This window comes from Diabrotica virgifera, chromosome 9 (assembly GCF_917563875.1).
Source record: "Diabrotica virgifera virgifera chromosome 9, PGI_DIABVI_V3a".
NCBI classification, from domain to species: Eukaryota; Metazoa; Arthropoda; class Insecta; order Coleoptera; family Chrysomelidae; genus Diabrotica; species Diabrotica virgifera.
The window spans coordinates 74567621-74711799 of NC_065451.1; the positions used below are offsets into that span (position 1 = coordinate 74567621).

Consider the following 144179-nt stretch of genomic DNA (forward strand, 5'->3'; position numbering starts at 1 on the left):
TTTTCAATCTAATAGGATATAAAACAAAATAATGTTCCTCTACATCTCACCAGACTGAAAACAATGGGAACCTTCTCTGGTTACACCTCCGAGGCTTCTACAATTTGCAAGCCATAACGGATGCTGAGACTAAGGAAGATGAGGGAATTTTACAATTTATAATTCACGTCCCATCTGCTCAGCGCAGTAAAGTTCCAACGAGAATGGTTCCCTTCGTACTCCAATCAGAGTAAACATGTAAATCAAAAATGAATAACCATTCTCAATTTCGTTGCAAAACGAAAATACAGCCGCGTCATATTCTAGTCCAATCAGAGAGTGCAGCAAGCACCTCTACCAGTTTCGAAACTTATTAGTCTCTCATCAGGAGGCACATATGCTGCTCTCTCTGATCCAACCAAAACAAACCCCGGCGTACAGTCACGGATTGCAACGAACACAATGGCATAGATGCCCTGGCGGCAACTGCTAGCAAAAGACTAAGTTTTCAATCTAATATATAAAACATAATATATGTTTATATAAATAAAACAACATAATGTTCCTCTACATCCCACCAGATTGAAAACAATGGGAACCCTCTCTGGTTACACCTCCGAGGCTTCTACACTACAATGTGCAAGCCATAACGGATGCTGAGACTAAGGAAGGTGAGAGAATTTTACAATTTATAATTCAGCAGATGGGACGTGAATTATAAATTGTAAAATTCCCTCATCTTCCTTAGTCTCAGCATCCGTTATGGCTTGCAAATTGTAGAAGCCTCGGAGGTGTAACCAGAGAGGGTTTCCATTGTTTTCAGTCTGGCGGGATGTAGAGGAACATTATGTTGTTTTATATGCCATTAAATTGAAAATTTATTCTTTTGAATATTTAAATACTCAAAAATACTAGGACTACAATCCAAGAGGCATATAGGACATAGAAATATGGAAGGAAATATGGTGTGAAAACGCACCCGGTAAATACTAACCCTTCTAGTAAAGTAGAATAAGACTAATTTGTGCTCGAGGATTATTTTTTATAATATTAAGAATAATTTAATACAAATTTATTTACGCACACCCTAGTCCACATTGACGATTAATCTGCTAAAGCTTGACGCAACTGTTTGAACTAAAATGTAAAGTTGTTTTGACCATAATATTGTTCAATATACATTTTGGGACATCCATTATATTATATTATATTTCTGGACATAGAAGGTGAACACCCTGATCTAATACCAATATAAAAATTAAATCATACAAATAAAGTGTATTGGAATGTTTGTATAAACACTTGATAAAGTATTGACTCCATATTATCGGAAGTAGCACTACATAATATACTGCTTCTCGATAGATTGAAAATATTTTTAATTTTTGATTAGACATCAGTATGTGCTTATTTAATTAAATAACTTCAAAATTAAATCTTCCATCAAAATATTTAATTAGACGTATTCTGCACCGCTTGTTTGCCCCAAATAAATAAAACCTAAAAAGATAAAGTTTATATAAATACACCATCAGATGAAAAACATAAATACAATTCAACGGAGAGAGAGCCGCAGCGCAGCTGGAAGAATACTTACCAAAAAAAGACAATGTCTATAACAACAAGTTGAAAAGGTTGAAGGAGAATATGAACGCAATCAAAGTAAGACATTCTACAGAGAGGTAAGACAACATAGTAAAAGAGACTAAGGTTTAAAATAGACGAATCACTCTGCTGCGCTACTCTGTGGATCCACAAAGTTGCTGAAACAGGCGATTTTGTAGCCCCAATGATTTTCTAATGGACGCCTCATTGGCGAGGATCAGCAACCGTAGCCAGCCACTGTCGCTCATGTGGAATAGCACGTTTAATTTACATAAGAATTTAGGGATAGCTTGGCTATTATTGCACCCTAATATGTCTGTGTAGAGTTTGCCATTGGATCCGAACATGATATGTAACACGTTGCCGTATTCTCTATTTTTTCATACTATCACATTACAATTTTTTGTGATATTATATTTGTGTGTGAAATGTATCATTTGTGTATTTTAGGTATGTTCTAATATGTTATGTATAGATAGGTTTTTACCTAAGAGGGACACGTTTTACGACACGAAATGTTATCCTAAACAGATTGTATAAGATTAATGTTTCTTTCAAAGAAACACTTAATTGATTACGATGCTCCCAGAGTGCCACACTCGTCATGTCAATTTCTTGAAATCAATAAAAGTTTCTCATCCTTAAAACGCAGAGGCAGAATTTATGGCTTTTCTGGTCATTATCTAAAACCGCAAAATAGGTCGACATGATAAGTGGGGTTCGAAGGAGGCAGTTCATTCTCAGCATCCGCAGAAGGTAGACACACCCCTGGTCGTCGCTAACAACATATCCTTTCGAGAACTAAACATAACACCTTTTTGTTACCAAAATAAATCAAATATTTACCGTTCGTTTTGTTACCTTTATTTTTATTGTTTTCAATTAATTCCGTCAACATCACCACCGGAATAAATGTGTAAAAAATAAGTAGTTTTGAAACACCAATTAAGTAAAGTGTATTATGTTCTTGTTTTCACCAATTTTGAAAAAATGTGAAAACGCGGAATTATCCACGTCCGTTTGTCCGTCCGTCCGTCTTGTCTGTCTGTTTGTAAACTCAACTCCTCCGTCATTATACCAGGTAGAATGACAAATGGGGTGTCAAATGAAAGCGTATAATCCAAGTATGATACTAAAGGTGAGAAATTTAACATAGGCTGTCTGTCCGTCCGACCGCGAATATAACTCCTCTGTCACTATAGCAGGTAGAATTACAAATGAGGTGTCAAATGAAAGCTTATAATCCAAGGATGGTATTAAAGGTGAGAAATGTGACCTAGGCTGTCAGTCTGTCCGTCTGTCTGCGAATATAATTCCTCCGTCACTACACCAGGTAGAATAAAAAATGAGGTTTCAAATGAGAGCTTAAAAACCAAGGTTGGTACTAAAGGTGAGAAATTTGACCTAGACTGTCTGTCCGTCTGTCCGTCCGACGGCGAATATAACTCCTCCGTCACTATACAAGGTAGAATCCCAAAAGATAAGAAATTTGACATCGGACTTCCGGTTCTAGATTTTCAACCGTAAGTACTGTTTTAAAGTCACCGAAATAGTGTAAGCGATATATCATTCGACGTACCTTACAAAGATGAGAACAAATGTAGAATTTTGGTTTTTATATCATTTCCGGTTAAAAGGTTCTAACCAGAAGTGCCATATTATAGTAGCAGAAATACATGTAACACATAAATCGAAGCGTATTGAAAAGTCTAGTTTGAATCTTTAATTTCGATTTTGAAGTTGTTTCTGTTTAAACAATTATGACCCACAGTTTAGTAAATATGACTCAAAATTAGTAAAATCGTATATCAATCGACGCAAAGTTACAGGAAGGGTTCAAATATCGACATCCAGTTCTACTTTCGATTACTTTGGGTGAAAACCTTGGACTTAATTGTCCAATTACGACTTCGTCTAATAGGACGACGTCCAATTACTTGTTTTTTACAAACAGCTCAAAAGAGGGATGTTAATTATAAAAAAGTAGATAAATAATTATAATAAATTAAAATATAGTTTTGAAACACCAATTAAGTAAAGTTTTTTTAAGCTCAAAAGAGGCATTTTATAAATAAAAATAGAGACTGATAAATAAAAGAGGCCAATGCAGATAAACTGTAACAATGTTTTTAAATCGAAGTTAATTTAAATCGTTATAAAAAGTAGATAAATGGATAAATCAAACAGATGAATGATTATAACAAATTAAAAAGGGTTTTGAAACACCAATAAAGTAAAGTTTTTTTTCATTTGACACCTTATTTGTCATTCTACCTGGTATAAATGACGGAGAAGTAAACGTTCTTATAAAATTATTCTATTGTTCTTGTAGGCACATTTAACATTGATTGAAGTTATGAAACAAATAAAGAAAACAGTATGGCAACACTGTGACGCACAAGCATAATATTCAGCTGTGGGTTACATAGGGCGCACTAATATCCAAGCTGTCCGAATTTAGGTTCAAAACAGACGGACGTGGAACCACAAAGGTAGTTTCCGATGATTGGCCGTTGGTTCTTATGTGGAGTGGACGTTCCACCTAGACTGGCAATTGTGGCAGGCCACAATTTTTAGCATTTTTCTTATTTTGTCATCTGTTATATCCGGTATATCTTCAGATCCGACATTTTTTACCATTTTTCGGTGTTCTTCGCCTTTACCTGGTGGTGGTTTTGCTTTTGACTCATATACTGTTTGGTAGTAGTTTTCTATCACGATAGTTATTTGTTGAATGTCTCTAATTTCCTATACCTATAGATACATAAAGTATAAATGTAAGCCAACCATGTTGATACAGAATTTCAAAAACACAATAAAAACGATTTAAAAAAGCGTTTTATTACTCAATCTCCCATGCATATTAAAAATTTTATAGGTCAATATATCAATCTAAAATTTAAAAACATTTTTAACGAGTTTTTGTTATATATACTCTGCAAATAATTGGCAAATATTCCTAGAGCTAATTGTGGCATAAAAACACATACCAAATTCCAAATTGCAGGTCTACGAAACATTTAAAGTCATCTACTTTAAAATTTAAGTATTCGCTGTGTGCAAGTACTTGGAGGGGATACGAGAAACTATCGAGTGATAATATTTAATAATATTAAAAAATATTGAAATATTGAAAAATATTAAATATCTTTTAGGAATATTTTTAATATTATTCAATATTTTTAATATTTCTATTAGGTTGAAAACTTTGACTTTCAGAAGAAAATTTAATTTACCATTACTTCGCTTAAAATAATAAAAAAATATTAAATGATTCCATATAAGTTTGGTTGAGTGTACTTACTTATCTGCTTTAACTCCCCAAATTTCTCCCATGGAAAACTGTTCACCCTTTTGAAAATATGTGGCTTCCATAAATATATTTACGTTGAGTAAGTTATCAGGCATTAAAAAAAAAAATTTTTCTTAAGTAATAAAAACACTCAAATAGTAGTTATTGTTTAACGTAATGTTGAATGCAATAATAAGACTAGTGAAGAAAAAAGAGGGTACAAAATGGGCGATAGAGAGATAAAAATACTCTGTTACGCTGATAACACCGTGATAGTAGCCGAATGCCAAGATGACTTACAAAGACTACTGCACGAATTCAACATTAACGCAAAAGAAATGAATATGAAAATATCAGCCCAAAAGATAAACAAGCTTAGTAATAGCCAAAAACCCAATAAGATGAAAATTGGAGTTAGACACTCAAACTATACAGCAAGTAATGACTTCCAAATACCTGGGTATTAATCTATCAGCCGACAACAATATCCAAGAAGAGGTAAAAGACCAAATAATTAAAGGCAGTAGAACGGCCGGATGCCTAAACGACACAATTTGGAAAAACAAACACCCAAGATTGGAAACAAAGGCGCCAATATATGTCAGTTATTAGGCTAGTTATGACTTATACGGCCAAAACAAGACCAGACACAAGCAAAATACAAAGACATCTGGAGACCAAGGAAATGAAGATCTTAAGAAGGATTGTTGGAAAAGGACTACAGGACGGGGTAAGAAGCGAGTAGACCAGACGCATATGTGTCATATACGACAATATAAATACCCAAAAAACAGAAAAGAAGAGTAGAATCAACACATAAGCAGGATGTCTGAATTAAGGTTAGTAAGAATAGCCAGGGACGAGTCTCATTTGGGCAAAAAAGGTATAGAACGCCCAAGGAAAAGATGGAATGACAATTTAGGGACAGAATAAAAGGCACCGTTGACGAAAAACTGGAGTACTGCCCATATAAAAGAAAAAAATAAGGATAAATATCAGTTAGAAATTGTATTAAAACACTTAAATTAATATTAGTCAGAAATACACAGGGTGTTTCATTAATAATTGTCCATACAGTAACTGGAGAAACCTTAGCCCAAAATACGAAGATTTAACCTAAAACACTTAAATAAAATGTGGTTCCTTACTGAGTTACAGGGTGTTTTATCTTAAAATTTAAAAACTATTTTTGCTCAGCATTTTAAAACTATTCGACGTATCCTTTTCAAACTTGGCAGGAAGTATAGGTACTGTACGAACTACTGAATTCTGTTAAACAAACATTTGTGTCTATTACCAGAGGCGTACGACGGGAGAAATGAATGGTTGACCCTTTCCAAATTCTACGCCACTGGCGAAATTACTATTTTAGTACAAGTTTTAGATTCTCCAAATTCTATGAAAATAATATACTCTTCATTCGTAACGATAAAGTCATTAGTTTTCGAGATATTTGAGGTTAAAAATGAAACGACACGGTTATTTTGATTAATGTATTGTGTCGTTTCATTTTTATTTTCAAATATCTCGAAAACTAATCATTTTATCGTTACGAATGAAGAGTATATTATTTACATAAAAAGTATTGCAAAATCAAAAAATTACACTAACATAGCAATTTCGTCAGTGGCGTAGAATTTGGGAAGGGTCAACCAGCCACTATCCCCTGTCGTACGCTTCTGGTAGTAGCTAGAGACGTTTATTTATCTTAATTTAGTAGGGTGTACAGTACCTACACTTTCTGCTAAGTTTGATAAGAATACGCCAAATAGTTTTGAAGTAATGGGTACAAATAATTTTTAAATTTTAATCATATGAATCATATAATAAATTAATCAAAATAACTGTGCCGTTTCATATTTAACTTCAAATATCTCGAAAACTAATGACTTTATCGTTACCAATGAAGAGTATATTATTTACGTAGAAAGTATTGGAGAATCTAAAACTGGCACTAAAATAGTAATTCCTCCAGTAGCGTAGAATTTGAGAAGGGTCAATAATTCACCATCCCCTGTCGTACGCCTCTGGTAGTAGCTATAAACGTTTGTTTATCATAATTCAGTAGGGTCTCTAGTAGTCGTACTTCCTGCCAAGTATGAAAAGGATACGTCGAATAGTTTCAAATGCTGAGCAAAAATAGTTTTTAATATCTTAGATAAAACACCCTGTAACTCAGTAAGGAACCACATTTTATTTAACCCTGCTGTCCTGTTCGGGTCTATTTGACCCAAAATATAATTTATTTCTTATTTTACAAATTATTACGCGGCGTAACGATTTGGTGTTTCGTGACTTTATTACCTAATATGAGGTCTTTCAATTGCATATGAGATAAACAATCAACTTCCTGATTTTTTTGATAAAAATGAAATTGTTACCTAGGGTACGTTCGGGTCAATACGACCCGCGTATTCTATATTGGTAGTACCTGTATGTTTGTCAGCCGAATACGTCTGTAAATTAAAACAGGATTCTGCAAGCTAGAACTTGTAAAATAAACTGTAGTATAGCTGGACGATATTGCCAACCAAATTATAAATACGACCAACATGAACGGACAAATGTTAAAATTGTTGGAACCAACTGGAAAAACATGAATAAAGTTGGTTTCCAAACATACATTGGTCTTTTATTTTTAGCTCGAGTTTATAAGTCCCATGGTGACTCAACTGAAAGTTTGTGAAATGAAGAAACGGGTCGTAGTATATTTCAATCGACAATGTCGTTTGATATATTTACAAAAAGTTTACAAGTAATGCGTTTTGATAACAAAACTAGGTACTAGACAGGATAGGAGACGTTTTGATAAACTTGCTGCAATACGTGAAATTTAGGAAACAGGTGGAAAATGTACCAAAATTTTTTAAACCTGATGAAAATGTTAGCGTCGATAAGCAACCAATTGCCTTTAGAAGCCGCTCTCCCTTCAAATGGTACATTCGAACCAAGCCAGTGAAATATGTTACAAAAGTTTGGGTTTTATGTAATTATGAACAGTAAAACTTCTTATGCTCTAAAATTGCAGGACTATACAAGAATGCGGGTGATGTGTGATTTGAGTAGTGATTTTAATCGTAAAATTTAGGACAATTTCTTCTAAAACAAAGTAGATACAATGTCGGGGACTATAAGTAAAATAAACCGGAGCTTTCAGCAAAAATCGAGAATAAAGAAGTTCATAGCTCGTCTTTTTTGCTTCACTCAGGATACCACTGTTGTTGACAATTTTCCTAAAAATAATAAAAATCTTGTTCTTATGAGTACTTTGCATCATGAATCGATGCATCATGCATCACTTTCATCAAATGAAAAAGCCCGAAATTATTTTAGATTACAATTCCAATAAGGGAGCAGTGGATAATCTAGATTAACTTGTTGGCACGAATACATGTGAAAAGAAATACATCGCTGGCCAATGATTGTTTTTTATAATCTGCTGAATAGTTCTGCCTACAACACGTTCGTGTTATGGGCATCAATAAATATCCAATGGAATACCAATAAACTGGCAAAACGGCGAATTTTTCTTGAGGAATTGGGAAAAAATTAATGAAACTAGTTATCATTTCCAGAAAAAATATACCAATAACTAAAGACTCTCACGAACTGGTAAAAGGAACACGAGCAGAAACAAGTAGACAAGATGGAAATGCTAGTGAACCGTCTATGGACAATCTAACTCCGCCTGCTAAACGAGCACGCTTTAAACTTGCCCTAAAAACGATAACAAGACTAATTATTATGTTGTATATAAACATATTTTTTGTAAAATCCATTCTTTTTATTACTGTCTCAGTTGTAAACAGAATTAAATTTTTGTAGATATTTGTTACTAAGCTTTTTTGAAAGAAAAAAATACCTTTTATTTTTGTTAATAAGGTTTAATATACATGAACAATATAATTTTTGTTTAATTAACCATAATTTCTTATCAATAAAGTTTTATTTATCACCATTAGCTTATTTTATTTCTATTAAGGAGCGTAAACCATAGTTGGGTCATATTGACCCGAACAGTACATTTGTGTAGTTGACTCGAACGGGACAGCAGGGTTAAGTGTTTTAGGTTAAAGCTTCGTATTTTGTGCTAAGGTTTCTCCAGTTACTATATGGACAATTATTAATGAAACACCCTGTATAGTTCACAGCAACTATCTAAATATTTAAAAAGTGTAAAACGAATACCAAACGTATAGGCCAGGATCCCTCGTACCAAAAAAAGTTTATTAATAGCAAGCTGAAAATTTGTTAATAGCTTAACGGTGTCTAGTCGGACAAACTTTGATGTACGGGAACACTGCAACAGGGGAAGTTTTAATTGTGGAACAGGTTAAAAATTTGGAATGTCAGACTACGAAAACGTTCCATGTATTTTGTCGAACAGAACTTCCAATGGATTTGTTACCCTTTAATTAAACTCTGATGTAAAAATCAATTAATATCGCCGACTTCGAATATTATAATGATATTACATCACGACCAATAAGGCTGTAATAATTTGAATTTTCTCTCGATTTTAATTGTCTTTAACGGCCCTACGAAATACCAAAACAACTTTTATCCTTTGATATATATTTGAAATTATGCTCTGTTGTGATTTATAGCTTTTTTTTAAATTTAAAATTTTATGCAAATTCCCTATTGTCAATATGAATGAGACAGATAAAATAATTAAATTAATTAGAATAATTTTTTACCGAGCAACAAAAACGAAATTTGTTTAAATTATTAATGTTTTGTATTTTCATATCGATTTCCAAAGTGGAAGTCGACACGTCAAATAATCTTAATTTCAAACTCAAATTGTGGCCTATTCGCAACTAAAATAGTAAATTTTAAATCTAATTTGCCAATAATAAACAATACCAAGTTTTTTGTAAAATGTATATAATAAAGTACCCGAAATGACGGTCACAATACAAAACGTTTTCGGATTAGGGATTCCATCATCAGTGTTTAAAAGCCCTAAAATTAAGTATAACCTAATTAAATTAGAGAAAACTTAAAAATTGACAGAGGTTTTAAAAACAATAGGCCATACTTACAAAAATATCATGCCTGAGCCACCAAAATGTATTGGGTAAAAACCCTTTAAATGTAAATGATATGGTTGTTTTACATATTTATATAAAGATCATCTGATGTTGAAGATGTGCCTGGATGTTACCCAGGGCAACACAGGACTCTTCCCACGTGGTTATAATTTTTTTGGAGAAAACTTCACATATTGGATTTCAATGGCCAACTGACAACTAAATTCAAAAGCAACCCAAAATGACATTAAGAACTGTCAATGTAACCTAGTTGTATTATTACTTCAGCCACAACGTTTAAAGATTATTTTGAATGTTTAAGACAAAAAACAGTATCCAATTTACGTATATTAGAATTAAAGATGTTCGAAAAAAGATGGAAAAATTTTCTTTTTTTCTTAGAAATAATCCATTAATTATTCAAATAGGAAAATAAAAATAAAATGTTTACGTTACCAGAAGTTATGCAGTCAACAATACCAATAGGTGTTGTATTAGTGGTGTGAAATTATCCATACAATTAGACAAATAATGGGAAAGGCCTTATACATGTGGACGTCTAGGAACACAAAAATAGTATGTAATGTGTACATATGTGTACGATTTTAAGAGTATTAATCGTTCACATATGGACACATTACATACTGTTTTTGTGTTCCGAGACGTCCACATGTATAAGGCCTTTCGCATTATTTGTGTAATTGTATTGATAATTTCACACCACTAATACAACCCCTATTGGTATTCTTGACTGCATAACTTCTGGTAACGTAAACATTTTATTTTTATTTTCCTATTTGAATACTTAATTAATGGATTATGTCTAAGAAAAAAAGAAAATTTTCCATCTTTTTTGAACATCTTTAATTCTAATATATGTAAATTTGATACTGTTTTTTATCTTAAACATTCAAAATAATCTTTAAACGTTGTGGCTGAAGTAATAATACAACTAGGTTACATTGACAGTTCTTAATGTCATTTTGGGTTGCTTTTGAATCCAGTTGTCAGTTGGCCATTGAAATCCAATATGTGAGGTTTTCTCCAAAAAAATTGCAACCACGTGGTAAGAGTCCTGTGTTGCCCTGGGTAACATCCAGGCATATCTTTGACATTAGATGATCTTTATATAAATATGTAAAACAACCATATCATTTACATTTAAAGGGTTTTTACCCAATACATTTTGGTGGCTCAGGCATGCTATTGTTTTTAAAACCCCTGTCAATTTTTAACTTTTCTCTAAATTAATTAGGTTATACTTAATTTTAGAGCTTTTAAACACTGATGATGGATTCCTTAATCCGAAAACATTTTGTATTGTGACCCTTATTTAGGGTATTTTAATATATACCTTTTACAAAAAACATGGTATTTTTGTGATTTCTGGTATACAGCCAGCTACAGGAAGTTTATTTTCCTCGTGGATTTTGTAATTTGCCAATAATCGCTTTTTTGGGTTTGTCGCACTATGCTTAACTACGTCCATATTATATTCTGTAAATAATTGGCCAATATTCCTAGAGATAATTGTGACATAAATGCGAACATAACTCTTTTAAACACATACCAAATTGTGGGTCTACGAAGTTATTATTACCGAATTTCATCTCCTAATGAACAGGGGTCTTGGGAAGCCTTTGTCTCAGGTAATTTTCCTAATTATCCAGACCACTTTATGACACTAATTGGACCTGTGACATTCCACAATGTCTGTTTTAACGAAGGTAAGTAATATCATCCGTAAGCCGATACTTCTTAAAATTATTAATATATTTAATAATTTATGATACTTAATAGAAGACGAGGGGGATACTGTGCGACAGTCGAAGAGAAGAATCAAGTCTGACGTATTTTTGTAGCGATGAATAATTATAAATGATAAATTAAATAACGAAATCAATTTATATATAAATTTATATATACAGAGTGGGCCAAACAAAAGTATGCACCTCGATATTTGGCAGTATTTATTAGATTTTAAGAAAATAAAAAAACAGGTCAATTTTTGAGCTAAGGGGGACACATTTTTACGGTACAAACATCTGTCATTTGTCAACTCCCTCCCTTCCACTTCCCCCACCCCGTATTTTTAAATAGGGAATAGGGGTCGTGTGATAGCTTATTTGAAAGGTTATTCAATTATCTATTCAGTAATATCAACATTGACATAAACATTTATACAGGGTGTCCAAGAAAAATTATTTTAAATTTGATTAATTGGCACAAAAAGAAGAATGTATGTAATTTATTTAACTCAAAAAACATTCTACTGCTAACAGAAAACATAAAAAAATGTTTATTTGATAAATAAACATTGTTTGTTGCTTAAATTAAATATTTAACCTACCAAGAGGCAGATGGGTGGAAGCTTGAACATTAAAATTGAGCGAAAAACAGTGTCTATTTATCAAAAAACATTTTTATCTGTTTTGTGACAGCAGTAGAATGTTTTTTAAGTTAAATAAATTACATACATTCTTCTTTTTGTGTCAATTAACTAAATTCAAAATATTTTTTCTTGGGCACCCTGTATACATGTTTATGTCAATGTCGATATTAATGAATAGAGAATTGAATAACCTTTCAAATGAGCTACCACACGACCCCTATTCCCTATTTAAAAATAAGTGGTGGGTGAAATGGAAGGGAGGGATTTGACAAATGACAGATGTTTGTACCGTAAAAATGTGTCTCCCTTAGATAAAAAATTGACCTGTTTTTTTTATTTTCTTAAAATCTAATAAATACTGCCAAATATCGAGGTCGATACTTTTGTTTGGCCCACTCTGTGTATGAGAATATACAACACCATGATTAAGAGTACATTGGTATACGGATCCGAAACATGGAGAATAAAGGAACACTAAAAAAGAAAAATAGAAGCTACTGAGATGGACGCCCTAAGAAGAGCAAGTAGAACATCGAGATTGGACCGGGTTAGAAATGAGGAAGTAAAGCGAAGAATGAATTTACAGGAAACGGTTGTAGAATGCATTGAGAAGAAACAATTAACGTGGTACGGGCATGTTCAGAGAATGGGGGGAGGAACGACTGCCAAAGAAAATTATGAAATGGATACCTACAGAAAACAGGAAAAGAGGAAGGCCAAGAACGACATGGATACAAGGAGTAAGGCGATCAATGAGTGTACGAGGATTAGAAGATGAAAACTGCAATGATAGAAGATATTGGCAACAAGGCATCGGACAACGTCGGAGGACGTTTTGAACCCGAATTTATGTATAATAAATTTATATAGAGTCAAATGGAATAAATTTGATAATAAATAAATGGGACGTGTTCTAAAATGTGATCGTATACGTCAGTGTCGACATACTCAGACTCCGTATGGCTTGCATTTTTAGAAGCCTCAGATGGTGTAACCAGGGAAGGTTTTCCATTGTTTTTATTCAGGTAGGATGTAAAATGGTATTTTAAATATCATTTTATGTGCTATTAGATTAAAAACTTTAACTTTTTTCTAGCAGATTTCGCTAGGGCGTTACTGCCATTTCGTTCGTTGCAATCCGTGACTGCACGCGGAGTATTATCCTGGTTCATTCAGAGAGAAGAACATATGTATCTTCTGATTGAAATTGAAAATGTTTATTTGTTTTCAAGTTCTATTTGTTTGGAAACACTAAGCACAAATATATTTTACCACCTAAACAAACGTAAAATGTATCTTTCGTTACAATGACATCAGAAATAAATGTTAATAATTGTGGAATCTTTCGTCTAAGGCCGCACCTACATTGGATCCGTTTTTATCCAATCCGATCAAATCAGATCCGATCCGATAGGCGGCACCTACATTGGATCCGTATTTCTCCGATCCGATATAGACCGATTTTCTGGCGAGGGTGCCTACATTGGTTCCGTTAGGGTGCGTTTACTACGGAGACGAAATGATGGTATCCTAGCCTAGAGCATGGTATTGTACTCTTCATATTTATATATCGCTCATTTACCAGAACAACGTGATATTTCAAAATATCTGATTTTTGTATTATCTGTTAAATAAATCCGCCGTATTTCATTCTATATACTGCAAAAACGTGGTATCTTTAACATAAAAGTAAAGTATGCTTTGGAGGGACAGAGACAGAAATGATGTGACAACTCATCTTGTAGCGTTGTTTCTTTTGGACACCTCGTTATTTTCAATAGTGTGACGTATTAGTTGTGATCTGTTTGGCGTAGGGTGAAGTGCTCTCTGTTTTCACAAACAACGCGACATCACGACTATACCACCCTGTTATTACAAAGGTAAGCTACAATCTAATATTTAATTTTATTTCTAAAATGTAACAAAGGTATTTGACCTGTTAATCCAGAAAAAATTCAGTAACATGTGAAATAATCTTATCATTGATATCACGTTCTTGTTGTAAAAATATTATTTTTCATAGGTAATATCACAAGAAGAACCACTGTTGATGATAAACTGGATATTTTTTTTTGATTATTTGTTGTTGTTCACTTTTTCCAGAAAAATTATATTATCTCACAGTCTACTATGTCATTATATCACGTTATACATACTAATAAAAATTCACAATGAGAGTTATTTTTGCAGATGAGATCGCGGACTAAGAAAATATTCAAGTTAGCATTAGAAAATACATAATTGTGCTGTTGCTGGATTGTCAGGTAATGAGGTTATTAATACTAAACAATAATTCTGATTTTGATAATGTTTTTGGTAAATGAGAATTTTATAAATTTTATTATTTGCTATTGATATAAATGTAATATTTTGTAAATAATTAATGTTGTTAATCCCAGAAAACATTATCGCTGCGAATCGGCAAGTAGCAGCAATTCAGTAAGTAGATCATTAAGTAGTTCTACAAAGAATATCTCGTTATTTCACGAAGGTAAGTACTTTATTAGCAAAGTTATACAACAATCGCAATCAAGAGTACTACAAATAAACAAACCAAGACACGTTCACTGTTACAAGGAGCACTCCCGAAATCCCATTTGGGATTTACAATGTATGTATATACATTGTAAATCATGATTCAGGAGTGCTTCTTGTAGCAGTTAACGTGACTTGGTGTGTTTATTTCTAGTGCATCTTGATTGTGAATATAGTATAGTTTGTTATTAGTTTTTTTTATATTGTAGAACAATATGAATTAGGTAGATTTTTGTTACTGTTTTCACTGCTCTACATATTTTTTTTATTTTGTAGATAGTGATGATTCTGTTAATGATCCCAATTCTGAACTAGAAGAGCCAGAACGTAAGACTGAAAGTAAGATGATATTGAAAACTGCTGTGACAACATTCTATATTCGACAAAGTACACATAAATTTCTCCTTCTACATCGGTTACTATTGACACTTCATACAAAGATACTTACCAAGATAAAACGTTACAGGACAACTTAAAAAATGTACATTAACTAATGTAGAGAAAAGTGTAACTACTACGCAGCATGAGTCGAGAGTAATCGATGAAACAGGAACGAAAAAGGAAAAGAAGATAATAAAACAGAAAAGTGAATGGAAGAAAAATGTTGTGAAAATATTAAGAAACAGTGGAAAAGCATACCGATCCTCAAAATCCAGTAAAATTTTTCTGGAACACTCTTTAAAGTCACCATGCAAAGATACCTGCACATTCAAATGTCAAGTAAATCACAGTGAGTCAGCTGCAACAACTTTTAACACAATACTGGGCTCGGGGGACATTGAAAAACAATAATTATTGTCCATTCTTAGCGTCGAAACAACGTCGTAACAAAGTCGTAACAACGTCGAAACAGTTGTCCCAAAATATCCTTATATCAAAGTTGACTCTCATGGATGTATTGTTCCAAAGCGTAAAATTAATAATGCCTATTTTTAACTGTGTCTGGTGTGAAAACCAGAGTATGCAAAACCTTTTTTAAAAACACATTCAGTATTAACAACCGTCCAATCGAAATAGCTTTAGAAAAAGAATAAAAATACTAATATTTCTTCCATGAAGGTTTGAGCCATGAAGATCATAGAAGTTAGATGAAAACATAAAGAATGGATTCCATTCTCGTTGGAACTTTACTGCGCTGAGCAGATGGGACGTGAACTATAAATTGTAAAATTGCCTCATCTTCCTTAGACTCAGCATCCGTTATGGCTTGCAAATTGTAGTAGCCTCGGAGGTGTTACCAGAGAAGGTTCCTATTGTTTTCAGTCTGGTGGGATGTAGAGTAGCATTATGCTGTTTTATATGGCATTACATTGAAAACTTAGTCTTTTTATAAAGAATGGAGTTAGAGAGTTCTAAAAGCAATACCGAAAGTTGACTTAATTACTTAATACTCATAATACTATCATCTACTTAATTGTTCATTTACAGCAATTTTTTACTGCTGGTGTTCAAAGAATATTCATGAATGATCATTATCACAATTTATTTTAAAATATTTTATAACTTTCAATAAAATATGAATAAAAACCATGTGTTTTATTTATTTAAGTTATAGGTCTGGATCCCGCGTATGAAAAAAAGTTGATTAATAGCAAGCTGAAAATTTGTTAATAGCTTAAGGGTGTCTAGTCGAATAAACTTTGATATGTGTGAACACTGGAACAGGGGTAGTTTTAATTGTGGAACAGGTTAAAAATTTGGAACGGTAACAGCACGAAAACGGCACATTTATTTTGTCCGACAGAACAGACTTAAACTCTTCGAACAGAGATTAAACTCTCATGCAAAAAGCAGACTGCTATTTATCACCAAATGGGCGTTTTAATGAGTGGAACATATAGAATATGTCAAATGACAGGAATTTTGACAGGTAATAAATAGCAGTCTGATTTTTTCATGAGAGTTTAATCTCTGTTCGGAGAGTTTAAGTCTGTTCTGTCGGACAAAATAAATGTGCCGTTTTCGTGCTGTGACCGTTCCAAATTTTTAACCTGTTCCACAATTAAAACTACCCCTGTTTCAGTGTTCCCATATATCAAAGTTTATTCGACTAGACACCCTTAAGCTATTAACAAATTTTCAGCTTGCTATTAATCAACTTTTTTTTCATACGCGGGATCCAGACCTATTACCTAAAACCAGAAAATGTTATCATCTACAATGTTACAAGTTAATTTATTGCATTACTTTCTTTCTATATTTTCAGAAAGAATGTGATATATATGTTAATTTTTTTTGCATGTCTTAATTCTATAAGTATATTGATAAAATCTAGGTAAAATGATTAATTTTATTCAAAGCTAATAGTTAATCTATACTCCAATTACAATTTCAAGCAAATTAATTTAGTTATTACCAGTTTATGATTTTTTGAAACATAAAAAGTGTTCTCCTGTAAAATTGTACTTTTTGTGTTATCACGTTGTTCTAGTAAATGAGCGATATAGTTTCGATCGCCAGGTAAAATAAATACATTATTTTAAATGCGAGAATTCACGAATATGAAGAATACGATACCATGCTCTAGGCAAGGATACCATCCTTTGGTCTCCGTAGTGAACGCACCTTTAACTTCCGACCACCGACAATGAGTTCCGATGAAGATGTGTTAATGTGTTGGCTGTTGTTGGAAAACAACGTTCTTAAAATACATAGAAAAAAACGTAGATGGATGCATAAATTTAATAAAGACAGATCTTCAGGAGAATTTAATATAAATTATCCTGATAAATTTAAGAGCCTATTTTTTCGTCACAACAATGTAAAATAATTCATACGAAAAAAGAAAAAATACATTGATTTATTACAAACTAGCCTTGTGTTGGCACGTATTAAAAAATATTCTCATATAAAAAGATATAGTAACACATAATAGGTAGTATAATAATGATATATCTACCCCATTCCGCGAATATAAGACCCTCTTGGATTATCGCGACAACGAATATTTTACTGTGCAAAATATGAAGAACGAAAGTACATTGCAAATTATATTGTTGTTTATTGGAGTAATTATTAGAGCAAAATACTTTCGTACTGCTTATGTTGCACACTAAAATATTCGTTGTCGCGATAATCCAAAACAGTCATATATTCGTGGAATACACCATCCTTCCGGTTTTATCACAAATTGAGCAGTAATAAACTTCGGTTCTCTTTGTACGGTTTTATTCAAGATTATTTTGGCAATTTCAAAGACACGTAGTACCCGTTAGAATTTTATAACCAAAGTGAAATTGACCATCTCAATAAAACTATTTACCTAGAGGGACAGAATAGGAAACAATAATTGTTTCCTATTCTGTGCTAGAGGTATTAAATTTTATACCTATAAATAAAGAGATTTTGTAACCCTTATGTTCAAGACAACATTATAAAATATCTATCTTGTAGAGACACATATTACATAATTAAATATTAAGATTTGGAAGCTATTTATTGTTGATCTATTTCATGAAATACTTAAAACAGAAAATTAAATTACTTATAAGCAAATATGCAAAAACCGGAATGAAACCAAACACTTCTCGATCTGAATAGGAGAAGCTACTCCCGACGTCGGCCGATATCGGATCGGATCGGAGATAGACGGATCCAATGTAGTTGCCGTCATTTAATACATATATGAAAATAATAGAGGAGATAAGTACTAAGATAAGAAACAGAAATGAAATTGGGAGAAGAATAAGCGGCATTTAGACCAGGAAGACAAATGACAACATAATACAGGGTGAGTCATGAGGAACTGTACATACTCCTACCTCGTATAGAGGCCCCTATGTTGAATAACAAATCACCATTAAAAAGTGTCTGCCCCCATTGTTTAATAATATACCGGGCGAGTTTCGCATTTTGACAGAAATTTATATTCGTCATAATTTTTGAACGGTCAGATCAATGTGTCTCTTATTTTGGTCAATCGTTACACTATTACCACCTAATTAACTGATTGATTCAAACTAGAAAAAATCAGGTCCGGCTTTAAAAAATTAGTTCGTTTGGGTCTTAGAAAAAATTTCACCCTGTTTACGCTTTTGGAAAACTCTAATATTAATTTTACAAATTAGACAAATAGGTAATTAAAATGACATATTTATTTTTTCCCCCACGATTACTTAATTTTTTATAAAAAAAACAAATTTGACTATGAATTAAAAATTTGGTAAAGTGAACCATAGATTTAAAAAAAATTAACTTTTATTACAAAAATTAATTTTTTTAAACAAATATTTGATTTATGTTACCACCTAATCAACTGATTTATTCAAACTAGAAAAAAATTAGGTCCGGCTTTAAAAAATTAGTTCGTTTGGGTGTTAAAAAAAATTTTACCCTGTATACGCTTTTTGAAAACTCTAATATGAATTTTACAAATTAGACAAATAGGCAATTAAAATGGCATATTTATTTTTCCCCACACGATTACTTATTTTTTTTTATTAAAAAATCAAATTTGTCAAAATCGCAATTTTACCATAAAAATAAAAAAAATTAAACGTTTTTCTTAAAATTAAAAGTTTCGCCATTTTTTTTATATAACACGTCTAGATCTAAACTCCCCATAACACTTCTCTTTGGACTCTATAGTTTAACATAGACGTGATCAAATAGATAAATTTTAAATTTTTTCACTTATTTTTGCGATTTAAATTTGCAATTCACGAATCTGCACCTTTTATTTTTAAAAATTCATAACTTTTACGAGAAGAAGACTGAAAGTCTACAACAATTGTCATAGTCTTCACAATGGTAAGAGATATGTGCTGTAAAAATTTCAGAAAAAAAATTTAAAATGGAACGTTGTAGCGAGTTAAACCGTGATTTCATCTTTTTTTTTCATTTTTAGGTTAAAATTCTGATTTTGGAAAATTTGATTTTTTAATAAAAAATTAAGTAATCGTATGGGGAAAAAATAAATATGCAATTTTAATTGCCTATTTGTCTTATTTGTAAAATTCATATTAGAGTTTTCAAAAAGCGTATACAGGGTGAAATTTTTTCTAAGACCCAAACGAATTAATTTTTTAAAGCCGGACCTGTTTTTTTCTAGTTTGTATAAATCAGTTGATTGGGTGGTAACACAAATCAAATATTTGTTAAAAAAAATTAATTTTTGTAATAAAAGTTAGTTAATTTTTTTAAATCTATGGTTTACTTTACCAAACTTTTAATTCATAGTCAAATTTGATTTTTTTATAAAAAATTAAGTAATCGTGTGGGGAAAAATAAATACGCCATTTTAATTGCCTATTTGTCTAATTTGTAAAATTCAAATTAGATTTTTCAAAAAGCGTATACAGGGTAAAATTTTTTCTAAGACCCAAACGAACTAATTTTTCAGCCGGACCTGATTTTTTTTTAGTTTGAATAAATCAGTTGATTAGGTGGTAATAGTGTAACGATTGACCAAAATAAGAGACACATCGATCTGACCGTTCAAAAATTATGACGAATATAAATTTCTGTCAAAATGCGAAACTCGCCCTGTATATTATTAAACAAGGGGAGCAGACACTTTTTAATGGTCATTTGTTATTCCCCATAGGAGCCTCTATACGAGGTAGGAGTATGTACAGTTCCTTATGACTCACCCTGTATATCATTGGGAGCCTAATGGAAAGAAGCATAAACACGCGGGGAAAACTGGTTTTAGCATATATAGACCTAAGAGCAGCATTTGACACTTACATTTCCGAATGTAAGTCGAAACGTCAAACAAATAATTATTGTATTTCCAACTTAAATTGTGGCTTATTTCCCAAGTAAAATAGTAAATAGAAAGTAAATGTACCAAGTACATTGTTAAAAATTATAGAAAGTAATTACAAAGAGGTAAAAGGAATAGTACAAATAGCTACTAATTACAGATAATAAGATACCTTAGATTACAACCAGTAACAATAGAGTCCTTAATGCATTCGGACGATATAGTACTAATAGCAGATTCCGAGAATAAAATGTAGAAACTAATGGATATATGGGTAGAGCAGATAGAAGAACTAAAAATGGAAATAAACGAGGACAAAAGTAAGATAACCTACTCAACGGCAAATAAGATAAGGAAGATAGCGAAATAAAGATAAAATGCAAAAACTCAGAACTGGAAATAGTTACAACTTACGAATACCTGGAAAGTATAATTAATATTGACGGAAAAATAGACTGGGAAGTAACAATATAAGTTATACCATGCGTTATCCTGTAACAGTCCCACTATCCCATTTTGTAGCACTAGCGAATGGGCACCAGGGCGCTATTTGTATAACAGCCTCACTAATGGAAGCCATTAGTATAACACCATTATTAATAACACGTTAAATGCCAAATTAAACAAAATATAAAAATATACCTACTTGGTGCTATTTAACTTTATGATGTACCTCGGTATCTTAATAGATGTTAAATAAAATTGAAACTCAAATGCTCGGGGGCGCCATAATTAAAAAAAGAAAATATAATATAATTATATGCTTACTTATAAAACAAATATAAAACTAAGAATGCCGGTTACTTTATAAGAAGGTTAGAGATTGGTAAAGAAAATCTAATAATTAAACATAATTCTTACTTTATTGAAAACAAATAAAAATTTGGTAAAGTTGTTATCTAGAAAAAGTCTTTAATCATTTTACCAATTGACGAGAAAACGTAAGAGCTCAACAATTAAAAATAGCGCAAGTACTTTGTTGTGTTCTTTATCCGTGGGTGATCCATAGTCCATCCAGGCGGCAGTTAAGGTGTTAAACATTGTCCTGATGTTACGGCACATTTGTTGTCACGGCACATAACGACACTCATTTTGACAAATAAAGTACAGCTATTAATTATATTACAGATGAAATTCCATTGTTCGTTTATTGTATGCAACACTTGGATACTATTATTATTGCTATTGTTTTTGATTAAACTTAATTGAAAGAAACGAAGAACTTTTCGACAAAAGAAAACCAATGGATCAGTTTAATCCATCACTAGAAACACAAAATACGGTCGAGAATCTACACTATCTACGAACACAGCAGCCACTTAAGCCTACTTCGGCTCTGGAACAAAAACTAAACTGTACTAAATACAAACAACTATCTCCATTGAATTATTATTAACAATTTTCTCCGCCAGCAAGGCAAAGAGCCTGCTGACGGAAAGGCACCAGCTTCTTACTCTAGACTCTTCAGAACTGATCACGCACGAATCCACTTGGAACTCTCTCACAACCCCAAAACTCACTCCATCTCCCCATCCTTTTATCCTACTCAACCATTATTTTACATAAACAACTCAGAGCCACTTATCTCTATAAGATAAACATTTTCCAGTTTCACAGTCGCCAAAAATACATTAGTAAAAGAGTTACGAGTCGGATTCTTTTGGCGGTACGAAACATATCGAGGTCCCTCAGATAAAAGAGATATGAATATCCATAAGAACACAAGATCAATATAACACTGTGAGAAACGAATTACGTAATACACTGAAACACAAACATGATTTTAACGGACTGAGTATACAGGGTGAAACGACAATATTAGGGACTCGAAAACGCCAGTGACTTTCGTACCGTTAGAATCCTTAATAGCGGGAAAAGGGAACTTACAGGAGAGACATGGATATAAATATATAATACAATAGTGATATCGACTGTGCTCTATGCAAAGTGAAAATTAAACAATTCTATAAAAACATAAAAGCAGGATAAATGAGACACCTAAGAAGGATAGTTGGAAAGTCAAAATGGGATAGATTAAGCAACGATTTTATCAGGAGAATGGCCAACCAAGAACCAATAATGAATAAAATAGCAAAGAGACAAATTAATTGGTATGGGCGTTTGATGAGGATGCAACCTAATACAGTTACAGGAAAAGTCCACGAAGCAAAGAACATCGTCAAAAAAAAACAGGCAGATCAAAAAAAATTAATACAGCAAGTAGCAGAAGCGGGAAAAGTTAAAGAAAAATCACTCAAGTAATTTAAAATAATGGCAAGAAATAGAAAAGAATGGAAGATATGGGTGAATGGAAATTAAAATAGGTGGCCCAAAACCGACACACTATTAGGGTAAGCCCAAAACCGACACCCTATTAGGGTAAACGAAAAGGAAGAAAGGAAGTTCTATTTGTTTCATAAGCCCAAAATACGTTATACTAACTAAACGTAAAATGTATCTTTCGTTACAATGACATAAGAAATGTTAATTGTGGAATCGTTCGTGTAAATTATCTGATCCCGCTCTCGGGCTGACAATACTGAAGAGGAGATAAAACAATCCGTATTCCGTATATTCTCCAGTTTTCGCCAGCAACAATGAAAACGTCAAGTTTCAAGGCGAATTCTCAAATCGACAGTCACACGTTAGTGTTTGTACATTTTGTATAGCTGTTTAAATAATATATTGTGTGGAAAGAGACCCACCAAGTACGTATCTGATTTCAAGAAGCAATTCAAACCATTTTCCGGTAAGGAAAGGTTTAAATTATGCAACATTAGACGTCGAACGAAACAGGGTGAATATAAAAGAGCGGAAAATCTCGACCTATTTGAAATTAGAGCTGCGTGAATTTTTTTAAATATTTATAAAGTGGAAGTTTTGATGTCCTTGAAGATAAAGTCGGCAAAAGGAAAAACGAATAGTTCTATATGCTAAACTCCTTGCAACTTTAATGTATCGCTTTCCAGACGTATAGCGCGTTTTTTGAGTATATAATTTATGAAGTCTTGTAAATATTTTGATAAACTATCTTTACGTGCGGTTTAAGTTATTACTAAAGGACGATTGTAGATAGCATACCACTCTGCGTTAAACCGGCCAATCACGATAATGCGTCGTCGTTCAATTTTGTCGAATTTGACTAATTGACCAAACATTTTGATCGTATGTGACCGTACATCCAACAAAATTGTCAAAATTTTAGCACAGAGAAACTTGTTTCTATACTGCAGTACTGCAGAATTGACCAGGGCCACTTTATCCATTAGGCAATATAGGCAGTTGCCTAGGGCGGCACATTACGAGAGGGCGGAAAAATACTGTACAAAAATATTTTTATATAAAAATTATGGATCTGGGTTCTGTCATTAAAGAGTATGAAGCTCTTTTAAATTACTTTACCGCAAGGAAGCCAAAAAAATTGTGCCCAAATAAAAAATATAAAGAAATAAGAAAGAGAAAAAAAAATCAATTTGACGAGGAGGCCGATGATGAACCAAACTTTTCAGCTAGTGATGAGATGAAAATCCACACATTCTATATTACATATAATCGACACTCTGATATAAGAGACCTGAATAGACGTCTGGAATCGTATCGACTTATTCATCAACGTTTTCGTGTTATTAACATATTTGCCAAAATTAAGCAATGAAGAAATTATTAAAGAAGCTGAAAATCTGATACAAAATAAAGACGACCAAGATACATAATTCATACATGAATGCATTCACTTAAAGGGCCATTTGGTTACCACAATAAAATCACCAATTGACATACTTATCTTACTATTTAAAGAAGAGTTATTGAAAGATATTTTCCCTAATTTTGACATTGCTTTGTACATTTATTTGTGCATCCCAGTTGCCGTTGCCAACGTGTCCGCTGAAAGGTCATTTTCGAAAATGTCAAGAATTAAAATTTCCCATCAAGTATGAGGCAAGAACGTGTTAACAATTTATCGATTTTGTCAAGAAAAAAAAATTTTTTTAGAAAGTCTTTTTTTTGAAGAGAAGTCTCTGATGTGATCGAACTGGGGTGACAATTTTTTCTGTTATAGGTACATAAACATCGTAGTTTAAATCCATTTTTAGTGTATTCTTATTTAAATAAAAATTTCTGCATTTTTTTGCCAAAATGGTACATGTTTGAAGGGCGGCTACTAGAGAATTGCCTAGGGCGTCAATTGACCTAAACGCGGCCCTGGAATTGACATCATCGACGATTTTGTCGAACGACAGCTCAGTACCGTGAGTGGCCGGCTGTATTCAGTTTTGTTCCAATATAATTCAACGCGAAATAATTCATTAATCTCCGAAAGTTCATTGAAAATATTACATAGGTCAACTATTGCTTTTTAGTTACTAGATTCACATACATTATGTAACTGTTCTTCCGGAACTGGGGATTGAAACCAAAGGTAATCTGTTGGTTATGGGTGATTCATTTAGAGGTACTTTTTTCAAACAGAAAAAGTAATGAAAAAAATGAATTTTATTTGAAAATCATTATTATTATACAAAAGAACCATTCTTTACAATTACTCTTTAAAGATAATCTCTTTCAAATGGTGACCGTGACTGAGGTTAAAATTGTGCATTTTGAAGTTCCAATTCTCGATGACGCGTTCGAGTATTTCGATTGGTACTTATTTGACCAATGACTCGAGTAATATTAGCCTCCAACGCCTCAATCGTAGCCGTTTTCTTCATGTTGACTTAAGACTTTAGGTAGTCTCAAAGGAAAATGTCTGTAGACGTGATGTCACAGGATATAGGTGGCCAGTTCACAGGTCCGAAGCGTGAAATAAATTGCTCACCGAATCGTTTTCGCAGTGAAGCCATGCTTTCACGGAATGTATGGCAAGTGGCGCCATCTTGTTGGAACCGAATATCGTCGAAATTACGAGCTTCAATTTCAAGCACCAAATAGTCCGTTATCATGGCGCGATAGGCGATAGCGATCTGCTTTCAGAGTAACATTCTGGCCGACATCTGCTTTAAAGTAATATGGACCGACGATTCCACCGGCCCATAAACCACACCAAACATTTGTTTTTCAGGATATAATAGCAACTCTTGAACCTCTTCGGGTTGCTCATCACCCCAAATACGGGCATTTTCTTTATTCACCTCCCGGTTAAGCCAAAAATAGGCCTCATCGGAAAACAAACATTTTTTTCGAAAATAGTGGATCTTCTGCAAACTTATCTAGAGCACATCGACTTAAATGGTGACGACTCTGAACGTCGATCGGCTTCAGATCTTGCACTAATTGAATTTTGTAGGCTTCTGAACTAACATCTTTATGTAAAATTCCCCAAATTGTCGCGTACGACAAGCCAAGCTGTTAGGAACGACGATGAATAAATTTTTCATTATTTTCGCGTACATCATCCGCTACCGCCGCTATATTTTCTTCAGTACTGCTAAATGTGATGTATTTGGTCGCCTGTTATCCAATAATTAAAACTGGGTTTCAAACCTCTGACGGTATAACGAATTATACGTTCAGTAGGCCAATTATGTGGATTATTGGTTATTATCTTAGGGCACGAAATACATTCCTCATAGAACTCCTATTTTCGTAATACAGCTGAATAATTTCAAGACGCTGTGCTGGGTTTAGCCTTTCCAGGATGAAATGTCAAACAATACTGAATAAAAACGCAACATCAGGTAATACTGTTCATGCACGATCTCTTATCAAATCCTCACCAAAAAAAGTACCTATCCTCTTCAGCCCCAAGAAAAAAGTTTTTAGTATTTTAACAATATTTTCTATTTTCTCTCCTCATTTGTGAAAACAATTAACGAAAATCTATAAAAACTATAAAAAAATTATTCGACAGACATAATATGACAGGTCCAGCATAATGGACATTAGGACGTAGCTTTCATATAATTTAAGTATGAAACTGAAAAAACATTCTGGTTCAGGAGAAATACACACATACATTTTGCATTTTGTACAAAAGAATCTCGTCTTCTTAGTGCATTCAAGAGGTTTAGGTAACGCGATAAGAATTTCTATTGCTGACAGAGCATATTGGCAAATGGTCATTGATGGTTTTTCTTACATCTATAGGCGGTAACTGGAAAACTGTAGATATTTTTACAGGAATTATGGCACTTCATCTTCAGATGTCTTCGGTTTACTCGAAATAGACGCACTAGCTTGTCTCCCACGTGCAGGCTTACCACCTAGAGCTAATGACCTTCCGACAAACAACTTAAATTCCTGTAAATCCATTTCCTTTGATCATTATCGCTATCTTCACTGATGAAAAATGGTTATCTGTCAAAATAGCCTCCAACGCACTTTCCATCAATATCCTTTTAATAACTGTAACTAAACTTAAAAAATTTGAGTATGGTAACATATTTGGCTAACTAAGTCCCAATGTCCAAAATGCTGGACAAAAAGTTTAGAGGACCGTTAAGGTGTTCAGTTGTAGTTATTTTCAAATATATATTTACAACAAATACGTCCAATCATCAAGTAACATACATTAAAAACAATCAATACTTTAAAGTACAAAAAAACACTAGAGCTTACTGTATTTTTGTGGAGCCACCATCATAACTTAAAAAATTTCACCACTTGTAACAAAAAACTACCCAGGTAGACGCTGTTGTCGAATTTTTTAAATGAGTAAATTTGACTGATAAATAGGAAGTCCAATATGCTGCAATATAGGACGCAGCGATGCCCAACCCGAATAGTCACCGTGTAATAAATTAATAAACATTGTCCAGCTGGCTGGACCTATGGACTGAGGAGGCTAAATGAATCACCCTATACCTACACATCAGTAGTACGCCCGACAGTTACTTATGGTTCAGTACTTTGGTGGAGAAAGACGGCTTTGCAATCTTGTGTGACCACTCTCACCACCCTACAAAGACAAGCGCTTCTAAATATAACAGGAGCCTTTAATAGTACAGGAACGGCTTCATTAAAGGCTATCACAGGTCTTATTCCGCTTGAATTATATATTTCGGCGGTAGTCTTTATGACCATCCTGAGACTCAAAGCAAACAATACTTGGAGGCCGAATTATGCATTGAATAGCCAATTAAACACTGCTGGGACTATACTTGAGGAATCCATCTTTATTTCCTGCATTGATGAAATCATTGATGAAGTCCCTAAGGCTAAGTCCCTATAAATAATAATAACTCATTAAATAATACAATTCTTGGGAAATCAGAAATAAACAACGAAACTACAATCAGAGTATAAAACAGGATACTTTGTGCAAAAGAAACATGAATCAATGATAAACGCGACCTAGATAAAACACATGAGAAGAATAGCTGGAATTACAAAGTTTGAAAGATTTAGAAATGAAGATATAAGGAGGGAACTGGAGCAGGAACCGATAATGAGGAAGATCGAAAACAAACAATTGAACTGGTTTGGCCACATAGAGCGAATGGAGCAAAGGAGGCTAACATAGAAGGTACATGAAGATAAAATCGGCAACAAAGGGAAAAAAGGAAAGACCGAGGAAGACATGGATGGACCAAATCCGTGATATGGGTGAAAAAGAGACATGAATATAAGATATGTGAAAAACCTGGCCAGCAATAAAAGTGCATTATAAGAAATAAATAAGAGGCGGAACCCTACATCCGCCGCCCTGAAGGGCAGTAAGAATTATAAGAAAGAAGAAGAGAAGATTTCTCACGCATATGTGACATTCGAAATCGCCTGTCGCTTCAGACATTGTTCCTGAGAGAATTTGTTTGAAACATTTTTTCTACGGCGTACAGATTCTTAGTAAATCAATGTTCCATCAGTCCCCATTACGAAGGGGTTTAGGGAGAAGGTCGGGGGTAGAAGTAACTTTTTTGCATCTTTTTTGGGGTCCGAAAATTGACAATTAGGAAAATTCAGCTTGATCGTATGATTTTTAGCGTGACCAGACATCTCGTAACGCGCCAATTCGTAACCGGACAAGTGGTAATGCACAACTCGTAACGGCGACAGTTCGTAACTATACAAATTCGTAACAGACAATTCGTAACTTCAAAATTGAATTATTAACGAAAAAACAGTTTTTATTGTTTAAACAAATTAATAACGAATTAGAAGCTAAATCTGTAAGTAGAACTTTTTACTTTAACATGATTATATTATTATAAACTATCAAAAAAAGGTTTAAGTAGAATATAAGCTTGTTTGATTTTCTTCTGAAACAATTTAAATATTCGATCTCCATTGACTCCCCTATTCAGTGAATTCCAAGATAAAAAATTTAAAAAAAATTAGTTGTTATATTAACAAAAATATATGCAAAATGCGTTTTCAAAATATTTCAAAATAGTTTTAAAAGTTTGCATGTAAGTATTTTATTTAAATATTTGTTTGCGTGTTTAAATAATTTTATTATGTTCTGAAACACGAAATATGAAACGCGTTAAAAATGTTTATCCTGATATTGCTTCGTTAAATTGATAAACATAATTTCATTTATAACTGTCATGTCCGACTGGTATATTATTTGACAAATAATGACATGATTTCGAAGTCAGTTAAGTATGATAGAATGCCCTAGGGCGTTATTTTCAAAAATAACGCCCCAGGGCATTAAATTTAAATAACTAGTTAAATACTGTCAAGATGACAAATGAAAACCTAAGTAAAACTATGGTTACCACAATTACGTTAAAACTATTGCTGGTAAATGTACTTATTTGAAAACTAATTAATTCAAAATTCATTCAAATTTTTTGCATATAAAGATTAATTTAGTCGGACATTAAACGTTGAAGGTACCACGGGCATTATAGATAATAACGCTTTCGGTCAACGTATATCCCTCAGGCCCAAAGCCCTCGGTATATACACCATTGACCTCAAGCGTTATTATCCTTATAATACCCTTATTACCTTAATAACTATAATAACGGTTAGTTTCCACGTTAACAAAAATAAACAGAATAATTAAATTTGGAAGTTACGAATTGTCCGTTACGAATTTGTATAGTTACGAACTGTCGCCGTTACGAAGTGTCGCCGTTACGAACTGTCGCTGTTACGAATTGTCCGTTACCATTTATCCGGTTACGAACTGTTGCGTTACGAGATGTCATGGAACCGATAGGTTCACTGGCATTTTCGTCTGATGACTGGACTATAAAGAGAAAAATTTGCTTATATCGTAGTCGCGACAGTTCACTTAAGGTTTAAAATAACCTAGATTAACGCTATTGTTAGCTTTTTACCTTAAAAACTGACATTTTTCTTTCACTTACAGAAAAACAACACAATCATTTATATTTTTTGTATGCAAATACAAGAAACACGTTTGGCGTGTCTTACTGTGCTATTAATCTTTTTTTTGTTCGATTTCGTTTGACTGCAGACAAATTGTAGCGTTTATTTTAAAAAAGCAATTATATCGGCGTAGGAATTAAGATTAATTGTTGTCTTCTAAAAGAAATAAGTTAACGAACAATAACCATTAAGTATAAAGTTGGAATTAGAGCAAAATGTTTTGGGTATACTTTTTTATAACGCTGCTCGACAAAAAACCTAAACACTTTGATATTTGTTACAAATGAATGAATGGTAGTTATCTGTAAATGACATTCTAATATGACATGTGTTAGATCTCCGATTTTGTCACAAGTACAATTGGGAGTATCTGTCAAGCCAATTCTATGCATGTAAGATGGAGTAAGAGCATGATTTGCTCTCAGCCGATTAATGGTATTTATAAAATGTCTATGATAGGTGAGTTCAGAAGCATGGAAGATGATAAAGAACGTCAGAACATCACATAAAGGTGGGCACACAATTAAGAGTATATCTGATGCCGAGTGGGAACAACATTTTAAGGAATTATTGGTAGAAAAACGACCGCAATACATAACCAGAATACAAGAAAAAGAGAATGATATACAGAGTGAACACGAAATAGAACTAGATAAAACCAAAGTGGAAGAAGCTATTAAAACTATGAAATCCCGGAACGCACCCGGGGCTGGAGGAATTAATCCTGAATTAATAAAATATGGACCACCCAAACTATGGGATATGCTTAAAAATCTTTTCGAAAGCTGGCTGAATGGAGAAAAAGTACCAGATGAATGGCTAACATCACATATTACTCCCATACATAAGAAGGGACCTAAAAATAATCCCAAAAACTATAGGGGAATCGCAGTCATCAGCACCATTGGAAGATTATACTCCAGGCTATTAAGAAATGAAATAGAACAAGAAATTCAAGGAAGGCAAGCTGAAGAACAAGCTGGTTTTCGTGCGGGACGTTCAACGGTAGATAATATCTTCACTTTAAAAATAGCACTACACTAGGTTCGCTTTCAAGATGCAGTAAAAATAAACAAACCAAGACACGTTAAATGCCACTAGGAGCACAACCGAATCATAGTTTAAAATGTATATACATTGTAAATCCCAAATCATGATTTCCAAAGTTTACACATTGTAAATTATGATTCGGGAGTGCTCCTAGTAGCATTTAACGTGTCTTGGTTTGTTTATTTCTACTGCATCTTGAAAGCGAACCTAGTATAGAAAAAAGAATACAAAGAAATCAGGAAACCCACATCGCTCTTATCGACCTAGAAAAAGCCTATGATAGTGTCCCCATAATAGAACTATGGAATTCAATGAAAGACATCGGTATCGATGGAAAACTCATACAAGCAACTAGAATGTTGTATTAGACCACTAATACCAGAATCAAAAACGGCAAAACTTTCACTGAGGCATTTAATACTTCAAAAGGCCTCCGACAAGGATATTGTCTATCGCCCACTCTCTTTAAAATATACCTTGACCTATCCTTACAGAGGTGGACAAAAGCAGTAAAACCGATGGGACTGAAAGTGGGAGACGACTCCCTATTTACATTATACTTTGCGGACGACCAAGTTGTTATAGCCCAAGATCAAGATGACAAGCTATATGGCACGTAAGCTAAATGAGCATTACCAACAGGCAGGATTAGTAATAAATACGGATAAGTCAGAATACTTCATAGTGGGAAACGAAGACATTGAAAACCTACCATTGGAACAAGCACATATTGTTGGTGTGAAACAATGCAAATATTTGGGAGCTATATTTAACAAACGAGGAAATAGTGAAGATGAAATACAACACACGATCAATAAAGGTAGAAGCATCACTAGATCCCTCAATTCAATTTTATGGGACAAAGATATCAGGAAGGAAACAAAGAGAAGAATATGTGAAAGTATAATGAAGAGCGCTACAATCTAAGATGCAGAAGTTTGGGACATAAGTGCAAGAAATAAAAAGAAGCTACTTAGTACAGAAATGGACTTTTTGAGGAGAAGTTGTCAGGTTTCGAGATTAGAACATGTAAGAAATGAAACAATTAGAGAACGTATGACGGTGGAAAAAACTATAATAAACGATATTGAAAAGAAACAGCTGACATGGTTCGGTCACGTTAAAAGAATGAATGAGACTCGCTGGCCGAGAAAAATATTAGAGTGGGTCCCACCGGAGAGAAGAAGAAGAGGACGACCACGGAGAAGCTGGAGGGACAATATTCAGGAGGCAATGGATTCGAGGCAGTTAGATGAAGATATGTGTTACGATAGAAAAAATTGGAAGCTGGGTATGGAGAGGCAGTGACAGCCGTAGAAATCCATTAATTTTACGAAAAAAAGTTATTCTTTATAAAAAGCTCTGCATGGTCCAAAACCTAAGATTTAACCATAAAATATCAAATTTTTTGAATATTATACGAGGTATGTCAAAAAGTTTGAATTTCACTCAAGAGTAAAGTAGCTTTATTTTTCACAATATTGAAAATTGCTATTATGAAAAGTTGTTTGGAATTAAAAACTGTATTCTGGTATGCAATTACATCCTTCTAATTGAATTTTTTTTTTTTTTTTATTATGGATAACTAACATTATTTTCAGTTATTTTAATTCAGATAACTCTTTTATTACTAATTTTACGAAAAAAAGTGATTCTTAATAAAAAGTTCTGCATGGTCTAAAATCTAAAATACAACCATCATACGTCAAATTTTATCAATTTTATACGAGGTATGTCAAAAAATATGAATTTTGGCTCAAGAGTAAAATACGTTTATTTTTCACAATATCGAAAATTGTTATTATGAAAAGTTATTTAGAATTAAAAACTATGTGTCAGTATCTAATTACATCCTGTACTGTACATCCTTCTAATTGAAATATTCTGAACTATAAAGGTACTTTATTTTTGATCTACATTTATCTTTTTTGACATACCTCGTATAAAATTGATAAAATTTGATATAGGATGGTTGTATTTTAAGTTTTAGACCATCCAGAACTTTTTATTCAGAATCACTTTTTTTCGTAAAATTAATAATAAAAGAGTTATCAGAATTGAAATAACTTAAAAAATAATGATAGTTATCCATAATTTTTCAAAAAAAAATTTTTTTCAATTAGAAGGATGTAATTGCATATTAGAATATAGTTTTTAATTCCAAACAACTTTTCATAATAGCAATTTCCAATATTACGAAAAATAAAGCTACTTTACTCTTGAGTGAAATTCAAACTTTTTGACATACCTCGTATAATATTCAAAAAATTTGATATTTGATGGTTAAATCTTAGGTTTTGGACTATGCAGAGCTTTTTATAAAGAATAACTTTTTTTCGTAAAATTAATAATAAAAAAGTTTTCCATATGGATACAACTTACAGGGACATACTGTATAAAATGTCTATTATATTCTGTGTAAAACCATCTTCTTGGGGATATCCTAGGGTTACAATGAGCAAAATTTGAGCCAGTATTACATTTTCTGTAATGCAATTGCCAATTAATTTTAAGTTTTTGTTTGCTAAAAGTATCAATATCTGAAGCTGGAATTAAATTTTTGTTTATTTTTTCTCCAATTATATAAGCTGATTTAGCAAATTTGTCAACTATTTCATTGTCATTTATTCCCGAATGACCCTTAATCCAAGCAATTGTTACATTTACTCCTAATGGTATAGTTTCAAACAGAGTTTTAAGAATATTCAATTCAATGTGGTTTATGTGTTTGACTGTTTGAATGTTACTAAATCTGCCCACCACGCTTTTACTGTCAGTAAATACAACATAATTATTGTTAGTTGGATTCAGTAGTACATACTGAAGAGCAAACATTACTGCTATCATTTCTGCTGTGTATATTGAGCATTCAACGGGTAAGCTATACTGATAATGGTAATTTTTATTTTCGTGGAACACTGCACAGCCCATCCTATTTACGTCTTTTGGCCCATCGGTAAATATGCACTAAAAATTTGACCATTTTTTTCTAATAAGTATATCAAACATATTTGGCGGTAAATGTGAGTTTAAATAACATGTTTTAATCTTGTTAGAAAATAATGTTTTTGTCATTTCACTGTAGTTGGTTAATTCATACAATTATAAAACTCTTAACACAACGTGACTAGACCACTGCATAGCAAAATTACCACACCACTGATCGTAGTCGTAGCTCCATCGGAAGGGTGGAGGCTTTAGCAAATACCTCTATTCTATGTTAAATTCGTTTGAACCATGTCATTTTACCGACAATTCACGGGAAAAAACTCGAGGTTCCAAGGACAAAAATAGGGTACAGAAGCCATAAATTAGGGTTAAAGAACTTAAGGAACATAAATAACAAATTTTGAGAGAAATTTCACTATTTCACCTTGCGTTGAATTCCGTTTTCAATCCTCACGCTCCGTAGGAATTCTTTTTGATGTGAGACCTATTTTATTCCGACACCTGCAACACCTCTTGCACTTAATGCGTTACAAAATATTTACAGAGGCTTTGTAACCCAACGCTTATTGTAAACATTTGGATAAATGGAGTGTCTACGTAAACACTTTTAGGCTGTAAGAAATTCATTCTCTGTGAGTCTGACCTCAATATATTAAGTATAGAAGCTTTTTATTTAACACCTTAAAAATTCTTTAAATGTTAACCCATTAAGGCCCATATATTATATTTTTTTTCGAATTTCAATGTTTTACTTATATACAGTACGAAAAATGAAAGAATACCCATGAACGAACATAATAAAACAAGCTGTATTTTCCTGTAACCGTGTCACACAAAAAATTGCCCAGCGCAAGTACATGTAATAATTATTGTTACATGTACTTGCACTGGACAATTTTCTTTGTGACACGATGACAGGAAAATACCGCGTGTTTTATATGTGCGTTCATGGGTATTCTTTCATTTTTCCGACTGTATTTATATCTAAACTATAATATTGCTTATTTCCTGACGTAAATTTTTAAATAGTTGGTTTTTAATTCCTGGGTTTGCGGTCTGTTATAAATAAAACACTTGATTTTGCTTAAACGTTTCGGCTGCTTGCCATGTTCAATAAGCACTTTTAATTATTGAACATTAATTATTAAACTATAATACGTATATTACATATGGGAATATCAATGAAATTGTTTTATATCGTGGCATTTTTGAATTTTGGGCCGTTATATAAATAGGACATTGGCCGTTAGTGCTATCATAACTGCAAGTATGTACGAATAACTTTTAAACGTCCACTATACTACTCGGCAAGTTGATCGAGGTTCAGCGAGTACGAGAGTGTACACAGGTACCTCACGCGACTTCGCTTCGCCTCGGCCTACTTCCATTCTGTGGCGATTTTTGCGACCGAGTCAAAGGAATCGAAGTAGGTATCGCTCCGCGTGAATGTGTTCTTCGCGAAGTTGAACGAGTGTGTAGTTTCGGACTTCGGTCAACTTTCCGAAGTAACTTCGCGAGAGTGGAGCTTGATTTCTTTTAATGATTGTAAAATTTTACTTGTCCTGATTAGTGTTGCCCAAATACAAGACCAATACGAGACTTAGACAGTCTTGGTCTAGGTCTTGCGCCAATACACGTGGTCTTGATCTGGGTATTGCGCTCTCGGTCTTGGTCTTGGTCTTGCAGCAGGAGTCTTTCAAGTCTCGCAGTTTTCTATTAGCCTATTGACATTTATTAAGCGTTATTAAAGTATTCGAAATAATGAAATATAGTCCATTAAAATGTTACATTTTCTAGGCCGTACCTTGCATTTCTTAGAGGAGTCAATTTTATTTCTCTAATGTGTAGGGGGGATCAGTAGAAGCTTAAGTTCAAGTTTTTGGGGTCGCCATCCTTGTCCCCCGGTCGCCATCTTGGAAATGGGGTGCAAAGGGGTTTCGCGCTATATCTCGTAAACTACCAACCCTACGAAAAATCTAATTAAACATAAAATGTAGCAAATTAAATTTTCCACAATTTTGTTTCTATTACTTTTCATCGTCAAGTGACCAACAAAAAAGATATAACCAAAAATATGTAAATTTTTTTTAACAAGTTTCCTTTTGGATGTTTTAACTTTTTTCAGTTCATTTTAAAATAAAATAACATTATAGTAATTTTGTAGAGGGTTTTTCAGCGAACAATTTCCACTATAAAGTTATTTAATTCTATTTATTTATATAGGTTTTACAGCGCTCCAAACTTGACCAGATTCTCTAATGCTCATAGGGATACAATAAAAACAAAAGTTAGGCTTACTTTTCTATCTATATATACTTTTTATTCATACAATTTATTATGATCTTAACATTCCTATGCTATTATTAATCTGTTTTTGACCTTTCTTCCCACTATAAAACTTATAACTCTAAGCATATATAGAAAAGGCCCAAGAAGTTGTTTGAAGACAAATTCGAGGCTTGAGAAGAAGAATGACGCAACCGCAAAATGCAAAATTCTTAAGCAGAGCAAAAAAACGATTTTTAATATCAAAATCATAAAGTATGATAAAAATTAGCCATTCACCACACCGTGGTCAGGATCTCGAGATATAAGCGTTTTTTGGGGTGTGCCGCTTGTATATGAAGTAACATAAATTTTTTCCTATTATATATTTTGACTCAAGATTTTCCAAAAAACTTCTTCATGAACTATATTTTATTGTTGTGTTGGTTAAAATTATAAACTAAAAAGTTTGTCACTCAACTTTTTTAAGTAAATATGAAACTAACGAAATATGATGACAAAATGTTAATAAATTAACAACTCCTTTTTTAATGTGTTTAAACATTTTGGACAAATTTCATTGGTATCTACATACTTCAAAGATGACACAGTAAAATTTTTAAAAGGAAATATTTACAGCGACCAAAGATACAGCTAGGTAAATTTGAAAAATCATCAAAATTGATTTTTGGCATTTTTGTATAAAATTTATTTTTTTAACATGTTCCATCAACTCTAGATAAAAATAAACTTCGTATTCGGATTCAGCGATCTCGAAAACATAAAAATAGACCAAAATTGATCATTTACCTTAAATTTGATTTTCGTGGTTGCGTAACGGTTAATGCCGCTGGTCTAATATATATGTATAGATAGAAAAGCTTTATTTTTCTACGAGAATTCGAGAATCTGGTCAAGTTTGGAGCGCTGTAAAACCTAGATAATAAATAAAATTAAACAACTTTATAGTGAAAATTGTTTATTGAAAAATCCTCTACAAAATCGCTATGATGTTATTTTATTGTGAAATGAACGTAAAAAAAGTTATAAACTTCAAAAGGATTTTTCTTACAAAATTTTCTCTCATTTTTGTTTATAACTTTTTTGTTGGTCACTATACGATAAAAAATAATAGATATAAAATTGTAGAAAATTTAATTTGCTTCATTTTATGTGAAATTTAATTTTCTGTAGGGTAGCTAGTGTACGAGGTACAGCGCGAAAGCCCTTTGCACCTCTTTTTCTAAGATGGCGGCCGGGGGACAGGGGCCTCAACCCCAAAAACTTGAACTTAAGCTTCTACTTAACCCCCCTACACATTAAAAAATAAAATTGACTCCTCTAAGAAATGCACACTAAATGTAACATTTCAATGGACTAAAATTTGTTATTTAATTTTTTCGAATACTTTATATCTCATACACCGACTATAATACTGCGCATAGGGGCCATCCCCCATCAGCACCTTTGGAATCTGTGCATTGTAACAGAGTAGGTACATTTTAATCTTTAATTAACATAGCCATAGTAATGACCAACAAAATTAATAAATGTCTAAACTGACATTGGGTAAGGTGTGATTCACGAAGTAAGCGATAAGCGATCCCTACATATGCTTATAAACTAACTGAGCTATATACCATGGCCCACGGGAGTCAGTCTGTGTCTTAATAAACGTTTGCATTTAAGAGGAAACAGTAGCGATCAACAGGTAGCAAAAACGCGATCCAAGATTGAGGCTGTAATTTTGAATATTTTTTCGAGATATTTGGCACACGTATTCGTAATATAGAGTTCGAGTTTACGGAAAAATTATCAAAAATAAAATAGAAGAAGAATACAAGGACTTAAAGGCCGAAGAGCAAGCCGGTTTCCGCGCTGGCAGATCCACCACTGACCACCTATATTGTGTAACACAGTTAATGGACAAACAAATAGCCTACAATCAAGAACTGCATTTAGTGTACATAGACTTAAAAAAAGCATACGATACTGTACCACAAAGTAAACTTTGGGAAGCCCTCGAAAAAACTAACATCAGTCTGAACCTCATTAAAGCTGTAAAAAATCTATACCACCATAATATAGCAAAAGTTAAGCTAGGCAAGGAAATCTCGTCAGGATTTGAAGTGAATAAGGGTCTTAAACAGGGCTGCTGTCTATCGCCGACACTATTTAAAATATATTTAGAGCAAGTTTTGAAATCCTGGAAAAGGAAATGTAAGAATATGGGTATACCGCTAAATGATGATAACATGCTATACACTCTATGTTTTGCGGATGATCAGATTCTTATGGGCCAATTATCACGATATTGAATATATGACCCGAAAAATCATAGAAGAGTACCGGAACTGGGGTTTAGAAGTGAATACCAAGAAAACGGAATATATGTGCGTTGGAGGTATACAGCAGGATCTAGCGTTGGAAAATGAAATACCTATTAATCACTGTCAGGAATATAAATACTTGGGTCTTAAAATTACACAAGATGGAACATTGGACAAGAATATCCAAGAAAGGTGCATACAAGGAAGGAAAGCTATCGCATTATTGAAAAAAATCCTATGGGACCAAAGTATCTCCAAAGAAAATAAACATAATTTCTATAAAAACATTGTTAAGAGCATTATAACACACAGCAGCGAAGTTTGGCCACTTAAAGAAAAATCCGAAAATATGCTCAGAACAACTGAAATGGACTTCTGGAGAAGATCTGCTGGTATATCAAGAATACAAAAAATCAGAAATACAAGAATATTGGAGATAATGGATGTAAAGCATACAATAATGGACGATGTAAAAACAAAGCAACTAAGATGGTTTGGCCACGTACAACGTATGGAAGACGACAGATTACCCAAGCAAGTGCTACAATGGGCACCAAAAGGACGGCGGAAAAGAGGAAGACCTAGGAAAAGTTGGATAGAAGGAATCCATAGGGAAATCAGAGAAAGAGGCTTGAACGAAGACATGTGCTACGATCGAGAGCAATGGCGATTGGGAATCGGAAGATGTCGTAGAACGTTATGAACCGACTATTTATATATTCGTAATATAATAAAGAATGGCGGTACAGAGCCCAATTTTAAAAATATATTAATATGTGGAAGTTACTCTGTAATTAAATACAATATTAAATAAACGAGCCTGTACCGCCATTAAGAAGAACAAAAAAAGAACACTTTCTTCAAATAAACTTTTTTATCCGATGCCTAGATTTTGTGTCATTTTGGAACTACTAAAATTTTTTATTTCATTAGTGGTTTCAAAATGACACAAAATCTAGGTATCGGATAAAAAAGTTTATTTGAAGAAAGTGTATTTTTTTGTTCTTCTTAATGGCGGTACAGGCTGGTTTTTTAATATTGTTTTTAATTACGGAGTAATTTCCACATATTAATTTGTTTTTCAAATTGGGCTATGTACCGCCATTCTTTATTATATTACGAATATAAATATTCAAGTTAAATATCTCGAAAAAATATTCAAAATTGCAGCCGTAATCTTGGAACGCGTTTTCGCTACCTGTTGATCGCTACTGTTTCCTCTTAATAAAGCTTATATGCTAAAATATGGTTAAAATACAAAAAATCAAATTAATGACATAAAGACTGTATTTCAAAGAACACTATCTGTCTAGAAAGGGATTGATCGACCCTCACTACATATAAAATGGAATAAAAGAGTTTTAGAGAACAATTGCCATTTGTTTAAATAAAAAATAAAATACAATACAAATTAAATTACAGAACAGTATGCAATTGCTTTGACATTACTGTTAGGTAATTTATCTTTATATAAATTTTTTTGACCAATAATTAATACAAAGTAATATGTACAATTCTTTATACTCGTTACTATCCCATACCCTAAGTAAGGTATTGTTACTTTCCCTAATCCAATACCCTAGGTACCATTACTTCGTTACTTTAAATATTTCAGTATTTTGTTTATAGGGTAGCCGAAATTATCTGTTAATAATAATTTGCTTCATTACTTTTGAATATCCCTAATACTACAATGTATAAAGTAATTTAAAAAAGAATTGAAATAGAGAATGTATCTTTAAGTTTAAAATGCAAAAGTGTCAATGAAATTAAGGGCCGGTTGTTCGAACGCTAATCAACAATGATCACTATCAAATATTTAATTACTGTCACCAAAACTGTCAATGTCAACTTTTATTGGGTTGCTGAAAACATGATTGATTATAATTATGAGATTAGTTAATCAATTAACATAACAATTATTAACATAATTGATTAAGTAATTTTATAAATTGTAATCAATTATGTTTTCAGCAACCCAAACAAAGTTGACATTGACAGTTGGTGACAGTAATTAAATATTTGATAATGATCATTGTTGATTAGCGTTCGAACAACCGGCCCTTAAACTATCAATTTTGTGTTTGCATTCTGCTACGCGATTAATTATATAATGATAAGTTTAAATTTCTTTATAAAAGATCCGAAAAATATCATAATATGTTTCGTCATTAACAATAATAGGATACCGTTTTATGTTGTTCTGTTCCATTGTTCTAACGAAAATTCATTTTTAGAAGAAAAATAATTCTTAACATCTGTTTTATTAAAAAATGATTATCCTTTATCGTTTATAAATAAGGAATTGTCAAGATTGGATCGAATGGAACAGAACAACATAGAACGGGATCCTACAACATTCACAAGAAATAATACTAGGAAAATATCAATACCATACATAAATCCGACATCCGAGAAACTTAAAACAATAGGAAATAAATTCAACATTTCAACATTCAAAACAAACAACACATTGAGATCTATTCTATCTAAGACTAAACCTAACAATGAACAAGAAAGGACAAAGAATTGTATTTATAAAATACCTTGTGAATGCGAACAGTTTTATATAGGTGAAACACCAAGACCATTAAACGTTAGAATAAGTGAACATCAATCTTATATTAAAAATAGAGAGTTTGATAGATCTCAAATATGTCAACACGCATGGGATAATGAACATAGAGTTCAGTTGAGAGATTTAAGTATAGTCCTGAAAGAAACAGATAGTAAAAAGAGAAAAATCAAAGAAGCGGCTCTAATTATGCTAAACGAAACCAATTGTGTCGCAAATTCCTCGGTGGAATGCAATAGGATGTGGATACCCATACTGAAAGAGGAAGTCAATAGAAAGAAAATACCACAATTAGTAAGTCAATAGTCGAGTTAGTACATATTTTATATTTTAGTATTACTTATATATCCATGTATTATTGATATTATTTATAATTTAAACAAAATTATAGTAAAGTCAGAATTTGGTATTAATTTTGAGAGTAATTTAAATGTAAGACCAAATACTTACGATGTCGGGATAGTATCACGAGGTTTTTCCTGGTTTTCCCTCGTGATTTACTATGAGATCTCTAACGCGGGAATTTTAATGTCACCGTTGCATGTGGTTGTCTTTTTAAAGACAGATCAGATGCTATGATTTTTTTGTGACGGATATTCTTGAGTTGGGGTTGATTTCATGTAATCGAATGAACTATCTTTCAGTAAAGTCGTCCCAGGAACGCAACTCATAAATATTGGCAATATCATTTTAAAGTCTTCTACTTTAAAATGTATCATATTTATGTATCTGAATTGCCGATATAAATGAGTCAAATTAAATAAATTATTAGAAGAATTTTTTTTTTTTTACTAAGCAACAGCATTTTTGTTTCAGTTAGTAGTATTTTGTATTTTGACAACGGCACCCGATTTGGGCGTCGAAACGTTAATAAAAATAATGTTTTAATAATATTGTGGCTTATTTCCCATTATAAATAGTTAAAATTGAAACTTGCCAAAAATAGCAAAATTCCAATCAAAAATTAGGTTGGAGAAAATGTAATCTCAAAGTTCAAAATCGGTATACGTTAAAAAAATGCATTTTTTCAGCTTCCCATAAAGCAATTTTCTTCATTCTTTTTTTGTTCCAAGTAACTCGAGTAGAACCATCTAACTAACGCATTATTAAATGTCAAAGTTGCTTTTACTTGTTATAATAAATTAATTTATTTATTATAACAAAATTTTTTAATTTGTTTAAATAAAAATTGTTTAAATAATTATACAACTTTCAAATGAGAATATTTGTGTTTTTAACGTTAAAAGGTACACTTATAGTAAGTTTATCTAAAAAAATCTGCAACTGGAAAAAATATGTAGTTTTCTTTTCTTATAAATACATTAATCTATTATAACAAAAAAAAAAGGCTAACGGACCCGCATCCAAGTCATTTTTTTTTCACACACACACACACATAACAAAACAAAAGCAAGTTTGACAATTAGTAATGTTAGTTAGATGGCTCTAGTCGAGTTACTTGGGAACAAAAAAAGAATGAAGAAAATTGTTTCATGGGAAGCCGAGAAAACGCATTTGTTTAATGTATATCGATTTTGAACTTTGAGATTACATCTTCTCCAACCTAATTTTTGATTGGAATTTTGCTATTTTTGGCAATTTTCACTCGTAATATCGATAGTTTTTATTATAATAATATATGGTATGAGTATTTTAAAGATATGAAAATTGGCGTGAAGAAAGAGGACAAAAATAAAAAGGTGATGGTTTGAAAATTATGATCCTATTGTTTATATATTTGCCGTAAATGTCGGTCAACTTTGACCGGTTATATCTCAGGAACCACTTATCACAATTAAACGTTTTTACTTTTAAAAGAAGCATCCTGCCGCTTTTTTTCTAATACCGTTTTCATCATTGAATTTAATTTAATATTTCCCGAGATATTCTATTTGTTTATAAGCCAGAAAATTGTTTATAATTTTAAAATATTTCTGAGGCCGTTTAAATACTCCAATTTCAATTCTGTAAACTACATTTGTTAGGGTGATACAGTGTCGTTTTATACAAAAATCATAGTTGTTCTTACGTATCATAATTATTGTGGTTATTAGAGCGACCGTAAATTTTTAATTAACAATTCAATTGTTGCTAAACTGTTCATTCAATTTCCATCGGCTTCTGGAATTATAATCCATGCGAAAAGAGCTTTAGTCCAGGGCGCATCTGTTTCGAGATGGACGTTGAGAGGTGACTCAAATGTTTTTGCAGAAATTGCTTGAAAATAAATCAAATAATAATATTTGAGTTATCCTCCCTCTCAAAAAGGTCCGGAACATTGTTTAAATAATCAAAATGTCAAAAATTGAAGGAAAAATTCGATTTTTTTCTTCGTTTTTTGATTATAACTTTAAAAGTATTCATTTCCGAAAAAAGTTGTACTGACATAAAAGTTGCGTAATTAAATTTCCTACAATATAGAATTGGTCAAAAATTAAAAAAATAGTCACCCTAGTTGCAAAATAGCAATAATTGCGAAAAAACCATACAAAAACAAGTATTGGCATTTTACGTTTTTCAACCATTTATGCTACACTTAGGACCTTCATATTTCACCCAGAAAAACCTTATGATACAGTATAACAATACTGCAAATTTCATTAACATCGGTTTAATAGATTTTGCAAACTAAATTTTGCAATCCAGCTTTCGCAAAAAAAATTTATTTTTTCAAATGTTACAGGACTGAAAATAAAGCAGATAGCAAGTTGAAATTTTTATTGCTTATAGAAGTGTACTGTACCTTTCAGTTGCAATTTTCAAAATTAAAATCGATTAATTACCACGGCGTCAGAAAATTTTTTAAATAAACAATAATTTTTGGTGCTACGCGCAGGACAGCGGTGTTTGATTCACACAAGTTGATTTCCACCAAAATTTCTTCCTATCTTTATCTAATATATTATTTTCTTACTCTATATTTTGTTGTATTTTAATATTTTAATTCCACAAAAATCAAACTAATTTTATTATTGTTTGTGAAATATTGTTTAAACAATTGCATATGTTTAAAAATAATACACTTTTATTATTTAAGTTAAAATATATGAACATAGAAAGTTTTTGCTAATAAAAGTGTTATTTCAAAGGATAGAGTATGTGTTTTTATTTTGCAATAAACAAATTTATTTATTTATATCGAAATGTAATAAAAATTAAAATGTATCAATCATTATCAAAGGTCATTGGAATGCCCAATCAGAGAAAACTATCCGCTGTCCTGCGCGTAGCACCAATAATTAATGTTTATTTAAAAAAATCCTGACGCCGTGATGTTAATCAATTTTAATTATGCAAAATTGCAAATGAAAGGTACGGTACACTTCTATAACCAAAAAAAATTTCAACTTGCTATCTGCTTTATTTTCAGTCCTGTAACATTTTGAAAAAATGAATTTTTTTTACGAAAGCTGGATTGCAAAATTTATTTTGCAAAATCTATTCAACCGATCTTAATGAAATTTACAGCATTGATTTACTGTATAATTAAGTTTTTTAGGGTGAAATACGAAGGTCCTAAGTGTAGCATAAATGGTTGAAAAACGTAAAATGCGAATACTTGTTTTTGTATGTTTTTTTCACAATTATTGCTATTTTGCAACAAGGGTGACTATTTTGTAAATTTTTAACCAATTCTATATTGTGGGAAATTTAATTACGCAACTTTTATGTCAATACAACTTTTCTCGGAAATGAATACTTTTAAAGTTATAATCAATAAACCAAGAAAAAAATCGAATTTTTCCTTAATTTTTTGACATTTTGATTATTTAAACAATGTTCCGGACCTTTTTGAGAGGGAGGATAACTCAAATATTATTATTTGATTTATTTTCAAGCAATTTCTGCAAAAAAATTTGAGTCACCTGTCAACGTCCAAATGTACTAATATTTTTACAGATGGGCCCTGGTTTACTTTGATATTACCAAGTTATTTAATTATTGATATACAATTACTTATATAAAATTTTAATTGAAAATTAAAGATTTTTTTGGAAAAACCCGCAATTTCCGGGGAACATTTTCGTCGAAGTAAATCGGGAAAAACACGTTTCTATGCCAAATTTAATTACGGCGAATTTTTATTTGGGTGTTTTTGGTGTAAAGTTAAAATCTTTTGAGTTATAGAGCAAAAATTGAAAAAAAACACGATTTTCGGGCGCCATTTTGTTTATAAAAAAAAGTAGCACACTATCTGCGAACTTTGCATACCTATATTATTAATATATACAAAAAATTGCTGGTAAATAACTTTTCCTTGTATTTTGCTAATTAGCCCAGAGTATTATCCTTGTTGAACTTATTGTCGTTTCTATGGACAGGCGGCTTAATTTTGCGATACTAGTTTCTGTGAGTAAAAAAGAGACCTGGTATTTGAGATTTGGTATTAATTCTTTTAAAAAGTAATTCGGGAATAATTTTATGCATTGGAAAAGTTAGAGTGGAAGAACTATATTCTAATAATTGCCAAATGCAGACAGATTAAAATATTCCACGACTATATCAGACCCAATTCCCATCTAAATATGTAATTTATATTATTATGATGAAACAATTTATTGGCAAAGGCTAATTTTTTTGCCGGCTATAAATTAAATATAAAACTTGTAAAACTTAGAAGCCAAACGCACTAACAGGGACAATGGGTTTTTGATTAATATTTATGTGATGACATAATTTGAATATAGATATTTGATTTCACCAGAGGCGCCAGTATTAATTGTAGACGATATAATATACCTATTGATATAATAAGGTTTCGTTAAAAAGAGGTGGCAATTATATGCTCCTTTCTTTCTTTCTTTCTTTCCATATCTCAATTAGTATCCTCATGTCTACGTGTGCCAATTACGGATGTTCAAAAGCCAAATAAATAACAAGATTATGTTACTTTGTAACAAAGGGAGTATCTAAATATGTATATAGTTTTACATTTTAAATGTTAGACGGTCGTATTTAATTATGTAATAATAATAACCATTGTATGATAGGTAATCCAATATGTTTATTTTTGTTTGGTATTAATTCTTTGATTTTTTTATTTCAGGTAAGTTTTAAGACCCTCAAGACATACCTGTAAGTATTTATTATGTTGAATGTCTGCTTTTCAAATCACAGAACATGAGGATTGATTTTCATTTGCTCCTAATATCATTGCATAACCTACTTCTCCTAGGTGAGGTAACATCCACAGATACCCTCGTCCTTCACTAAAGAAAGTTTAAAAATCCTGAAAAGGAACTTTTTTAACTTCTGAGTTATGGTTGATTAATCATTTGAGATGAAAAAACCGTCGAACATAAGATGTCGGAGCCAACTGAAAAGAAGCCTTTGACTCCATGATATATTTTCCATTTATAGCGAGTTTTAAAAACTAGGAATTGAGTTTCAAAACAAACCACCTACAGATATTCGTCTTTGTCAACTCTTGTCCGACTTTGTCGAAGTTTCAGCTAATCCAAATAATCCAGTCAAAGGGTCAATCAACCCTTTCAAACCAATAACAGTAATCAAACCCAGAGCAGTAAAACTAGCTTCACAATTTCCTAATGAACTAATGGGTAATATAGAATTACAACGTACTACTCCAATTTCATACTCTCATACTTCACCATGACAATAACATTGCCCACTATAAATACCAGTCTATCAACATATAACAAAAAAGAGACTCCTAGTTCCATATCCAAGTCATTCCTCCTGGAACTCATCCACACCAAACAGTATGACGCAATCATCTACACAGATTCTTTTAAAGTTGAAAACCAGGTTGGTTCTTCTGTTACTACCACCAACGAAGTTGTAGCTACTTACCGTTTTCCATATTACTGTAGCATCTACACAGCTGAACTATATTCTGTCATGAAAGTACTCAGTTGTCCAACCAATAAAAACAAAAACCTTGCAATCTGGACTGACTCACTATCGTCCATCTATCAAGAATATTTACTTCCAAAACCATTATTTTATAGTATCCGTCACTCATACCACCAATAAAAGTAGAGTTTCACGATATTCGATAAAAATATCGATATTGTATTGATATCGTTTCGAAAACCAATACAATACCGATACAATACATACCTTAGCAATATTAATGTCGATACGATACTCATTATCTGAAATCAATACAATACTCTTGTATTGTCGATACGCTTGCCTCGATCTTATTGAAAATATCGATATCGAGAAAAAAATTAATCGCCACAGTTGTTTGATTATATTTTGTGGAATAGGTATTTAGATCATAATTATTTACTGAATAGCCCAAACTGAAGGCCCTCAACATTTCCAAACCTGTCCAGAAAGAAAGTCAAAAGTTTCAGAAGATAAGTGTCATTTTGTTGTTATCAGTAACTTAACAGCAGCATACACCCCTATACAAATAGTACACTACATTAAAGAGAGGCTAGGTATCAAGGATTATATTAGATGTTACGCTCTCCCTAAAGACGCCAACACAGCAACTGGTTCCTCATTCAAAATAGGCATAAAATCCAAACCATCTATCGACTTATTATTTAATAAGGAAATTTGGCCACCTGGTGTCAACATTAAATGGTCTATAGAATCACCACACTCTGAACCAAAGACTTCATCTGAAGAAAATATGAATCCGAAGTACATCAGAAGCCAAGTTAGCTTGGAAAACCCAATTACCATTCCAAGCAACAACAAAAATGAAGTTGAAGACACCAATATATTTACAGACAAGCAGGCCATCACAATTTGCAAATCTCAAGAGCCTTTCCGTTCCCATATCAATTTTGTTAAGAAAGATACTTTGGAACCATCCATAAATTTGGATCCTTTAACACCACCAAGAGTTAGACTAACTAATAACTCGAACAGTCGATATCTTCTTGCAAGATTAAGGGAACCAGACATCTTAAAGGCAATTAAACTACATCTTGCTTTTCTTCACGATCAGCCTGCTTCTGTATTTTATGACGGATATACCAACACCAGCGTGAAACTCTTTTTGGCTTCCGAAGGATTACCTACTAAGACTGAAGAACTACGAAAAGTTCTTCTAGAATTTAACCATGCCTATGGAATTGGTCCAGCTGAAGTGGAAGCTGATCTTGCCGCTTGTAGGTCCTATCTAACTTCGGAACGAATTATACACCTACAAAAGTCAAGGGAATGTCACCGAAGTTATTATTCCACTGGCTCTCCAAAGCGAAATTTTTAAACAACACGACGTGTTCTGAGGGATTAGAAACCTCAAATTATTTTAGTGATGACAACTTTGGCATGGTTCTGATTAATATTCGTTCTATAAGAAATAAAACTGATGAATTATTTTTGTTTCTGGAGGAATTAGGATTTCCTCCGATAGTTGCGGTTACAGAGCACTGGCTTGAAGTTAACGAGCCTTTTTTTGTAGAAAAATATACCACAATTGCCAGGTATGATCGTCCAAGTTCGGCTCATGGAGGCACCCTGATTCTCTCTAGAAATAATGATTTTTCTCTGGTAACAAAATATGACTTTTTGTTAAGTGAATCCTTCTTTGAGTTTTCCTTAGTTTATAATAAAAATCTTAATCTTTACATTATTTGCATTTATAGATCACCTGATTCTACCGTGGAACTATTTTTTCAGAACCTGCTAAATTTGTTAGATGACCTGCCTCATAAAAGCAGAAAAATTCTATGCGGTGATTTTAACATTAATTATGCTGCTGCTAGTGCTACCCAAGTGTCCCTGGCAAACATATTTGAATCGTATGGTCTCTCAATGCACGTTGATTCTCCTACAAGGATAACAAAAACTACATCTACCATAATCGATTATATTGTCTCAGATTTCTCACCCCTTGATGTCTGCTCTACAGTTATTAATGCGGGACTATCTGATCATGAAGCAGTGTATACGAAGTTTAACATTTTCAGCAAACCCTCCTCAAAAACCCGACGTTTAGGTAGGATTTTTTCCGCCCGGAATTTTCGTAAATTCCAAAATTTATGCTTAACTTCTGAGTGGCAATTTCCTTCTATAGACGTGGACTATAATTTCAGTGTTTTTCTAGATAAGCTTCTCCACATCTTCAATAAGGCATTTCCTTTAATTCCTATTAAGCCAAAACATCGGAAACCTTGGGTTACGAAAGGTATTCGCATATCAGCTAAGAATATGCGTTCACTACTATACATCAAGAAATTTACTACCAATGTTGCTGTCACTGAATATATCATGAAGTACAGGACAACATATCTAAAACTTGTCAGGTCAGCTAAAAAAGCCTATTATCAAAATCGTCTGAGAAGCTCTAAAAGTGTTGCAAAAGAGACTTGGTCTATAATAAACGATCTTCGAAATAAAACTCACACAGCTCAATCATTTTCCCTTCCAAATCCTGAAAGTCTAAACGACTACTTCGTTAATGTGAGTAAAAATATAACATCAACAATTTTGCCGCAACAAGATCCTATTTCCTATCTTCCTAATTCAAGACAGGTCTCGAATTCATTCTTTTTACGACCAGTCGATAACTCTGAACTTATCCAAACAATCAATTGTATCAAAAGCAAATCATCCTGTAGTACTGATGGACTATCTATAAAAATTTTCTCCAATCTCACAGAAAATGTGTTGGAAATCCTCCTCTCACTAATTAATGATTCCTTCGAAAAAGGTAAATTTCCAGAGTGCCTAAAGACAGCCATTATTATTCCTCTTCATAAGGGTGGCGAAAAATCTGATGCCTGCAACTATAGACCTATTGCCTTACTACCGGTACTCTCCAAAATTATTGAGAGACTCATTAAAACTCGACTTATGTCCTTTATCGTTGATAACAACATTTTATCACAAAATCAGTTCGGCTTTTTAACAAATAAATGTACCACTGATGCCATGTTTTCTGTACTACATGAGGTTTACCAAGCACTAAACAATAATCTTTATACTGCCACTGTTTTCTGCGACTATGCCAAAGCTTTTGATTGTGTAAATCACGACATCTTGATTACAAAACTAAATTTCTATGGAATTCGAGGTATTTCTTTGAATTGGTTCCAATCCTACTTGAATAATCGGAAACAACTAGTTAGAGCAAATGATACTGACTCTAGTCTCAAAAACATCGTCTGTGGAGTACCACAAGGTTCAGTATTGGGTCCTATACTGTTCCTTATCTTTATAAATGACATTACTAATTTAAAAATCAATGGGAAAATTTTTCTTTTTGCTGATGATACCAGTATCACTTGGAGCAACTCAACTATTGCATCTCTTCATGAAACTATAACTTCGGATCTACTGACGATAAAGACCTGGTCTGACTCTAATTTACTCTCTTTTAACGTAAATAAAACAGTAGCATTATCCTATAAAGGAGCTCTTCAACCTTTGCCACTTCATAACAGCCAGATCAGTGCCGTTGATTCTGTAAAATTTCTTGGTATTTTTTTAGACAGCAACCTCAAATGGTCCCTTCATATCGATTCGTTAAGTAAGAAACTCGCCTCAGCTTGCTATGCAATACGATCTGTCTCAAGGGAACTCAATTTAGCATCTTCTAAAATAACATATTTTTCGTTGTTCGAGTCTCATCTTCGATATGGTCTTCCTTTTTGGGGTTCTAGTACAGCTGCTCAATTTGATGTCATTTTTAGATTGCAAAAAAGAGCAATAAGATATTTGTTTGGCCTCAGAAGATCTACACATTGCAGAAGTTACTTCAGAGATCACGAAATTTTAACACTTCCATCTTTATATATTCTAGAAACGGTTTGTTTAATTCGTAAACACCTTCATGTCTTTCCATCTAGGCCCAATCATCTTTACTCCACCAGAAATTCAATCTTTGATATTTATTTACCGATTCCATCCACTGAGTTAGTAAAGAAATCTATATTATATTCCGCAAAGAAACTGTACAATCATCTTCCGTTACAACTTAAATCTGCAACATCTTTCCCTAAGTTCCGAAAAATGACAAAAGCCTATCTATCCAAAAGACCATATTATTCAATAGAAGAATTTCTTAATGAATAACTAAGAAAATTGGGTTCCATGCGCAGTAGCATAAACTTGTCAGTTCCTTATGTTGTACCTATTTTATTTTATTTGTTGTATGTTCAATTTGCAATTTATATATGTTTTGCAATAAATTGTTTTTGTCTTGGCTTTTATATCTTATACTGTACATTGTTGACGATTTATCTAATTTTAGTAAATTGTAGTTGTTATTTGTTATTTATATTATGTTTTTCTTTTGACTGTATGTAAGCTTTGTCCATAAAATTGTAAAAATTTTCAGTGGCAATAAAGCATATTTCTATCTATCTATCTATCTATTTATTACATAAAAGTATAAGTGATCTGCAACCCAAGCATCAGCTGTTATAATATTTTACACTTGAGTGCATGAACTTGAAATTCTTGAGAGTGGCATTTGTGGCAATATTATGGAAGTAAGTGATTATGACTCAAAAATAATTTTTAACAAATACTGAATTGCGATTTATTCCGAATCTCCGGGGATTTCCCTATATTTTCAAAAGTAGTTTTTAAACAATACATAATTAGTAAGTATTTGTCGACTTTCAAAGAAGCATTCAGCCATATTCAATCTTTATAAGAATATACATATAAGTTATAAGCAATATTCGTAATATTTTTAGAGTAATGTCTATTTGCCAAGCATGCAAAAATTGGGTATAAAGGGCCTACACAGCTCAGATGTATAATCCTTTTTATGTCGATATTTTATCGAGTATTGTATCGATATCGTATCGAAGTCAATATCAATACGATATTTTTATAAGAAAGTATTGAAGATATCGACACTCGATACGATACTTAATTGGCATAACCAATACAATACTCAATACTTAAAAAGTATCGATATTGTATCGTATCGTGAAGCTCTAATTAAAAGTTAAAAACGTATTGGTGACCATTTGAACATTATTTGGACTCTATTGCATGTAGATATTGAAAATGAAAACGTAGATCAAGTGGCGAAAGAGGCATCCTGTTCTGATATTTCAATAAAAAATATTTAACTTGAAATATATGTACAACATATTGTCAATCAAATGTGCTTGACGGCCTGGCAAAACCTTTAGAATAGAACAAGCTCAAAACTTCATGTTATTCAACGCAGAATCCATACCTTTAAAATATCTAGCACTTTGTAGAAATGACAAAGTGCTTTAAACAATATGGGATGAATTAAACAAGCTTCGTGTTTAATATTTGAGGCGTGAGGAGGAAATACTAGGTATACAAATAACGACCTAAATATTATTTGGTTATAACTATTTCTTATCGACAAACCTACTTTTCAGTTTTTTCTATTTTTGAATAATATCATATCATTTTATAAGTAATTAATTCTTTCGTATAAGTTTTGTTTCTTATTTACCTTTTTAATATTCCCTCTTAAATATATGCCCAATCTTTAAGTGACATCTCCAAAAATGTATCTTGTGTGTACAGGCGCGGATACAAGGGGGGGGGTGTCAACGGTTCCATGGACCCCCTATTGTATTTAGTCTATAAGTACTTTTTTATTATTTATTATTTTTGTCTGTTAACTCTAAACTTTAAGCCATTAGTACAACACTAAATTACATGACAACCGCTTCCAAAGAATTGAAAGAAGCCATAAAATCTAATAAAACACCCTTCTCTGAAAAATAATCTGCAGGCGCATTTGTTTGGGTACCGGTGGAACCATAAACAACGGAAATATTTTTCTCAAAGAATAACAAAAATGATATTTTAAAATGCAAATACATTACACTGGGTATAAACCTTATCTCATGAAAAGTCAAGTTTCAAATTTACGATACAATAAAAATATTAAAATTTGTATTTTACTAGATAATCCATGCGTACCTACCCATTGATGGTAAAAAAGTTAATCTTTATGGTAAAGAACGACCAGTGAGATTAATAGTCGTGAATTGTCTATCAATCCTTTTGATACCTTAGGTATCTGGGATTATATAGTGTATTTTATCCTTAGAGTAAGTGTGAGTCGGATGGCTAAATCTGGAAAATATAATATTTGAGCAGTATTCCCACAGGTCTTGGACAAAATTTTGGGAGGCTGCTCCTATTTTTTATATTATATACCTTAATGTATATCTTAAAAAAATGTATTTTCTCGGCTTTCTAGGCATTATAGATCAATTTTCTTAAGTTTTTTTTTAATCCAAAGTAACTCGAGCAAAGCCGTCTAACTAACGCAATACTAAATATCAAGGAGACTTTAGTTTTGTTATAAGGAATTAATTTATTTATAATAAAATAAAACTGCATATTTTTCCTGTTGTAGACTTTTTAAACAAACTTATCACACGTGTACCTATTAACGTTCAAAATACAAATATTCTTATTTGAAAGCTGTATAACTGTTTAAACAAATTAGAAATTGTTGTTATAATAAATAATAGTTATAAGTTATTAACATTTATAAATTACTGCAAAAATAAGGGTTTTTTGCAATTATGTATCTCCAATTGTTTATGTATTTCAAATTAGAAACTATTAAGATCTAGAATATTTATTTGAAACATTTTTCTCTAAAATCTACAAGGAATGTTTTATAGGCAAAAACATGATTTTTTACACTTTATAATCGTTTAAAAACAAAACAATGTCGGATATTGAAGCAATTGAGAACGAGAAAATTTTTTAATGTTCTTTAGTTATGTTGAAAGTAAGTTAAAAAGGTGCAAAATAAATTTCTCCTGTTTTAAGATTTTAATATAAATACTATTTTTAGTTTGGAATTATCTTATATATAAAAATAAGCCACAATCCTTGAGTATTCACTATTCAGATTTAGGTAGATACATTTTACTCCCAAAATCATAATATAAAAGGACAAAGGACTGGTCATAAAATTGATATCGGTAAATCCGTATCTGCTGGTTCGCACATTGTGTGCTAATAAAAGCAATTCAAGAATTCTTGAAAATTGACTAAACTCTGTTGCGAAATCTATCCGCTAAAAAAATTTTTCTAATAATTTTGATTTTTCGGTAGAAAAAAAAATCGGCAGATTAATTTGAAAATTAAGAATTTTGATTTTTCGGCAGAAAAAAAAGGAGGATTAGGTAGATCGGTAGATTTGACAGGTATTCAGTAGAACTACCGAAAAATCGATAGCTGTGGCATCACTGTAATTTGAGGTAAGTCTCCCCCCCTCCTATTATGAATTTCTAGATCCGCGCCTGTGTGTGTATAATTGGCGTGGTTCGATTTTTTGCACCTGAGTCTAAAATTATAAAAAAAAACAGTTTAAAAATTCTACTAATCAACAAACACATCAGATAACTTAGTTATAAAATTGAAATAAAATTTTTGTAGTGTCCTAATCCCGTGTTCGTTAACGCTATCGAACAGTGTAGCGATCCCGATTTTTGAATTCTTTCGGTCTCGGTGTGTACACAGCAATGTAAATGAGATGGCATACCTCAATTCCAAAAACAAACATTTCATTCCTCTGCGACTGCCAATTTGCAAAGAAAATAAATAGGATCAATTTGCTTGAACTTGAACTTAAGGAAGAGCGACGAGAGAGAAGTGTTCGCAGTATGTCGTCGATACAAATCTACAGGGTCAGGCTTAATTAGGATTTTCTATTATTTGATTTATTGCTGTAGGTCAATTGCTTCGTTTCATATTTGTGGCTTTTAAATGTTCGAAAGATCTGCATAAACTTCTTGGAATGCCGTTACGGGTTATACAGAGTGCCCAGAAACTCATCGTAAATGATTATTAATTTTATATCATTCTAACAATAATTTTGTATAAAAAACTCATACAGAAGTAAAAGCTTCAAATTGTATTCTGGTATAAAATCGTTTATTAAAAACTATCTAAAAAGTCATCCAAATGGATTGCAAAACGTTTTCGTTCTAATTCAGAACATCTTCAGTGCCTAGAATAAAGTATTTCCACGTTAGATTAAAGCAAAAAAGTTAAAATTGTGACTGTTAGAAAGAAAAAACATATGAGAATACTTACATTCTGCAGAGTAGTTTGAAACTAGCACACTATTTAAAGTGGTAACCCCATAATATATGGTTTACATATTATATATTAATAGAATATGTTGACCACAAGTCGATGTTGTTAGATATAATAGAATACATACCTAAAGGGCAACATGCTTCCCTGCTCGAAAATGCTAGGTACTTGCCAGTTCAATGGGCACAGACCAACAGAGAAAATAGGAAATGGACATTCAATATGATAAGAGTGACATGACATGACAAGATAAAGCCAATTTTTGGTTAAAGCTTAAAAACTGTAGTTTGATTTTGGATTTTTTAGTAAAATGTAAAGGTTGTTAATAAAAATCTGAAAATGCAATTTAAATTATTTAAATATCATAATCTATTGTAAAGTCTCAATTAGCAACTCTCTATTCCAGAAAAACTTATGGATTTTATAGATTTGGTATATTTCATGGTTCAAAGTGTGAGGTCATCGAATGTGAAATGACAAGATGAAAGTTAAATTTAGTTAAATAAAATGAAATATACTACATACTAAACAATTAATTGACTGACGTGGAAGAATAGGAAGCTAAATGAACCAGAAATTAAGAATTTTAAGAGTTTTTTATGAGATCTACTGTTGGTTGCCTAACAAGATGAGGGTTCGAGTATTGTGAGATAAACAGTATATGCAGAAAGCGACTATTTTAGTGTGTTAAATTTATTAGCATACTATTGTACTGATTAATTATGTCTGTTAAAAGTGGGAGAGGAATTGTGGGAGAGGAATTGTGGAAAAATTAAAGTAACTAAAGAATACAGATAGTGAAGTGAATTTTGGTGTCAAAGATATGATTTTAATGAAATGTAATGGAATGAATAAAAGTATGTAATAAATTTCATAACGGAAAAGGGGGGAAATAAACTATCTGACAGCAAAATCTAATTGACTTTATGTTGTTTTGGATGGACTGAAGAAATTCGAGGAAATATACCTTGATAGGCTACCAGCCGAAGTGATTAGTGAATGAACAATAGAATGAGAGCTAACTAATATTGGTCAAATTGTGGGTTGATGTCAGTATGTAAAGAAGAATCTAAATTTAATGAGTATCAAAAATAGAGAACCTATGAGTTTGATTTATATACAGGGTGAGTTTTTAGTGCGGGATCGGTCGATAATTCCATTACGGTGTAGAATATCGAAAAAAGTTATTTAGAAAAAATGTAGGCAATGATATTCTCCACGCTTGGAAAATATGTCCATTTCTACAGGGTGATCAATAACAGCGTGGTATATCAAACATATAATTTTTTAAATGGGACACCCTATATATTTTTTCATATTTATATTCCCCTCATAATTCTTGTTCATATAATATAGGGTTTTGCATTACTATACAGAGTATTTAACAAGTTATGACCATTTTTATTTCGAAATCCCTATGAGATTAACACCCTGTATATAAAGAAGTAATTCATAGACAATAATTTGTTTTATGTAGTAAGATAAGTAATATACTGTAGTTTTTAAATTAAGTCCAATTGAAATCATTGACGAATGTTTGTATACAGGGTGAACTACAAAACCAAATTACGATTTTCTCTATTTTTTTAAATGGATCACCCTATATTTTATTTTTCAAAAATATTGTATTTATTATACTCTTTCATTTTTATATAGCATTCCCTATATCTAAACTTATTACTTTCGGAGATATTTTTAGTTTTCTTCAACTTTCGGGAATACATTCAATTTTTCTAGTAGAAATAAGTTGGTATTGAATGATAATTAAACAAAATTATTTTTATTCAATAAATAACTAACACAAAATATAAACCATAGCAATATGCAATGAATGTATCAATAAATGTGATATTAAGGAATTATCATATTTCCATAATATACAAGAATCATACAATTCCTACAAAAAAAATATAGGTATCTTGTGTATAATAAAATTACAAGATTATTTTTATTTAATAAACAACTCACACAAAACATAAATCAAAACAATATACAACTAATTTAATAGTTTTTAGATTATTATATCAACAGCATTTTAAGCCAAGAAGTTTTTAGTAACACATTCCTAATTGCAGATTGTGACCCGCAGTTATTAATAATATAATTTTCATATTAAATTTCATTAGTATGCATCAAGAAATCCCTACTTTGTTAACACTCAAACTAGGTGATCTATAAATGTTTAAGGTGATATTGTTACAGATTATATGATTGGTCCACATTTTTTGACGGTTGAGGTTTTTATACGACGGTGCTCCAGTTCTTCCAAAATTGATTTTTTTCAAGTGGGGCTATATAAAAAACCTTGTATACCAGAAGCATCCAACAACGCTTGATGATATGAAAAATAGAATAAAAGAAGCTTTTAATAATATTGACTTACAAAAATGTTAGAAATGTGGCTCGGTCATTTGAATATCGGTTACAAAATTGCATAGTCGTTGAAAGTGGTCATTTTCAACATTTATTTTAGACTTGTATCCTTAACATCACATTAATTGGTACATTCATTAAATTTTGTTATGGTTTATTATTTTTTTGTTAGTTATTTATTGAATGAAAATATTTGTTATATTATTACGTAATACTTATTTGTTATGTAAGTTATTTATATTTATAAGATTTGAATGTATTCCCGGCAAATGAAGAAAACTAAAAATATCTCAGAAACTAATAAGTTTGGGTATAGGAGATGCTATATAAAAATGAAAGAGTATCGTAAATACAATATTTAAAAAAAAAGTATAGGGTGATCTATTTAAAAAAAATTGAGAAAATCGTAATTTTGTTTTGTAGTTTAAAAGTGCTCATAAAAATGAATGTTCTACTAAAAAATTCTTGGCTTAGAATGCTGTTGATATACTAATCTAAAAACTGTTACATCAGTTGTATATTGTTTTGATTTATGTTTCATGTAAGTTATTTATTGAATAAAAATAATCTTGTTATATTATTATATACAATACAAAGTTTTTTTTTTGGAATTTTACGATTCTTGTCTATTAGGGAAATATGATAATTTCTTAATATCACATTTATTGGTATATTCACTGCATATTGCTATGGTTTATATTTTGTGTTAGTTATTTATCTAATAAAAATAATTTTGTTTAATTATCACTCAATACTAACTTATTTCTACTAGAAAAATTGAACGTAGTCCCGAAATTTGAAGAAAACTAAAAATATCTCGGAAAGTAATCAGTTTAGATATAGGGAATGCTATATAAAAATGAAAGAGTACATTAAATACAATAATGTTGAAAAATAAAATATAGGGTGATCCATTTAAAAAAATAGAGAAAATCGTAATTTGGTTTTGTAGTTCACCCTGTATACAAATATTCGTCAATGATGTGAATTGGACTTAATTTAAAAACTACAATATATTGTTTATCTTATTACATAAAACAAATTATTGTCTACAAATTACTTCTTTATATACAGGGTGTTAATCTCATAGTGATTTCGAAATAAAAATGGTCATAACTTGTTAAATACTCTGTATAGTAATGCAAAACCATATATTATATGAACAAGAATTATGAGGGGAATATAAATATGAAAAAATATATAGGGTGTCCCATTTAAAAAATTATATGTTTGATATACCACGCAGTTACTGATCACCCTGTAGAAATGGACATATTTTCCAAGCGTGGAGAATATCATTGCCTACATTTTTTTTAAATAACTTTTCTCGATATTTTATACCATAATGGAGTTATCGACCGATCCCGCACTAAAAACTCACCCTGTAGGTGGTAGAGTGAACTAAACCAAATAAACTATATATAAATGCAGGAGTTTGTGAACGTATATGGTAGATATGACCAACTGAATTAACAAACAAATGTAAAAAACAAAATACTAATGTGAAATTTAAATTAGGATAACTGGATAATGGGGGTTGCCTGATATGAATGGAAATGAAAAGAAAGATAGGAAAGAGATGAAAAGAATAGTATATGCATTAAAAACTTAATTATTATAATCTGAAAGAACTTTGAATGAATGTGTGATAATGGATTTTGGTGTGCAGTACGGCAGTACCCTATTGTTAAGTAAAGTCTAAAGAATCTAAAAAGAAGAAGGTGACAAGAATGTTAATAATAAAAGGAGTGTGAGATATGTGGCAGACCAGAGTAATTAGCTGTTTTTAAATGAGATAAATGACATTCTAACAAGAGACAATAAACCAGATCAAGATTTAAGCGTAATTAATAATAAGAAAGCGACAATCTAATAAATTATGAAAGAGTTGGTGAGCTGAGATTGGTCTAGATTATAATATTTAAATAATTTAAATTGCATTTTCAGATTTTTATTAACAACCTTTACATTTTACTAAAAAATCCGAAATTAATACACTTTTTAAGATTTAACCAAAAATTGGCTTTATCTTGTCATGTGATGTCACTCTTGGCATATTGAATGTCCATTTCCTATTTTCTCAGTTGGTCTGTGCCCATTGAACTGGTAAGTACCTAGCATATTCGAGCAGGGAAGCATGTTGCCCTTTAGGCATGTATTCTATTATATCTAACAAAATCGACTTGTAGTCAACATATTCTATTAATATATAATATGTAAACCATATATTATGGGGTTACCACTTTAAATAGTGTGCTAGTTTCAAACTACTCTGTAGAATGTAAGTATTCCCACATGTTTTTTCTTTCTAACAGTCACAATTTTAACATTTTTGCTTTAATCTAACGTGGAAATACTTCATTCTAGGCACTGAAGATTTTCTGAATTAGAACGAAAACGTTTTGCTTATCCATTTGGATGACTTTTTAGATAGTTTTTAATAAACAATCTTATACCAGAATACAATATAGTATACAATACAGAATAGTTTTTTTAACTATGGTATACAGCCAACTATTGGGATTTTCCCATTGATTTTTTTAAATTTTGTATAAATATACAAAAAACAGTGCTAGTACCCATCTGGTACTGGCCGTTTTAAAATTAACTCGGTATTAAGAAGGTTAAAGAATTAAGGCGTTAAATTGTATATGATTAACTACCAGTCAGTTAAACATTTCTAAAAGAGTTGTACACGATTGCCTTCTTTATTTAAATTAATTGGTACACACCATATTCAAATATGGATTTTTAATACGTTTTATTTAAAATTAATCTAATCTAAATATGTATAGGTATCCTTATTATTGAATGATTGCGCAACGTTCCCAAGAAGGATTTGTTCTCACCCGTCCACATTAATTAGCGTCATTTTATTTTCACTCCTACAACCGATCACTCAAATCAATAATATCAATAATCTCGACATTAAGTACCACCAGGTTATTTGCATAAGACCAAATCGAGTGTTTGCCATCAACAGCGAACAAGAAAAAACCGGAATGTCCACCTTACGCAATGCTTGTGAATTTTTGTCACAGAGTCAATGTTGACTGTTGACAGAGGAAACAAAAGCTAACAACGTTGGAAAAATAAATGGTTGGCGCCAGGATATTTGTACAATCAATAGAATGAATCTCGAAGAGAATAAAAACATTTATTTTTGGATAAAATGATCTAACTATTGGTATATGATATTTTTTGTATGTGCGAGTTTAAACAATACAGCTTTGGGTTAAAATGTAAACGAACATAATTATAAATCAATGTTGTTTAGGATTAATTTTAAATAAGTTTTTAATTAAAACATCAAAGAAAATATTAAAATGTAAGCCGATAGCACCAGTAAAACCTCTTCCATGTCGGCACTTTGATCTCAAGAAGTAATAGCGGTGGTACGCAATCGGTAATTCACAAGTGGTGGATGCGGGTTTTCCCTGTTAAAACTCGTACGTTTCTATGCGACTAGCAATGCGAGAGTGTGGCAAAAGCGACTGGGAACATTGCGCAATGCAAGTGCAATAAAAAACGAAGTTGGAGAGATACTGATAGAGTAGGAAAAGATAATGAAAAGATGGAAAGAATACTTCAAGAATCTACTAAACACAGAACACAAAGCAGAAAATCAAGTATACAAAAAACAGTGGTAGTACCCACCTGGTACTAGCTGTTTAAAAATTAACTCGGTATTAAGAAGGTTAAAGAATTAAGGCGTTAAATTGTATATGATTAACTACCAGTCAGTTAAACATTTCTAAAAGAGTGGTACACGATTGCCTTCTTTATTTAAATTAATTGGTACACATTATATTTAAATATGGATTTTTAATACGTTTTATTTAAAATTAATCTAATCTAAATATATCCTTATTATTGACTGATTGCGCAACGTTCCCAAGAAGGATTTGTTCTCACCCGTCCACATTAATTAGCGTCATTTTATTTTCACTCCTACAACAGATCACTCAAATCAATAATATCAATAATCTCGACATTAAGTACCACCAAGTTATTTGCATAAGACCAAATCGAGTGTTTGCCATCAACAGCGAACAAGAAAAAACCGGAATGTCCACCTTACGCAATGCTTGTGAATTTTTGTCACAGAGTCAATGTTGACTGTTGACAGAGGAAACAAAAGCTAACAACGTTGGAAAAATAAATGGTTGGCGCCAGGATATTTGTACAATCAATATAATGAATCTCGAAGAGAATAAAAACATTTATTTTTGGATAAAATGATCTAACTATTGGTATATGATATTTTTTGTGTGTGCGAGTTTAAAAAATACAGCTTTGGGTTAAAATGTAAACGTACATATAAATCAATGTTGTTTAGGATCAATTTTAAATAAGTTTTTAATTAACTATTGTTAATGGGAAATAAGCCACAACTTTACCAAAAAAATGATTTTATTAACGTTTCGAAGCCCAAATCGGGTTTCGTTGTCAAAATACAAAATACTACTAAAATAAACAAAAATGTTGTGGCTAAGTAAAAAAATTCTTCTAATAATTTATTTAATCTGACTCATTTATATTGGTAATTCAGACGTATATTATACATTTTAAAGTAGAAGACTTTAAAATGATATCGCCAATATTTATGAGTTGCGTTTCTGGGACGACTTTACTAAAAGATAGTTCATTCGATTACATGAAATCAATCCCAACTCAAGAATATCCGTCACAAAAAAATCATAGCATGTGATCTGTCTTTAAAAAGACAACCAAATGCAACGATAACAGTAAAATTCTCGCGTTAGAGATTCCATAGTAAATCACGAGCGAAAACCAGGAAAAAACCTCGTGATACTATCCCGACATCGTAAGTATTTGGTCTTACATTTAATTTACTTTCAAAAAACTAATACCAAATTCTGACTTTAATATGTTTAAATTATAAATAATATTAATAATACATAGATATACAATAAGAAATACTAAAATATAAAATTTGTACTAACTCGATATGTTATTGACTTACTAATTGTGGTATTTTCTTTCTGTTGACTTCCTCTTTCAGTATGGGTAGCCACATCCTACTGCATTCTACCGAGGAATTTGCGACACAATTGGTTTCATTTAGCACTATTGGAGCCGCTTCTTCATTATCCCATGCGTGTTGACATATTTGAGATCAAATTCTCTATTTTTAATATAAGACTGATGTTCACTTATTCTAACGTTTAATGGTCCTGATGTTTCACCTAAATAAAATTGTTCACATTCACAAGGTATTTTATAAATGCAATTCTTTGTTCTTTCTTGTTCATTGTTAGGTTTAGTTTTAGATAGAATAGATCTCAATGTGTTTGTTGTTTTGAATATTGTTGAAATGTTGAATTTATGTCCTATTGTTTTAAGTTTCTCGGATAGTCCTTTTATATATGGTATTGTTATTTTCCTCGTATTATTTCTTGTGAATGTTGTAGGATCCCGTTCTAAGTTGTTCTGTTCCATTCGATCCAATCTTGACAATTCCTTATTTATAAACGATAAAGGATAATAATTTTTTAATAAAACAGATGTTAACAATTGTTTTTCTTCTAAAAATGAATTTTCGTTAAAACAAGTAATTTTGGCTCTATCATATAAGGATTTAATGATTCCGTTTTTAACGTTGATGTTGTGATTTGATTGGTAATTGAGATATCTGTTGGTGTGTGTTGGTTTTCTATACACTTGAGTCTCATATCCAGTATCCTTCTTTGAGACTAAAACATCGAGGAAAGGCAAAGTGTTATTCAAATATTCAAGAATGTATCCAACAATTCTGATCTATGAGGCCATATTGAAAACACATCATCTACATAATATCTCCACCATACTGTGGGTTTTAAATTTTGTTTAGAAATGATATTATTTTCGAAATCCTCCAAGAAACTTAAAAAAATATTAAATAAATTCAACATTTCAACAACATTCAAAACAACAAACACATCGAGTTCAGTGGAGAGATTCAAGTATAGGCCTGAAAGAATCAGATAGTAAAAAGGGAAAAATCAAAGAAGAGGCTCTAATAATGCTAAATGAAACCAATTGTGTCGCAAATTCCTCGGTAGAATGCAGTAGGATGTGGTTACCCATACTGAAAGAGGAAGTCAATAGAAAGAAAATACCACAATTAGTAAGTCAATAACATATCGAGTTAGTACAAATTTTATATTTTAGTATTACTTATTGTATATCTATGTATTATTAATATTATTTATAATTTAAACATTAAAGTCAGAAGTTGGTATTAGTTTTTCGAAAGTAAATTAAATGACCAACTACTTACGATGTCGGGATAGTATCACGAGGTTTTTTCCTGGTTTTCCCTCGTGATTTACTATGGAATCTCTAACGAACGCGAGAATTTTACTGTCATCGTTGCATTTGGTTGTCTTTTTAAAGACAGATCACATGCTATGATTTTTTTATGACGGATATTCTTGAGTTGGGATTGATTTCATGTAATCGAATGAACTATCTTTTATTAAAGTCGTCCTAGGAACGCAACTCATAAATATTGGCGATATCATTTTAAAGTCTTCTACTTTAAACTGTATAATATACGTCTGAATTGCCAATATAAATGAGTCAGATTAAATAAATTATTAGAAGAATTTTTTTACTTAGCAACAATATTTTCGTTTATTTTAGTAGTATTTTGTATTTTGACAACGAAACCCGATTTGGGCTTCGAAACGTTAATACAATCATTTTTTTTTGGTAAAATTGTGGCCTATTTCCCATTAAAAATAGTTGATTATAAAAATGCCACAAGGAAATAGCTTCAGAACAACATTAATTTTGTAATTAAAACATCAAATAAAATATTACAATGGAGCCGATTGGAAGACGAACAAAGGAAAGTCCAGAATGAAATGGTTAGATGGATGACATGGAAAACGTCTTGAAAACTATGAATGTAAGGCCCAAACCTGACGGGCCACTCTGCAGAGCTATTCTATGGATCCACAAAGTAGCTTCCCATGATTTACCGTGGGTTTTTATGTAGAGTGGCCGTCGCACCCCAGACGAGCGAGTGTAGCCGGCCACAGTCACCGTCGCCAAGCTTCACTGCTAGTGGCGTCCACTAGTGGCAAACCCAATTCAGACGAACCACTTTTGTAGCTGCCGCAGATGTTTACGAGAATTTATAGGGTGAGCACCTAAAATGAATTTCGATTCGGAACGGTTATTGATTGAAGTACAAAACAAACCGGATATAATATGTGATACAAGAACCCGAGGGCATATTTATAGGGCATTAAAAAGAAAACCGTGGAACGTCATCTTTGAATTATTTGTTTCTGATTTTAAAGAAGGTAGCCGTATCGAAAAGAATAAATTCCATAAGCAATGTTTCCTCTATTTATACATTTTATTATATATGCATTGGATGCATTTGAACTGACCAAAACAAATACTGACAATCTTGTTTGTTTATTTATGTTAAAGAGTGGGGTCCCATCCTATGTCAAAAAAGGTTTTATTGATTGTTGTTGAAAACAAAAGATAAGGTATCAGTCAAAAGGGGGTTGCAAGCTAACATGTTTTTCACTTTCACTCAGATGTCAGGTTGTATAAAACCATTTTACGCCTGTAGGATACCAGATGTAAATACTGGTTGATTTTTTATGTGCTTCTATCTGTGATACAGCTGTTATTGTGTGGTTCTTCTTAATTCCATTTATGGAGTTTATTGGTATTTTTTCAAAAGCGTTGAAATTTTATAAAATATTTAAAAGTATGGACATTACAAACACTGATTTTGACGAACACACTTTTTTAAAAGTATTAGCCGGAAAGTTTTTAATCATTCGATTAAACTTACTGTTTTTTTCTCACCCATTACATTAAACGCCTCACCCTTCCAAACAATCCACTTCGCAGCGTATTCGCCGGCGCGGCGCTAGAAAATCGCCTCTTTCAGCCACTCTGTGGATCCACAGAGTAGCGCTGCAGACTGGCCCGTCTGGTTTGGGCCTAAGACAGTGGGGGAGAAGGGCACAACAGAGGCATGAATGAAAGGACATAGCCAGACATGCAAAGACCCATCCAGGGTTATGATGACAAAAGAAGAAGAATGATTTTAATTTGAGCTCCATAAAAAAAACGAAAGCAAGGATTTCCATAGGGCTGTTAGTATCCTCCTGAGAGGGTTGGAGTTGGAGCTGAACTTACAGTGGTATTGAGCCTTCTTTAGACCGATGGAGAACGTTGGCGGACCCATGATAATGTTGTGGATACGTATACTTGCCAAAGAAGAGGGATCAAAGGGAATAAGTGGATAAATGAGAGAAATATGAGAATGTAAAAGTTGGCACAATCCAGATCATTGGTTGGATTACCAGAGAGATACTGAGGAGAGGATGGGAAAACACAGCGTGAGTATTATAGAAATGGAATGGTAGAATATAATAGAGGGCGAATAATGTGTGAAGTGGAGAGGGCGTGGTAAAGTAATACTGCATAGCTTTTTATAATGCATTCGTTAATTGGTAGATAGACTAAGTATCACAAGAAATCAGATCTCTCATGTTCTGGTAGATATCAGGTGGGGTAGTAACTGCCAGACCTAAGAGGGGCAGATGGAGAAACGGATCATTTTCTGGTAAAAACGAAGGTAAGAACATGGCATTAGCGATAACATCTCAAATTGGATTAAACATTATTTGGCTAATCGTTCTCAAATGGTTAAATACGGTAGTTTTTTGTCAAAACTAATTCATATAACATCAGGTGTTCCACAAGGTTCTCATTTGGGTCCACTGCTGTTTAATATATTTGTTAACGATTTACAAACAGTAATTAACTCCGACCAATTTCTCTTATTCGCTGATGACATAAAAATCTTTAGATCTATTGCTTGCCTCTCTGATTGTGAATGTTTGCAGTTGTCCTTAAATAATTTTTCACGTTGGTGTGAAGTAAATGTTTTAAACTTGGGTTTAAAAAAATGTTTTAAAATCACGTTTAATAAAACGCAGGCTTCTTTTAATAATAATTACACACTTAATGGTACTGTTCTGCAAGAGATACATACGGTACGGGATTTGGGTATAACACTGGATAGAAAACTGAACTTTAATGATCATATTAATGACATAACTTCACGTGCCCTTAAAATGTTAGGATTTATCCAGAGAAATTCAAAGGACTTTTCAGTTTTCACGTTTAAAATATTATACTGTTCGCTAGTGCGATCAATTATAGAATACTGCTGTATTATATGGTGTCCTTTTTATAATACCCAGAAAACTCAATTAGAAAAAGTTCAAAACAGATTTTTAAGGATATGTGGTTATAAAATGGGTTTAAGACGTGGAGATTATAATTACAGTTATATTCTTAATCAACTTAAAATGAACAAATTAGAGACAAGAAGAGCTGAATTCGAATTATATTTTTTACATAAGCTTCTAAATGGATTTATTAATTGCCCTGAAATTTTAGGTTTAATCTCATTTAATATACCTATGCGAAGAACCCGTAATTCTGACCTGTTTTTTGTAGATTTTCATTCTACTAATTATGGACTTAATGAAGTTATTTCTAGAATGTTACGTACTGCGAACAATTACCAAACAGATTTAGAATTATTTAATACTTCAACTGCATCATTTAAAACACATGTTAAAAGACTGTTGTAGGCTTAGGTATCTTACTGTATTTTATACATATTGTACAAAAACTGAAAAAGGGTTTAGCTCGTCAATAAATAAATAAAATAAATAAACAATAATAACGTCACAAGAAATTCAGAAGAATTCGCTAACAACACTATGGAATACCGAAATTTCATGAAAAGGAATAAGAAAGAATACCAGGAACAAATATTCAAATATCGAAGGAAATCGGAAGAACAAGAGGAAGATCAATACCGGGTATCAAGCAAGAATAGGAGAGACTTCCTTCAAAACGACAATGGACAGCTTATTACTGATGACACGGAAATCGTAAAAGCCTGGACGGAATACTTTTATCAGTAATTGTTAGACGACAAATCTAGCAGAAACACAAGAAACAAAAAAATGCATATAGCTGAAATAGAAGACCAATAACTCTGTATACGAAGAAGTAACCCAGGCAATTAAAACACTTAAAATAGTCAGACACCAGGCAACGATGGTATATCTGCAGAGTGCTTAAAACACGGAGGAGAAGCATTGTACAGATCTATATACAAGTCAATTTAAGACATTTTAAAACACGGAGGAGAAGCATCGTACAGATCTATATACAAAGCTACTTCAAGACATTTGGCTAAAAGAAACAATGGCAGACGTATGGAAAGATGTCGTTATTGTACCAGTCCACAAAAAAGGAAACAAAAAGCAATATAGTTACTACCGGGGAATAATGCTCTTAAACACCACCTACAAAATTCTTGCAAACCTCTTGCTAGAAAGAACCACCACATACACAGAATAAATCTTCGAGAATTACCAACGCGGATTTAGATCGAGCTGCTCTAGTATTGACCAGATATTCATAATAATATATATATATATATATATATATATATATAATGGAAAAATGATGGGAGTTTGACCATGAGCTTCATCAGATGTTCATAGATTTTAGACAGATATTTGATAAATTGTGTAGAGTTAGACTGTGGACAGCAATGCAAGAATTTGGTTTCCCAGAAAAAAATCTAGTCAATTTGATCCGGATGTGTATGGAAGGGTTACGGTGTAAGGTGAGAGTAGAACAAGAATACTCGGGGACATTTGAAATAAACAATGGACTAACACAGGGAGATGCACTTTCACCACAACTCTTCAACTTAGCTTTGTAACAAATAATCAGAAGCTTGGAACAAATTGTGAAAGAAAAATCTTTTGGAGATATTTTGGCATGTGCTTGACGGAGCAGCAGGATAATATAGAATAAGAACTAACAAAAAGTTCGAAGGACTATATCTAAACGCTGACATAATAGTAGTAATAAAGTCCAGAAGACTTCAATGGGTAGGACACCTCAGAAAACATTGTAATGAAAGAATAGTAATGTTGATATGGAAAAACGTCCCAACTGGAAAAAGGCCACGTGGACGACCTCGACACCGGTGCTGAGATAATATTGCAGGAGACCTTAAAATTATGGACGTGGAGAACTGAATAGAGATTGCTCAAGACAGATAGGAGTGGAGGTATTATATCACATCGGCTAAAACATCGGCTTCCATGTGAAAGTAGCACTCTCTTAGCCATAATTATTTTTCGGATGTTTGTTATAGTTATATGAATTCCGGATTATAAATTGAAATCTTACGACTTTCGTATTGGTCCATTGAAATGTTACATTTTTTAGGCCATATCTTGCATTTGTTAGAGGAGTCAATTTTATTTTTTTAATGTGTAGGGGGGATCAGTAGAAGCTTGAGTTCAAGAAAAGGGGTGCAAAGGGATTTCGCGCTATATCTCGTAAACTACCAACCCTACAGAAAATCGTATAAAACATAAAATGTAGCAAATTAAATTTACTACAATTTTGTTTATATTACTTTTTATCGTCAAGTGACCAACAAAAAAGATATAAACAAAAATAAGTAAACATGTTTTAACAAGTTTCCTTTTGGAGGTTATAAATTTTTTTCAGTTCATAGTTCATTTACAATAAAATAACATTATAGCAATTCTGTAGAGGGTTTTTCAGCGAACAATTTCCACTATAAAGGTGTTCAATTATATTTACTTATGTAGGATTCACAGCGCTCCAAACTTGACCAGATTCTCTAATGCTCATAGGGATACAATAAAAACATAACGTTAAGCTTACTTTTCTATCTTAATATTTTTTTATTCATACAATTTCTTATGATTTTAACATTCCTATGGTATTATTAATCTATTTTTGACCTTTCTCCCCACTATAAAACTTAGAACCCTAAGCATATATAGAAAAGGCCCAAGAAGTTGTGTGAGGACAAATTCGCCGATACAGAAGAAGAATGACGCAACCGCATAATGCAAAATTTTTCAAAAGAGGAAAAAACGATTATTAAATATTTAACCTTCGGAGTACGAAGACTGGGTCAAGCGTGACCCGAAATTCACTTATTTCTTAATATTTTATGAAATAATTTTTTTACAAATCCGATTGATCGTAAGTTCTCCTTATTTGTTTCAATCTATTTTTTCGTATATAATTCGTGAACATGCAAATTACAGTTTTTCCTCTACGTAACATCTATGATGCCGGGTCACTCCTGACCCGGTCTTCGGATTTCTAAAAATATTTTTAATATGTTTGTAGGTACACGTAAATCGCAGCCGTCTCTGTTTACGGGTATACGTATTCAAATATATGGCCGGAGCGAATTTACCTATGCCCGTTTTCTGTAAGGTATTAAAATCTGGCCGCCGGAGCGAACTAGTATATACCCATGGGAAACCATCTTAAAAAATTTAAATACAATAATTCAGGATTATAATTGTTATGTTTGTTTGTTTTTTGTTGAATTAAAGATACTGTTTATTAATACTGACTATTTAAAACATCCTTATAAATAAAATGAGAAAGGGTCACGCTTGACCCATCTTCGTAATCTAAGTAAGTCAAATAATCTCCGTACTCCGAAGGTTAAAATAGGGATTAAATGAAGAGCAATCGTCCAGGAGCATCGGTATGGCGTTTGTTTTTTGACAAGGATGGCTTTTGTTTTCATCGATATTGGTTCGAATTTCATTATTTTAATTTAATCGCCCCATTTTCAACCCTATCTACAGTTGCGTCATTATGCATCTGGAACAAGGTCTAACATAGCGCGCATTTCAGCAACGACGCAACTACCCTGTAGTGGCTCAGCATATTTTTAAAGTTCGGTCTTTTTGTATCATCTTTACATAGTATTTTAGAAGTTAATTGCGCAATAAACAGGAATTGAAAAAATTTGCAGTTACGTCATTTTTCTTCCGTACCGGACTGAATATCTGCCTGCTATTACTTTTATTATTATAATTTATCCTAGGTGGCACAGCAGTCGGTCCCCCTCTACTTAACTTATTCTTACAGTTGTGCTGCCTATTTGGCCACGTGCAGTCGTATTAAAAATTGTGAAAAGTATTTGGAGTTTTATAGATAATACTAAAATTTATATTTTTGTGATTCAATAAGCATTTTGTGTTTTTTGTAAGAACGCATCATGAGTGGTGGTTATTTGTTATTTTATTTGTAAGAAACCTCTAAGGAAAATTATTTGTCAGAGGGAAAGTCGAGACATCTTTACTCACTGTTGTCGGCGAACGTTTTTCGTCTCTTTATATGGCGGAAATAAAGACGATTCTCTGGAAACCCTGAGATACAAACGATTCGATAAAACAGTGAGAAAAAATGCATTTAATCTCTTATCACTTCCTCCAACACAAGATGCAGCCCGTTTCCATAGACTCCGAGTGTATCACCAGATTCAGTCATGGCTCGGTAAATATTGTGATCCAAAAAAGTGGGACTGGAGAAAGCATGGAAAATTTTTTATAACAATCCAAACTTCCAAGACTCCAGTACACCCGAGCTTATGAAATTCATCTTTAACAGATGCAATGGAAACTGAAAGTGCATGCGGTTGCCGAAAAGCAGACCTCAAATGTTCAGCAGTGTGCCTCTATTGTGTTGGTGAAAGTTGCAGCAACATCGTGGACATATCAACGTTAATTATTAAAAAAATGAATTGGTAGATGAATTACCGACAATGACGCCGACTCTAACTCTCATTATCACATCGGATACTGATTCAGATCTTGACTCGCAGCGTGGACCATCGAAAAAAATGAAAAATAATAACTGTGATAGATCTTTTTCAACATATAATAATAAAGAATATTATTTTGTCTAGAAATTGTCCGTGGATTAGGCCTACTGGGGATACCACACAAAATACGCGCCTCCAGACTCTACCTCATAGGTGGCCGAAAGGGAAAAAGGGTCGAAAATAGATTAATAATAGCATATGAATTAAAATCATAATAAATAAATATATAGATAGAAAAGTAAGTTTTTATTGTATTCCTCTGAGAATTCGAGAATCTGGTCAAGTTTGAAGCGCTGTAAAACCTAGATAAATAAATAAAATTAAACAACTTTATAGTGGAAATTGTTCGTTGAAAAATCCTCTATAAAATCGTTATATTATTTTAATGTAAAATGAACGGAAAAAAAGTTATAACCTCCAAAAGGAAACTTCTTACAAAATTTTCTCTTATTTTTGTTTATAACTTTTTTATTGGTCACTTGATGACAAAACGTAATAGATATAAAATTGTAGAAAATTGAATTTGCTATATTTTATATGTAATTAAATTTTCTGTATGGTTGTTAGTTTCGGAGATACAGCGCTAAAGCACTTTGCACCCCTTTTTCCAAGATGGCGGTCGGGGGACAAGAGTGGCGATCCCAAAAACTTAAACTTAAGCTTCTACTGAACCCCCTACACATTAAAAAAATAAAATTGACTCCTCTAAGAAATGCAACCCTAAATGTAACATTTCAATGGACTATACCGTCAGGATTGTATTTAGTAAACCATGTAGTATTTATTTTTTTTTCTAGGATTTTCCTATGATTGCAAAAATATTTTTAATACTGTCCTGCAAAGATGTTAATCCTAGACACAAAGTAAGGTAAATATTTTATAGGATAATTCCCGACCAAATATCCTTAATTATTTCTACCATTCTCGTCCGTTTTCAGTTCTCTTTCGTGAGTTTCTTTTGTGTTTCAAAATTAGCGTTTTATTTTTCAACAAAACCGCAAACGCTGCGAATAAAATGCCTCTGACCTGCGGCAATAACTGAGCAAGAAGACTTTTTCGTTTTATTCTCGGAAGAGTTCGTTGCGTAGTTTTTAATTAGTAGAAGCTGTTCCGTTTAAAATTTCTGGTAAAGGAGCAATGATTGTGCCCCTTCTGGGTACAACTAATTTTTATTAAAAGCCCTTTGTGATGCATTTCTTTGGAATTTTTCTATATGGTTCCAGTACATAAAAGGACGTCATTATTATTTAATATGTACAGTGTTTTCCCCAGAACGGGATAGCGGGGAACAGTGAAATAGTGAGGTCAAATTGAATTCACGCGATATTAAATATTCTTTGCATCAATAAATATGTTTGAACAAGTAATAAATTATGACAAATTTAAAAAGATATAAATCCATTTTGGCCGCTGAATAATGCGGAAAACATTATTTGTACTGTTTAAAAAAACAAATGGAAGATTTTTTCAAAATCAAATTGGCGACACGGCTACACAACGCACGATACGAAAGTCCTCTTCAGCCTGGTAAAAGTGTCTTGGTCGGGGTTGGACAGAACTAGACTACAAGTAGTATGCGAGTGAGAATGACAAGAGAACACGAAATAAAAGACACCATTTCGAGATAACCGGGCTTTCTATTTTTAGAAACTCGATAATTGGGCTAAAGCAGTTTGTAAACGGTTTTAGAAATTTTTCGATTTCTATGTTAATAAAAGGCAAAGAAATCATTGAATCAGTTCTCTGAAGATAAGGACCCAAACAAACAAGGCTAGAACATGCCAATGTGATTGGAAATCGGACACATGCAAGTTTTGCTAAATTGTTAGTAATGGGGCTAGCAAGAAAAATGTTTATGAGGAAATAATCAAGAGAAATTGTGAAATACTTTGAACATGTTTCACAGCCCTTTCCACGATGTAAAAGAGGTATACTAAGGTTGCATCGGTTCTTTGAACCATGGAAGCACGTGAGAACAATCGCGAAGAAAGTTCGAGGAAATTCTAAAAAATAACGGTACAACAACAGATAAGACATACAGATGATGTAAGCAAGTAATATTGTTTCTTAAGATAGACGGCAGAGTCATCATCATCATCCACCCTTCTGCATCCAAAGTTGAACATAGGCCTCCCCTAATTTCTTCCAGTTTTGTCGATCTTGGGCTTTCTGCAACCAATTTCCAGCACTCCTTTTGACGTCGTCTCTCCATCGTGTAGGTGGTCTATCTCTACTTCTTCTGTCTTCTCTTGGTTTCCACACTGTATTTTTTTGGGTCAGAGTAAGTACTACCTAATACAATAAACAGGTAGAATTAACAAAATGAATACTATTTAGTCAAATCGGACACATCAGTAGGCAAGGTGTTCCGTACCCAAGATGGATGAAGACAGTTAGGCATCTATCCAAAAAGATACATCAAAAAGATATCATACAATCTATTTTGATTAGATTTGAAATCGGCAATAACTGAGCAAGAAAACTGTGTTCCTTTTATTCTCGTAAGAGTTCATTGCGTAGTTTTTAATTATGTAGTAGAAGCTGTTCTGTTTCAAATTTCTGGTAAAGGAGCAATGACTGCCCCTTCCGGGTATAACTAATTTTTATTAGAAGCCCTTTGTGATGCATTTATTTGGAATTTTTCTATATGGTTCCAGTACATAAAAGGACGTCATTATTATTTAATATGTACAGTGTTTTCACAAGAACGGGATAGCGGGGAACAGTGAAATAGTGAGGTCAAATTGAATTCACGAGATATTAAATATTCTTTGCATCAATAAATATGTTTGAGCAAGTAATAAATTATGACAAATTTAAAAAGATATAAATCCATTTTGGCCTCTGAATAATGCGGAAAACATTATTTGTACTGTTTAAAAAAACAAATGGAAGATTTTTTCAAAATCAAATTGGCGACACGGCTACACAACGCACGATACGAAAGTCCTCTTCAGCCTGGTAAAAGTGTCTTGGTCGGGGTTGGACAGAACTAGACTACAAGTAGTATGCGAGTGAGAATGACAAGAGAACACGAAATAAAAGACACCATTTTGAGATAACCGGGCTTTCTATTTTTAGAAACTCGATAATTGGGCTAAAGCAGTTTGTAAACGGTTTTAGAAATTTTTCGATTTCTATGTTAACAAAAGGCAAAGAAATCATTAAATCAGTTCTCTGAAGATAAGGACCCAAACAAACAAGGCTAGAACATGCCAATGTGATTGGAAATCGGACACATGCAAGTTTTGCTAAATTGTTAGTAATGGGGCTAGCAAGAAAAATGTTTATGACGAAATAATCAAGAGAAATTGTGAAATACTTTGAACATGTTTCACAGCCCTTTCCACGATGTAAAAGAGGTATACTAAGGTTGCATCGGTTCTTTGAACCATGGAAGCACGTGAGAACAATCGCGAAGAAAGTTCGAGGAAATTCTAAAAAATAACGGTACAACAACATATAAGACATACAGATGATGTAAGCAAGTAATATTGTTCCTTAAGATAGACGGCAGAGTCATCATTATCATCCAGCCTTCTGCATCCAAAGTTGAACATAGGCCTCCTCTAATTTCTTCCAGTTTTGTCGATCTTGGGCTTTCTGCAACCAATTCCCAGCACTCCTTTTGACGTCGTCTCTCCATCGTGTAGGTGGTCTATCTCTACTTCTTCTGTCTTCTCTTGGTTTCCACACTGTATTTTTTTGGGTCAGAGTAAGTACTACCTAATACAATAAACAGGTAGAGATTAACTTAACATTTTAACAAAATGAATACTATTTAGTCAAATCGGACACATCAGTAGGCAAGGTGTTCCGTACCCAAGATGGATGAAGACAGTTAGGCATCTATCCAAAAAGATACATCAAAAAGATATCATACAATATATTTTGATTAGATTTGAAATCGGCAATAACTGAGCAAGAAAACTGTGTTCCTTTTATTCTCGTTGCGTAGTTTTTAATTAGTAGAAGCTGTTCTGTTTCAAATTTCTAGTAAAGGAGCAATGACTGCCCCTTCCGGGTATAACTAATTTTTATTAGAAGCCCTTTGTGATGCATTTATTTGGAATTTTTTCTATATGTTTCCAGTACATAAAAGGACTTTATTATTATTTAATATGTACAGTTTTTTCACAAGAACGGGATAGCGGGGAACAGTGAAATAGTGAGGTCAAATTGAATTCACGAGTTATTAAATATTCCTTGCATCAATAAATATGTTTGCACAAGTAATAAATTATATCAAATTTAAAATATTGAAATCCATTTTGGCCGCTGAATAATGCCGAACACATGAAAACATTTTGTACTGTTCAATAAAAAACAAAACTTATTGTGTTTACGGTTTTACTTGATTTTTTGGACTCTTTTTGTCAGCTGAAAAAATTCTATTAGTCAAATGTGTATCACATATGCTAAGTAAAAGAGGCAGCCTACTCTCTTCATTTTGTAGCTTAGAGTTGTTTTCCAAACTGTGTCGTAGGCTTTTTTTATGTCCAGTGTTACGATTCCTGTTCTTTTCTTTTTGTTGAAGTCGATTTTTGCGTCACTGACCAGTCTTGCTAGTTGTAATTCACAATGTCTTCTTTTTATGAAATTGATCTTCCTAAGTAACTCTTTTTCTTTCTGCGTGTTTGTAGAGTCTTTTGTAGATAATCTATTCCAATATATTTTTAAGTGATTCAAGGTGTGATATTGCCCTGTAACTTTCTGGTCATCTTCAGTCTATCTTTGGAAAATTTTGAGAATTTTTGACAACGATTTCTGAAGTAGAAATCGAAACGTCAAATAAACTTAATTTTAAAGTAAAATTGTGACTTATTTTCAACAAAAATAGTAAATTACTTTTAACTAATTTATCTTAACAACTTTAGTTATAGTTTTGATATTTCATTTTCTCCAACATTTTATATCCTTGCTCTTTTTATTTTACTTGGATTTATAATTAGGCTTCCTCATGTAAACATCCTGATTGAAATATATTTATTTTGAATGTAAATGTCACTTATATGTTGACCTAATTGATTTAGTGGTTTCTTAGCACAATTGATTATGAATGTAAACGTCAATCAAATCAAACTCAGCCAGTCAGCGTATCATTGAAGAGCGATCAAAAATAAATACCTGGAAGCAGCGTTGCCAGGCCCAAAAAATTTATTTCCCCAAATTGTGTTTTAAAAGTTGCCAGATTTTCAACAGAATTCCCCAGATTTATAAGATTTTTTCCAACTCGATACAAAACCGTTCTTAAATCGTTACGCGCATGCGGAATGACGAAAATTCATGCGCAGTTACACATTTTTCGTTACTGCGCATACTCGTAACTGTTAAAGAACGGTTTTGTTTGGGGATCCCCAGGGAATATTAAGGCCGCGTCTCACCATCAAATAATTTGATCAAACAGTTTGAACAAACTCCGGAAGTACGTCAAAGTGACGTCAAAATTGTAGTTTTTTGAAATTCTAAAAATCTGTACTCTCACTGTCTAGTTTGCTCAAATTTTTTGTATTGAGTTGTCTAACTTGTTTGTACTTTATTTAAAATTAAAATTTTTCATTATTATCCACAATGAACACTAACTGTGACTTTGTGACGTCACTAACTGTCACTTTCAGTTTGCTCAAACCAGTTTGATCACATTATTTGATGGTGGGACGCGGCCTTCCAAACTGTATTGAGAGTGGCCTATATGTGGAATCAGTCACCACGATCTTGTCGTTGTAAAACATTTAATATTCACATAATTATTGGACTTTCTAAAATAACTATCTTTTACTAAATTTAATAACATATTTTAGCCAGTTTGATTTCCCCAGATATTAGTCATTTTAAAAAAGTTTTTCCTCAGTCCCCAAAGTTTATCAATTTTCCCCAGTTCTGGGGAAAATTCCCCAGACCTGGCATCCCTGCCTGGAAGAGACAGACTGCTTGGTTTATTACACATCATCAGTCGATAGCGCGCAGATTCTTGAAACAAGATAGGAATATCGTCAAGGGGAGGTGGCAGGAAACTGCAAAAATTGTGAAAATTAATCTAAAGATACTTTAGTTGTTTTTATTTTCGAGATAATATTATGTAGGTATGTCAACTAAAAGATCCCGACATAGCAAATGTATACAGACAGCAAATATAAGATCAAATAAGTACAGAAAACTTAGAAGCAAAAGACATTAACCAACTATGGGTAAATATACGAGATATTGTTTTACAGAAATCGGTTGAAATATTGGGCAAAATCAGGTCAGAAAAACGAAATCGTTGGTTTGATCATGAGTGTGAAATGGCCAAAAATAGAAAGAATGCAGCATATCAAAAAGAAAAAACCATCGACGGAGGTTGTACACGGAGAAAAAAAGGAGAATATAGACGTCTATAGAAGAGAGGAAAAACGTATTCATCGACGTAAGAAGAGGGAATACGAACAGAACACTCTCAATGAGATACAAAGTTTATTGGATAAAAATGAAACAAGAAAATACTACAAATCCTTAAATAATAGCCGTCAAAAATTTAAACCACGATTAAAAATTTGTAGAGGCACTAACGGTGAAATTCTACATTATAAAAACTTAGTTCTTAACAGATGGGCACAACATTTCAGCGAACATCTAAATATAAACGATATTGAAGGAGGTTACAACACATCATCAACTACACAGTGAAGACCCAACAAGAGAAGAAGTGTCAAATGCCATCCTAAAACTCAGAGACAATAAAGCCCCAGGAATCGACGAAATCTGTTCGGAAATGTTTAAAAAAGGTGGTGATCAACTTTTTGCAGCAATTCATAAACTGATAGTTCTTATAATATGGCAGAATGAATTGGTACCAGAAGAGTGGCTAAAGGGAGTAATATGTCCGTTGCATAAAAAAGGTGATCAACTGGATTGTAAGAACTATAGAGGCATTACTTTGTTAGCATCTGCATATAAAATCTTCGGCAATGTATTGTTTGAAAGACTTAAACATTTTACAAAGGATATTGCAGGTCAATACCAATGCGGATTTACTGCTGGAAAGTCAACTATACATCAAAGTCAAGCACATAGGCAGATTCTAGAAAAGTCCCTAGAATATAACATAGATACCCACCATCTCTTCGTCGACTTCAAAGCTGCCTATGACAGTGTTAAAAAAAGCGCATTATATAATGCAATGATAGACTTTGGGATCCTACCTAAGTTAGTTAAGTTGACTCAACTAACAATGCAAAACGTAAGCTCGTGCGTTAGAATTCAAGGAGAAACTCTACGTTCTTTGACGTTAATAATGGTCTAAGACAGGGAGACGCGCTGGCGTGTCTCCTCTTTAATATTTCCTTGGAAAAGGCAGTCAGAAAATTAAATATTAGAATGAATGGAACTATTTTTAATAGATCGACGCAAATTCTCGCATTCGCTGACGATATAGTTATAGTGGGCAGAAGTTTGAGAGACATGGTGCAGTGTTTTACAAGGCTTGCGGACGCGGCAAGTGAATTAGGACTTGTGGTAAACGAGGAAAAAACCAAATATATGTTGGTTTCTAAAAACTCCCGAAATATCCAACAGATAATTCAAATTAACAATCACACCTTTGAGCAAGTCAAGGAATTCACATATCTTGGATCGCTAGTAAACGTAATAAACACGACAAGCGATGAAATAAAAAGACGCATAGCAATAGCAAACAGAACTGTTCACGTTTACGGTCTCCATAAACATTAAAAAAATAAAAATATAAAACGTGCAGTAAAGCTCAATATATACAAGACCTTAATAAGACCGGTTTTGATATATGGAGCTGAAACGTGGACCCTATCTCAAAGTGATGAAATACTGCTTGGTATTTTTGAGAGAAAAAGTCTTAGAATTTTTGGAGCAGTAAATGAAAATGGGCTATGGCGTCGAAGATACAACTTTGAACTGTATCAGTTATAAACCGATCCAGATATTGTGAAATTCGTTAAAGTGTAGAGACTTAGATGGGCTGGACACATTGCTAGGATGTCAGACCACGAATACACTAAGAGATTAACATTTTCAAAACCAGAGGGCACAAGAAGTAGAGGACGACCACAAAGAAGATGGATTGATGATGTGGAAGAAGACCTAAAAATTCTAGGGGTCAGAAGATGGAGGGAAGTTACCAGGAATCGGCAGGAGTGGCGACTTCTTTGTGAGCAGGCCAAGATCCACAACGGATTGTCGAGCCACTTACGATGATGCTGATGTCAACTATCACCTAAACAATAATTTATATTTTAAGCAATGATTTTTGCAGAGTAAAGTTGAAAACGGAATATGGGATCTCCAAAGATAAAAATGTTTTCAAACTCTTTAACAATAAACAATAGCCCATACTTTACCAAAAAGCTGGTATCGCCGCTAGCGGACCGCTATCTCCTTCAGGTCTAATTCGAGAATCATCTTATGAGTGGCGAAAATCTCTGACCCAGTCTAGCCAAAGGTCAGATCCCCACTGATCACTGATCTTAATGATATCTTTATGCTGCCAATTTGATCTATAATAAACAAACACTTCAATTTTGCTATTAACTGTTCTCGGTACAAATAAAATATTGACTTCTGTTTATTCTAATCGAAGAGACACCAAGTGGTTTTCGACGAAGTTTAAGATATAATTTTAATTTTTAGGACAAACTACTATTCGAATATTCATAAGGTGCATATTAAAAGCTTATATACAGGATGAGAATTGAAATACGTGAATTAAAGCTTTTAAAGGATTTTTGGATCGTTACAGTAGGATTGCACTTAGGCTCGGAGGAATGTCCTTATTTATGCTAATTAATGTTGGAGCAGATAACGGCGAAACATTCCCTGGTGCTTGATGAATGCTGAGGGTGTAGTATCCGTAGAAAATAGTGGAAGTGACGTAGAACAAAAACTGGAAGAGAGGAAACAAGCTCTTGAGGAAAAAGATTTAAAGTTTATTAAGATAAGAACGGAGTATTTGGAATTTTCATTTAAATATCGAGTTACTACAAATAAAACGATATCTTTGGATGCTGAAATGAATGTAAGAAGTTTTAAGTACCTAGTACCGGTATAAAGGGGTAATGAGGAAGTATATGGAGATGCATGTAATAAAATTAGGGTTGAATGGATGAAGTTAAAGGAAATGAGTGCTGGGTTGTGTGACAGAAAAAATACAATGGTACTTAAAGAAAAATTCTGTAAAACTGTCAAAAGGCCGACCAGCTATGATATACTGAATTTAATGATAAGCAGTTAAAAATGAAGAGGAACAACCAGTTCATGTGCTTAAAATGAGAATGCTTCGGTTAATGAGTGGAATGTCAAAAATAATTAACAATGAGTAGATTAGAAAAAGTCTAGGAGTGGCATCAATTGATAACAAAATACCAACTTAGTACCTAATAAATATGAAAAGTAGAGTTATCACCTTGTCACATTCTGACTATGGAACATCCGGTCATACACAATTAAAAACGATCATGTTGCAGAATTCATTTTCAGCGAACCTTCTGAATGGACTTATTTTTGGTGTCTTAAAAGTCAAAACGACAGATTCGACAGAGGTCTCAACAAACAACCAACGAACGGTGTACCACTCTACACCAGAATTTCCAGGCTTAACAAATATACTTTTAAATACGTTTAGAGAAGTACCGACTATCAAAATTGGAACCACAAATATAAAAATGGTGTCAAAGTTACACACAAAACTAAAATCACCCTTACAATATTAAATCCCAACAAATATTAAAGAAAGCTAGAATGGTGTGTACACTATCATCATCATCATCATCATCATCATCATCATCATCATCATCATCATCATCATCATCATCCAGCCTTCTGCATCCAAAGTTGAACATAGGCCTCCCCTAATTTCTTCCAGTTTTGTCGATCTTGGGTTTTCTGCAACAAATTCCCAGCATTCCTTTTGACGTCGTCTGTCCATCGTGTAGGTGGTCTACCTCTACTTCGTCTGTCTTCTCTTGGTCTCCACACTGTAATTTTTTGGGTCCACCTCCCGTCCTTCATTCTGGCTACATGGCCCGCTCAATTCCACTTCAGCCATGCTACTCGCTCTATGACATCTGTGACGCCTGTCCTTCTTCTGATTTCTTACTACTGACCCTATCTCTGAGAGTCAGTCCAAGTAGTGACCGTTCCATTCTTCTTTGGGCCACTCTAAGTTTCGTTGCTGTGGCCAGGGTTAACGATAATGTTTCGGCGCCGTAGGTCATGACTGGAAGCACACATTGGTTGAATGTCTTCCTTTTCAAATAATTTGGCAAGTTGCTCTTGAAGATGTCTGATAGAGCTCCATATGCGGCCCATGCTAAGGTGATCCTTCTCTGTAATTCAGCAGTTTGATTTTATTGATGATACAAACTGTGTACACTATACCCTGTAAGAATTTCAACAAAGTATATATTGGGGAAACGTCCAGGAATATGTCGGAAAGAATAACCTCGCACAAGAGTGACATTATTCTGAATAAAGTACAAGTGCATTAAGTGAACATTCAGTCACGATGGGTTACACTCTAAACTTTTACCAAGTAAAAATATTGGCAAGGGAAAGAAATTATAACAAAAGAAGGTTTTTAGAAATAAAATTAAAACTACACGGAATACCTCAATCAGATGAGATGACATTGAGAATTTAAGTGCTATATCTAGTAATCTAGTATCGATGACAGAAACAGCATATATAAAAGCTACAGAAAAAGTACACAAAAGATCGGTGGGTTTATTCAAAGCTCAAACGAATTCAAGTGTTGTTTTTCTGTGTTTGGTGTTCGTCTTCTTCGTCAACAAGAAAAAAGAAATAACCTTTCTTGTATCTGTTTAGGGAGATTAAATGATAGAAAGGCCTGTAACTTTTTATGCGCACATTTGTACTAAGGTAAGTTAGGTGATGTTAGGTAAAAACAAAGATAATCAGATGTACAAACATGTGGATAAACAAATAAAATCCAAAATTAAGCAGGCTAAAGAACAATGGTTAAAAGAACAATCCGCAGAAATAGAAGAACACCAGAAAAGACATGATAATTTTAACACACATAAAAAAATTAAGGAATTAACTCAGAACAACAGAAAAAGAAAACCGGGAATACTAAAAGATACAGATGGGAAACTTGTGTTGAGTACTAACGAAAAATTAAAGAGATGGACAGAATACATAAATGAATTGTTCAAAGACAATAGAACAGAGCAGATGGAAGTCGAAGTAGAAGATGATACGGTTTTGAAGATATTAAAAGAAGAAATTAAATCGGCATTAAAAAACAGCAAAAATGGTAAAGCAGTAGGTCCAGACCAAATCCCAGTAGAAAGCTTAAAATACATGAATGATGAAACCTTAGACATTATCGTAAACTTGTTTAACACAGTGTACAAAACAGGAAACATACCAAAACAATGGTTACTCTCAACCTTTTGTGCTATCCCTGAAAAATACAAACGCTAAAGATTGCAGTGAATACAGAACAATATCATTAAGTCACATTCTCAAATTATTCTTGAAAATAATACATGGTCGTATAAATAAAAAACTAAAGGAAGAAATAGATGATAGTCAGTTTGGGTTCAGAAACGGACTAGGAACCAGAGAGGCGTTATTTGTTATGTGTTAGGCGTTATGTGTTAGGTCAAAGATGCATGGATATGATTGTGGATGTGCATGTTTGTTACGTTGATTTTGAGAAAGCTTTTGACAAAGTAAGACATGAAAAATTAGTCCAAATTCTAAAGACAAAAAACATAGACAAAATGGACTTACGAATAATAACAAACCTTTACTGGAATCAAAGAGCACAAATTGTAATAGATAACGAACCCAGTCCAGAAGTTGAAATCAGGAGAGGAGTTCTGCAGGGATGTATTATGTCCCCATTACTCTTTAATGCATATAGTGAAGCCATTTTTGAAGAAGCATTGCTATCTCAAAGTGAAGGAATAATAATTAACGGAAGATCTATTAACAACATAAGATATGCAGATGACACCGTGATTATGGCAAGCTCTGCTGAACAACTCCTTCTTCTTCTTGTAGTGCCTATCCGTTTCGGATGTTGGCGACCATCATGGCAATCTGCACTTTGCACACTGCTGCTCTGAAAAGATTTGTAGTGGTTGTGTTGAACCACGTTCGTAGATTTCTCAGCCAGGAAATCCTTCGCCTTCCTGGTCCTCGCTTTCCCTCTACTTTTCCCTGCAAGACCAGTTGCAACAGTCCATATCTCTCCAACAACTCTGAACAACTCCAACTACTACTAAACAAAATAAACAATTTCTGTGACGAATATGGACTAAAAATTAATATAAAAAACGCCAAATACATGATAATAACTAAGAAAACAAACATACAAACAAGCATACATTTGGGAAATGTACCGATAGAAAGGGTTGATAAATACAAATACCTAGGAACCTGGATTTCAGATAAAAATGATCAAACAACAGAAATAAGGACCAGGATAGAAATATGTATCAAGAAATGCGTTTGTAAAAATGAAAACAGTTCTCTGCAACAAAGACCTTAGCTTAGAACTGAGAGTAAGAGCTTTGAGATGCTACGTGTTCTCGATACTACAATATGGACTTGAAAGCTGGACATTAAAGCAAGAACACATAAATAAGCTACAGTCATTTGAAATGTGGTGTTACAGAAGGATGCTTAGAATAGCATGGATACAAAGGAAAACGAACACGGAAGTATTGCGAGAAATGGGTAAAGTATGCGAAATAATAAACACAATCAAAATAAGAAAGTTACAATATCTGGGACACGTAATGAGGGGACCGCGATATGAAATGCTAAGACTGATAATATAGGAAAATATAAGAGGCGGAAAGAGTATACGAAGAAGGAGAGTGTCATGGTTAAAGAATTTAAGGGACTGGTTTAGATGCAGTTCTATAAAACTCTTTAGAGCAGCGGTGGATAGAGTAAAGATAGTGATGATGATATCCAACCTCCGATTAGGAGACGGCACTTGAAGAAGAAGAAAAGTTAGGTCCAATCGAACTAAACTTGAGAGCAAAAACATCCGCACTCGATGAATTGTAGTTTGTGCTTAGTAATTTCATGTTGTGTTCTTTGAATTAAAACAACAAATGCAAAAACTATTATAGAGCTTCCAAAAAATAATTGTTTTATGCAAATTGGCAACGTATTATACAATTTGTCTTCTCCTGTATGGCATAGGGAATTTAACAAACATTGTAACGGGCATGTTCTATCAAATTTAGATCTCTATTAATTTATAGAATAGAAAAAACTGTATGACTTGTGAATCTCTATTAATTTGCCGGTGCGTCTCAGTCGCTGTTCAAACGTTGACCTGTGTGTACACTTCGAAGTGCAGTGAGTGAATATTTTACAAAATGGATACTTCACCGGTGAAGGCGGTTCAGATAATTGCATAATCAAGAGATGGATATAGTCAGAGGGCTGTCGCACAACAAATATTTGTGTTATTGCAATAAAAATTACTTCTGTTCATGATATTTTACTTCTAAATTTACATTGTGTGTGGGTAGACACTGGCCAAACAGCGTAATCAAAAAATATAACTTATTTTACTTTTGGGTCGATATTTTTGGTTTCAAGTGTATTTTTGGTCTTAGAATAATATTCTGGGACCAGAATAATAATATTCTAATATTCACATATTATGTGATTTAATTTATGACGTTGTTCTGAAGCTATTTCCTTGTGGCATTTTTATGATTAACTATTTAGATGGAAAATAAGCCACAATTAAATTGAAAAAATAATTTTATTAACGTTTCGACTCCCAAATCGGGTTTTGGTCAAAATACAAAATACTACTAAAATAATTGCTAAGTAAAAAAAATTCTTCTAATAATTTATTTAATCTGACTCATTTATATTGACAATTCAGACGTATATTATACATTTTAAAGTAGAAGACTTTAAAATGATATCGACAATATTTATGACTTGCGTTCCTGGGACGACTTTACTAAAAGATAGTTCATTCGATTACATGAAATCAATCCCAACTCAAGAATATCTGTCACAAAAAAATCATAGCATGTGATCTGTCTTTAAAAAGACAACCAAATGCAATGATAACAGTAAAATTCTCGCGTTAGAGATTCCATAGTAAATCACGAGGGAAAACCAGGAAAAACCTCGTGATACTATCCCGACATCGTAAGTATTTGGTCTTACATTTAATTTACTTTGAAAAACTAATACCAGATTCTGACTTAAATATTAAATTATAAATAATATTAATAATACATAGATATACAATAAGTAATACTAAAATATAAAATATGTACTAACTCGATATGTTTTTGACTTACTAATCATGGTATTTTCTTTCTATTGACGTCCTATTTCAGTATGGGTAAGTACATCCTCCTGCATTCTACCGAGGAATTTGCGACACAATTGGTTTCATTTAGCATAATTAGAGCCACTGCTTTGATTTTTTTCTTTTTACTATCTGATTCTGTCAGGACTATACTTGAATCTCTGCACTGAACTCTATGTTCATTTGTTTATTATCCCATGCGTGTTGACATATTTGAGATCTATCAAATTCTCTATTTTTATTATAAGACTGATGTTCACTTATTCTAACGTTTAATGGTCTTGATGTTTTACCCAAATAAAATTGTTCACATTCACAAGGTATTTTATAAATGCAATTCTTTGTTCTTTCTTGTTCATTGTTAGGTTTAGTTTTAGATAGAATAGATCTCAATGTGTTGATATATTATCAATACCATATATGTATAAAAGGACTGTCCGAGAAACTTAAAACAATAGGAAATAAATTCAACATTTCAACAACATTTAAAACAACAAACACATTGAGATTATTCAATCTAAAAGTAAACCTAGCAATGAACAAGAAAGAACAAAGAATTGCATTTATAAAATACCTTGTAAATGCGAACAATTTTATTTAGGTGAAACATCAAGACCATTAAACGTTAAAATAAGCTAACATCAGTCTAATATTAAAAATAGAGAATTTGATAGATCTCAAATATGTCACCACGCATGGGATAATGAACATAGCGTTCAGTGGAGAGATTCAAGTATAGTCCTGAAAGAATCAGATAGTAAAAAGAGAAAAATCAAAGAATCGGCTCCAATTATGCTAAATGAAACCAATTGTGTCGCAAATTCCTAGGTAGAATGCAGTAGGATGTGGTTACCTATACTGAAAGAGGAAGTCACTAGAAAGAAAATACCACGATTAGTAAGTCAATAACATATCGAGTTAGTACATATTTTATATTTTAGTATTACTTATTGTATATCTATTATTATTAATATTATTTATAATTTAGACATATTAAAGTCACAATTGGGTATTAGTTTTTCAAAGTATATTAAATTTAAGACCTAATACTTACGATGTCGGGATAGTCTCACGAGTTTTTTCCTGGTTTTCCCTCGTGATTTACTATGGAATCTCTAACGCGAGAAGTTTACTGTCATCGTTGCATTTGGTTGTCTTTTTAAAGACAGATCACATGCTATGATTTTTTTGTGACGGATATTCTTGAGTTGGGATTGATTTCATGTAATCGAATGAACCATCTTTTAGTAAAGTCGTCCCAGGAACGCAAGTCATAAATATTGGCGATATCATTTTAAAGTCTTCTACTTTAAAATGTATAATATACGTCTGAATTGCCAATATAAATGAGTCAGATTAAATAAATTATTAGAAGATTTTTTTTTACTTAGCAACAACATTTTTGTTTATTTTAGTAGTATTTTGTATTTTGACAACGACACCCAATTTGGGCGTCGAAACGGTAATAAAAATATTTTTTCAATTTAATTGTGGCTTATTTCCCATCTAAATAGTTAATTTATGACGTGCCTTTTTGTCACACCCTGTCTATTAGTACCTTATACAAAAATATATTTCTACCAGCACTGTAACATTCCAACATAATTTCTACTAAGCACGTGATCCTGCAAAATCTTCAGATTTGGTATAAACGTTTCCTCTAAGTGCACATTCGCCATAGGCCGTCACGTTTTGACGCGGAAAATGATTATTGACAGCTAAATAAAACGACCCGAGGGCATCTCAACGGAATGGTTATTTAGTGCAATTGGTTTACACCCTCTGGTTCTGCTGTTCCGCATCCGCATTCTGCTGTTGCAAATGTACACGCACACATGCACATCTCTGAACTCATATAGCATTCCAGAGGCGCCGGCCGGGGAGATGTGCAATGTGCATTCATCAAATTCTTCGAGCCACTGGAACTTTTGCCTGAAACAGGTTTATAATTCGTTAATAATTAACTTAATATAAACTAGTGATGTAACGAATGTCGTTTTTTGAACATTCGCGAGTACGAATGCGAATGCGAATATCTAATAACGACATTCGCGAATGCGGATGTTCAGTTTTTTTTAATTTGTTTCTATTTTTGAAATATTTTCTAAATTTTTAATGAGAAGTTAATTGATATTTTAGGCCATTGATTATATTCAAAATAATATAGCTAAAAGGAACTACAACGTTAACGGGGTTTTATCATTTAATATGGTCAATGGACATCTATATATGAAAAAACCGCGGAGTGCTACCATTTAAAGGGGTGCGTTTTTGAGAAATAGGTGAATTAGTCCCTGGGCACAGGTTACATTATAGTGAGTTCAATGCACTTTTGGTAGAAATACGTCTACATAAAAATTGTTCCTGGTTAAATTTCCTATCTAAATATATCTTTTTAAAGTCAAAGATACTTTTTTTTACAAAAATATATTCAAAAGAAAAAGCACAAAGAAACCCAAAAGAAAGAAATTTTGTTTTTTGTCCCATAACTTTTGTCCACGGGGATATTGGTATAGACATTGCTTCACATAAAAAAAACTTAAATATTTTCTCTTTAAAATGATGGTTGGTACAGGTCATTAGGATTTACAGTTTTCGAAATATGATTTTTCAAAGCTCGCCACTCACAGCAATTTTGGGCAATTTTCCTTGTTATTTCGCAAATATTGTTCTGTAACTTTTTTCTATGTAACTTTAGGTATATGCAATGGTACACGTAATAGGAATAGAAATCAATTACCTTTAAAACGGTCTACTGTATAACGTTGTACGACTTTTTTTAAAGAGATTATGGTTTTTCAAGGTTTTATACTTTTAACGATTGTTTTATAATATAATATAAAAATAAAATAAAATTATTATATAATATATTATATATTATATAATACTAGTATAAAAAAATATTATTTTTTACATTTTTTACGACTATTTTTGTAATTTCTCATAACTTTTTTTTTCTTGTACATGAATATACTATCTATATATTGCGCAACAAAGAGGGCTTACTTTCTGTTCTTTAAAATGGTGTATCATCTATATTTAAATACATAATGGAAACCGAGTGATTTTTGATATTTTTTTTACCTGTATTATTTAAAATTATTTCTTCTACAAAAATTACATAAACATTAGTCTTAAAAAACATCACTTTAGTTAAAATTATTTAAACGTTAAAAATAAAAATTTTCAAAATCAAAGTCGATCTCTTCGTTAGCATTAGCTTCAATATCTTCCTCTGACACCTCAGTTATCTTAGAGTTCCCACAATTGGTACCAATGCACATGCACCCTTTGCAGAATATTGAACAACTAATTAATATCTTCCTACAACCGCAGTTTTTGTACATCCTTTGGTACATTTACATGCTATTTTTTCAAGCAAAGCTTATGGTGCAGGAGCTTGACAGTAAATATTGGAATTAATCCATATTTTGAAGTTTATCCGGCCGAGACAAGTGGATCCAAAGTATTACCTATAAAAAATAAGATTCAATCATAACACACAATCACATAAAAAAGTTATAATGAGGAATTTAAAAAATAATCCTAAAATCGAAAATCGTTGCAAGTACTTATTTTATTACAATTTGAAAAAGCATATCTTATTCAAAAATAACCCTAGAATTTTTTGTATTACACCATTTTAAAGTAAACAGAATAAGCTTTTTTTAGAATATAATATATACCATATAGAAAAAAAAAGTTATAATGGGAAATTTAAAAAATAATCGTAAAAAATATAAAAACTCGTTAAAAGTATAAAAGTATAAAAGTCTTGAAAAAGATAACCTCTTTAAAAGAAGTCGTACAACATTATACAGCAGACCATTTTAAAGATAATTGATTTCTATTCCTCTTACATGTACCATTGCATATACCTAAAGTTACGTAGAAAAAAGTTACAGAACAATATTTGCGAAATAACAAGGAAAATTGCCCAAAATTGCTGTGAGTGGCGAAGTTTGAAAAATCATATTTCGAAAACTCTAAATCCTAATGACCTCTACCAAACATCATTTTAAAGATAAAATATGTAAGTTTTTTTTCTATGAAGTAATGTCTATACCTATATCCCCGTGGACAAAAGTTATGGGACAAAAAACAAAATTTCTTTCTTTTTAGTTTCTTTGTGCTTTTTCTTTTGAATATATTTTTGTAAAAAAAAGTATCTTTGACTTTAAAATGTTATATTTAGATAGGAAATTTAACCAGGAACAATTTTTATGTAGACGTGTTTGTACCAAAGGTGCATAGAACTCACCCTAATGTAACCTGTGCCCAGGGACTAATTCACCCATTTCTCAAAAACGCACCCCTTTAAATGGTAGCACTCCTCGATTTTTTAATATATAGAGATTTATTGACCATATAAAATAATAAAACCCCGTTAACGTTGTAGTTCCTTTCTATAGTACATAATCAATAACCTATTTAGTGTAAATCAATCTGAATCTTAAGATTTATTACATTATACCAAATAATAAAAGAACGTGAAGGCTGATAATCTGATTATACAAGGTTAAGTTACCTTTTTTTTAATAAAAAAAGATGAGAAAGAGAATAGATTTTGATTTTATTAATCTAACGTTATTTTCAAATTATCTTTTTTCTGATATTGATATTTATTCGCAAAACATTCGCACAAATTTTGAGAATGCGAACGTGAATGCGAATATGCAAATACATGCGGATATTCGCGAATGCGAATACGAATATTCGTTACATCACTAATATAAACATATATAACTATTTTCTTCTGATTGTTGAAGTAAACATAAATATGTCCGTGATTATTATCAAAAGTCAGAGAGATTTGAAATGATTCTCTCAATTCGAGATTGCCTGCTCGTTTTATTTTGAATTATTTCAAAATGTTTCTTACTTCTTTTTCTGCATATTTTTGATAATAATTTTTTGAAGTTATACCTCTTTAGGCGCGATTTCATTGAGGGTGAAATTTTATTAATCTGCGCGCATGCGCACACAGGCAGTATGGAGTTAGTTACTAAATGTTTTAATTTATGTATGTATCAGTCCAGAAAAGGTGTGGAAAGAATATATTAGTGTTTTTAAATATATTTTTCTACAAACGTGTTAAAAATGCAATTTTTAGCACTCCATAGGAGCGTTAAAAATGCTACTTTAAGGCACTAGTGCTTTATAATTTTTAAGGCACTGCAGTTAAAAGTGAATTGTCAAATTGTGAAACGTCAAAATATTTATTTATATTTCATTTATTAACATTAATATTAATAATACAACTTTCGCAATTTGAAAAAGGTGGTTTAAAAGGTTTTTTATTATAATTTTGTGTCTTTGGATTTGTCTTCCCTGGACGTAAAATAATAAAACATCTATTTTTATATTTGACTTGTCAGCGTGATGTGTAATTATGTATATCTGAAACGTCATTAGCATGCGCCTTGATGGTCTTGTTGGTAGAGCATTGGACCAGAGATCGAGAAATCGCGAGATTGCGGGTTCAAATCCCGGACGATTCATACTTTTTTCTTTTTTTTTATTTTTAATATTTGGCATTGTTAATTTTTGGTAATTATTGTTTTTTGTATTGTAACTGTTACGTATATTTATTTCGTTGAAATTATATAATAGAAGTATAACTTATTACGTGCGTACACAGTACACACACATTCTTTTGTGTGTGTACTGTGTACGAATTTCCTAAACCTGTTGTCCGATTTAAGTTATTTGTTTACCACGTTATAGCCTTATTCATTAACAATATCGCTGTAATAATATTGTTGCTAGACAGGTAAACTGTCATTGTCTACCGGGTGTACGAATCAAACGGTGTTTTTTCTCAAAGTTCGCATCACCCTGTGGACTATTCTAGCATTTATAAAATATTGAAATTAAAACCCAACTATAGCCTCAGGTTTTCGTAACATTCTGTTTTTAGATTCATTTGCTTGTGTTGGATAATAAAAAAGTTAGGTACTTTAACAACTGGCCATATTCGTCATCAGTACAGGGTGTTTCTAAATAAGTGCGACAAACTTTAAGGGGTAATTTTACATGAGAAAATAATGACAGTTTGCTTTATAACCGTATGTCTGCAAACGCTTCGTTTCCGAGATACGGGAGGTTCAACTTTTTTTACAAACTGACGATTTATTTATTGCTTTAAAACCAGTTGAGATATGCAAATAAAATTTGGTGAGTTTTAAGACGTATTTATTGCACATTTTTTGACATACAATTAAGAATTTTATATTCACCATTAATCGTGTTTTTTTTCAATTTTTGCTCTATATCTCCAAAGATTTTAACTTTAATCAAAAACACCCAAATAAAAATTCACCGTAATTAAATTCTGCATAGAGACGTGTGGTTCCCGTTTTACTTGGACGAAAATTTTCCCCGGAAAATGCGGGTTTTTCCAACAAAATTTTTAATTTTAAACTAAAATTTTAGGTAAGTAATTGTTCATCAATAATTAAATAACTTGGTAATATAAAAGATTTCTTCGTATAAATTATAATTCCAGAAGCCGATAGAAATTGAATGAACAGTTTAGCAACAATTGAATTGTTAATTAAAAATTTACGGTCGCTATAATGACCACAATAGTTATTATTATACATAAGAATAACTATGATTTTTGTATAAAAAGACACTGTTCCTATCTAATGCACTTTACGGAATTGAAATTGGACTATTTAAGCGGCCTCAGGAATATTTTAAAATTATAAACAATTTTTTGGCTTATAAACAAATAGAATATCTCGGGAAATATTAAATTAAATTAAATCATGAAAACGGTATTGGAAAAAAAGCGCCAGGACGCTTCTTTAAAAAAAAAAAACGTTTAATTGTGATGAGTGGCTCCTGAGATACAACCGTTCAAAGTTGACCGGCATTTACAACAAAGATATAAACAATAGGATTACAATTTTCGAACCGTCACCTTTTTATTTTTGTCCTCTCTCTCCTCATTAATTTTCATATCTTTAAAATACTCATAACATGTATTATTATAATAAAAACTATCGATATTACGAGTGAAAATTGCCAAAAATAACAAAATTCCAATCAAAAATTAGGTTGGAGAAAATGTAATCTCAAAGTTTAAAATCGGTATACGTTAAAAAATGCATTTTCTCGGCTTCCCGTGGCGCAATTTTCTTCATTATTTTTTTTTGTTCCCAAGTAACTCGACTAGAGCCATCTAAACAAATTACTAAATGTCACTCTTGCTTTTGTTTTATTCATTTATAAGAAAAAAAACTACACATTTTTGTCCAGTTGCAGACTTTTTTTAGATAAACTTACTGTAAGTCTACCTTTTAACGTTAAAAACACAAATATTCCCATTTAAAAGCTGTATTGTTATTTAAACAATCTTTATTTAAACAAATTAAAAAATTTTGTTATAATAAATAAATTAATTTATTATAACAAAACAAAAGCAACTTTGACATTTAATAATGCGTTAGTTGGATGGCTCTACGCGAGTTACTTGGGAACAAAAAAAGAATGAAGAAAATTGCTTCATGGGAAGCCGAGAAAATGCATTTTTTTAACGTATACCGATTTTGAACTTTGAGATTACATTTTCTCCAACCTAATTTTTGATTGAAATTTTGCTATTTTTGGCAATTTTCACTAGTAATATCGATAGTTTTTATTAAAGAGGACAAAAATTAAAAAGTGATGGTTCGAAAATTATGATCCTATTGTTTATATCTTCGCCATAAATGCCGGTCAACTTTGACCGGTTGTATCTCAGGAACCACTTATCCCAATTAAACGTTTTTTCTTTTAAAAGTGTTTTCTTTCCCATACCGTTTTCATGATTTATTTTAATTTAATATTTCCTGAGATATTCTATTTGTTTATAAGCCAAAAATTGTTTATAATTTTAAAATATTCCTATATATATATAACTTATTTAATTTTAATGAACAATTACTTATCTAAAATTTTAGTAGAAAAATAAAAATTTTGTTGGAAAAACCCGCATTTTCCGGGGAAAATTTTCGTCTAGGTTATTCGGGAAAAACACGTCTCTATGCAGAATTTAATTACGGTAAATTTTTATTTGGGTGTTTTTGGTGTAAAGTTAAAATCTTTGGAGTTATAGAGCAAAAATTGAAAAAAAAACACGATTTTCGGGCGCCATTTTGTTTATAAAAAAAGTAGCACACTATCTGCGGACTTTGCATACCTATATTATTAATATACAGGGTGTAACAAAAATACAGGTCATAAATTAAACCACATATTCTGGGACCAAAAATAGTTCGATTGAACCTAACTTACCTTAGTACAAATATGCCTACAAAAAAAGTTATAGCCCTTTGAAGTTACAAAATGAAAATTGATTTTTTCCAATATATCGAAAACTATTATAGATTTTTTATCGAAAATGGCCATGTGGCATTCCTATGGCAGGATCATCTTAAAAAGAAATTATAGTAAAATTTGTGAACCCCATAAAAAATTTATGGGGGTTTTGTTCCCTTAAACCCCCCCAAACTTTAAACTGTTTTTGCGGTACCATTAGTTAAACACAATGTTTTAAAAACTTTTTTGCCTCTTAGTCTTTTTTCGATAAGACACCTCTTATCGAGATATGGCTTCTTTTCTAATATAGTTCAAAATATATCTCAAACTGTAATTTATAAATAAATTTTCATATTACTACCAGGTCTCTTGTCAGTATACAAAATATGTGGTGGATTTGACAAATATTCAAAATATCTCGATAAAAACTAGCTTTTCGAAAAAGTACTAAGAGGAAAAAAAGTTTTAAAAATATTGTGTTTAGCTAATGGTGCCACAATAATAATTTAATTGGAACGTACGCAAAAGTTTGGGGGGGTTCAAGGGAACAAAACCCCCATAAAATTTTTATGGGGTTCACAAATTTCACTATAATTTCTTTTTAAGATGTTCCTGCCATAAGAATACCACATGTCCATTTTCATTAAAAAATCTGTAATAGTTTTCGATATATCGGAAAAAATCCATTTTCATTTTGTAACTTCAAAAGGCTATAACTTTTTTTGTATGCATATTTGTTCTAAGGTAAGTTAGGTTCAATCGAACTATTTTTGGTCCCAGAATATGTGATTTAATTTATGACCTGTATTTTTGTTACACCCTGTATACAATCATAAGATTCGATTCCAGCAATAAAATTGCTGGTAAATAACTTTTCCCAAAACGGCCTATTCTCCGATAATCTGCCCAGACTAATACTTGACTGAGCAACGAAATATGTCTACGACAATTCTTTACAATAATTTGTCCCCTTGTTTATGTAAGTGCACTACTAGACTCTCGTTCCAGTGTTTAGGGATTTTGCTATTATGGAGACATCTATAAAATACCTCAAAATGTAGCTTAATAGCTATAATTTAAATAAGGTACCACAAAAGTAAATATAGTTTTTATATTCAGTATTTTTGTGCAGCGTCATATTATCTATTGTTATTAGCGACTCATAAAACGAGTAATAGACAAGACGAAAAGGGCGGGTTCGTTGGAAAATATGTTCCCATGAATTTTTGTTTGCATAATCACATTCGTGAGACACCCTAGAATAAGGTTCACGAAGTCGCCCACGCGAAGAGTGGTCCAAATTTTTTTTAACAATTTTTTTAATCAAATTGCAAAAATAAATTGTTTCGGTCCGGACAAATTTTTTTTAGTTTTTTTGGACCATTCTGGACAAAAAAGGTATCTTGTAATTTTTCTCTAATAGATTTCGAGTTATAAGCAATTTAAAATTTGTAACACGCGAATATGGCCGTTTTTAAGACTTAATAACTCAGTTAGAAATTATTATTATGAAAGTCAAAAGTGACTAATGCCTGGTTGCATCAACATATTTTAAGCTCCAGCTTAGCTAAGCTCTACTTATAGATAGGGCCTCCTTGAGTATCACTTACGTTGCACCATAATTTTAGATTCTTACCTTATTATCAATTATATCTACTATTATATTATGGTATTCTTATTGTAATATATTATAATTATATTAATTCTTATGATATTCTCGACTTAAGCCTAAGATCTGTTGGTGCAACCGGGCATAAATCAAAGTCTAAAGTCCCCCTACATGATCCTGAACAAATTTTTGTCATTAATTTATTACTAAGCTGTTATTTTTAATTATTAACAATGAGCGGTAAGATCGTATTGACGCGGCTGTAAAAGTATTGACTGGCGGAATGGCATCTCTCTCGCACTCACCATTGACGGCAGCCTAATACGTGAATGGCGCTCATTATTATTACTTAAAAATAACGGCTTAGTAATAAAATAATGACAAAAATTTCTTCAGGATCTTGTAGGGGTGGCTTTAATCTTTGATTTAGTAACTTTATGACTTTCATAATAACTTTTAACCGAATTATTAAGCCTTAAAAATCGCTATTTTTCGTTTTTTTTTTTAATAATAAATTGCTTATAACTCGAAAACGATCAACTATAGAGAAAAATTATAAGAAACATTTTTGTCCAGAATGGTTCAGAAAACCTAAAAAAAATGTCCGGGCCAAAAACAGTGATTTTTGCAATTTGATTTAAAAAATTGACCACTTTTCACGTGGGCGACTTCTTGAACCTTATTCTGGATGTCTCACGAATGTGATTATGCAAAAAAAATTCATGGGAACATATTTTCCAACGAACCTGCCGTTTTCGCCTTGTCTATAACGTTTTGAAAAACTAGAATCATTTGCATACATTTGCAAAACTAATTTGGAGGTGCAGAAAATGGATGATACTTCGCTTGGCTATGCAAAAACTCAATTAGTATTTTAAAAAAAATTACACACATCTCAAATGTGTATTTAACTAATTCGCCGAAAACCCGCCGTACTTCACTTTAATTATTTATGCCTCACATGGAAAAGCACAAATTGTGTTAGCACACTTTTTTATATTTTTTGAAACTTTTTACCCTGCTACTGAATTAATTCCCCACGTCTGTTCCCAGCTCATATTTTTGTCCACTTTCACCGGCATCAGACGGCTGTCTGGAGTATTAAATCATGCAAATGATGTTAAATGCCCTATGTACCGTTAAACGAGATCACTTACTGAATTCAATGTAAATAAATGCTTTTTTACATAATAAATCATTTCTGTTTACTGGAAACACCCAAAAACAGATAAATTTCAGTGAACTGTTGTATGCTCACTAGTTTTGTCACCATTTAATATTTTTTATTGTTTGTTTGTCCTCATATATAATATTTTTTCGGGATTACATACACATTCTAGTTGTTTGTTTGTCATAATTCAAAAGATAATTTTTTTATCTTATTTGCTTTAATATTATGTGAATGCACAGTTATATACTGTGTATGTAACGAATACTAAGCTAAAAAATTCGCTATATCTTGCACGATCTGCACTTTCTCCATTCTACAAATGCGTCTTCTAGCCCCGGCGCAAATTGATCCTAAACCAGACACAACCTGCGTCGGCGGACTGCGTAGACCGTTCTGCGCATCCTACTATCAGTTCATGCGTTCGCAGGTCGAGCTTGGGAAGGCCTGTCGTCAACGTACAGTTTTGTGGGCCTTGGGACGGGTGACTCACCGCCAGGTGTATATTTTTACGTGTTTTTGTTTGCGAGATGGAAATATCTGAAATGAATAAGCGGCGATATATTTTACACTATCTTGAATGAATAAAATCTTATTGCTCTGTTGTATCAATCAGCACTACTCTACAAGTTTTCATTTATTCGTTTTAATATTGTATTGCAATAGTAGGGAATATATTACTTATATCTGATTAAAACAGTGAATTTTTTACATGTTAATTATTTTTAATTTCATGTATCTAGTTAGTGTGGCTTTAGCCAATAAATCAAAGTTATGCGTTTACAAGAGCATATTATTTGAAAAATAAGGAGTACCATAATGTGTCATAATTATAATCTCCTTTATACAGATCAAAAAATTGTTTAGTATGTATTTCTAAATCCACACAATCATTGGAAAATGATTCATGGTAAAAAATATCTATTAATGACACGGTTATCGACAAAGTCGATCAATTCTAAACTTATCATATATTTATTAGACTTTTGTTTATCGTTAAAAATTAAATGATGGTTGTGAATTGTATTTTTTGTGTTATTTAATATTTTAGCAAAAACATAATCAGCAAAAATCTTATTTAAAACATGCGAACCGTTTTTGCAATCACAATCAATGCAGTGTTTAACTTATGCTTGTTATTATAAAGGTATGTAGAAATAGAATACTCAGTGTAAGATATCTTTTTATGCACCCGCTTATGATCAAATTCGATGTTTTCGAAAGTCATCCCGCTACGACTACTAGGGACGTGTAAGATATTTTTAAAACGTTACTAGTTACATGTACGGAACTACCGTTTTTTAGTTGCCTACTCAATTCAGTACAAGGATCAGATACATCAGTATTTTGTAATCAGTATTTGTACTCAGTACCACTGAGAACCGGTATCAATAGTAACCGTTACACGTTTGCACTTATTTTGCCCGTCTCTATTCGTTACGGCGACAGCCGACGGTCGGGTTGGCTTGTGTTCAATATGTGGCACGCTAGAAAAATAACTGCACAGGTCACCCGTCCCACCGGCGCAGGTTGTGACTCGCTTAGGTTCAATATGCGCCGGGGCTAAAAGCCTAGCCTGGTGCAGTATCTGATGTTTTCGATCCTAGGCACATTCTTTCTTCTAATGCTGTCTTGCTTTCTGCACATAGGATGACCTCTCGATAACACCATATGAGGCCATCAGAAGGGTAGTTTGGATATGTACGTTTAACATAGAACCCGCTGGTTTCTCCTCTTAGCCTTAAGTATGTAGTACATAATAATAAGCAAGAAAACTGTATAAAACTCTATTTATAACTAGTAAAATGACACAGAGAATAGCATACATACATTTAATATTCTGAATCATTAATATCTATCTATCAAATTAATTGCGACTTGACAAAGATATAAACCTCAACAGTTATATCCAAGAATCACTGCTAGGTTTGACTAGGCAATCCTGAGGTCTGACTGGCGGTCTTAGTCAAAGCCCAAAATAAATTTCGGCGTTTGCCTAGTCAAACCTAGGAGAGACTAAGTCAATAAGGCAAAGGTGGAAATTTAATTTTATGAAATCTGGGTTCGACTAGTCAAACCCCGATCAGCTATTAAAATGTATTTTATTAGATTAGGTTTAATAAAACGTCATTTTTTAATTTAGATGTCTGTTATTTTTGTATTGTCGTAATTAAAATTTAAAAAAAAATTGTGTTTGGACTAGACGTGACCGGAAATTACTATACAATCAAGTACATTGTGCACATAGACAATATTAAGAGTATCTAACCAAACATAAATAACATAAATCTTACTCCAATAAATAATTATAATTTATTTACACCATAACAAATGAGAAAATTATTTAGCACGTTGACGGACAGAACGTCTATAGACGTCTAATTTCCATTGATGTAATGTGACACAACGTCTGTAGACGTTGCATTTTTCCCTATTCTACTTTGCAAAATACATATATAGTGTCAAAGCACTTGCTTATACATTTGACGCACTGTCCGTCAACGTGTGAACATTAAATATTTAACTATTTAGAATGGGAAATAAGCCACAATATTATTAAAAAATGATTTTTATTAACGTTTCGACGCCCAAATCGGGTGCCGTTGTCAAAATACCTTATTTTGACAACGGCACCCGATTTGGGCGTCGAAACGTTAATAAAAATCATTTTTTAATAATATTGTGGCTTATTTCCCATTCTAAATAGTTAAAATTGTAAAAATGCCACAAGAAAATAGCTTCAGAACAACATTAAATATTTAAAAATATTATTAAATTTTTTTACACAGAATAGAAATATTTCGAGGAGATAGATTTCACAGAATTGAAGGAGTTTAGTATACACTCCCAATATTTCCAATAATTCTTCTTGTTTTAATGAAACTTTATTTGAGCTGTTAATATTGTGAGGTAGGAAATTTTGTGTTGTACGTTTCCTACTGTGAATCTGTCAAAATGCGTCTGAGTTGAGCGAAAGGAGTTTGATTGTTATTTACACGTAATTTGGTTTCACTAAGTATATAAATTTTATTTTAGTACAAACAGATGAAATCGGAATGTCATCGTCAACTGTGAAAGAAGATATTGCAATCGGAGAAAAACTAAGGATCACCATTCATAATACTAACGAAGCCCCTGGACCGTCGGTGTCGTCACTAGAAGAGGAAGAAAATTGTCAAATGATTCAGATTACTTCTTCAGATGTGGTTTGTTGTATTTGCCAAGAAGAGAGCTGTGACGCACATACGTGCATAATTTGTATTATAATCAAGTGGTAATGCTATGTTGTATTATAATCAAGTGGTCAGGCTAATGCTATGAAACAGAAAAAAAAAATTGAAGGCACTCGTGGGAGTGCCGACAGAAGTGAAAACTTCTTATAGTAAATAAATTACGAGCTCAATGCTTTTTCCCCATCCAAAAAGAAGTGATATACCTATATCATATAGGCGATGCGTATGTATACTGCTGTTTATGTATACATACACGTAATTTAAATAAGTACAAAATTTATTTCAGCGAAGTGATGACGGTCGCAAATTCAATACTCTTTCCCCATCCAAGAAGAGCACAACGTCCCTAAAGAAGTTTTCAATTCAAAAATTTATTTCGTCGAAGCGATGATGTTCCCTAATTTAATACTTTTTCCCGTCCAAAAAGTGCACAACGTCCCTCTAGAAGTTTTCACTTCAAAAATTGATTTTTTCGAAGCGATGACGGTCGCCAATTTAATACATTTTCCCATCCAAACAGTGCACAACGTACCTAAAGAAGTTTTCACTTCAATAAATATACGTACAAAATTTATTTCGTAGAAGAGATGACGGTCGCGAAATAAATCCTTTTTCCCCATCCAAAAATAGGTTTTACATTTATTTTAAATTTAAATACTTCTATACAATTTGTGTATACATATACATAATATAGATACCTACAAAATTTATTTCGCTGCAAAGAGATGACGGTCGCAGTGACGGTCGCGAAATAAATCCTTTTTCCCCATGGTAAAATAGGTTTTACATTTATTTTAAGTTTAAATGCTTCTATACGATTTATATATACATACAAATAATATATAGCATAAGCGATAACGGTCGCAATGACGGTCGCGATGACGGTCGCGAATTCAATGCTTTTCCCGTATCCAAAAATCGCACAACGTCCCTAAAGAAGTTTTCACTTCAACAATTCAGTGAAAAAAATTTCATCCAATTTCGATCGGAAAATTTTTAACATTACTGATCCTCAGCTTTAATAGAGCCAAAGGAGATTCTCGAAATATTTTGGGTATCACACAAGATAAAACAATTGACGGTTTATATAGGGTTGGTACGAAATACGAACTATAAACAAATTTTTTCAAGAAATCAAATAAGAGAATGCAAAGAGAATTTTCTTAATTTCGAAGATGTTCCAGACGTTAAGCTGTCTCTAAGAGAAATTAGTACAAAAGATTCTTTTGGATAAGAAATGCTCTTCAAAATTATGTAAGTGTAAAAGGTCTAACGTATTGTACAACTCTAAATGCCATATTGTCTCAACATGTGAGAATAAACACTATTTTTTATTTTAATTACGACAATATAAAAATAATAAACATTAAAATTAAAAAATGACGTTGCATTAAACTTAATCTAACAAATTACATTTTAAGAGGCTACAGTAGCGATCAACAGGTAGCAACAAACTCGTTCCAAGATTGCGGCTCTAATTTTGAATATTTTGTCGAGATATTTGGCACACATATGCGTAATATAATGGCGGTACAGAGCCCAATTTAAGAAATATGTTAGTACGTGGCAATTACTCTATAACTAAATAAAATATTGAAAAAATGAGCCTGTACCGCCATTAAGAAGAAAAAAAAAACTTTCTTCAAATAAACTTCTTTATCCCATGCCTAGATTTTGTGTAATCTTGGAACTACTAAATTTTTTTATTTCTAACAAGAAATCGAACATATTATAACTAAATAACTAATTAGGCAACATAGAGAAATTATCACTGTCATTTTGACAAACCTGCGTCAGTTTTTCTCTAATCTGTTCTGTCATCTTTATCGATATATGTTCAGTGCAGTAGTGTGTTAATTTAAGAATTCGTTTTTGTTGTTTCATAGGGAAGTAGTGTTTATTGATAGTTAATTTATTACATATTTGTTGTTGTTGTATAAGTTGTTGGCCTCTTTGAAAGAATAGATTGTTGTTAATTGTGAGTTTTAGTTATATGTAGGTAGGTAAGTATATTTTACGTAAAAATATTTCGAATTCTAATGCGAGTATTTAAAGTTTTAGGAGGATTTTTTATTCTAAAAATATTATCAATAGTTTAACAAAATGGAAAAAGTAAATCAAACGAAATATAAAGTGAAACCTTCCAAGAAAAAGTCCATTAAAAACCGTGCCAAATTATGCGAAAATCGAAATTTGTTTCGCTTCACAACAAAAATGATTATTTATTATTGTTTTATTATTAGATATTTCATGCAAATACCTTTCTAAATACCTATCTTAACATAAAATTTTCACCCATTTTGGTTTATTTTTATAAATATCTATTTATTAATAATAAAATCGTTTTCTATTACTTCCATTTAGCGCGACTATGATATTGTCAAAATATGAATCTTAGATAATGTCAAAGATTTCCAATGTTGCCAAAGTTTATGATACTATCTCCCGAAGTTATATTTTGTTGCTACCTGTTGATCGCTACTGTTTACTCTTAATAGCTGATCGGGGTGTGACTAGTCATAGCCCGATTTCATAAAATTAAATTTCGACCTTTGCCTGAATAACTTAGTCTCTCCTAGGTTTGACTAGTCAAAGACCGAAACTGTAATTTATTTCGGGCTTTGACTAAGACAGTCAGTCAGACCTGAGAATTGCCTAGTCAAACCTAGGAGTGCCTGAAATTCGGGCTTTGACTATAACATATATACGTACGTATATATGTACTAATAAGTGTATATAGGTACTAATAAGTGTAACTCAAAGATAAATTTAGAAATAAACTACACATTTAAATAATATTTAAACATCTAGTATAGATCGTGAGATCTTAGGCTCAGAAGAAGACGTCATATTATGTAGAATAAAACAAGCCAAAAACGCATCTCTAAAAATACGAAAATTTTTCACCACCAGAGATATTGATCTATCTCTACTAGTCCGTTCTTTAACGGTAAAATATTGCAAAACCTCTAAATTTTAAAGAACCGCTTGGATTGACATGAAATTTGGCATACACATAGCTAATAAGTCAAAGAAAAAAAGTGATATTGTGCCGATATGTGCTTTTGCCCTGGGGGTGGTTTTCACCCCCTCTTGGGGGTGAAAAAATATTCATCCAAAGAAAGTCAGGAAATGGATAAACTGGTTAATTTTAAGTAACTTTTGTTCTATAGAGTTTTTTCACTAAGTCAATATTTTTCGAGTTATTTGGCAGTGAATATGTTCATTTTTTCAACAAAATAACCACGCTTTTAGACGGTTTTTCGCAAATAACTCAAATAGTAAGTATTTTGTCGAAAAAACATTCTTAGCAAAAATATAGCCTGTAAAAAATTTTAAAAAAATGGTGTATACAATGGTGTATACGTCTCTATACCTAGTAGAAGCAGAGTTATAGCTAATGAAAAATAGGTTCATATTCGTCAAATTCCAAATGGAATACTTTAACGTTAAATAACCAAAAATGAAGCACATTTCGGGGAAAACTCATTTAAACTTATTTAAAATGTTTAAAAATGCTTCATTTTAGTTTTATAAAAAAAATTTCTAGCATCAAAATTAAACAAGTTACGCTCAAAATAAAGTTAGTCTCTTTTGGTTTTGGTAAAAAAATCGAGAAAATCACCCCCTAATTAGTATCTTAAATGAACTTAATCGTGACGACTTCACAAGTTTCTCGACTCGTGTATATATTGTTTATATGATCTGTAAGTTTCATCGGTTCAAAGTCCTTACTATTGAAAGGGCTGTAGTTAAAAGGGGTTGAACGAGTCACTGATCACGAATGTATGCTTTAGAAACACCAAATCTTAATCAATTTTTGTCTAAAAGAAAAACAAAAAAATACATGATATTCAGAAAAGCAAATCTGACTTTTCTTGTTTTTCGAAATTTTTGGTATATCTAACAATGTTTAAGTTATTTTGAAAAAAAGTATATTTTTCAAAATTTAAATTTTTAAAAATTTTATTTTGAAACCAAATTTTTTCAAAAATAAGCACTTTGAATCGATGAAACTTACAGATCATATAAACACAACATAAGTAAAATAATTTGTGGAGCGGTAACGATTAATTTCATTTAAGTTGCTAATTAGGGGTTGGTCTTCCCGATTTTTTTTTGCAAAAACAAAAGGGACCAACTTTATTTGGAGCGTAACTTGCTTAAATTTAATGCTAGAAACTTTTTGTAAAAACAGACATAAAGCTTTTTTTAAACACTTTAAAAAAGTTAAAATGGGTTTTCCCCAAAAAGTGCTTAATTTTTTCGATATTTCACGTCGAAATATTCTATTTGAAATTTGGTGAATATGAATCTATTTTTCATTGGCTACAACTCTAGTTCTACGAGATCCAGAGACCTAGCGTGTACACCATTTTTTTTTTTACTTTTTTATAGGCTATATTTTTACTAAGAACGTTTTTTTCGACAAAATACTTACTTTTTGAGTTATTTGCGAAAAACCGTCTAAAAATGTGGTTATTTTGTTGAAAAATGAACATATTCACTCGCAAATAACTCGAAAAGTGTTGACTTGGCGAAAAATCTCTATAGAAGAAAAGTTACTTAAAATTAGTTAGTTTACCCATTTCCGGACTTATTTTGGACATATATTTTTTCACCCCCAAAAGGGGGTGAAAGTCACCCCCAGGACAAAAGCACACATCGGCACAATATCACTTTTTTTCTTTGACATGTAAGCTATACGTATGCCAAATATCATGTCAATCCAAGCGGTTCTTTAAAATTTAGAGCAAAAACCGTGAAAGAATGGACTATACGATATAGCATGATAAAATGGCATGTCTAAAAGCCTAAATCCTTCAAAACTTTCCGAAGCGAAGAGGAAATCGTAATGTAAAAATAAACTAATTTTTATGTAAAATTGTGTCTTATTCCCAATAAAAAAGTAAATTGCAAAATTCCTTAAATAAAATAAAAGAATGGGCAGAAAATAAAGAATGACGCTTAATGGAAGGATGTCGGTATGGTCGAAGCGAAGATCGGTGGGATATGCGCATTTTATCAATGAAATTCGATATTTTTAAGACATTCCAGAAGCCGCTACAGATAAAATGTTTTAACAACCCATTAATCATTCAGAATTAGTTGACGGATATTAGTACATTTAAAATAATTAAGACGATAACTGGACGATAATGATTTAATGAGTGAAATTTAAAAATTTTTCTACTTTAATGACAAAAAGCAAGCTTATTAACGGAACCCAATTAAAAATGGTTTTGCACATCATATTTGAAACATTATTTGGTTGAAAAATCTCATTTTTGGTGGCAAAAAATATATTAATTTGTCTGGACTAAATTACAGTTCTGTTTATCTTAAAAGGGATATGTTACTATCAACATTCACACAGTGTTGCCAAACGGATTTTTGTTATTTTGAGTGTAAATTTTCCCAGCGATCTCCGAGGGTACAATACATGTAAATTTTACCAATGAAAGAGAACACTATTAGCCTATCAACCTACTAGTAGCCAAAGAGGTTGGACTTGAAATAAACGTACAAATGACAAAGACACTAACAGATAAGAATAACGAGGACCAGAAATGAAATGAAATACGCACAAGGAGAGAAAACGCTTGTAAATATTCCTCAGAAATCTTGACCTCCTATTAGGTAATAAACCACATCTAGAGTAAAAATTACCACAACCGTATTTTTTAAATTGTGTTTTGTATTACGAAACCTACGACTTTCCCTCATTTAGTGACCGCTAGAAGGGAGATTTATCCAAAAACAGACCATAATGGACATTTTCCATAGATCTTAATAGAGAAAACTACAGTCGGAAAAATGAAAGAATACCCATGAATCACTTATTTTGTATTTGCTGTCTTTTTCTATAACAAACGTTTGTTATTTATAGAAAAAGACAACAAATACAAAATAAGTGATTGATGTGATCGTTCATGGGTATTCTTTCATTTTTCCGACTGTAAGTAATACAAGGTTTGCGACTGGTACGTATCGTGATTAAGGTATAAGTTCATCACTGACAAACAAAGACAGTAGATTCCTCAGATAATTTTAAGATATTCTAACCCAATTCACCTAGTCCGAAAATGCTTCCTAAGGGAGTTTTGAACATGGCTTCTTGTAATTAGTTTTTCTTCAATAACTCTAGAACACTTTGGGAACACTCTAGAACACCTATTGAGAAAAACGAAAATTGGTTCACATATTTATCCTCCAGAGATAAATCGATTCCATGCATTGCGAATTTTGTAGTACCGGTCATAGGCGTCCGTTTTGGGTAGGGCAACAGTTATTTTATCGCATAACTTTTTTATCTTTAATTTTTAAGCATTTCTTACTCAGGATTATTAAATTGTGAGGTATTCAACAACTAAAAGCTATTCTTGTTTTAAGTCAATAGTCAATCTTGTTTTCTAGAAAAATCGATTAGAATTTTTTTTTTTTTGAATTTCCAAAAAAAATTTCAAAAAAAACTATTTAGAAATCCGAAAACTAGTAGGTACGTTTATTTATATTTCAGAGATGAATCGATTTCATTAATTGCGAATTCCTAGTACGGGTCATATGAGGCCGTTTTGGGTAGGCCAACGGTTATTTTAACGCAAACATTTTTGTCTTTAATTTTTAAGCATTTTTTATTCTAGATTATTAAGTTATGAGGTATTCTAGTAGTAAAAGATACTCTTGCTTTAAGTTGGTGAAATACACAGATTTTTTTTTGAAAAAATTTTTTCAATTTTTTTTTAATTCAAAAAACGAAAAATTTTCAAATCGATTTTTCCAGAAAACTGTGTGTCCTACTGACTTAAAGCAAGAGTGCCTTTTAGTACTAGAATACCTCACAATTTATTAATCCAGTGTCAAAAATGCTTAAAAGTTAAAGACAAAAAAGTTATGTGATAAAATAACCGTTGCCCTTCCCAAAACGGACGCCTATGATCGGTACTAGAAGTTCGCAATGGATGGAATCGATTTACCTATGGAAGATAAATATACGCACCGATTTTCGTTTTTCGAAATTGAAACGTTCTGGAGGAATTTAAGAAAAACTAATTACAAGCCGCCATTTTCAAAGAGCTCTAGCTTCCTTAGGAATCATTGCATACCTCACAATTTATTAATCCAGTGTCAAAAATGCTTAAAAGTTAAAGACAAAAAAGTTATGTGATAAAATAACCGTTGCCCTTCCCAAAACGGACGCCTATGATCGGTATAAGTTCGCAATGGATGGAATCGATTTACCTATGGAAGATAAATATACGCACCGATTTTCGTTTTTCTAAATTGAAACGTTCTGGAGGAATTTAAGAAAAACTAATTACAAGCCGCCATTTTCAAAGAGCTCTAGCTTCCTTAGGAATCATTTTCGGATAAGGTAAATGGAACTAAATTGTGTTAACATTATCTGAAGAATCTCCTGTCTTCGTTTGTCGGTAGAGTTTCTGGATACCCTGTATATTCGTAGAAACAAGATCTATAGACTAGGTAATGGCTTATAAATACCTAGGTAGGTCACGTGGTTCAAAAGTAGAAACGTTTCGGGACTCAAGTTTCGGAGATCTTGGATATTAAAGCACCCTAATATGTCTGTGTAGATTTTGGCGTTCGATCCGACCATCACTTGTGACATCGTTGCCGTATCCTCTATTTTTTCATATTATCACGTTACAATTTTTGTGATATTATACACGAGCGTGACACCCTCAAAAAAGCGCTTAGTTTTCGAGATACTGACCACAGAGGGATGAATGGCTAATTTTATTCATACTTGATATTTTCGAGGGTGCTGAAAACGAAAATGAAGTTTATTTTGAATTTTATGTGGGAGAACATTGTCAAAATCGCAATTTTAACCTAAAAATGAAATAAAAAGAAATCACTTTTTTTGCGTTTACCTCGCTACAACTCTGTTCCATTTTAATATTTTTTTTCTGAAATTTTTACACTATATAGCTGTAACATTTCTGAAGACAAAGGTATCTGCCTCAAGTTTTTATTCTTATCATGGTAAAGGTTATGAATTTTTCAAAGAAAAAGATGCGGAAAATCACGTTTATTTTAAAGTAATGAGTACAAAGAAGTTTTCTGGTAAGTTTTAGATCAAAATGTTTTATAGAAAAAAAAATAGTGCAACTTTTAATGTCAACATTAGAAGTCCCCAATATACCGCTTATTTTTTGAGGGACAGACAATCTAGGTCTAATTTCTCACATTTAGTACTATCTTTGGATTATAAGCTTTCATTTGACACCTCATTTGTCATTTTACCTAGTATAATGACGGAGAAGTAAACGTTATTATTCTATTATTCTTGTAGGTACATTTAACATTGATTGAAATTATGAAAGAAATATATAGAAAACAGCATGGCAACACTGTGACGGACAAACATAAAAATTCAGCCACATTCAGCTGTGCGTTACATAGGGTGCTTTAATAGCCAAGATGTCCCAAGTTTCTATTCCTTAAACCGGCATAAATATGTATTCCTAACCTGTATTCTACTAAGCAGGTTCCACTGTATATCAGTTTTTATCTTATTTTCCTTTTATGATCTTTCTGATGTAATAATTTTTGACCTGATATGTTATTATAAGCCCAATTTAGTATAATAAGAAGGAAATATATTTTAACTTGATATACGAATCTTTCTATTTTAGTACGTTGACCTTCAGTGATTTCGTTAATATCGACAATCCTTGTCAACGAAAACTTTGCGTTATTTTCACCATATTTATACTTCACGTGGGTTGATAATCAGATTACTTTTAATAAACGTCGACATAATCTCCAAAGTTATTGACAGAATCTGACCAGAATAACGGAATTAACATGTATGTGGGCTTTACCAAAGAAAATAATGAGCGTATTATTTTGACAATGTTTGTGTCTATTTGTAGAAATATTAAAAATTGGTAGGTACCTATACAGTATGGTGCAACTGAAAGGAATAAATTCGTTATTTTGTAAGTTTGCGACTTTAAGGAAAAATTTCGAAACAGGTCGATTTTTATTTTAAAATACATACTGATTTTCTAGATGATGGCGTAATCGCTGATTTTTTTAACTGAGACTAGGGTTCGTGTTATACATATAACCGTTGACCTGATGATGCTCTGCAAATTTTAAAAATTAATTTTTTTTTGAAGTTATACTTTAGGCACGAGGGTGAATTTTACATTCACTGGTGCATGCGCACACCGGCAGTATATTAGTCAATTATCGTTATATACAGGGTGAGCCATGAGGAACTGTACATACTCCTACCTCGTATAGAGGCCACTAAGGGGAATAAGAAATGACCATTAAAAAGTGTCTGCTCTCATTGTTTAATAATATACAGGGCGAGTTTCGCATTTTGACAGAAATTTGTATTCGTCATAATTTTTGAACGGTCAGATCGATGTGTCTTTTATTTTGGTCGATCGTTACACTATAACCACCTAATCAACTGATTTATTCAAACTAGAAAAAAATCAGGTCCGGCTTTAAAAAATTAGTTTGTTAGTGCCCTAGAAAAAATTTCACCCTGTATACGCTTTTTGAAAACTCTAATATGAATTTTACAAATTAGATAAATATGCAATTAAAATGGCAGATTTATTATTTTCCCCACACGATTACCTAATTTTTTATAAAAAAATCAAATTTGACTATGAATTAAAAGTTTGGTAAAGTCAACCATAGATTTAAAAAAAAATAACTTTTATTACAAAAATCAAATTTTTTTAAACAAATATTTAATTTATGTTACACCCAATCAACTGATTTATTCAAACTAGAAAAAAATCAGGTCCGGCTTTAAAAAATTAGTTCGTTTGGGTCTTAGAAAAAATTTCACCCTGTATACGCTTTTTAAAAACTCTATTATTAATCTTATAAATTAGACAAATAGGCAATTAAAATGGCATATTTATTTTTTTCCCACACGATTACTTAATTTTTTATTAAAAAATCAAATTCGTCAAAATCGCAATTTTACCATAAAAATAAAAAAAATTAAACGTTTTTCTTGAAATTAAAAGTTTTACCATTTTTTTTTTCTGTAACACGTCTAGATTTAAAACTCCCCATAACACTTCTCTTTGGACTCTATAGTTTAACATAAGCGATCAAATAGACAAATTTTAAATTTTTTCACTTAATTTTTGCGATTTAACTTTGCAATTCACGAATCTGCACCTTTTATTTTTTAAAAATTCATAACTTTTACGAGAAGAAGACTGAGAGTCTACAACAATTTTCTTAGTCTTCACAATGGTAAGAAATATGTGCTGTAAAAATTTCAGAAAAAAAAAATATTAAAATGTAGCAAAGTTGTAGCGAGTTAAACAGTGAATTTTTTTTTCATTTTTAGGTTAAAATTCCGATTTTGAAAAATTTGATTTTGCAATAAAAAATTAAGTAATCGTGTGGGAAAAATGAATATGCCATTTTAATTGCCTATTTGTCTAATTTGTAAAATTCATATTAGAGTTTTCAAAAAGCGTATACAGGGTGAAATTTTTTCTAAGACCAAACCGAACTAATTTTTTAAATCCGGGCCTGATTTTTTTCTAGTTTGAATAAATCAGTTGATTGGGTGGTAACATAAATTAAATATTTGTTCAAAAATAGTATATTAAGTATGGAGAACGGTAAGGGTTTTATACCGAGCGAAGACAATTGTTTGGAGGAGGAGCGGAGCGACGACTCCAATTATTGTCTGAGATCGGTTACCCTTAACGTTCGACATGCTTATAACGTTTTTTGCACGATTGATACCATTATAAATTATAAAATTAAACATTTTCGTCATATTGACTAGTTTCATTCATTTTATCAAGATAGATACTTTGGTTGTTAGGTAGTAACTAGGGTGCATAACAACAATGGAGAATTGAGTTTTTATTTAGTTGTCAATAATTTTAAGTACAATTTTGATTATTATAAATTAAAATATGAGCGAAAGTGAATTTGAAGAAATTGAACGGGCTTGGGAAGAAGGGTGTTCCGCAATTATTCCCGAAAAATCCAAAATCCGTTATCAAAATACCTACCAAAGTTTTAAAAAATGGTGCGCAGGCAAGAATTTAAGAATCGAAGAAAAGACTCTATTGGCATATTTCGTTCAAAGACATATGCAGTTGAAAGCTCCTGGAAGCCTCTGGGCAGAATATTCAATGATTAAATCCACCGTTTTTCTTTATGATGGCATTGATATTTCCAAGTTTTCAACTTTGATCGCGTATTTGAAGAGAAAAAATGTTGGCTATAGGCCTAAGAAAGCGAGCATTTTTACACGGGAGCAATATGAAAAATTTCTGATGGAAGCACCGGATGAAGAATTTCTAGTTCACAAATAATTTAACAAATTGTACCATAAGTTTCAATATTAATAAATAATTCGTTAGTTTTCTTTATTCTTTCAAAAAATAAATTAAAATTAAGAGATTTTTTAACTCGACGGTAAGTGAATTACTTACCGTCTAGTTGGAGTACTTACCGTCGAGTTGGAGTACTTACCGGCGAGTTGGATTACTTACCGTCGAGTTGCTAGTAAATGTCACCTACTGACGTAAAATCTGTCACGGTAAACAGCCAAAAATGATCAATCGTGCAAAAAAGTTAATTTTTGTAATAAAAGTTAATTTGTTTAAATCTATGGTTCACTTTACCGAACTTTTAATTATTCATAGTCAAAGGACATCGCACACATCTTATGGAAAATATAATGTCACTCAAATTCAATAAAATTTATACGAATAGATTCGTTTTAAATTAACGGTCAAATCTTATCATTGCGCCAACTCTTAATTATGATTAATTACGGCGCAAATTGCAATTAAAGTTTATCGAAATCACATTTTTTGAGTCAGTAAAAGTGTCAGTTACAATTACTATTGCTTTGGGTGCTATTCACAAGAGCTTAAACCCCGCTGGGTCTAAGCGGATTAGTGAAACTAATCCGCTGATTTAAGGAGTACCGACAATTTGGGTATTTTAAAATATTTTTTCTCTCTCTAACTTATGTACGTACCCATTTGATTTCAGATTTATATATGTCAATTTCTACTCTTATTATTGAAAATATAGAGTTGGCGCAATGATAAGATTTGACCGTTAATTTAAAACGCATATATTCGTATAAATTTTATTGAATTTGAGTGACATTATATTTTCCATAAGATGTGTGCGATGTCCTTTGATTTTTTTATAAAAAATTAAGTAATCGTGTGGGGAAAAATAAATATGCCATTTTAATTGCTTATTTGTCTAATTTGTAAAATTCATATTAGAGTTTTCAAAAAGCGTATACAGGGTGAAATCTTTTCTAAGGCCCAAACGAACTAATTTTTTAAAGCCGGACCTGATTTTTTCTAGTTTGAATAAATCAGTTGATTAAGAGGTAATAGTGTAACGATTAACCAAAATAAGAGACACATGGATCTGACCGTTCAAAAATTATGACGAATATAAATTTCTGTCAAAATGCGAAACTCGCCCTGTATATTATTAAACAATGGGAGCAGACACTTTTTAATGGTTATTTGTTATTCCCCATAAGGGCCTCTATACGAGGTAGGAGCATGTACAGTTCCTCATGACCTCACCCTGTATGATTACACAGCGGGTCAATGTTTTTCAAAATTTAAACCCATCGTTACTAAGGATCAAAGGTCAGATGTTGTTTATAAAGTAAATTGTAAAGACTGCAATTCGACATACATTGGGCAAACACATCAATATGTACATAGAAGGGTTGTTGCACACAAACATAGTGTACAAACCAACAAGGTAAACACTACAGCATTAGCCAAACATTCCATAGCAAATAACCATGCTTTTAATTTTGAAAATGTACAGATTTTAGAAAAAGAACAAAACTATAACAAAAGATGTATATTGGAGATGATTCATATAAACAAAGATCAACGTTGTATAAACAACAAAACTGACATCAAGGATCTCTCTAATATATATCATAATTTAATAAATTGATTTTATTTTTATAAATGTACCATTGGCAAAAAATTTTAAATACGGTCTTTAACGGACGGCAATTTAAATTCTGCCATGTGTTTTCTCAAGCTCGCATTCCACAACAAAACGCCAAGCCAACAAGTACAATGTCAACTTTAGTGCTCTATTTGTGTAATGTTTACTATTATTAATTAAAGTGCTATTGAAAATGGCGACTAGACGAAACGTTTAAGCCATAACAAAGTGTTTTATTTATAAGACCGAAAAACCCAGGAATTAAAAAGTTTCTATTTACAAATTCACGGTCAGGTCAGGAAATAACAAAGTTATATATGACAGTATATTTAGTCGCTCAAACGTTATACGTGATCGTATTGGGTGTTAAAATCATCTGTCAATAATTGTTGGAGATTATGGATCAACAAATGTTGTGTATATCAGTTTTTATGGTTGTGATGGCAGAGAAAAAAGCAAGTTTATAATTGTAGTGACTTTTTAAATAGTTTTTAAAAGCGACAGGTACGTAATAATTGTAAATGTTTCAGTATTCTAACAAAATTACATAGGTACCTACCTATTTGGAAAATTTAAAATGAACCTATCAAAATAGCATGTAATGCTTTAATTTACATAATTTGATTACCATCAAAATTTTTGTTAATATTCACCTAATGTATTGTTTTCTTACTCTATGTTTTGTTGTATTTTAATATTTCAATGCTCTACAAAAATCAAAATAATTTGGTTAAATTCAGAAGTGTCAAAAGTTTAAACCGCTTAGTTCGTCGATCTTCCCACATGATGCAGGTGTCTCCGTTGGTAGAAGTGTAAGATGAATGAATTCCAATACTAACTGCGCAAACATAAGCGGGTTCGAACCCCAATAGAAACTTTTATTCTTTTGTTTTTTTTTATACTTTTTATGATTGTAAGTATATTTATTATATAATTTTTTTCAGAAAATACGTATTTAGTTGAAATTTTTTCCGACAATTATTGATCAGAAATCATTTGTGGCATTTTTCAATGTGTTTGTGTGTGTTTTATCCTTTTATTCTTTTATTCTTTTAATTTTTGGTACTGTTTTAATACAAATTTTTGAAAAGTAGTAAGTATTAAAATTAGTTTAATATTTAAATAAAATATAAATAAACTGTTTAAAGTATATTATTCGTTGAAATCATATAATAGAAGTATAACTTCTTACGTGCGTACAAAGTACACACACATTCTTTTTTTTTTAATTTTTAAAGAGAGTGCGAGACTAGTCAGAGTAAAACAATAAATGATTGCGAATACGTCTGTCTTTTATTTAATTCACAATGAACTTGCATATTTTATCATCGCTTAAGATGCAAAAGCTGCCAACCCACAAATAAGTTTTTCAGAACAAAAAAACATTCTCTGCATGCGAAAATCGCCAAACCTAAATAGAGAATTATTGATTCAATATCAAGGTATTAATAATAACTTGCTATTCAATTAGTTAGACATAGGTATTAACCAACAAAAAAATGAAGCATATAAGAGACTCCAGCAGCGCAGAACGAGATCAACTCTCGAAGATTATGAAAATCTTAGAAGGGAAGAAAAGAGAATGTTCAGAAGAAAAAAGAAAGAACAATACGAACACGCTCTAAACGAAATTGTTAACTACCACAATGGAAAAGACATACGAAAATTCTACCAACAGATAAATAGCTGCAGAAAAGACTTCAAACCCAGAATAATAGTCTGTAACGATAGGGATGGCTCTATAATTAGTAACAAGGAACAGATACTAAACAGATGGGCGCAACATTTTAAAGAACTGCTTAGTGGCAATTATGAAGGTAGCGAGATGGAGGATCCCATGCTTCAAATGAATGAAGATGATCGGCAGCCACTCCCCACCGAAGAAGAAATTAGAGAAGCCATCTTAACACTTAAAAATAACAAAGCCCCCGGTTCGGATAATCTCCCTGCTGAACTCTTCAAAAACGGCGGCGACACCCTCTTGAAACACATGCATAAACTGATAACTGCAATTTGGCAACAGAAAGAAACACCCACAGACTGGAAATTGGGTGTACTGTGTCCTCTACACAAAAAGGGAGACATGATGGTATATGATAATTATAGAGTCATCACTTTACTCAATATGGCATATAAAGTGTTGTCCAACGTATTGTACAAAAGACTTCTCCGTCCTAATAAATCAACAACTGACCAGATATTTACAGTGAGCAGATCCTTGAAAAACCCTAGAGTTCGGCGTCGACACCCATCACATATTCGTGGACTTTAAAGCCGCATACGACTCAGTTAATAGAGGTAAACTTTTACTTGCTATGGTAGAATTTAAAATACCGCTTCATCTTGTCCAATTAACTGCACTTACGCTCACAGGAGCAGAGAGCGTGGTAAAGATCCAGAACGATTTCTCAAGACCCTTCCATTGCAAAAATGGACTAAGACAGGGCGATGGACTATCGTGTCTCTTATTTAACCTGGCATTAGAAAAAATAATTCGAGAGTCCCAAATTAATACGAATGTTACTGTCTTTAACAAATCAGTACAAATTGTCGGATACGCAGATGACATAGACATCATAGGTTGATCTAAAGAATCTCTGACTGAAGCATTTCGGTCGTTAAGAGCATCTGCACAGAGAATGGAGCTAAATATAGATGTTCAAAAGACCAAATATATGTGTGGTCAAGCAACCCGACACCTACAAGAATAATAATTGACGACCTAGAACTGGAAGGTGTCGACACCTTCATATACTTAGGCTAGCTGCTAACTAAAGATAACAATGTCAGTGAAGAAATTAAAAGAAGAATAGTGCTCGCCAATAAGTGCTACTATGGCTTAAGAAAACAGATGGCCTCAAAAATACCTAGAAAAATTAAATTGACTGTCTACAAAACACTAATAAGACCAGTGCTAACATATGGCTCAGAAACTTGGTCACTTACTCATAATGACCAACAACTGCTCAAACGTTTTGAGCGAAAAATTCTAAGACGAATATATGGTGGCATAAAAGAACAAGGTTTGTGGCGCAGGCGTTACAACTTTGAGTTGTATAGAAATTTTGGAGAACCTGATGTTGTACAATTCATTAAGGTAGCACGCCTTAGATGGATAGGTCCTGTACAGGCGAGAGGAAGATGCCATAGTCAGAAAAGTTTTTGACCGAAGAGGGCCGATAGGACAACGAGCAAGAGGAAGACCGAGACTTAGGTACCAAGACAACATAGAAACTGATTTAAAATCTATTGGAATTAGAGCATGGAGAAGAGTTGCAAGAGACCGGGGCGAATGGAGGATTGTTCTGAAGAAGACTTTGGCTCATAAAGAGCTGTAACGCCACTGATGATGATTAAATCAATAATTCTCCATTTAAGTCTAACGATTTTCGCATGCAGACAATGTTTTTTTACTTTCCTGCACAAAAACCCATTTGTGGGTTACGAGCTTTTGCATCTTAAGCGACGATATGCAACCCATTCAATATTTTATAAGTATTTGACATTGACTAAAGACAAAAATTTGATCAAAAAACGTTAATCAAGAAGTACATGCATGTTTTATCGATTTTGAAAAAGCGTTTGACAGAGTACGCCACGATAGGCTAAGAGACATTCTTGAAAGAAAAGACATAGATAATAAAAATCTGCGAATAATTCTCAACTTATATCAGAATCAAACATCAAAATAGAAAATGAGATATCAAAAGCAATAGAAATACGTAAAGGAGTAAGACAGGGATGCATTTTGTCACCACTGCTATTTAATGTATATAGTGAAAGCATCTGTCAGGAAGCCCTTTTGCAAGCAAATGAAGGAATCGTAATCAATGGAGAGGTTGTAAATAATATTCGATACGCAGACGACACTGTACTAGTTGCAAGAACAGTAGAAGAATTACAACGATTACTTACAAACATAAATATTGCTTGCAACAATTATGGCATAAACATTAATATCAAAAAAACCAAGTACATATATGGTTTTCAGTAAAATCATGACACAACCAGCACATATTAGTATAAACGGCATTCAAATTGAAAAAGAATCAAGTTACAAATACTTGGGAACTTTAATAAACGAAACTGGAGACCAAAACAATGAAATAAAAAGACTTATCGAAATTGCCAGGGCCACCTTCATAAAGATAAGAAAATTCTTCTGCAACAGAGATATAAGCATCCCTCTACGATTAAGAATGCTAAGAGGATACGTATTTAACACGTTGTTATGCGGTGTAGAGACCTGGACTCTCAAACAGAACAAAAAGACGTATCGAAATTGCCAGGGCCACCTTCATAAAGATAAGAATATTCTTCTGCAACAGAGATATAAGCATCCCTCTACGATTAAGAATGCTAAGAGGATACGTATTTAACACGTTATTATACGGTGTAGAGGCATGGACTTTCAAACAGAACAACATAAAAAATATTGAATGTTTCGAGATGTGGTGCTACCGTCGAATGCTAAAGATAAGTTGGGTTGAAAGAATCACAAATCTTGAAGTAATACGAAGAATAGGAAGAGACCCAGAAATTTTGTTAACGATAAAACGAAGAAAACTCGAGTATTTGGGTCACCTGATGAGAGGTCATAAATACGCATTACTTCAAAATATAATGCAAGGAAAAATAGAAGGAAAACGGAATCCGTTTAGAATAAAATAGTAGAAGAATGTCATGGTTGCGGAATTTGAGAGAGTGGTTTGGCTGCACCACTAATGAACTTTTTAGGTCAGCTGTAAACAAAGTCAGGGTAGCAGGCCCGTGCGCAGGGGGGGTTTTGGGGGTTCTAACCCCCCCCCCCCCCCATCGAGAATTTTTCCACATAATTTTCCACTAGCAGTAGTCCTTATTCTACGAAAGTCAAACCGACTTGATAATAAATATTTTGTTGTCAATTTTTGTTTCGACATTCTCAACTTTCTCGATCTTGTGCACGTTTTTTTTGAATTTTCCCGCCTTTTTTACCTCCTATTATCAGTGTCATTGTAATGCAACCATCGATAGTATCGATTATGGAGACCTGTAAGAAGGAGTGGAAACGCAAAGCATCGTTTGTGGGCTAACTGATGTTTAAATTTAGTTAATAAAAATATAATATGTAAATTAACTACAGACCGACAGTCTGACTTTTATAAAATTAATGTTAATTTTTGTGAAATATTTTGTCTCAAAAAATGCATTGTTTCGACAGATAAAAACTGCAAATTTGCAGGTAAAATTCAAGACTCACACTAGCACGTTACCAGCTCTCTATTATAAGATGTTTGTATATTCTTCATTCTTTGAATTTAATTTCCAGATCTCCATGCATATTTTGAGCTCAGTACATTCTTTGACTTTGTCTCTCAGTCGAGTACTTCAGTCCGAAAACCAGGATCTTGGCGAGGCTATCGAACTGGCTGATGCTGCGAAACAAGTCCTGCTTGAAAGAAGAGAAAACGCCGAAAAGGACTTCAGAGGAATTTTCAAAACCGTGAGCGAAATCAGCGCAAAATACGACATCGAACTGCGGAAACCAAGGCTCGCGTCAAAACAGACTCAACGCTCCAACGTACAAACTGATTCAGTTCAAGATTATTTTCGCATAACGATTTACATCCCATACATTGATTTGTTTCTGACCCATATACAAGATCGATTTTTGAATCACCGCAAAATTTTATCAAACTTTGCTTGCCTCTTCCCCAACAAAATGAAGAATTTCAATGAAGAATCCTGCGCTCAACTGTTTGAACCATACTCTTCAATTTTGCGGGATGATTCCCGTGACATCTGGGTAGACGAAGTCAAACTTTGGCGTCAACGCATCGCCGGAAAGAACGTTAAAAATTCGCTTGAAGCACTCGATGTGTGCAATGGAGATGCGTTTCCAAATGTACATCAAATGCTTCGCATTTTGGCAGTTCTGCCTGTAACGACAGCAACGAATGAACGCTCCTTTTCAACATTGCGTCGCCTCAAGACTTACCTCAGGTCAACAATGTCTGAAGATCGGCTGAACGGATTAGCTTCGCTCAATATACATCGCGATGTCGAGGTCGATCCGCAAAGAGTTTTGGAGAAGTTTTTTTCTACACCTCGCAGAGTTAATTTATTAAATAATAACTGAATATCAAGTCAAGACCAAGACACAATAAAATGTCTTCATTTATAAGAAAAGTTTCTTATTATTTTTTATTAACTTCATAACCTAACATGATACACATATGTCAAAACCCCCCCTATAAACGAATTCTGCGCACGGGCCTGCAGGGTAGCCTTGATGATTTCCAATCTCCAATAGGAGTGGCACAAGAAGAAGAAGAAAGACAAAAAGGATTTTACTAACTGGTATATTTCTTCTTCTTTTTTTTTTCTTCTTATATTAGGCTTCTTGACCTGATCTTGATTTTGAGGTTGTATTCGTAGCTGTGATGTTGACTGCCAGCTATCTCGCCACCTTTTAAAGGACCTTCCTATTGGTTTCTTGTGTATTATAAATGTGTAGAAGCAGAACCAAGTCCAACGGCAGGAACAAGGCAGAAAAAGGGAAGAAAAAGCTCGTGGTTAACCAATGTATAGAACTGGATAGACATGGAAACCCATTCTTCTTCAATAAAAAAAAGCATGTTAAGAAGATGACAAGACGCACACTGATATACGGATGTCACTACTATAAGACAAAGATGAAATAAGGGCACAAGAGATGGTATGTCTAAATGGGGCATCAATTAAGGTACACTTGTGAATTTCGAGAATGAAGTCCGACAAGAAGAAGAAAGGGATAAATATCTCGAAGGATGGTGCAGAAATGAAGTAAACGAAGCAATGGAAAGAGCCAGACCGAAAAGGCACAGTGAAAACTGCAAATTCTTATAATAGTAATTTGTAATTGTAATTACATTATAAAAATTTTAACGATTTATACCAACTTAGGGAATTTTTAAATACTTGAAATTTCTTAAAACAGGCTTTCTTTTATTCACCCTGTCAACTTTTAAACTGATTGATTATCGTTACAATATTTAAGTCAAATATTCTCATACAAAATTTAAACAGCTCCCTAAAATTTACATTCAAATTACAAAATTTTACGTGGATACATTTGAAATATTCATAGCTTCTTCGGAAACTTTAGTACAAGACCAACAACTTGGTTGGGTAATTTTTTATTGAACTTTTAATCCGATTACAATACAATTTGGTATTACAAAAGGATGATCCGATTATAATAATAGAATATTGATTGTGAATGTATGTATATGTCTGTCAGCACTTATCGTGATTGGAATCGTCGTTCGCGTTTTATATGTATCTTTATCGGGTATATAGGGCGGGATGTAACCGAGTACGAGTACGAGTTTTATAGTAATAGATAATTTTATATTCATTCGTAGATCTTATGAATGTTTTAGATATCTATTTTCTACAGCGGGTGATCAAATTATTAGAGCCACCTAGTGAACATCATACATCACCATCATCATTCTCTTTGCCTTATCCCTATGCGGGGTCGGCTTCCCTAATTGCATTTCTCCATACAATTCTATCTTGGGTCATATCAATATTAATCCCCTTTACCAACATGTCCTGCCTAATCGTCTCCCCCACGTCTTCTTTGGTCTTCCTCTCCTACTCCTTCCAGGAATCTGCACTTCAGTAATTCTTCGTATTGGGTGATTTGCGTCTCGACGTTGAACATGACCAAACCATCTTAACCTATGCTCTCTCATTTTGGCATCAATTGGTGCCACACCTAGACTTCCCCTAATATACTCATTTTTAATTTTATCCTTTTTTGTCACTTCACTTATCCATCTAAGCATTCTCATTTCCGCCACATGCATTCGTTGTTCCTCTTTCTTGTTCACTGCCCAACATTCAGTTCCGTACATCATAGCCGGTCTTATGACTGTTTTATAGAATTTTCCCTTCAACTTCATTGGAATTTTCCTGTCACACAGCACAACACTCGCTTCCTTCCACTTCATCCACCGAGCCCTTATTCTACTGCATGCATCTCCTTCTATTTCTCCATTACTCTGTAATACCGATCCCACGTATGTAAAACTATTGCTTTTTACAATCAGTTCACCATCCAAAGATATCATTTTATTTGTAGTAACTCCATCTTTAAATGAACATTGCAAATACTCTGTCTTTGTCCTACTAAGTTTTAAACCTTTTTCCTCCAGAGCTTTTCTCCACTGTTCCAGTTATTGTTTTAAGTATCTTTCACTATTTCCTACTAACACGACATCATCAGTATACATTAAGCACAATCGAATGTTACCTTGTAGTTTCGCTGTTATCTGGTCCAAAACTAATGAGAATAAATACGGACTAAGCACCGAGCCTTGGTGAAATCCTACTTTCACATGAAATTTATCAGTCTCTCCCACACCTGTCCTAACACTGGTCGTTACTCCCTCATACATATCCCTCACAACCTTTACATATTCAGCAGGGACTCCTTTCTTTTTGAGTGTCCACCACAGAATCTCTCGAGGAACTCTATCATATGCTTTCTCAAGATTAATGAATACCATATTATGAGCGTTTGTTTCTTTACTCCTGTATTTTTCCATCAACTGCCTTATAATGAAAATTGCATCTGTTGTTGATCTGCCCTGCATAAAGCCAAATTGATTCTCGGATATTTCGGCCTCATCACGTATCCGTCTATCAATTACTCTTTCCCATATTTTCATGGTGTGGTTGTATGTATATCTCCCTTGTTTTTGTAGACAGGTACTAGTATACTGCTTCTCCATTCGTCTGGCATTTGTCCAACTTTCATAATTCTATTAAATAAACCTGCTAGCCACCTTGTTCCTGTCTCTCCCAATGCTCTCCATACTTCCCCAGGAATATCATCTGGTCCTACCGCTTACCCTTTCTTTATTTTTTGAAGCGCTTGAGCCACTTCCTCGTTTGTTAATTTGGTGACTATTGCTGCTACTGTCTCTGTTGACTCTACAGGCTGTCTGTCAAATTCTTCATTTAATAAGCTGTTAAAGTACTTTCTCCATCTCTTTTTGACATCCTTTTCGTGAACTAGTATTTTATTATTTTCATCTCGAATACATCTAATCTGATTAAAATCTTTTGCTTTCTTTGCTCTCTGTTTGGCTATTTTATATATCTTCGTTTCGCCTTCCCTGGTATCAAGTTGATCGTATAGGTTTGAATACGCTTCTGCTTTGGCTTTTGCTAGTGCTACCTGCGCTGCCTTTTTCGCCACCATATGGTTTTGAAGATCTGTGTCGGATCTGGTTTCTTGCCACTTTTTATATAATTTTCCCTTCCCTTTTATTTTTCCTTGTACTTCGTTTGACCACCACCAAGTCTCTTTATCCTCAAACTTTTTTCCTGACGTTTTCCCAAGTATTTCAATAGCAGTCTCTCTAATACTACAAGCCATTTTTCTCCACCGATCATTTTTTACTACCAACCTGGTGAAAATGCATTTTTTTCATTAAAGTAGTTTGTATGGCACTCTAATATACAAGGTTGGGATAAAAACTTTTTTGAGTCTTCTCAAAAACATTTGTGTGTTTAACCCCGTCCAGTGGCGAATGTTTTTCAGCCAGGATATTTGTCGTCTACCAGGACCCCTTTTTCCTTCGTTTTTACCCTTTATAATCCGCTGTAACTCGTACTGATCATTTCTAAGTATGTGCCTCAAATATGCTGTTTCTCTCTTTTTAATGGTTTTCAAAAGTTCTCTGTCTCTTTCCATTCTGTGCAACACCATTTGATTCGTAATAGGATCGGTCCACGGTATTTTCTTTGAGTACCGTGCCCTTTTAAGTGTGGGTAGCTTCCATGACAATCTGCCGATATCGTTCTCGATCTTGCGCGTCATGTAATAAGTCACCTGCTGATAAGCAAGTCCATTGACGAAGATTTCGGAACTATGAATATTTCTTCCTACCAATGTCTGTTTTTCCCCTCCATATTTCCGTTGAGTATTAACTGCATTATCCAGTAATGGAAGACACGAAAATGGGGTAGGTATAATCATAAATCAAGAAACTGCCAGACATGTTAAAAATTTTGTACCTATATCGGAAAGAATACTCATCCTTCAACTTAATACCTACCCAATTACAACTAACATTATCCAGGTATATGCCCCTACAGCTGACAAACCGGACGAGATAATTGAAGCATTTTATAATGAACTATCCAACACCTTAAAATGACTCCCCAAAAAGGATTTCATTTTGATTATGGGTGATCTAAATGCCAAGATTGGTAGCGGACAATCGGGAGAATTCATAGGGCAATTTGGACTTGGAGAAAGAAATGAGCGAGGAGACCGACTGGGTGAATTTGTGGCAGAAGAAGAGTTTGTGATTACTAACACTTACTTTAAACTCCCTTACAGAAGATTATATACATGGAAATCACCTCAAGACACTCCAGGCCGCATAGTGAGAAATCAAATAAATTACATCATGATTAATAAATGATTCCGTAACAGCATAACATCAGTCAAGACATACCCAGGAGCTGATATCAAGTCAAACCATAACCCACTGATTGGCAAAATTAAGCTTGGGCTAAAGAAGGTTAGACGTAGTGTCAATCCAAAATTCGACATCAGGCTATTAAAAGACCAAAACACAGAACAGAGTGTAAAACGGTATACACAGAACAACTTGAATACCGTTATTCAATCGGATGTAATGGACCAGGAAATAGAAAAGTTGCATACAGTTTCACAAGACATACGTGAGAAATTCTTCAAACCACCAAAAATAAAGAAGAAATCGTGGATGACCAACGAGATTTTAGATATGATGGAAGAGAGGCGAAAGTCCAAAGATCAGGACATGTCATTATACAAAAGAATAAATAAACAGATCAAAAAAGCAATTAGAATAGCTAAGGATACACGACTAAGAGAACAGTGTGCGGAAATCCAGCAATTGCAACATAAAGACGATTCATTCAATATGCACAAAAAAGTTGAAGAAGCTGCAGGCTTATAGAAACCTAGAAGAGTTGGGTGTTTGGCAGATAACCAAGGCAAACCACTGTTAAGTGTGGAAGAAAAACTAGACACGTGGAAGAAATATGTGGAAGTAACTTTTACAGATAAAAGGCAGAATACCATTGAAGACACTGAATGCCAAACACGACCCCCGATTACCATTAAAGAAGTCACGTCAGCTATTAAAACAACTAAAGATGGTAAAGCTGTAGGGCTGATCAGTTTTATGTAGAATTCCTAAAACTTATGGACGAACAAGGAATAAAATGGATAACAACTGTATTCAACAAAATATACGTAACTGGAAAAATACCCCAAAGCTGGTTAAAGTCGACCTTCGTAACTTTACCCAAAAAAGTAAATGCCAAAACATGTGAAGACTACAGAACAATTAGCCTAATGAGCCACTTGCTCAAAACGTTTCTGAAAGTGATACACGGCAGAATATATAAAAAATGCGAAGAACAGGTATCATGGACGCAGTTTGGGCTCTGAGGGGCTCTATTCGCTCTCCAAGTGCTTATACAAAGATGCAGGGATGTTGGCTGTGACGTGTTTATTTGTTTTATCGACTACAGAAAGGCGTTTTATGAGTAAAACATGATAAACCCATAAACATCTTGAAAGAAGCGGGAGTAGATGATAGAGACTTGAGAATCATATATAATTTGTATTATAACCAAACTGCCAATATTAAAGTGGATGACCAATTGACAGAGGCAGTCTCCATAGATAGAGGAGTGAGGCAAGGATGCATCCTGTCCCCGGTGCTATTTAATATATACTCTGAATGTATCTTCGAGCAAGCGCTGGGAGAACTACAGGAAGGCGTATTAGTCAATGGAGTGCGTCTGAACAACATTAGATATACCGACTACGCTGTAGTTTTTGCAGACAGTCTAGATGGTTTGCAAATAATAATGTCGCGCATATCAGATATAAGTAGAGAATACGGATCTCAATACGAAAAAAACAAAGTACATGGTGGTCAGTAAGCGCGAAATATTAAATACACAGCTTTTGGTTAACCAGCAACTGATTGACAGGGTCGACAGCTACACATACCTTTGTAGCAACATAAACAGCCAGTGGGACCACTCAAGTGAAATAAAACAACGCATAGGAAAAGCGATATCACCGTTCATAATGATGAAGTCTCGTTTCAGAAGCCACGATTTACCTCTTGCTACCAAAATCTCTATCACCAGATGCTATGTATTTTCTACGTTATTATGCAGAGTAAAGGCCTGGACACTTTCCGAGGCTTCTTTGAGAAAACTCGAGGCATTCGAGATGTGGTGTTACAGGCGCATTTTGAGAATTTCGTGGGTGGATCGTGTGACTGGTGTTGAGGTTCTACGTAGAATAGGCAAGGAATGCGAGATTATTAACACAGTCAAAGAGCGCAAACTGGAATATCTTGGCCATGTTATGAGGAATGAACAGAGATATGGCTTGTTGCAACTCATTCTTCAAAGCAAGGTATTTGGAAAGAGAGGACCAGGGAGAAGAAGAATATCTTGGCTTCAAAACCTGAGAAAGTGGTTTAATACATCGACAACCGGACTGTTCAGAATAGCAGCAAGCAAAGTTAGGATAGCCATGCTGATCGCCAACATCCGGAACGGATAGGCACCTTAAGAATAAGAAGAAAATCCAGTATCTGCTACCTCTCGTTGTTATTCTTCTTCATCTGGTTCATATACGTTTCGGATGTTGAAAATCATATTGCCAATCATAACCTTGCTCGCTGCGGCTCGAAACAGCTTCTTTGGTACCAACAACCATGGTATTCTCCTTCTACCGGGTCCTCGCTTACCTTTGACTTTACCTTGCAATATGGACTGCAGCAGGTAGTATCGGTGCTGATTTCTCATAACATGTCCCAGATACTGCAATTTTATGCGTTTTATGGTAAACACAATCTCCGGTTCCTTCTTCATTCTTCATAGAAATTCCTTGTTCGTGATCCTTGCTGTCCATGATATTCTCAGTATTCTTCTATAAAGCCACATCTCAAATGTCTCACGTTTTTATCTAGGGATACTTAACAAAAAAAATAGTAGGTAACAAAAATACTTATATTCCGGTGGTGTGGTTGACCGAATTAATAAAAAATAAATGTAACAACGAACAGTAGTATATTTATTTATTTTGGGTAAACAAGCGGTGTTTTTCCTATATCTCGAAAGAGGGTTGTTTGTTAGCGCGAGCGAGGGTGCGTCTTTTTCGTTTGAATGCTGTGTAGTGACTGCCAGACCACAACACTCTATTCTGTTATGATGCTTGCGGTGTTACACTATCTAGAAAAGGCAATAAATTACTAACATCTGCCTTTTAAAAGATGAGAACCTTTTTGTACTTTAAGCAGTTGACATAACGAGTGTGGCAATCTGAGATCGTAATCCATTAGTGTTTCCTTGAAAAAAACATTAATTTTATACAATCTGTTTAGGTTCATTTTAGTTTCTCGAAATCAAAGGCCCTTGTGGCATATGGTTTGTATATTACACGTGAGTTTTAAATGACTAATGTTGTTTCGTTTTGAGAAAAGTTATTAAAAATTAAGAAAATAAAATTAGCTAAAATAGTAATTAAAGCGTATCGCTATACTTATAACGACTAGCAACAAATATAAGAAAAAAAATACAAGCAGTTCTTGTTCTCTAAAAATAGCCTTCTTGGAAAAAACTATATAGAACAAAAGTTTGCAAAACGTTGCAAAATGTCTAGCTTTTGTTACATATATATACCCTGTACATTAATAACGCCATTTTTAGTAGATAACCAAAATTTAAATCTCTCAAATTTTCTTGGTGCTTGGTGTACTACATACTGGTGCTTTCCTTTCTCCAGCTGCTTGGTGTACTACATACACCACTGGTACCGAATTTTTTCAACCATCAGTCTATCTCTGCAGTAATAAATTTAGAACTGTCGAAGCTTATAGCTGACACATCCGAGATAGGCTAGGCAGAGGGCTCAACCGGTGCTTATCAGACATGATGGCCAATTTTGGTGCGACTGGTGTACTGTGTAAACCAGACATAGACCCATAGGTTAATACAAATATTGTCTGTACAATAATACAATAACCAATAACCAATGAGGAAGTACTAAGGAGAATACAGAACAGCAGGGAGATACTGGATTCCATCAAAATAGGAAAACTTCAATACTTCGTTCATATAACACGTGGTGACAGATATGAACTCCTAAAATTGATTATGCAGGGAAAGATTCAAGGAAGGCGCAGCAAAGGTAGGAGAAAAATGTCCTGGCTGAGAAATCTCAGAGAATGGTTTGGATGCAGCTCAACTGAACTCTTTCGGGCTGTAGTGTCAAAAGTGGAAATATCAATGATGATTGCCAACCTTCATCGCGGAGGTGGCACGTAAAGAAGAAGAAGAAGCGTTAGGGAGTTCGCCTTCCAGAACGGATGAGATTCTAGTTTAGTGCTGGAGAGTTTAAACACCTTCCGGCAACACCGCAAACGAAGCTGATACAGTTCCTTTCATTATCAGTTCCTTGAAACACAGCTTAAATGGATTTTAGTTTTTATTGTAGTTCATTGAAAACATTAAATGGCTTGATTTACTGATTATTTTGTAATTAAATCAACAACTAATCATACTGCGGTATTTACATATCCTTATATTACTTATTGTTTGGCAAATTCACCATTGAAAATCAAATTCATTGTGATATTTCCTGGAAAATTGCAGGTGAAATTCCAATGTAAATTTACGTTTTAAGCAGTTTGTAGGTTGGGCACACAAAACAATTGGTCTACAGTTTTCTGGATTATCGGCAGAATTTATTATGTATTTTACTTTAGAGCAAGTTTTTGTGGGATGTTTTCTGTTTGTCTGTAGAGAAATAAGCTAACCAAACTGTTGTTAACTTCAGAAAAGTCATAAGAAATTCTAGGTGAATTTTGTCGAATCTTGGTGTTTTGGTTGTTTGCTGGTCCAAGTATTCCTAATTATGATCACATTTGACAGCTGCATATCTGCAATTTAAATCTTCTTGGGGTGTCGTTTCTATATTCAGACGTCATCTTGATTTCCTTTTCCTGAAATTTTTCTCTGTCGGTTGATCCGCGAAATAATTCTTCTGCTGTGGAACCACACCATTGTCTATTATTACGCACATATTAAATTTTCGTTGGTCTCTAGTCTCTAGAGTCCATCTCTTTTCCTCCACTGTTCTTTGTATTATACGGCGAAGTAGGTGGTATTAGGTCCTCTAATTATAAGGCAAGTTTTGTGTTTTTCTTCTCTTTAAGATATTTATGAGTAGATGTTCCGAATTCATCATTGTAAGAACATATTTATTGAAAGTGTACGAAACTCAAGATGTTTTAGGAACTGTCAATAGTACCACAATTCGAATAATATCGATGTTTTCGAAAAGGAAATTGAAAACTACTTGCAATCTCCAAGACCTGGACCAGACACAAATATTTTATTATGGTGGAAATCATATACCTAGTAGTGTTTTCCCCGTTTTATCTCGGTTAGCTAGGGATATTTTGTATGTCCAAGCGACGTCCGTACCCGTCGAGTGGCTTTTTTCTAAAGCAGCACTGGTACTAACGAATAACGGATGCTTTTTAAAAGATAAACGTATCAAATAACTCATTTGTATGAACAGATGGATGAAGAGCTCTCTAAAGGATAATATTTTTGAAAGGTTAGAATGTAATTTATCCTAAAAAACAAATAGTCTGGCTAATTGGCTAAGCCAAAGCCATTATAAAATAAAAAAAATGATCCTATTTCTTTTATATTTTTTTGTAGAGAGTTTGTTAGTGAAGAGAGTGAGAAATGAATAAAGAATTGTTTTTTTATTGAGTTAATCCTTTTTATGTCGATATTTTATCGAGTATTGTATCGATATCGTATCGAAATCAATATCAATACGATATTTTTACAAAAAAGTATTGCCGATATCGATATACGATACGATGCTTCATTGGAATAACCAATACAATACTCAATACTTAAAAAGTATCGATATTGTATCTTATCGTGAAGCTCTATCTGGTATGCACATTGTGGCTACGCTTATAACAAGCACAACCAATCTGTGCTAATTTTTCCTATTAGACGGTGGTCTCCAATAAAAGCTGTACGCCGCGTGTAGCTGTATGCCGTACGTCGCGTCTGTATTCTTGTAAATCATTAGCACGCTAGAGCAGTTGTACGTTCAGCGTACAATAAGAGACCCCTTATTATTTATTATACAGGGTGCGCCAAACCTCTGGTTTTCTTTGATTACGGCTAAACTATGAGATATACAAAAAAATGTTTATAACAAAACTAATGTGTATCAAAGAGGTCTATAATTTAAAATTATTTTCAATTATACAGGGTGAGTCAGAACGACGGTATGAACCAAAGTTGTATTTTTTTAAATGGAACACCCTATATATTAAATCATTTTTGAATATATTATTTAAAAATATGAAAAATTTGTATAAGGTCTTATAGGCCTAAAGTTAATAATTTTCGAAATATTTACATTTTTATTGAGATAAATGGTAATATTTATAGGGTTGTGGATTATGTTTCCAAGGAAATAAATTTATTTTTAAATAATTTAATATTTTTTACTTTTAGCCATAAAATATACAGTGTGATCACTATTTGCAAATACAAAATTTTCTCATTTTTTTTAAATGGGACACCCTGTATATTAGTTTTGCGTTTTGTAGTAAATATTACAACCTTTCTTTTGGTATAAGGTTGTATGTACCTAGCATGTTTCGTTTTGTAGATATTTAAAAAAAACTATAGATTTCACGTTTTTGCGGATTTTTTATTTAAAAATTTTTTTGCAAAAAAAATAATTATAATCTGGTTTTAGAAACATACACTAAAATATAAAATATGAAAATAAAAACGTAATTAAAGATTAAAATAAATCGTATGCTAGTACAATTCAATTGAATTTAATAACTTTAAATTATTTTACAAAAAATATTTTACCATATTAATGAATGCATAAATTAGTTACTAAATTAAATAAACAACCAAATTTTAAATCAACCGTAGTAATTCTTCTACCGCAGCAACTTTCCTGTACCAAATTAATTGTTAGTTATATTGTATTTAAGAGTAAGATCAGTTAATAACTTTTTAATTTACCTACATCTTGAGAACGTATAAAGTATGCTTTGAAACAAATGAACGTTATGGAAGTATATTAAGAAGTAAATAGTATCTATGTACCTACTCGTGTCACAAAAGCTGGTAATAATTTCTAATGGTTTCGCCCAAAACAAATGTCATATCCAAAAATTTTTCGGTTAAAAAATTAAAATCTAAAATATAAAAAATTGTTACAAAAATTTCAACTACAAAAGTATTACCAGCTTTTGTGACACCAGTAAATACTATTTATATTAATAAATAATTTGGCTGATACATTTAACATTCAGCTGTTTTAAAGCATACTTTATAATAATTTTTATATTCTCAAGATGTATGATGTATGTAAGTAAATTTAAAAGGTAAATTAAAAGTTTAACTAAATACCATTTAACTAACAATTAATTTGGTACAGGAAAGTTGCTGTAGTAGAAAAATTACTACGGTTGATTTAAAATTTGGTTGTTTATTTAATTTAGTAACTAATTTATGCATTCATTAAAATGGTAAAATATTTTTTGTAAAATAATTTAAAGTTATTAAATTCAATTGAATTGTACTAGCATACGATTTATTTTAATCTTTAATTACGTTTTTATTTTCATATTTTATATTTTAGTGTATGTTTCTAAAACCAGATTATAATTATTTTTTTTGCAAAAAATTTTTAAATAAAAAATCCGCAAAAACGTAAAATCTATAGTTTTTTTTAAAATATCTACAAAACGAAACACGCTAGGTACATACAACCTTATACCAAAAGAAAGGTTGTAATATTTACTACAAAATGCAAAACTAATATACAGGGTGTCCCATTTAAAAAAAATGAGACAATTTTGTATTTGCAAATAGTGATCACACTGTATATTTTATGGCTAAAAGTAAAAAATATTAAATTATTTAAATATAACACTATATTTTAAAAATTTTGACCTATCACTTAAATTTTTATTTCTTTGGAAACATAATCCACAACCCTATAAATATTAATTATTATGTAAATATTTCAAAAATTATTAACTTTAGGCCTATAAGACCTTATACAATTTTTTCATATTTTTAAATAATATATTCAAAAATGATTTAATATACAGGGTGTTCCATTTAAAAAAATACAACTTTAGTTCATACCGTAGTTCTGACTCACCCTGTATAATCAAAAATAATTTTAGAATATAGACCTCTTTGATACACATTAGTTTTGTTATAAACATTTTTTTGTATATCTCATAGTTTAGCCGTAATCAAAGAAAACCAGAGGTTTGGCGCACCCTGTATAAAGCATAATATCTACGCGACGTCTTGCGCAACGCCGTACGTTGCGTATGGCGGTATATTTTATGTCTCGTCTGTATACAGGGTGTTTCATTAATAATTGTCCATATAGTAACTGGAGAAACCTTAGCAGAAAATACGAAGATTTAACCTAAAACACTTAAATAAAATGTGGTTCCTTACTGAGTTACAGGGTGTTTTATCTAAAAATTTAAAAATTATTTTTGCTCAGCATTTTAACACTATTCAACGTATCCTTTTCATACTTGGCAGAAAGTGCGACTACTGTACACCCTACTAAATTATTATAAACAAACGTTTCTAGCTACTAACAGAGGCGTGCGACAGGGGATAGTGAAAGGTTGACCCTTCTCAAATTCTACGCCACTGGAGGAATTACTATTTTAGTGACATTTTTAGATTCTCCAATACTTTCTACGTAAATAATATACTCTTCATTGGTAACGATAAAGTCATTCGTTTTCGAGATATTTGAAGTTAAATATGAAACCGCACAGTTATTTTGATTAATTTTTTATATGATTCATGTGATTAAAATTTAAAAATTATTTGTACCCAGTATTTAAAAACTATTTGGAGTATCCTTATCATACTTGACAGAAAGTGTAAGTACTGTACATCCTACTAAATTAAGATAAATAAACGTTTCTAGCTACTACCAGAGGCGTACGACAGGGGATAAAGTCTGGTTGACCCTTCCCAATTCTACGCCACTGACGAAATAGCTATTTTAGTGTAATTTTTTTATTTTCCAATACTTTTTATGTAAATAATATACTCTTCATTCATAACGATAAAATGATCAGTTTTCGAGATATTTGAAATTAATAATGAAGCGACACAATACATTAATCAAAATAACCGTGTCGTTTCATTTTTAACTTCAAAGATCTCGAAAACTAATGACTATATCGTTACGAATGAAGAGTATGTTATTTTCATAGAAAGTATTGGAGAATCCAAAAATTGAACTGAAATAGCTATTCCGCCATTGGCGTAGAATTTGGAAAGGGTCAACCATTCACTTTCCCCCGTCGTACGCCTCTGGTAATAGCCAGAAACGTTTGTTTAACATAATTTAGTAGTTTGTACAGTACCTATACTTTCTGCCAATTATGAAAAGGATACGTCGAATAATTTTAAAATGCTGAGCAAAAATAGTTTTTAAATTTTTAGATAAAACACCCTGTAACTCAGTAAGGAGCCACATTTTATTTAAGTGTTTTAGGTTAAATCTTCGTATTTTGTGCTAAGGTTTCTCCAGTTACTATATGGACAATTATTAATGAAACACCCTGTTAAGCGCTACGCCGTGCGTCACGTATGTTCGCCTTATATTAAATTGTATACGGTCTTTACAACACTTTACGACACTGCTCTACAAGCGTGTAGATAAACGCTACATATGGCGCTATAGGCGGTGTACAGCGTTTATCGGAGAATAAGAAATTAAATCTCTCATACTTCTAATAAAGGTCTTGGGTAGCTTTCAGACATTCTATTTTACAAACGTTAAAGGGCATTCCTGGATGTTTGAAATTCACTTTACAACATTAATTTACTTTAACTATATTTTAACCTAGTTACTTTTGTACTATATAAATTTTACAAATGCAATCTTCTTCTTCAAGTGCAATCTCCGTGACGCATGTCGGCAATCATCATGGCTATTCGGAATTTAGAGACGGCTGCTCTCGATTCCGAATATAAATTCATTATCGTACGTATGAACTTAATAGTAGGGGAGCAAAGTATGCTAAATGTGCAGTCACTCGAGCGTTATGGGGACCTATTGGGTTGTGAAGCGTAGGTCCTATAACCAAAAAAAGTTAAGTAAAATTTTCCATTTAAGTGGGGACTTTCCATTTTTTAATATAATTTTTCATTTCCAACAATCGTTTTTTCCGATTATAACGCCATCTATCCATAATTCTAAAAAATGTTTCGAATAAAAGTTGCTTATTTTTACGTCAGGAATCCAAATCTGCAGTAAAATATGGGGGCTCCTATTTAAGATTTTAAAGTAACCCCCCACCTCCATGGGGGGTCGAGTTTGGTGCCATTCGATAGATTTTTCAAAAATACTGAATAAGTGTATTTTACAGTTTTTCGATCTGATGTTCATTTCGCGAAATATCGCGGCATTCGTATTTCAAATATTACATTTACCCCCCACCCCTCTCCGTGGGAAGTAGTGTTTGGTATCATTCGATGGATTTTTAAAAAATATTGAGCACGTATTTTTTAGTTTTTCGATCTGTCATTTATTTCGCGAAATATTCGCTTTTTTCTTGTGAAACTTTGGAACCCATTTCCTTACCCCCGCCTCAAATCGTCAGATTTTTGAAATATACACTCTTTAAAAATATACAAGTTAAAAATAAATAAAAGTAAATTTTGACTGAAAATACTCAGTTAAATTAGGTAGATATAGAAAAAAAGACAAACGGAATTGCATAGGTATGAAATTTTTTTTATTGGTTGCTATAAAAATGATAAAAAAGATAGGCTCAAAGTTTCCTTTTTACCTTTGCGGGATTTATTTGCAGCCATATTAAAAAGACTAATATGACTGAAACGCAAATACTCGTTTTTATATATATTTTTTTACGTATAAATGGAACTTTTTACGTTTAACGAAAAAATGTCCACATTTTCAACTTGTAAAGCAGTCAGATAAAAAGCAACAAAATAAAACAAGTTAACAAAAACGTAATATAAAATTGCCTACAATAGTCATTTGGACCTATTTTTTCTCTATAGTATTGCATTCCCTAATATTCATCATCGTAACGTTTGAACAGTGTTGGTAGCGTTGATTCATTATGTACAGCTGTGGTCACTGAATAGTTTACACTTTCATTTTTACGTTTATTACCTTCTGATTTTTAAATTATAATCAACCTATTATTCTGGGTTCGCTACTGGTAATTTACGTACAAAGTGCGTCTCTATTAGTAGTATGGTATAGTTAGACCCAAACCCAGACATCCAAAGTGAAAGTTATCCTCCAACACCAAATGGTTCTATATGGTCCATATAATGTTCAGAAAAAAGTCACACCATTTTGAGCTTCGAGTTTGGGGGGTGAGGGGGGAGAAATCTGTAAATTCGTAGTTTTTTACGTTTTTCGTCAATATTTCTAAAACTATGCGGTTTAACATGAACAACCCTTTATACAAAATTGTTCTACATTAAATTTGAAATAAAAAAGGCCCTATTCATAGCCCTTCTAAAATGAACGGTTTCAAAGTTACGGAGGTAGTATAGTATAATTGGTCCAAAAAAAAGCCTAACCCAGACATCCAAAGTAAAAGTTTTCCTTCAACACCAAATTGTTCTATATGGTCCACATATTGTTTAGTAAAAAGTTACACCATTTTGAGCGTCCGGTTTGGGGGGGGGGAGATGGGGGAGAATGTCGGTAAATTAGTAGTTTTTTTACGTTTTTCGTCAATATTTCTCACACAATAACACTCACACAGCTCAAACATTTTCCCTTCCAGACCCAGAAAATCTAAATGAATACTTTGTTAATGTGAGTAAAAATATAACATCAACTATTGTGTCACAACAAGATCCCATTTCCTATCTCCCTAATTCAGGAAAGGTCTCGAATTCATTCTTTATAAGACCGGTTGATAAATCTGAACTGATTCAGACAATCAATAATATCAAAAGCAAATCTTCCTGTAGTACCTGATGGACTATCCATAAAAAATTTTCTCAAATCTCCCAGACAGTGTGTTGGGAGTCCTTATCTCTCTAATTAATGATTCTTTTGAGAAAGGTAAATTTCCAGAGTGCCTAAATACAGCCATTATTATTCCTCTTCATAAGGGTGGCGAAAAATCTGATGCCTGCAACTATAGACCTATTGCATTACTACCGGTACTCTCCAAAATTATTGAGAGACTCATAAAAGCCCGACGTATGTCCTTTCTCGTTGATAACAATATTTTATCACAAAATCAGTTTTGCTTTTTAAATAATAAATGTACCACAGATGCCATGTTTTCCGTACTACATGAGGTTTATCAAGCATTAAACAATAATCTGCACACTGCCACTGTTTTTTGTGATTATGCCAAAGCTTTTGATTGTGTGAATCACGACATTTCTATAAAAAAACTAGATTTCTACGGAATTCGAGGTATTTCTTCGAACTGGTTTCAATCTTATTTGGATAATAGGAAACAACTGGTTAGAGCAAATGATACAGACTCTAGTCTCAAAAATGTTGTATGTGGGGTACCACAAGGTTCAGTATTGGGTCCTCTACTTTTCCTTATCTTTATTAATGACATCACTAGCTTAAAAATCGATGAAAAAGTTTTTCTTTTTGCTGATGATACCAGTATCACTTGGAGCAACTCAAATATCGCAACTCTTTATGATACTATAACTTCTGATCTACTTACAATAAAATCTTGGTCCGATTCAAATTTACTCTCTTTTAACGTAGATAAAACAGTAGCATTGTCCTATAAAGGAGCTCTTCAACCCTTACCTCTTCATAACAGCCAGATCAGTATCGTTGATTCTGTAAAGTTTCTTGGTATTTTTTTAGATAGCAATCTGAAATGGTCCCTTCATATTGATGTGTTAAGCAAGAAACTATCCTCAGCTTGCTTTGCAATAAGATCTGTTTCGAAGGAAATGAATTTAGCCTCTTCCAAAATAACATATTTTTCTTTGTTCGAGTCACATCTACGATATGGTCTCCCTTTTTGGGGTTCTGGTACGGCTGCCCAAACTGATGTTATTTTTAAATTACAAAAAAGAGCAATAAGATATCTGTTTGGCCTCAGAAGAACAACACATTGCAGAAGCTACTTCAAAGATCACAGAATTTTAACACTACCTTCTTTATATATTTTAGAAACTGTTTGCTTAATTCGTAAACATCTACATGTCTTTCCAGCAAGACCTAGACATGACTATTCCACCAGAAATTCTACCTTTGACATCTATTTACCGATCCCGTCCAGTGAGTTAGTAAAGAAATCTATATTATATTCTGCAAAAAACTTTACAACCATCTCCCTCTACAACTTAAATCTGCAACATCTTTCCCCAAGTTCCGTAAAATGACTAAAGCCTATTTATCTGAAAGACCATATTATTCAACAGCAGAGTTTCTTAACCAATAACTAAGAAAGTACAGTATTCTTATTTATAAGTATAATCTTAATCTATATTTGAGTGTCATATGCAGCAGCTTAACTTAACTTATTAAATTTCTTAAGGTAGAATATGCAATTTGCAATTTTTTTTTAAAATTTTGCAATAGATTGTTACTGTTTTTTTTTTGTTTCTCTTCATTATTTTTATTTATATAGACGATTTATATCATTTTAGTAAATTGTATTTGTTATTTGTTATTGTTCTTATTTATGATTCTTGTAAGCTTTGTCTATAAAATTGTTAAATTTTTCATGACAATAAAGCATATTTCTATTCTATTCTATTCTAAAACTATGCTTTAGTGTAAAAAGTGTTCTATAGAAAAATGTTCTACATAAAATTTAAAACAAAAAAGGTTCTATACATAATTGTTATAAAATCAACGGTTCCAGAGTTACGGAGGGTGAAAAGTGGAGGTTTTCGATACTTTTTATATTTACCGATTTCTCCCCCCTCTCCCCTCCAAACCCGACGCTCAAAATGGTGTGACTTTTTTCTGGACATTATGTGGACCATATAGAACAATTTGGTGTTGGAGGATAACTTTCACTTTGGATGTCTGGGTTTTTGGTATAGTTATACTATACATTGCCCAAAAAATACAAAAAGTATCAAAAACCTCCACTTTTCACCCTCCGTAACTCTGGAACCGTTGATGTTATAACAATTATGTATACAAGATTTTTTGTTTTAAATTTCATGTAGAACATTTTTGTATATAACATTGGTTACGCTAAAGCATAGTTTTAGGAATATTGACGAAAAACGTAAAAAAACTACTAATTTACCGACTTCTCCCCCATCTGCCCCCCAAACCGAACGCTCAAAATGGTGTAACTTTTTACTGAACAATATGTGGACTATATAGAACAATTTGGTGTAGGACGAAAACTTTTACTGTGGATGTTTGGGTTAGGCCTTTTTTGGACCAGTTATACTATACTACCTCCGTAACTTTGGAACCATGAATTTTAGAAAGATTATGCATAGGGCCTTTTTTATTTCAAATTTAATGTAGAACAATTTTGTATAGAGGGTTGTTCATGCGAAACCGCACAGTTTTAGAAATATTGACGAAAAACGTAAAAAACTACGAATTTACCGATTTCTCCCCCCTCTACCCCCCAAACCCGACGCTCAAAATGGTGTGACTTTTTTCTGGACATTGTGTGGACCATATAGAACAATTTGATGTTGAAGGATAACTTTCACTTTTGATGTCTGGGTTATGCCATCTTTTCGATCAACTATACTATACTATAGGTAAGCAATTTCAAAAACCGGAAACTGGATTTGTAAAGGTGTAAACTCTTCAATGGCTGCAGCTGTATATCTCTTGGTTACACGTTTTCATATTTTCTTATAGTCCATTTACTCACGGTTTTTGTTCCAAATTTTAAAAAACCGCTTCGATTGACATGAAATTTGGCATACACGTAGCTAACCTGTCAAAGAAAAAAGTGATATTGTGCCGATGTGCTTTTATCTTAAGGATGGGCACCACCCCTTCTAGGGGGTGAACAAACATATGTTCAAAATAGTCCCTAAGTAGTTAAACTGACTAATTCTAAGAAGCTTGTGTTCTATAGAGCTTTTTCACTCAAGTCAATAGGTACTTTTCGAGTTATTTGCCAGTGAATATGTTCATTTTTTCAACCAGAAAAAGCCACGTTTTCAGACGGTTTTTCGCAAATACCTCAAAAAGTAAGTATTTTATCAAAACAAATAGTCTTAGCAAAAGTATAGTTAATAAAACAGTGAAAACATGGTGTATGTACGAAGTCATAATATATCATTCAAGACCAAATAGAAGCAGATTTGTGGCTAATGAAAAGTTGGTTTTTATTCGTCAAACTCCAACTCGAATATTTCAACGTGAAATAACCAAAAACTGAAGCACTTTTCTTGGAAACCGCATTAGAACTTTTTTGAAGTGTTTAAAAAAGCCTTATTTCGTTTTTAAAAAAGTTTCCAGCATCAAAAGTAAGTAAGTTACGCTCAAAATTAAAGTTGGTCCTTTTTTTTGGTAAATTTTTAACGGATGTTTTTTACCACAAAAAGCGGTGATACTTATTAGGTGTTACCACTTAATTCTGTAATCAAAATCTTATCTTCGTTAGTTTTTAATTATTATGTTTCTTACTTGTGTCTTGTGTCGATATGTTAACTTCTAGCTAGAAAAATAGGTAGGCGAAAGTATTTCTAAACAAGCATAATTACGTTGTCTACATTGGTGAGCACACTCGTTATGCACACGTAGCCATATTTATGCACTTACCTAAATAAATGTAAAAATTCTCGATTACCGATGTAAAATATGTGCCTCGTAAAATTGTAGCAATGGAAATCTCATTAAAAAAGACGAAATTAATGCGACAACCAGTGCAAAAAAGGAAAAAGCGAGCAGATACGATAATTCCAATAAATTTTGTTCTTATATGGAAATTATAAATTATAAATAGGTGTATCTGCCACTTGCTAATGAGCCAATAAATTTGCTCATTCGAAATGCTGCGCTATCTGTTTAATTAATCGGGGTATTAAGAAAAGTAAAATTTTTAAAATGTTCGACCTGGATTTGTTCGGTGTGCATTAACCCTTTAAACGATCTGAATTTTTTAAGGAAGGCTTTCATTTTATTTGTACAGTTGCAAACAAAATATAAATATTAATTGTTATGCTATTAACGATCAAAGATTTTATTTTTTCGTAAAAAATGCATGTTTTAAAGCTGTTTTTCACGTATAACTCAAAAACTATGAGCTTTTACAAAAAGGTGTTATTACCAAAATTGAAAATAATAAGAGACTGAATACACTCTTCACTTAAAGAACTAAACTAATGTTAATTCAAAGTGAGTTATGGGTAATTGAATGTATATTTTTTTCGACGAGTACTCAAATCTAAGTATTCAAGCTTAAATAACGGTAAAGCGATGCATTTTATAAAATATACCTGTTACACACTTCTCAAAGTACTTCGAAATACCTATTAAATGAGCTAAAGAAGAGTTAATAGCATCAAAATTAAGCAAGTTATGATGAAAATAAGACAACCCTTTTGAATTTCTTAGGAAAAAGTGAAAAATAAAACATACGCCATTTCCACAACAATTGAAATTTATAGTAATCCTTACAAGAATTTCTTTGTGTTAGCATAAGTATCTAATGATTTCAACAATTTTCACCGGTTTAAAATGCATATTTTTGAAAAAAAATATAATATAAAAACATTAGAATCTTTTAAGTTACCGTCATTTTCATTTTCTTTTGATAATAAAAATACTTAATATACGTAAAAAATGATGTACAACCAAATTTTAGTTTTTTCTATGTCAAATATTTTACCTTTGTACTATTATTGATGTAGGTTGAAAAATAACCGAGATAGAAACGTTTAAAGCTTAAATTTTGATGCGAGAACCATGTAACCGTGGCCATTTTTGGTAACCATAGCTGGTTTGGTTCAGTTGAGTAGCCTTGAGCTAGACTTGCGCCAAACCAGGACATGATAGGTAACAATGTTTTTTTGTTGTAACTGATTGTAAAGTTTTTTTTGTTCTCTTAAATAAAGTCCTTAAAACCAGATTTAGCCATACGGCTCACACTCCCTCTAAGGGGAAAATTGACTCATCCCAGATACCTACGGTATCAAAAGGATTGAGCTCTGGTGGGACTTTTTCCGTGTTATCGAGCCCTAGTCCTTTATTATTATTTAACCTTTAATTTTTAAAAAATTAAGGTTTAAAAGATTAAATTTAAAGTATTTTATAGCCTTTGAAATTATCTTTCAAATCGTTTTTAGTTGAACCTGATATCGTAAAAATTAACGGAGATATTTAAAAACACGATAAAATTTTTTGGAAATATTTTTAAAAGATAAAGTTTGAAAAATTTTTCGAGCATAAATTTTAATGCTATCAACTTGTTCGGGATCTCATTTAATAGATATTTCTAAGTATTTTCACAAATTTTTAATAAGTTTATGTTATAAATCATTTTCCCGTAATTTAAGCTTGAATATTTGGATTTGGGTACTCGCCGAAAAAATATACATTTAATTACCTATAACTCACTTTTAGTTAACATTAAAAGGTTCTTTTAAAAAGGAGTTTATTTCATTTTTTATTTGGTTCAGTTTTGGTAATCATAACTTTTTTGTAAAAACTTACAGTTTTTGAGTTATTTATGAAAAATCGGTTAAAAACATGCATTTTTCTCATGAAAAATTAAAATCATTGATCTTTAATAACTCAAAAAGTTTTGATTTATTTTAATATCTTTATATAACAAATTTTGCTTAGAATTTGTGCCCCTATCTAATTATTGGGTTATTGTTAATAAAATAATTTTCACCCCCGAGAAGGGGTGGCATCCATCCCCAGAGTAAAAGCGCACGTTGGCACCATGTCAGCTTTGTTCCTTGAGATATCCTCTAACCACTCACCAATTTTCATGCAAATCGATGGAGGTTGAACGAAATCGTAGGTAATAGCTCATATCTCAATATAGTTAGTAACTTTCTCTAAAATGTTTAATTGGAATTCTAAAGTAAATACTAACACTCCGTTTCTCTCGTTTTGTGTGTTACATGGTTTCAACTCAAAATATTTAAGAAGTACCTTTAACACCATTCAATCTTCTTAAAGATATGCCAGCGATAAGTTTTCTCTTCGGTTTGAGAGTGCAGTGTCATTGTCACGATCTAACACGCCTTCCATAAATATCATAAGCAGAACCGCGAGTACCGTTCAGTACAAGCAAAAGCCTATTCAACGATGTTTTCATCTATAATTTTTGCATCCCGCGAGAGAAATGATGTTCTATTGTCTCGCCGCTTAAAAATTCTCGAACAATATGCTCGGTGTTTGAGTGATGCAAATATTTGAAATCGTAATGCACATTATAAGTACTTGGATAAGCAATTATTGAAGCAAGAGATGAGTGAGGATAATAAGGAGAGTTGTTCGAAAAAAATTAACTATTGTTAAACAGGAAAGATGTACTTTTTCTTAAATATTTTCGCTAGCAAAGATAGTACTTACATATATTTAAGGTTAAGCTTTTAAGTATGTGTATATTGTGAATGGATCTGGCATGTTCTTCTACACTTTATTTGGTATAATATTTGGTTTCTTTTATTCTAATTTCTTTTGATCTTATTCAAGTGTTAACTTTATATTTTGTTTTACTATTTTTGTTGTGACGGCATAGCTTCACTGAGGATGCATGAGGATGCTGAAATAGCTATATGGAGATGGTGGTTCAACTCTGACTCACTTATAAACAAAAACTGCCTTTATCTTTTTCTTATATATCTCTGTGCTTATATATTGTAAAAGCCGGAGATACAGGATGCAGCCAGAAAGCAGTTTATTAACGAAAAGTCTTAGATTTAAAATATTGTTTATTATATTTTTATTTCAATTATTCTAATTGTTTAAAAAGTGGTAAACTTTGTATCTAGGGCTTTCGTTGTTTTCCTCGTAATACGAGAGATGTCGCTAGATTGCGTCTCAAAAGGTGGAATCATTGTATCGCGATGGTTTCCCTTAAATAGGCAGATTGTTTATATTTCTTTCAGAGTTGTGACTGCATAGCTTCACTGAGGATGCATGAGGATGCTGAAATAGCTATATGGAGATGGTGCTCCAACTCTGAATCAAATATAAACAAAAACTGCCTTTATCTTTTTCATCTTTACTCAGATTTGAGTACCTGAAATTGTCTTTCGGTCCTTTTCCTAGACGAAGAGAAGGTAAATGCGTGACCTAAGTGTCCTCTATTTGCTTTCTCCTATTTTCGTCGTCTCTGTGCTTATATATTGTAAAAACCGGAGATACAGGATGCAGCCAGAAAGCAGTTTATTAACGAAAAGTCTTAGATTTAAAATATTGTTTATTATATTTTTATTTCAATTATTCTAATTGTTTAAAAAGTGGTAAACATTGTATCTAGGGCTTTCGTTGTTTTCCTCGTAATACGAGAGATGTCGCTAGATTGCGTCTCAAAAGGTGGAGTCATTGTATCGCGATGGTTTCCCTTAAATAGGCAGATTGTTTATATTTCTTTCAGAGTTGTGACTGCATAGCTTCACTGAGGATGCATGAGGATGCTGAAATAGCTATAAGGAGATGGTGGTAAAACTCTGAATCAAATATAAACAAAAACTGCCTTTATATTTTACTATTTTTCTTTTAAAAATAGTTGGCGCTCGACTCTTCTTTCAACTAAATATTCTATTTAATCGATCTTCTTCAATTTCAGTTTTCACTTATTTCGATTCTATTTTGATTTACTCTTTGTAAATTCCCTGTATTCAGACCCCGTATCTACTCCACAGAGAAAATATAAAATGAATAAAATCCTTCATAAAAGGTATATTTGTTCAAATCCCTAAAAAGGGCTACATCACAGAACTAGTTTTCGATCGGATGGCCGATCATCATCAGTGCTTACAAAATACAAAAATATGTGGATAAAAACCCTTTACAATTGATCCGTTATGGGAATATAGATGAATAATGTGTAATTAAACATGGATGCCTAAAATATCCAATGTATTATGCTCTAGGTACCATTGAGCTCAAAATTGACTTGTTCACATATTGACTGTATGGTAGCAAGTGGCAGTGACCACATAATTCACTTGCTACCATATAGTCACCATGTGAACAAGTCAGTTTCGAGCTCAATGGTACCTAGAGCATAATACATTGGATATTTTAGACATCCATGTTTAATTACACATTATTCATCTATATTCCCATAACGGATCAATTGTAAAGGGTTTTTACCCACATATTTTTGTATTTTGGTGGTTAGCATGTTAGATTCACGTAAGCATTGATGATGATGGGCCATCCGATCGAAAACTAGTTCTGTGATGTAGCCCTTTTTAGAGATTTTAACAAATATACCTTTTATAAAGGATTTTATTCGTTTTTGTAATATATGGTATACAGCCAACTACAGGAAAACTTTTTCCTCGTGGATTTTTAAAATATAAAATGTCTAGGATCTACGTCGAGTTGATACAAAACATTTGTCAGTTGGCAACTCTGATCTGTCATGTCGTTTTACTTCAACGCAGAAGTGGGAAAGTTTTTTTTTATCTTTCATCTATTTAAAGTGAAATTTCTGTTCATAAACTCATTTATATTCTTCAATCTACTTCTGGGTTTTTGGGTATAAGTGCAATTTTTTTGCAATATTTTTTTCTTTCCCAAACCACAGGTAAGAGGCTACAGTAACATGGCCGCTACTATTGAGAACTCAGCATCTACCCTGTAACTACTTCAGCTTACATTCATCCACATCCCATCCAACTACAACTGCAGTTAATTAACACTACATTCAGCTGCATAAAGACAATGAGTATTGAAATTTTTGTACATAGGTTACTATTAGTCCGAGAGAGAAACCTATGAAGGTAATAGGTCAAAAGGTCACCAAGATTAGTCGGAACAGAAAGGGTGTAGAGTGTGAAACCTTATATAAAGTGAGGACGTTTGAGTTGGAATAAATTCATTTTTTCGAGAATGGGCGAATTTGTAGAGAAATCCTGAGACTGGTCGATTTTTGAAGTTATACTTCTTTACGATCGAAGGTGAAATTTTATACTTACCTGGCGCATGTGCAGACAGACAGTACGTAGGTCGTTGCTAATCTTTCAAATTATGTATGTATCAGCGCAAGTAAGTAATTAAAAGAATATATTACTGTTTTTAGTAAATGAATTATTATTTATAATTTTTGTGTCTTTGGATTTGTCTTCCTCGGGAATAAAATATTTTATAAT

General features: G+C 32.5%; 1 protein-coding gene across 1 annotated transcript; it reads left to right on the forward strand.

The window, feature by feature from the left end:
• Positions 1 to 11590: 11590 nt before the first annotated feature.
• Positions 11591 to 118869, forward strand: LOC114337312 (52 kDa repressor of the inhibitor of the protein kinase-like). Its single transcript, XM_050660187.1, has 5 exons — positions 11591 to 11639; positions 15116 to 15178; positions 15306 to 15559; positions 114223 to 114468; positions 118060 to 118869. Exons 1-5 carry the CDS (start codon positions 11591 to 11593, stop codon positions 118867 to 118869), a joined length of 1422 nt encoding a protein of 473 aa, XP_050516144.1.
• The last annotated feature ends 25310 nt before the right edge of the window (positions 118870 to 144179 follow it).

Coding starts and splice junctions, on each gene's coding strand:
- LOC114337312 (XM_050660187.1), top strand. CDS start 11,591: ATGACACTAATTGGACCTGTGACATTCCACAATGTCTGTTTTAACGAA. Junction 15,179..15,305: donor GCCAGAACGTAAGACTGAAA/GTAAGATGATAT, acceptor AAAACGTTACAG/GACAACTTAAAAAATGTACA. Junction 15,560..114,222: donor CCTGCACATTCAAATGTCAA/GTAAATCACAGT, acceptor CTATTCAATTAG/TTAGACATAGGTATTAACCA.